This window comes from Watersipora subatra, chromosome 5, assembly GCF_963576615.1.
Source record: "Watersipora subatra chromosome 5, tzWatSuba1.1, whole genome shotgun sequence".
In the NCBI taxonomy this organism is placed as follows: Eukaryota; Metazoa; Bryozoa; class Gymnolaemata; order Cheilostomatida; family Watersiporidae; genus Watersipora; species Watersipora subatra.
Genome location: NC_088712.1, coordinates 57,572,858 through 57,704,265, shown reverse-complemented (window position 1 = coordinate 57,704,265; position 131,408 = coordinate 57,572,858). Strand labels below are relative to the sequence as shown.

General features: G+C 34.8%; 6 protein-coding genes and 1 pseudogene across 7 annotated transcripts; 4 read left to right on the top strand and 3 right to left on the bottom strand.

The window, feature by feature from the left end:
* The window catches only part of LOC137396153 (isatin hydrolase-like), a 6,309-nt pseudogene extending 958 nt beyond the window's left edge, over nt 1–5,351 (top strand).
* Nucleotides 5,352–15,505: 10,154 nt separating this feature from the next.
* LOC137396827 (uncharacterized) lies at nt 15,506–18,379 on the bottom strand. The gene is made up of 3 exons (XM_068083137.1): nt 18,300–18,379; nt 17,563–18,126; nt 15,506–15,940 (listed from the first exon to the last, which is right to left on the bottom strand). The coding sequence occupies exons 2-3, from the start codon at nt 18,088–18,090 to the stop codon at nt 15,833–15,835; spliced, it is 636 nt and encodes a 211-aa protein (XP_067939238.1). The 5' UTR covers nt 18,091–18,126; nt 18,300–18,379; the 3' UTR covers nt 15,506–15,832.
* Nucleotides 18,380–18,683: 304 nt separating this feature from the next.
* LOC137396135 (ciliated left-right organizer metallopeptidase-like) lies at nt 18,684–45,221 on the top strand. The gene is made up of 13 exons (XM_068082291.1): nt 18,684–18,733; nt 20,914–21,086; nt 22,288–22,463; nt 23,906–24,048; nt 25,694–25,834; nt 30,429–30,560; nt 33,042–33,225; nt 33,778–33,905; nt 36,604–36,681; nt 38,149–38,336; nt 39,703–39,790; nt 42,338–42,526; nt 44,691–45,221. The coding sequence occupies exons 2-13, from the start codon at nt 21,016–21,018 to the stop codon at nt 44,970–44,972; spliced, it is 1,800 nt and encodes a 599-aa protein (XP_067938392.1). The 5' UTR covers nt 18,684–18,733; nt 20,914–21,015; the 3' UTR covers nt 44,973–45,221.
* LOC137396136 (frizzled-7-B-like) lies at nt 45,187–55,721 on the bottom strand. The gene is made up of 4 exons (XM_068082292.1): nt 55,204–55,721; nt 51,426–51,557; nt 47,366–47,543; nt 45,187–45,442 (listed from the first exon to the last, which is right to left on the bottom strand). The coding sequence occupies exons 1-4, from the start codon at nt 55,658–55,660 to the stop codon at nt 45,385–45,387; spliced, it is 825 nt and encodes a 274-aa protein (XP_067938393.1). The 5' UTR covers nt 55,661–55,721; the 3' UTR covers nt 45,187–45,384.
* A 6,479-nt stretch (nt 55,722–62,200) lies between these two features.
* On the top strand, nt 62,201–71,500 carry LOC137397507 (frizzled-1-like). Its single transcript, XM_068083798.1, has 4 exons — nt 62,201–62,657; nt 63,260–63,397; nt 68,715–68,889; nt 71,044–71,500. Exons 1-4 carry the CDS (start codon nt 62,201–62,203, stop codon nt 71,099–71,101), a joined length of 828 nt encoding a protein of 275 aa, XP_067939899.1. The 3' UTR covers nt 71,102–71,500.
* A 3,117-nt stretch (nt 71,501–74,617) lies between these two features.
* LOC137396535 (frizzled-1-like) lies at nt 74,618–83,807 on the top strand. Of its 2 annotated transcripts, none has more exons than XM_068082844.1 (4): nt 74,618–75,120; nt 75,727–75,858; nt 81,019–81,193; nt 83,351–83,807. In XM_068082844.1, exons 1-4 carry the CDS (start codon nt 74,664–74,666, stop codon nt 83,406–83,408), a joined length of 822 nt encoding a protein of 273 aa, XP_067938945.1. In that variant the 5' UTR covers nt 74,618–74,663; the 3' UTR covers nt 83,409–83,807. The 2 variants fall into 2 exon arrangements, with proteins under 2 accessions (XP_067938945.1, XP_067938944.1); XM_068082843.1 differs by having other exon boundaries at nt 74,620–75,120; nt 75,721–75,858.
* Nucleotides 83,808–108,552: 24,745 nt separating this feature from the next.
* LOC137397616 (uncharacterized) lies at nt 108,553–115,063 on the bottom strand. The gene is made up of 4 exons (XM_068083908.1): nt 115,000–115,063; nt 112,513–112,647; nt 111,645–111,822; nt 108,553–108,725 (listed from the first exon to the last, which is right to left on the bottom strand). The coding sequence occupies exons 1-4, from the start codon at nt 115,049–115,051 to the stop codon at nt 108,704–108,706; spliced, it is 387 nt and encodes a 128-aa protein (XP_067940009.1). The 5' UTR covers nt 115,052–115,063; the 3' UTR covers nt 108,553–108,703.
* Nucleotides 115,064–131,408: the final 16,345 nt, after the last annotated feature.

The following is a 131,408-nucleotide window of genomic DNA, read 5'->3' as shown; positions in this document are numbered from 1 at the left end:
AAGGTGCATACTAGCCTGTCTCATTTTTAAAGGTAAGAGGTTTGTTGTAAATCCAAAAAAGGTGGTAAAATCACAATTGTTTATGTAGAGAAGAGTCTAAGCGAATTGATTAGTTCGTATAAGGAGTTGTTCTCTCTTCATTATTTCGTTTCCTGCGCAGACAAAGCGTTTGAGCTGAAAGTCGTGGCCAATGAAAGCCTGCCTGGTGGAGGCTGGTATGCAAGCAATGATATATCTTTGAGTGAACACACAAGTACACATCTGCATGCCCCTGTACACTTTGCTATGCGGGATGGAATCTATTACGCTTCAACTATACCTGTTGAGCGGTGAGTACTTTGCTTTGGCTGTTGCCTTCCTTCATTGACCGGCTTACATAAAGTTACTGCTTACTAAAGTTACTGCTTACATAAAGTTACTAGCTTACAGGGCGACCACGTAACTGATGTATAGTATTTTTTAGAATAAATATTTTCAAGTGTGTGTATTGTATAAGAGGGACGAGCAGAACATCAGGAATTCATTTCTAAAAGTAACCAGTAGATGATTTGCTGTCCAACTTCTCTTGGTCTGACACACTTTACCTTTTGACACTCATTCAAAAAACAATCTAAAGTTGCTCTCTTTTTTGTGGCTGCCTCACACAAACAGTGGCTTGAGCTTAGTATTTATCCAGTACCGAGGGAGGATTATGGGAGTGACGGCAAACTGGGTTAATTTTTATCACCGCCATCGCTGTAGCTTGACACGGTAAAGAAAAGTGACAAGTGGTAGCAGGTGTAGCAACAATAATGACAAGTGGTAGCAGGTTTAGCAACTATAGTGACAAGTGGTAGCGGGTGTTGCAACTATGGCTCTTACAACTATTGACAATCATGAAAAGAAACTAGACACTATATCACAACTGCAAACATTCTTATGCAGCATGTTGATATTCTGTAGCACTATGCCACTGTGTGACTTCCTGCAGCATTATTTTACGCTAAAGTGCTTATGAATAAGAACAAAACAGCAAATTTATGTAAAATAGACTATCCTAAGAAGGATCAAAGTGCGAAAGGGCCGGTGACTTACATGAGGTAGGAAGGGTCCCAGGAATATGTAGTTTCAAAAATCTCACTTTGTCATTGTGTCTGTCTGTGTGTCTGCGTAAATGCTATGCGTTTTCACAGGTTTTGGCCGGCTTTCAAAATCTCATTCATGCTTCATGTCTTTCACCAGGTCGCAAAAAAAATGGTTTTGAAACTCCATCCGGTTCCCAGAACCAGCCTCTTAAACATCTAAACAACAAGTAAAGATAAACAGCCCTCTTTAACGATAAGAGATAAAGAGGTCTGTCTCATTCGAAATAAAATAAATCCTGGCCATAACCAAGCTTAGTGCTAGTTATATAATAATGAGCAATACATCTATCAATTGGTTAGTCAACTTTGAACTTCAAATTCATCCTCAATTCAGACTTCTGTTTGTGGAGACGCTGCAACCAACTTTTAACTGATTTCCAAAGCTTATCCCTGGCTTAACTTTGCCCCATTAATCATTTCACTTGTCATTTATGACTAGAAGATTTGTAATGATAGGCGAATATTGCCAAGTGTTTAACAGTTCCTCCGCGCTGACAAATGAAATTGCATTTAAAGGAATGGGAAATAGATGACAAGCCCTGTAGGCTTGAATCACTTGTCTTTGCATGTTTGCACCAGGCTTATTGATGTACGTGTACAAGTATATGCATATTGTTTAGTTTTTCACTCCTTTGTTGTCTGTTGTTTTTTGACATAAGTATTCATTTCATATACACGTTTACGCATATGTACATATATGCACATATATGCACATATACACATATGGTATGTACACATGCACATATATACACATATACATATAGACCTGTGTGCATATTTACCCACATGCATATAATATGCTCATCTATACACATGTACATATATACACATATCTACACATATACACAGATATACATATCTACACATATACACAGATATACATATCTATGCATATACACATATCTACATATTTCCACATATCTACACATATGCACATATACACATATATACACATGTACACATATACACTTGTACATTTATACACATATACACTTATACACTTATATACTTACTAGCGGAATGTTTAGCGTTGCGCAGGTTTTAAAAATCAGCTTATAAACAATGTGAGGTATTTTAGTAGTTGCCTGCCACTTGCGATCAGCCTGGCACAGTGCCAATAAATAATTTAAGTAATCTTACTAATAAGAGCTAACTACTTGCTCTCACGATTGAGCAAGCATAAACTTACGTTACCCGCCCTCTATGACGTTGAGTCGTAACGGAGAGCGGTAGCGTTTTGCTCCCATATAACGACATATATACTGCCTAATGAATCCATTATGCTCGTGCGGCTTAATAGGTAAGAGAAATCTGTACCACACAATTTAGAAATCATTATCGAGATGGATTTTTAGACCAGCCAATGACAATGAAAAAATATGCTAATATCAAATAAGAGGATATTGTATTTTGGCTTTACGTTTACCTGCTATAATTGAATGTGTGCTGTTCAGGCTTGTTGGACCAGTCAGCCTTATCAACCTGGCAAATAAGGCAGCAGTCAATAGAGACTATTTGGTGACGAGTAGTGACATCTTTGAATGGGAGAAAACATATGGACAAATACCTAAGGGAGCCATAGTAAGTTTGTTAAAGAAACGCAATAGTGAAGAGTTGTCTCCTCTTTTTGTGCAGTTAAACAACTTCCTAAGAATCTTGCGTATACATTCCTTGTGTTAGGATATTTATAAATTGCTTAATGATTTGCAGGTCTTATTTGATTTCAACTGGGCACAATACTGGGACAGCTATGAAGATGTGTTTGGATCAGACAGTACCAATACTACCACATTTCATTTCCCTGGTGTAGGAATGGATGCTGCCTAAATATTAGCTGAGAGAGACGTGTACGGTACGTTCCCATTTTCCAATAACAGTAAAGTAGCAGGGCAAAGATAAATATAGTGAATTCCTAGTAAAATTTTGGCTGTATACGCTTGCTAACTCTCTTGAGAGATTCTAAGACAACAGAGAGGCTATTGGTTACTAAATTAGTAGAACACCAATCAGCTAAATTAAGAACTTTTCACATCTCTCTGACTTTGGGTTTCTATTTTGCATTTCGTTGTAGTGCTTATAATTACTGTTCTACCTGCAGACGCTTAATTCATGTAGATTCAAGCTCAAAGTTTGTAACATCTTAGGAGGATGACAGTCGTGTGTGTCATGAGAGATCGCCACGTGTAATAACTATGCGCACAATTAATCTAGAATATGAAAAAGTGGTCGAGTGGTGCAGATGGTAGCGCATTTAGCAGAGAATCCACAAATGTGAGTTTGATTCCTGACTTGTTAGACTTGCGTTTCGGCAGCTGCCATAAGCCTAGTCCAGCTGCTGTTGCTAAAGCAGTTGTGTAAAAATTTAAACATATAATGCATCCGTGCAATCACATAAACGTATACGACAGTGTAGTGATAGTTTGAAATTGATTCTGTAGCGGTTAGTCTTCTGGACTGTCAAACAGCAGATTAGTAGTTCGATCTTCAATATGGGGCATCTAGATGGGCACCCGATCTCACATTGCTCCTGGGCCGCAAGATCCATTAGTCATGCCTACCCATAATCCTGCTACTCAGGTTTTTCATGAGAGTTTTCTGAAGCTTCCCGTTGCCGGAAAAATACATACGATATACACTCAATAAAATTGTTTTTGCATATACATACATGAATGTGAAAAGAATTCCACAATTTTCTTGATTAGTATTTCAGTTGTACTTGCTCTGTTTAGGGGTGGGAATAGACACGCCCTCTCTAGATTTTGGTCCGTCGCTAGACTATCCTGTTCATTCATTTTTGTTGGACAAGAATATTTACTTTCTGGAGAACGTTGCAGACATGTCTTCTCTTCCAGCTGGTGGTAAAGGTTGGTATTTATTTGATTCACCAAATTTGGTATGTGTACCGTATTTCTATGATTTCTTGCAATGCGTGCTAATTTTAAAAACGGTAATAGCTATGAGACAGCAATATTTACAATACTTGTTCAAACATTTGTTTTTGAACTGTACATTTTTTTAGATGTCTGGTGACAAATAATCTGAAAAGAAAAAACTATGTATTCATACAAGAAGAATAAAGTTACAGCGAAAAACCTATTACTTACCAACATCATCATCCATTTGATGTGACTGCTTTCTTTGTTTCATGGTACATGTAACGTACACCCAGTGTGACAGGCTATTCAAGGCTGAAGGGCCTGCCCAGCAACCTCCATATTCCAAAATGACATTGATGTCACTTACTTATATTTTTTCAATGAATCCGTGCTTGTTGCGAAAGCCAAAACAACTTTTTCTCAAAATGAAGGTTAAAAGTTTGAGCAGCATTTTTTAAAACCTTTGCTTAATTTCGGTTTAAAAAAATCTGGTGATTGATTCGCTTGACTAACTTGTAATATATTTACTATTCATAAGCTAGTCGTTCATAGCAGCGCTGACCATTAAAGGCTGTCATCAGCTGATTACTTCTTAATCTAAACAAAAGTTATTTTCTCTTATGGAGCTCAGTTTGTACATAATTATTATATTAAACATTCATAGCCACAAAATTACAAATTGTTTAACTAAACAAATTTAACCAAAATAATTTGTCATTTTGAAAATTTTTTTCACATTTTCCGTGTTATAGGGGTGACTCTGGTGGTTGGTGCAATGAAAATAGATGGTGGCACTGGTGGACCTGTTCGTCTCATCGCTATGTTTGATGATGCCGCGTCTTCAGCCAACACCCTTTCTGTCAGCCTTTTGATAATTCTTGCTTGTCTGTTCTCTTTAACTTTTGCTTGGTAACTCAATTGTATAAAACAGACCAACATTTTATTTTGCTAGTTACAGTAAATAGTGACTTACCCTAACTAACCTTCTGATAGAGGCTGAACTATTGAAATAAATTGCTTTTGATAGACTCTTCAGTTTAGTAACTCACGTTTTGGTTAAATTCCCACTCTTTACTTTTATACTCAATTGAAGTTTTGATAAACTATGCATAATAGAGTTAGTGCTTTACCTGTCCATCTGTTTGCTATTAAACTTGTTTTACTCTCATTGACTGTCAGTTTCAAGCCTGCAGTCTTTCATCTCATCAAAAAGCTAGCTTTGGCTGGAAATTGTAGCAAACACAATTATCAATGATGCAAATGAGCTTTTATGCAACATTAGTAAAGTATTGGTATAAAAAAATGGTTTCAAATTTGAGAATGAATTAAAAATTAAAAGTGCCAACAAATTACAAAGGACACTGGCTATAATATCATCGCAGGTTAATTGCAAGCAATAGATATCAACTGGTAGAGACATTTCTCGGCTTCTCAATAGATATTTATTAAAAGATCTTTGACAAGGTAGAAGTGAATTAGCAAATTTATTGCATCCAAAAGGTTAATTATTGCTTCAACGGAAAAAGAGAGCAAAATATGTATAGGCAACATTCGCTTCGTCGGTCAAAATTTATCGCTCAAAAATTTAGCCAGCCATTTGAAAAATACACTGCCAGCCTTTATACGAGCGCCACTTTCAATTGACCATCATTATTAAGGGTTGAAAAATAGAGCGCCATGGCATTCCATCAAAGTTTTTACGGTGAATTGGAGTTGTGCAACCTGAGCCACTTCATGAGGAGTCGTCTTCCTTTTGCCATCTTGTTATTTGATTGTTATTAGTTGCATAACATACTTATTGGTTTCCTAGAGCACAGCACAAAAATCTATTTTCACATCTTTTAGTGAGTCTTGGACTTGGTTGTCTGCTTTTCGCAGTTTTTTCTTCTGCTAGAAACATAACATGCATTTTCCAGTTCAGGTTTTCGACTATATCTAAGTGGTAAAATCGCTGGCTTTGAAATTTTATAGTTTTGGGAAACCTGACAAGCACCTGCTAATGCTTTCATCATATTGGTCTTATGGTCATAGATTTGCCCTTACTTTAACCTTTATAATCTGAATGCTGATTGGGTGCCTTGCTAACATTCTCTTAGACAGTGCAATCATGCTACTAGCCTGCAGTCAAATTCTCCTATCATTGTTTTTAAGGTCTAATTTTTTGGTCTCGTGAGCAGGAATCTTCCGGCCAGGCTATTAAAAAACGATTTATAAACAGTGTCAGTCAATGCAGTTACCATTGGCTAATTTGAGTTAGCTAGTATCCATATTGCTAAACTTACTAATAAGAACCGTGAGAGAAAGCCTTAGCGATGTTGCATGTAACACAGAGCCGCTAGGCATATTTTTACTTTAGATTATGACTCATATCACCCAATGAGTTCATTGCATTCTGTGTAGCTTAATGGGTTAGTTAAATGCCTTGTGAGCGGAAGGTTTTGTGATCAAATCTTCTGCAATACGGATGTTTTATTGCTAGATTTTAACCACTATAGCTTGACAAACACCCAAGGATGATGACGACAGGCAATGAGAAAACTTGATATTTGTACCTATAAATTATTACAGTTAATATTTTCAGCTTATACTAAACTGAATAATCTTTCATGATTATATACTAACTCACCAGACTCTGTGTAGAACCACAAAAAAACATGCTGAAGTTTGTGCTGCGCAATGAGAGGAAATCAGAAATATCCATGTTATCTAGGGGTTAAAATCTTATTCCTACAATTTTGTGTTATCCTTGTTATCATTGCAACGGTATGTTATCATTGCAATGGCACTCTATGCACATACATATGTTAATTGTACAGAAAAATGTTTTCAGTGAACATCAGTTCTGTACATTAACATAACATTTCCATGTTAACATGTTATTCTCACTTCAACATTTTATAGTGACAGCAATATGTTTTTGATTTTAAAATACATATAATAATCTGATATCAGCATGTTATTCTGATTATATGATGTTATCCCTATATTAGCTAGCATGTTATCTTGACTTGAGCTGTTATCTTGACTTGAGCTGTTAGCTTGACTTGAGCTGTTAGATTGATTATATCATGTTATCCATATATTAGCCAGCATGTTACTTTGACTTAAGCGTGTTATCTTGATACTAGTATGCCATCTGGATATCAAAATTTTACTGGCATGTTAGTCTTACAAAGCCATGCTATCTTTATGTAAGGATGCATGTATTATGCGGATATATAAGAATAATGTGATATGCCTACCTACTGCAGCATATCTACCTTACAACAGTGTTATATCCTTAATTTGGGATGTTACACTTATTTGAACATGTTACATTTAAATTAACATGTTATTCTTACATTTACATGTGAATATATATAAGAAACTAATCTTCTAGTTCTGTCTGTTGTTTCAAAGCTATTCCTGGAGGTTTATATCAGCTCTTAGTGAGCCTACAAAGGAATATGACTATAGTTGCCAACGATACCAGTTGGATAATACAGTCAACCCTAATTAAAGCTGCCTGTTGGCTTGAATATTGGGTGAGACGGACAGTGCAGCTACATTCAAACAATAGATAATCGCTTTATTATGATTTTTTGAAAAAAATTAAACTCATTAAATGTAAGAAACAGTGGTTTGTTTATTGAAGCCGTTCATATAATTCACTAGTAAGAGTGAAATAAGATTTTCAGCTATATCGTTTTTGCGCTATTCAGCTTTCATGATGGTGAAATATAGTTTTATATGATTTATAAACACACTAGAGAACCAGAACATACATTTGGAGAAGTAACTTATTCAATATTCAGTCAAACGAAGCGGTTTTAACATATTGCTTAAACACAAATTTTCGCAAGTAATTTGCGTTACAGGAAATACCTAGCCTTTTTGACCGTTACACAGTACAGTCATATGTTGACTTACAAGCTTAATGTGTTCTGGTACTGAGCTTGTATGTCAATTTACTTGCATATTGGTGCAATTTATTTAGTTATGCATAGAACAACTAAATATATATTGATGGGTTTCCATACTCTAAAAAGACGCATACAAAAACACTTAAAACAAGACATTGTAACAGAAAAACATGTTGGTAATTGTCCTAACTTGCCACATGTTTTCAAAAAGCAACGAATAAAAAAAGAGTGATTAATTAAAATGTTAAATTAAATACATACACTAGCAGGTAATGCTTGCATTTGCCAGGGAGGGAGAGACAAGTTATTCTTCATAACAACATTTGACTTCGATAAATTTGGATTCCGATGCACAGACTTGAAAGCAAACTTTCATTTTAAAATTTACGTAATTAATATTTCTTTGGCAGTCATAGTTTTCATTTTCTTGTGGCTTAGCTAAGTTTTTCTTTGTTTCGCTTTCACGATGAGCCAGTTGTTTTGAGAGAAACCTACCTAAGGGCGTTTGCGTTTGTCACCCTTTCAATAGGTTACAAAAAGGATGACACAGGTGACAAAAAGGGCGCGACACACGAACACAGGTGTCATCACAAAGGGCTAATGCATGACCAATAGCCAACTTGTCCGAATGTGTATTTTTATTGTCTTGACAAATAGCACCGGCCTTTTTACACAGTATCATTTCATTTAAGCTGTCGCCGGTCAATTGTTTGTCTTTTATCCAAAGCGTGAGCAGTTTTTCCATCTCGTCGCAAAGATCGCCACACCGTTAGAAACTATGGTTAGTCCTTTTGCAGACTTAATGCCTCTAATATAATTCTTCTGTATAATCCTACACACCAGATCTCCTATCCATTCTCAACAAAAGCAAGTTTTGAGTATTTACTTTTTATGTCAGTAATATCTTTGATGATAGAGTTTTGAGCTTCTCTGATGAGGCGTCTTTTGGCAGAGCTAAAAGGTTGAGGTGTGATGACCTCGATTCTGCCAGCCTTAAACAAACAATTCCTGAGTATCCTGGAAATCTTGGTATAAATACAAGTGGCGTGGTAGGCAGACTTGAAGTTAGAATGATCAATTTAGTAAGTTTTTTCATCTAGCTCAGTGATGGTGTCAGAGCAGCTGACCTCATTGACACATTGGGTGTGTGACTTTATATCCCATTCGGTGACATCTTTGCACAGGAAAGCAGGTCCAGACCACCACTCAGAATTAGTACCTGGCTCAGCAGATTGCTTCCCTCTAGTGAGCCAGTCCACAGTATTCTCTGAACCCTTGACCCAGTATCAGTCGTTGAGAGAGCCCTAGGTTTATACCTCGGCTTTCTTAACTCTCTCAAAGTTTTTGAATCGAAATGAGGTTTTATTGATGGAGCACAGAATAGTCTCCGAGTTCACTAGCTGATGCACTTCCTGGAAACTAAAGGAATACTCAGATTCAATGATCTTTCTTCCGCATTTTGATAATACGGCTTCACAGAGTTCCAGTTGAGGGGTGGTTAGCTTTTTGAAGAGAGCGATTCTACACTGAGTCATTATGAATCTGCACCAATACTGACCATCATTGAGCCTCCACCTGATGTAAGCCACAAAACCATAAGCTCGCATCAGATCGGGGTATCCTTTAGCATTAAGCGGAACCAGGATTCTACCAAACTCCCACTGAGTGACTTCACATAGCTCAGAGAAGTAGCGTGGCCAGCGTTGTGTCAGATCACTCAGTAGAGAAGTGTCCCAACCTAAATTCAGAATCCAGGTTTCCTGGAGAACAATCTTTGCTTTGAAAGGTAAGTTAAGCTCATTAGTGCAATGACAGACAATAGCACAGCTTGTAGCAAATCTGGAGCAATAACTCTTCTGAAAGATTTTAAGAAAACAGCAGAGACTAATGGTTACTAAATTATTGGAACCTCAATTTGCTAAATCAAGATTTGCAAAATTTTACATATCTTTGACTTTCTGTTTCTATTTTGTGTTTTAAAGTAGTGTATATAATTACTGTTTCACCTGCAGAGACTTATTTCATGTACAGTCAACCTTGAAGATTGTAACATCCTAGTACGATGGCAGTCGTGTTTACCATGAAAGATCAACATGTGTAATAACTATGTGCACAATTATTCCTCAATATGAACAAGTTGTCGAGTGATGCAGATGGTAGTACATTCGGCTGAGAATCCACAAATGGGGCTTTAAATACTATAAGGCGGCATCCTTTTTTTCCTGCTCTTTGTGTGGCTTTAGACAGACAAACAGACACACAGCTTATTATAGTAATGACTAACTGAATGCCTGACATTGCTCAGGTAGTATAAAAGTATTTGCACAAAAGCTTTATTTTTCGCTAACATGTACAACGTTTACCACTCTAACAGTTAGAGGGGTAAACATTGGTAGAGCGGTAAAATTCATATCATGAAAAAAGGATTTTGGGAAAATTGGTTTTATAAAAAAATATAATTTTTATCGAAAGAAAAAATAAGACAACTATAAAGGTGTTTAAAAAATTGAAATAACTAACAAGTAATAGCTGGTTGTTTTGCTACAACAGTTACATGAAAAGTTAGTTAATACCTGTACAATTAAGATGAACTGAGAAAACAAAATAAAAATCATGAATATGTCAAATTAATAATAGCAATGCAATGACTACATAAAAGTGTGTGCGTAAAAAAGGTTACCATTGCAACAAAAATTTGTTGTATTCAAGTTTTGATGGATGATACTGATACCTCTTAATACTGGTACAAACGCAAAAACAAAATATCGGACTGACTTTGTCTGATACTTTGTTTGACTAAATGGAGAGAGAAAATTCAGAGGCAGTTCTTACTCGAGATAATGCAATTGCCTAAGTGAAATGTATTTAGCCTTTACAGATTTAGTGATCGAAACTTAGGATATGCTAAAAATGGTAGTGTAACGACACATTTGAAATTGAAACAGCACTTTTGAAAATTTTAAAGTAATAAAATAGTAATAAAAGTAATGAAAAAGTAATAAACATTTTTTAAAAGACTTCTAACAAAATAATGTGAAAATATTATTAAATAATAATAAAAAATAAATAAAGAGTTCAGAATATTAAGAGCGGCTTAGCCTAATGGTTACATTCACTTCCTAGTAAACTTGCAGTTTGAATGTCGTGAGATCTAATCCAGTACGAATGTGATTTGCCATTGCTAAAACTTTATCCCTATAACTGGACAGACAAATGAAATACAGATGACAGACAGACAAACGTTGAGATTTATATGTATATAGATTTAAAGAGCTGCCGCAACTGATGGCATTCGTACATATCAACGGTTTATTTTGCAAGTGCTGTCATTGCAGCTTTCTAAACCCTGTCTACCCTAAATCTAACTATACAGGAATATAGTTGATTGTCACATTAACAGTACCAGTGTAGTTATATGTTTATTAATTTGTAATCTTTACTATAATAAGAACTCTGTCTGTCTGTCCATCTGTCCAAGGCCACAATCAGATGTTACAAAAAAAACTGGATCCCATTAGAGTAAAACGCAGACATTGGGTTAGCAACCAGATACGCAACCATCTGCCCCACTCTATCACTTTGCAGCATGCAGAAATTGTGCAGTTATTTATTACACCCGACAATTTTTCATGGCACATCAGTCCGCTAAAATGAAAGCAGTTTCCATCTGTCAGAAACTATGGCTAAAACTTGAAATACAAAAATTGCCTTCAATGTGAGTTGAACCAATGGCATTCAACCTAACAGTTCGGCGCGCGAACACCTGCACCAATTGCTATTTTAGATCTTTGAATAATTGTGCATGTAATTATTTTCTGCTCTTCATTGGCATTCCTGACAATCTGTTGTGGGACACGTTACTGTCAGGGTACCAGTCTTTATTATAATAAGATCTGTGGACACCCCTCCTTCTGTCCAAAACCTTGCATACAAATTATGAAAAAAGATTGATTTTAGTGGTATTCAAACTCACAACTATCGGCTCGGTAGACTAAGTCTAGAAACAACCCTGATTGACCAGCCATTTGATTTCTGAGAAAATTGTATGTATAATTATTACGCCTAACAAGCACTCATGGTGTAATTTAAAGCATATCAACTGGTCACAAAAACCATACTTAACGTTAGGTTTTGCTAGAATGGCTTGTAAGAACTGTAACTCATTTCATCACAATAGAGCATCCCTTACAGTTTTTCAATGTTAACTAAAAAAGCTCTGCCGCTCAACCCTTATCCGCACCATTGAACTTAGACTTTTTTCCGGCAGCAAACATAAGCCTTGTCCAACTGCATTGCTTAAACAGCTGTGTAAATTTGTAAAAACATAATGCAACTGAGCGATCGCTCAAACATATGCAACAAAGTAGTGATAAGTTTAAAATTGATTCCGCACTTGTTTAAACAGCAGATGATTGTTTGATTTTGAATATGGGACATCTGAAAGGGCACCCGATCTTACATTGCTCCTGTGCCGCAAGATCCCCTAGTATTGCCTACCAATAATCCTGCTACTCAGGTTTCTCATTAGAGTCCTCTCAAGCTGCTATTTGTTGGAAAGAAACATATAGTACACACGCGATGAAACTTTTTTTTATAGAAATACATATTTTGAAAATGTGTGAATTTCACAATTCTTTTGATTAATAATTCAGTAGCTACTTGCTTTGTTTAAGGGGGGAAACAGACACTCGATCCCTCGGTGGATTTTGGTCCATCGCTAGACCATCCTGTTCATTCATTTTTGTTGGATAAGAATATTTACTTTCTGGAGAATGTTGCAGACATGTCTTCTCTTCCAGCTGGTGGTAAAAGTCGGTATCTAATTTATTCACTAAATTTGGTATATGTACCATATTTCTATAACTTTTTGCAATGCTTGCTAACGTTAAAAACGGTAGTACCTATGGAGCAGCAATCCCTATTGATACTTGTTCAAACATTTGCTCTCCAAGTGTAAACTTCTTTGTGCCTTGTGACTAATAATCTGAAAAGAGAAAAATGTTTATTTTTGTTTATTATTTATTTGTTTTATTTTACATTAAATCATGGCATAACAAAATTATAAAAAAGTAAAGTGCAATGAGGGCTCATATGCGCAGTAACATGGCTATTCGAGGCGCAGAGCCAGTGTTAACAGATGAGATTGATTGGCAAGGAAGAAAACAAAGTTGTCTAAGCAATATAAATCAAAACAGATCTATTTCAGAGAGTCCGGCAAGTACTGCTTTAAAGCACCCTTCAAACCACCATAACTATCAATTTTCCTTAGCCAAATTGGCAAGGAATTCCTTGCTGATGACACACGATAGGCAATCCGCCTATAGCCACCAGTAGAGGAGGAGGGTGGATGAGGTTATGAAAATAAGGAATGACGAGTGTTATAATGTGGTGACAAGTTAGTTTGAGATTTAAATTGTGTGAAGGCTAAAAAACATACTCTTAGTTGGTATAGTTGTTGCATCGGCAAAACACAAGTCTTTTAATCAGAGGAGTTGAGGGAAAATAAAAGTCTTTAAATTTTTATGATATATTATTCTAAGCAACCCCTTCTGGATGACCAAATTATTTTACAAGAAGAATAAAGTTACATGAAAAAATCTATTACTTACCAATATTACCACTACTTTGATGTGACTGTTTTCTTTGTTTCATGGTACATGTAACGTACACCTAGTGTAACAGGCTGTTCAAAGCTGAAGGGCCTGCTCAGCAACCTCCTTATTCCTTTATATCATTCATACCACTTACTTAAAGTTTTTTAATGACTCTGTCGTTGCTTCGAAAACTAAAAAAACTCTTTCTCAAAATACATGTTAAAAATTTGAGCAGCATTGTTTTATAACCTTTGCTTAATTTTGATTTTAAAAAATATGGGAGTTGATTCCTTTTTGCTACCATATAGTATATTTATTATTTATAAGTTAGTCGTTCGTAGCAGCGCTGACCACCAAAGGCTATCATCAGCTGACTACTTCCTAATCTAAACAGAAGTTATCTTCTCTTATGGCTCAGCCTGTGTATAATTATTATATCAAACATTCATAGTTAAAAAATTACAAGCAGGTTAACTAAACAAATTCAACTAGAATTTGTCATTTTGAAAGTACTTCTTCACATTTTCCTTGTTATATGAGTGACTCTGGTGGTTGGTGCAATGAAGATAGATGGTTGCACTGGTGGACCCGCTCGTCTCATCGCTATGTTGGATCATGCCGCGTTTTCAGCCAACATCCTTTCAGTCAGCCTGTTGATAATTCTTGCTTGTTTGTTCTCTCTAAGTTTTGCTTGATAACTCAGTTGTATAAAACAGACCAACAGTTGATTTTTCTAGTTACAGTAAGTAGCGACTTACCCTAACTAACCTTCTGATTGAGACTGAACTATTGAAATAAATTGCTTTTGATAGACTCTTCAGTTTAGTAACTCACGTTTTGGCTAAATTTATACTCTTTACTTTTATACTTAATTAAAGTTTTGATAAACTATGAGTAATAAAGTTTGTAAATTGCCTGTCCATCTGTTTGCTAATAAACTCGTTTTACTCTCAGTTACTGTCTGCTTCAAGGCTGCAGACTTTCATCTCATCAAGCTTGTTGGAGTACTGTCTGACACGATAAAAGACTGTATCCTTGAAACTGACAGTAGCTGAAAGCCAAGTACAAAGTATTCCTAAAACTATTTATATATTCAGATCATGATTTTAAGCTTAGTTCCAAAAGGTCAAAGGAAATTTAGGAGATGATTTCCAATAAAATCACTGTCTAAAGTCTTGTATTTTCTGCAGATAACTAGTTTATTGCAATTGAAATGAATAGAATACAGCTACTTTTGGAATAAAAATCAATAAAATGAAGCTGCTATTTCATTAGAAAAGTGTGAACCGCCATCATGAAGAGATAACTCAATCATTACTGCAATAAAATTTGGTTTACAAGCTTAGCCTTAGCAGAAATCTGTACAAAAACAATTGCTGCAATATTGTTACTATTTGTTTAGAGATGACTCCATTAAAGATATTTGAATTGACAGTTTCAGATTCTGATGGTTTTTACTGTTATTTTTACTTCTGAAAAAGCGAAACATCTAATAAATTATCAGAAATAGTATTAAGTTGTGAACATACATTGAAGGTTTCCGAATATGCCTTCTATTCTATTTTTAGTAAGCGTACCTCTTCATTTTAATGCTTTTAACGATTATCGAAGAATCTAATGAAGCTTTCTAGCAACATCCACCACAGGGAACAGTAAACGTATTTTGAAGACTCTAGACAAGTGCTTGCTATTCTATTAGGGTTTTGCGGATTTATTTTGTCATCAACAGATCTTAGACTGAGACAGCTAGTGCCTTTTATTGGGTAAGATCTGCTAAATTTCTTTTTAGTTTATAGAACTTAGCCTAAGGTCATGTGGTACAAGATTAAGAGATTAATTAGGGATTTTGTGGGTACTTAGGCACATGCAAGCATGCATAATTGGTGCAGATCATTTAGTGAACTGAAGAGTTGATTTGAAAAGGCAGTTCAACGTTCATCCCCTTGTACTTGACAATTAGGCTTCAGATTGTATAAATAAATGATATATTTGAAAAAAAGGAAACACAGGGTTAACCACTGACTTAGCTCCAAATACTGCAACATAATAAAAGCGTTGTTACGCTGATTAATCACATCCATGATAAACAAAATGACTTCTACAAACAAAAATTGGAATGATACAAATAATAGATGGTAAGGACCAGCAATGTCTCGACATTCGTGACGGAATTTGTTGAGTACAGAGACAAACAAATAACATATAGCACGTACAGTAACAAGAACACAAATTACAAACAATTTTTTGCCAATATCTCTGGTGACGGTTATAAAACTGCAATTCTGTATTGCAAGTTTGCATTAAGCAGTTTCACTTTGGCCGGCAATTTGCTATTACTACCAAAAGGGTTTCCTCTGTATCGTCCCCTCCCATTCATTTTGAGATGCCTGGTTCAGTAAGCCCTCAAGTCTATCCACTCGCTTGGCTAACTTTGTTACCTCTTGCTACAAAAGTATTACGAGCCATTAGAAGCTTCTCAAAGCATAGGTGCTCAGGCTGACCTTCAGAGATGTTAATGTGGTCTCGAGGACAAGTACATCGCAGTTGGTGTCTGAGACAAATATATGGGTTGATCAGTTATGTAGTATATTAATTATTTAATTATGAGAGTTTAGTTTATTAAATCCTGAGTAAACTATGTCCAGAATTTTTGTATATATGCTTCCAAGTATATGACAAACATCGTTTTTTACTTTGTGACACCAACATGCTACATCTATCATTGAATGTCTCAGTTGATTAATTTTCTGTTACTATGACCTTCTATTGACTATCCTGACCCACCCACATTATTACTAGATTACTAACTATTAAAACACGTTTGTTCAATTCACTCAATATTTCCTGATTTGTGTCTTACCATTTTTGATTTTTTCAGCATCAACAAAACTAAAACAACATTTTGTTGATCAGCAATGCTAATACAAAATTAGACATACAGACATATATATATATACTAAATACATGGAATGTAAATACCAGATGAGTATTTTTAACACCTTGATGTACACCAGTTTATAAACATAGCAATTTTAGATTAGCCTAAGATTTGAGTGATCATGTTTTTATCTTACATATATGTTTAATTTGATTGTATGTACTCGCACTGGTTGCAAATACATCAACTCAGGTGTCAAAGCCTTTATTTTGATTTTCATAATTTGACAAGCAAACAAACATATGAATAGCCCAAAGAATAAAAAACAGCCCCTGTATGAAATACCGTATGGGATATTGCAATATTTTGGCACCACCTTTATGTGATACAGTAGTTTCTGCATTAGGATTTAACCTTTATCTTCAGAACTTTAGTTTTAGGATAACAATATTCAATTAAATAAGTCTTTTTAAAAGTCTGCCTCCATAGCAATGTATCCGAAATGTATATATTGTATAATCCACTGTTTTTAGTGGTTTCAAGTAACAAAACTTGTCATAAAATAATCATCTAATTGAGTTTTTTTGTTGAGCATTAGAAACTTTTTTAAAATAGTACAATATTTCACTGGAATAATTCCATGAAATGCGTATCGTGTCTCTGGGTGCCAAATCCAAAGTTTGGCTTATTATCAAAACCGGCAAATGGTTTTGTGAACAGTGAACTTAAGATGAATGCGCAGTAATTTTTAAAAGAGCCAAATAGGCTTAAACACACAAGTGCTGAAACTAGCAGCAGAGCTATGGCAGCAACCTGGTAGATGTTTCCTCTGATCTAGCAGTTTAATTTTTTACAGAAAGAGTATTTTACTGGCTGTTCTGCAGTGTAAGTGGTCAATATTTTTATTTGGAGATGAGACATACACAAAACAGTCCTATGCCATTTTTATTCGCACTATTTTATGTTTAAGGTTCAATTTTGAAAACGTTGAAGGAAACATGAGAAAAAACATTGCTACCAGTTATTGGTTTAAATTGAATTGTAACAAGATTGAAAACAAAAAGATATTAGACATTTTTCCGTTTTTTACAGTACATTGCTTTTATGTGAATGTTTAAAACAAAACCATTGAGTTTTGGTTTGAAAGTGATAAAAATAACTTCTGATCATCTGCGGACAAGTACAAACCTCCATTGCAATCTCTCTTGGGGTTGGCCTTTTGGCAATAGCTTCTTCCAATTTTCTGAGCCTCGAGTTCAATCGTCTACAGACATTACGAGCTATAGCAGCTCTCTCCGCCACTCTTTCGGCTGGCATGCGACTGATAAATGTACCATCCTCACTTACATGTCTTTGACTAATGATTTCACATATTTCTACTAGTAAAGGGCAGTGTGCACTGCAACCCTTAACGGTTGTTACATTCAGCGGCACATGACTACCTCTTTGATTTTTAAATCTCAACACACATTTATTGAGATCTGTTGCATAACCATGAGATATGAGTTTTGCATTAATCTGTTGAACGAGCGAGACATTGGGTAAGTGACTTGAACCAGTATTTCCATTTATGAGAGGCACGGTAAAGTAAATAGTCATGCAAACAGTTTTAGAAGATGAGTTTGCGCCAGTTTCAGAAGCTTCTTGTGATTCAGAACACGCTGGAAGACGGCTATGTCTAATGTCTACTACGTTCAGATAGAGCTTGTGCGTCATATTTAGCTCTATCGGCCATTAAGGAGTACAGAATATCTGCAATCATTGAGCAAAACTATTTGAACAAACGTTTTCAAAAACTACCTCATTTATAGTACGATCACATTAACATTTCTAAATAGCAAATGCTTGTAATGTAATATGTTGGCTAATTCATTTAATAGTGTCTGTTGAATTTAACTTAATAATATAAATTATACGTTAACCACCTTAAAAATTCAATTTTGGCAAACATTTATAGTTTTTCTTGCACCTAAAAACTCAATTTTCAACAAGCATTCTCTCCAGCATATGTAGGACGTATAAAAGGCTTATTAATTATTTATTGATTTAGCTTGACGACGGACTTAGCTAGAAAGGTGCCAAAGGATTTTGATTATGCACTCATGGAAATATGTAAAGGTGTCGCTGAGTGCGATTTCTCTCAATCAGCTTCGTCAATGCTTCTATTTTATTTTATCTGCGCTTAGATAAATCTAAGGCTAAAGTTTTTCTCTTGAACTAACTAGATATGGTTTTGGTTTTGAGTATTTTGCGGGTGTACTGGGTTGCCCGACGCTAGCAGAAACTGCGTGGCACTATTCTTCCCGTCCCAAAATTAGGACTTTGCTACAAATAAGTTAGATTCAAAGGAAAACCATAGGTGACACAACATGACTTGAACCTTATTGAAATTAACTTACTTGCCATTTTAAAAGGCAATCCTGCTTGTTTCAATCTTTTTTGTGTCGATAATCCGTAGTAATAAAAGCTTAGTTGTACCACACAAGTTATATTTATACCGCATAAAATAACGCTTGTTTTGTCGTGCTAACTACTTTGTTATAAGATTTTGTTTGCCCTTTATTCACGATCTCTTATATTGTATGTCGACATATCATCTGTTGATACAAACAAGTTTAAATTAAACGGTGGCACTATCTTCAAATTATACTGATAATTTCGACAACTTTTGATAAATTTTTTTGTAAACCTAAAGCTCTCTTATGTACTCATTTATCTACAGTTCCTACTACCATCTTGATAACATCAGCAGCTTTGTTATATTGTTGCTACAAAAACTAATGCTCTCAACGTAATATAAAGCATTTTAGCGTACTGTGTAATATTTTGTGATCTTTATTCCTTTTATACTACCCTGAGTAGAACATAGAAGAGTTTAGACAATCATGTAAACATCTGTTTATATAAAGCCCCACTTCCGGTGACGGCAAACGTTCAGAAAATTTGCATACACTTGCAATGAGCTGAATCTTTTTTACACCTTTTGAGGCTTAGAACCGATGCTAAACATAAATATTGACCGGAGGACTTTTATATTAGTCTAAACTAACAAAGAAGTTTAAATTCTGATAATAATTAAAAAAATTGATTATTATTCAAAGAACGGATTTTACCAAATATTTGATATAGAATTTTAGAGTTTTTTTTAAATTTAGGAAAGGAAAACTTCTAATAAATGGAAATCACCAACAAAATAAAGAATGGAGAAGTAGAATTGTTGTGGTTAGTTAAACCTAGCTACTTTGTGAACTGGGTTTTTGGTAGGTAAATTTTAGTGTCTCAGTAACATGTTATCAATTGGAGGCATGGCATTTCTGCCGCCACGGCTAACCAGCTATGATATCATTGTCCAAACTCTTATAATCGTAAACTCAGATACTACCTATATATATGCATAAATGACTGGCAGATAGCTACAGATCATTGGAACTGAAGCTATCTTATAACCGTTCATTGTTGCATTGCTTCATTTAATGATACACAAATACTAGTCTACAGTAACAATAGCATTTTGATAATTTTTCCCATTGGCTAACATTTGAAAGTGGCAAGCTTTATCCATTATGAAACTCATACACAGCATAACAGCTACAAAAATCATACACAACATAATAAACCTTTGTAGAACTTACACACTTTCACCACAAAGTTTTGTTGGCCTGCTGTTTGGCTATTTCGCGTAGCTGTTTAATCACTTGAAAAATAGCTATCAAACAGCTTGAGATAATGAATTAAAAATCATTTTATTCGGCATCAAGTTTTTAAAGCCAGCTGATGTTTAAGTATAGACAGATAAGCAAACAATAACATAGACTAAATTGCAAGTAAGCTTTTATGCTTGCAAAAATATGGTTGGCTTATTAGATAAAAATTTAAAAACATTAAAAATATTTCTTCTATAATATTACAAACTGTGTTTTTAACCAATTCATTAATGAATAACAGTAGTTTTGGCATAGTGCTCTAGAGCCCCTGCCTCTCTTTCTCTTCCTCCCTTCTTTCCCATTTTTTCCGTGTCCCCTCTCTCTTTTCTCTCTCTCTTTATCTCTCTCTTCCTCCCTCTCTCGCCTTCCCTTTCGCCTCCCTTCTCTGTCTCAGCTGAGTCAACAACACGGATTAGTCTGAATACAGGACCCAGGTACAGGACTAGATACAACAAAGTACAACAAACATGAAAGTTAATAACGACTACATTTTAAACTATTTCAACATTTGAATATTTAAACTCTCAAATCTCTTTTGTTTTGGTTCTACTATAAACTTTCTTTTAATATGTCTACGATGCACCTATCAAGATTTGACTTCTACAAGTATTGCACCAGTTTTGTACCTCGTAGCAGGCGTAAGTAAAGGTTTTTGCACCAAACGCTTACAGTTTTGAGCAAATGAAGAAAATATTTTAACCGAATAATAATCGATTATAGATAGTTGCTAGTCGGCATCTCATTGCTTGATGATGTCAAAGAAGAATGTTCTGTGCAACAATTTATTTCTGAATTTCATTTTAGCTTGAATGAAGCAAACCTTTTATTTTTACAGTGGAGCCTCTTTTGAATCCGTTTGCTAAATCAATCAGCTTTGATGGTGTAACCAGATAGCAACCTTGGGACTTCACTTTCTTCATGATTAAGGCCAAAAGCCATGTGGTGGCTGTGCTTTTGCATTTTCTTGGTTGTTGCTGCTGACAAGAGACCAGAGCATGTGAGAGTTAAGTAAGTCACCAATGTTATAACATCTAATTGGCTCTTTTATGTTAGATGTTGCAAACAACCAGAAGTTATCGTAAAACCTGGCATGCATATTTAAACCCGCACTTTATTATAAGTAGTCAGCTATGCCAATAAAATATTGTTCCTTTGGATCGTAATTATTTTATAATATTTGTACTAGGTTGCTGATAAAACCTAGAAAGTGAGCCATCAGGTTTGATATTGGTAGCTTTTGGGACATTTGTAAACTGAGACAGTTCTTCATAGTTTTCTTTAGGTTTTTACCTATTGTTTGTTGAACTTTTTGTCTGCAATGCATCCTGGATACCAGAGAAGTTTCACTAAAATGGTTTAAATGCTCTCAATATTATTCTTTCAATTGACACTTAGAACTAATATCTTATGTTTTACAGCATTTGATAATTCGTTTGACTAGTAAATCAATGACTATGCACTGCCTTCAGATTATAGAGCTAATCGCTTAATTATTTTTTTTTGTTATGCCTTAGCTTTTTCAAAAAAATTACTCAAATAATTAAAAGAATCACATATAAAAAACCAAAAATATGACATTTTATTTTGGACTTTAGGAGATAAAACAGCATGTCAGTAAATGGACGATGACAGCTTTGTTTGTTCTTGAGACTTCGCAAGAAAAAGGTTTACAAAATTTTTGCAAAAAGCCAGTTGCTTTGAGTTTCTACAGAGTTCAAAAAACTTTTGTATCGCAAAGCAGGCAAGATGCTTGAAAAGAACAGATTTTTTTATAATGCGGAAAGAACCAAATTAATAGACAACTCCAAATTTTGTTGCATAATATACGTTATTCCATTAACTGACAAAGATAATCATTTGAAATTCTAGCGCTACATTCTGATCTTGTATAGCAAATTTTGTAGCTGTGGTTGCTTGGCTTTTTTACACAAGCCTGTGCTCTTGAAGCTTATTCTTTCCATGCATTTTACATCAGAATTGGTTGATTACGATATCATATTTGTATTTCTTATGATTGTTAAAGTCGACAAGTATTCACCGGTAATTTAATTGAACTAAATTGAGCTTTTAAATTATTTTTAAATTGCTGAAGGCATTTGTTAGTTATTACCCAGAAATCTTGGCATTTCTGTGAAAGGGAGTAAACTTTGGGATGACTATCTCTTCACTCATGAAACTGAATCATGCAGACAAATCTATTGCAATTTAGTTACACGGTGTCAAACGCATCTCCTGACTTCTCTGAGCCACTGAGAGATTGGATGCAGCCAATCAGAATTCGGATACATGACGTCAACTACACCAACCTCCTAAGTCAGGAGATGAAGGACTCACTCCAGCAGATGTTTGTTGAAACAGCTGAGAGGGTATCAAAGATATTGAAAGGTTGGTAGGATACTATTTGTGATTTGTGATTTATTTTTATCAACAAAAATTAGTCAAGCAAAAGAAAAAAGCTGGAAAAGTGATGAAGCCCATAATTCGCAATAGCATAGCTAGTCGTGGCGTTGGGCTTGTCATCATTGGTTTTATTCACCTGTTAAAAGATACAACCTAAGTATGAATATATAGTGAACTGATAAGAAGTATGGATGATGATTTGAAAAGAGGTTTGGTGTGGGTGAGGCGGTTTTTTTTTGTGAATGGTCCTTATTATGCGCTTTTGAAGTGTTATTAAATTTGCAAGATGGGTGGGAGGCGCATTGCCCCATGCCTCAATGCAATATGAAAGTTGGAAATTAACCATGGAATTGCATAATAAAAGCAGAGGTTTGCGGGTTTGAGGTTACTAAAACAAAAACTTTTCTCCGTTTGTCTTCTTGGAGCCTTAGGCCCTGGTTTCTGCTAGTTTCTGGTCAAGTGCAATCCTGTAGGAGAGCTGGTAGAAGTTGAGTGCTATCATTAAAATAGGAATACATCTGCCGTATGCTGCAAATGAGAACGGTTGGTGAGATTGAACTTTCCTAGACTGTCGATAAATATAAACTTGTTGTAATGCAGCATCTTTTGGTCAAAGATAGATAATATTTGCAATTTAAGATGACTTTTAAACACTGAATATTTTAAAGTATATTTATGACGAGGTACTGTACTGGTATTCTAATAATCCAAATCTATATATATTCATTTCATTGGTTGCCAACACAACAGTTACAATATAAAAAAGTGCTTGTAACAGTTTAGTATTCATGTAGATATTACACATGTTAGTATTCATGTGGATATCACACATCTTAGTATTCATGTAGATATCACACAGATTAGTATTTATGTAGATATCACACACATTAGTATTCATGTAGATATCACACAGATTAGTACTCATGTAGATATCACACAGATTAGTATTCATGTAGATATCACACACATTAGTATTCATGTAGATATCACACAGATTAGTACTCATGTAGATATCACACATGTTAGTATTCATATAGATATCACACAGATTAGTATTCATATAGATATCACAAAGATTAGTATTCATATAGATATCACACAGATTAGTATTCATGGTTTGAGTTGTAGTTGTTGGAATTAAGTTACCATAATGTAATTTTGCTTGAGTGGGATCAGAGTTGTACTAGTAAAAACTGACCTCTTAGTTTGGTAATTGCTCTTTAGTTTTTATATGCGAGGATGTACGTTAATTTCTAACATTTTACTGCTCGGTGCTGTAATTCTATTTATTTTGAATTTTTAATAATTATTCAAACAGTTATTTTTATAGTTTGTTAGTTACTTTTGAGGAATAAATTACAGCAGAAGAATTTTTATAGTTCTATACCAACCACAAACTTGAGGTATATCAGACTTGTTGCTTGCAGTGTTTCCTGTCACCGGGCCGCTCTACCTGTCTCGAGATGTAACACGTCTTTGCGGAAATTTTGTGGCAGGAAGTAAGGAGAAGTGCATGGTTAGGCGGAACAACGACCCGACTGAGACCTGCCGAGTTGACGGGAATTTTCAAGTAAAGTTTACAAATTCAAATGACAGTTGGTGATTTTCTGAGTGATGCATACTGGGCAGCCTTGCAGGATGCACTCAATATAGTTAATCAATAAGGCTTGTTGGACTATGAGCCTGTCTTATGAGATGGGTGTCATGGAGATAGTTTGTGGAATACGTGTCTTATAGCGCGAATAGTTGTGAATGTAGAGTTGCAATATTGCGTTTTAAGGGTCTCAGTTTACAAGTTTTGAGTTTTAATATTCAAGGTTGACACGTGTTTTTGTATTTAAAAATGTGGTTTAAGGTTGCAATGGTGGCATGTGTTTTAGGTTATAAAGGTGGGATGTGTTGTAGGTTGTAAAGGTGGGATGTGTTTTAGATTGTAAAGGTGGGATGTGTTTTAGATTGTAAAGGTGGGGTGTGTTTTAGGTTGCAAATATCGCATTTTTTTAGGTTGTAAAGATGGCATGTGTTTAAAGTGGTAAAGATGGCATTAGCCTGTCTTGACAAACTGTTGTTTTTTGCGGAGTTGTCCCCTGTCGAGCAAGCAACAACAGCTTGTCACAAGACGTACTGCACCTGATGCATCAGCTGCACTCATAGGGAGTTGTTCTCTTCCGTCTACGCGGCTTGGCTGCAATGTTATGTCTGTCGCTCCATTGGTAATCATAACGGATTTTACGCAAAAATTTATGTAGAAAAAATTAGATTACAACGTTTAACAAAAGACCAGTCTCTGTGATAAACTTTAGTAGAACTTAAGAATAAAATAAAATGAAAATAAAATCAATAAGAACATATAAAACTGACTGATACAAGAATAGAAATAAAATTGACTGAGCGCACAAATGGCGACATGTTTAGTCGCTGTTGTTGCCTAAGTTCTCAAATTATACTAAAGTTTACTGCAGAGACGGGTCGCTAGTTAAACGTTCTTATCTTAATTTTTCTACATAAATTTTTGCGCGAAATCCGTTATGATTACCAATGGAGCGACCGACATAACATCGCAACCAAGCCGCATAGACGGAAGAGAACAACTCCCTATAAGTGCAGCTGATGCATCAGGTGCAGTACGTCTTGTGACAAGCTGTTGTTGCTCACCCGCTCGACAGGGGACAACTCCGCAAAAACAACAGTTTGTCAAGGCAGGCTAAGATGGCATGTGTTTTAGGTTGAAAAGGTCGCATGTGTTTTTAGCGTATGTTACAACTGTGATTGTAACTTCAACTTACAAATTTGTTCTATAAATCCAGATTTGTTTTACAGTTATGGATTTGTCTCACCCTTATCATTTTACATCTGAAATGAATATTGTGTGTTTATTTTATCGTGTATGGCCAAACATGATCTAGGTTGTGATTATACCAGAGATTATATTGAATTGCAACACCAGCCCGCAATCCTTAACTACATAGCCTAGTTCTGTCTGGGGGACCCTTTTCAACATAACTTTAATAACACCTTAAACATATATCTTTGATTAATACATTTCTTCAGACAAAACAAGCCAAGATTGAAATTATACATTTACCGACTCTTGCTGATTTGTATACTTACATATTTACATTTACCTAGTCTTGTAATTGATGTTAGAAAAATTATTGTAACCTCTCCAAGGCCAAGAAGAACTTGCATTTATTCATGGATTGCGTTTTTCACAGATACCAGATGAACATTTTGAAGATTTTAAACTCCACACAAGTAATGATGAAGCTGATAGTGTTGTGGATATAGCTGGTGGACCCGGACTGGCTAACACCGATACGGTGCTCTACATGAGCCTTGGTTCTTTAGAATATTGTGTGAGTTTGCTCCAACTAGTTTTTATTGTTGCCTGTTTCTCTCTAACAACATAAAAATAATTTAAAATGTTTAAATAAAGAAATTTAAATAAGTTTTTAAATCGTTTGATTTAAATAAGTTTTTTTTTATATGACGCTGAATTACATGCACAATGCTGAGGCTCAAGCTTCTATATTTTACAGTTCTTGTTATATCATTATGATAATTATTGTTATTCGATAAGAGCGATAGCTATTATTGTTGTTGGTTGTTTGCATTATTTTCTAATGGTGATAGTTGTTATTATATAATGGTGATAGTTATTATTACAGTAGACGCTCTTGTAACGTAAGCCTCGTATAAAGTAATTACACTGAATGTGAAGAATTTATGAACAGTTTTTGCTTCGTATTTCATAAGAAATTCCATATAATATAACATAAAGCGTCAAGTCGGTGTAAGCTCTCCAATTTGATTTGACTGAGGAGAGGCCCATAGTTATCTGTAAAGTATCATTTTTTTCTCGTACCAAATTTGGGGTAAAAATGGCGTATAGGCGTATCTCTATTATATATACTAGCACCCTCGCATACAGCATCATTATAATGAATCTTTTATCCGAACTTCTAACCCTGACATCGTAAAAATGGATGAACACACAGACATCGCTCTCACAATAGTAAATAGATATTTTTATTTTATTTTTGATGTATACATTTCTTTTCCAGCATAGACCTTGCTATCAAGAAAAAAGTGAAAAAAATTGATTCAATTAAACATTGAAGATGTGTGCTCTCCTTTATGTACATGTAAAATTATTGTAATGATAGGCCTTATACCAAGTGATAGTGATAAAAAAGGGAAAAGTTGTTAATACAAACCAATAACACCACGGTTACTGTAGTCATTAAATTAAAAAAGTAAACTTTGGTCTTGTCATTTTTGAAGAACCAAAGATATGGGTTTGGAATGATCTTGGTAAGGATCAGGCAATTTTAATGTATTTTACTGTTAGTATAACGTGAAATCCGTATGACGTAAATGTTCTTGAAACAGATTATTTTTGTTGTAGGAGCGTCTACTCTCTGTGTAAGAATGGTAGTTATCATATAACTAGATGAATGCCTGGCGTTGCCTGGGTAATAAAAAAGTCTTTGGACAGAAAATTTATTTTTATTTAACATATGCAACATTCACCATTCTAACTTTTAAACTTTATATCACGAGAAGAGGGGTTTTTGTGCAATTCAAATAAAGTTAGAGAAAACATAAAAAACAACTGTAAAGGTTTTCAAACTTTTTCAACTAACTGTAACTTTCAAATTCATGGAAGAAGTTTTTTTTTGAAATAAATTCGGAGAAAAAATGAAACTGTAGAAGTAATTATATTTAATTGTGAAATCATTAGCAAGTAATGGCTAAATATAGGCCTAGTCTGTTTGGCTAAAATTACAATAAAAAATTATGTGGTATACAATTATATGATTTTAGTTTATTTCACTAATAGCGTCATAAGGTGAAAATATCATATAGATGTATAGAGGGATATAGAAACCCACAGTAATTATCTAATGCAATCACCACCTGGTAAAGATCATCAAAATCATCATCATTAAAAATAGTAACAAAACAATATGTTAATCTTAGTAACTGTCGTTACCTACGATAGCTTTAGTGCGTTTTGCAGTTATGTTCTGCAGGAAAATGTAACGTTACAATGTACTATGTGCAGTACATACCGTGGAGAGCTCTTACCTTTGAGACAGACGTGCAGCGTATATCTCTTAATAATGTATATAATCAGTACACAAATTGCCAAATTTTAGTTTCATGAGAACTTTTTGTTGATATCGTATGGCGGAGAACAAATTCACCCTAGTATGGCGAGAACGAAATCGCATCGCGTTTTATAGAGTTGGGTGTAAAATATTTTATAACGGTCATTATAACCCGTAGGCGCAATGTCAATTAATACATCATTTAGTGTGTGAAATCATGAAAATGGTATATGGTATGATCATAAGAGCCTTCGTAGTCTTGTGGTTAGATGATTGGCTTACAAACATTTGGTTGCAATCCTCGCGAGTTCAAATTCTGCATGATGTGAGCTTTTCATTTTAAGATATTAATAGTTGTAGATGGACACACAGAGTCACACAAACTTTGAGATTTATATATATACTAACTGTGCTACCCGGCGTTGCCTGGGTAATAAAAAAGTCTTTGGTCATAAAATTGATTTGTATTTAATATATAACAGCATTTGCCATTCTAACTTTCAAACTGCATATCATGAGAAAATTGTTGATGGATAGCTTCTGATAGAACAGTAACCTCTTTTACACGCGCGCGCACACACACGCACACACTTCTATGCAAGAATTGTCATTATTAATTCAACATGTTCAGCATTTTTATTTTGTTTTCTCAGTTCATATTAATTGTATCATTACCGAATCATCTTCTATTGCAGTCGTGGCAAAATCGACTTAATTTAGCTATTACTTGCTAATTATTTCACATTTACATCTAAACGTTTTTATAGTCAGTTTATTGTTTTTAATTTATTTAACCGGCACAAAACATTTTCCTCGGGATATCAAGTTTGAAAGTTAGAATAGCAAATGTTGTTATATGTTAAATACAAATCAATTTGTTGACAAAGGCTTTTTTATTATCCGAGCAACGCCGGGTTGTACAGCTAGTCTGTATATACAAATGTAACTATAAGAGAGTGAGTAATAACTGATACTTTTAATCTTACACGATAGTACAGTAAATCTTACAGATAATCTAACATATCATCTTATAGTAATTTTACAAGTATTTGCTGTAAAATGTGAGATTAATCATGAATTGCTAATTGGTTAGGTTTAAATGAAAAGATGTGTAAGTTAATACACAAAGCGAGCACTGATAGGAACCTTCATGAAACATGTGTGTAACAAATCAATATATTCATCTGTTGGGGAAAGGAAACTGCGCTTGTTTATATACTATATCGTTATTAAAATAAACGTTATGATAACGCTATACTCGCCATGGCGAGCAACAGATATCTCTTAATAACGTATATAATCTGTTTAACAAGTTGCCAAATTTTAAGTTAGTAGATAAATTATTGTCGATATCGTAGGGCGGAACAAATTAGCCTTAACTAAATAAAGACGGAAGAACCATCGTGCTGCATATACATAAGTCCTAAAATATTTCTTAGCCGGTGCTTCGTAACGCGTGGGCGCTTTGCTCAAATAATTAGCGTGTGGTGACGATATATCAAATATTATAACGCCTTAGATCGAAATTTCCTAACCGGGGATTCGTAACGTGTCGGCGCAATGCTAAAATAATAGCTATAGCTGGACAATCAAACCGACGAATACACATACCATTATTGAAAAAAAAATATATAGACTAGCTGTGCTTCTCGACATTGCCCGGGTATTAAAAATCAGCTCATAAACAATGAGAAGTGATGAGAGTTGCCTGCCACATGCTATTAGCCTTTACATTGCCAATGGAAAATTTGAGTAAGCCCACTAGTGAGAGCTATTCATCTTTGTGACGTTACGCAATCACCCTGCGTAGTATGCAAAGCTATTGGGTATTTGTTCCCATATAGTGACATATATCGGCCAGTGAACATATCAATCTCTGTGGCCTAATTGGTACGGCGTCAGACTGGCGAATGGGAGGGCCCACGATCAAATCTTCTGTACGGATTCTTTATTCTAAGATTCTAATATTAGCTATTGTTGCACATACTGAAAGGAGCATACACACGACAAACTATTAGAAAAATGTTTACATATACAGTCAAACATGGATAACTCGCCCACGGATAGCTCGAACACATGGTTAATTCGAACGGTTTCTTTGGTTCGTTCCCACGTAATGATAAATTGCTATAGATAACTCGAACTCAACACTGTTAACTCGAACTGTTTTTTGCCCAACGGCTACCGAAACGGTTGTTATCGCTTTAGAAAATCACTTTATTCCAAGCCATAGAGGTAAACCTCAACTTTTCGTAATTCATAAGCGTCGTTATTACGATCGCCCTTCCGAAGCGAGGTAAAGTGGGGTAATCTTTGCATAAACTTCAAGAAAAATCGGCAAAATTGATCGTGGGTAAAACGCTCAAAAGAAAAATATGTCTTTTCTTTTGAGCATTTCAACAACGATCAGGTTTTGCCAATGTCAATTTAAAAAACGTCCTTGCAATAACATCACCTCAAACAACAAACCAATCTCAAGTGGTAGAAAAATCTCTATACTTTTTGATAAAAACGTTTTAAACTTTACATTAGAAGCATTTAATTTGAAACAAGCCAGTTGTGCTTTTATTTATATTATAGTTTGTATATGTACATGTATCTACTAATAAATAAGTAAATACATGGACTTGTGACAGTGCTCTGATAACTTGAACGCTCTGATAATTCGAACACTTTTGCTCGGTCCCGGAAGTTCGAGTTATCCATGTTTGACTGTATATAGATATATGGCAAAACTATTGTTATATGTGATAATGGTAGTTATTATCTTATAATGACAATAGCTATTATTATATGCAGTGATGGTTGTTATTATTATTTTGAAGATTTCTTTTAGAATCTCATCAACACAGGAATTATAGCATTTACTAAGATTTGCAAGAGAGATCAGTTTGGCCGACCAATAGCAGCCTTCATCAATATTTGTCCGACTGAAGTGTTAGTCGTTTCACGACTGAAACTTTCCGAGGTAGGTCTTGGATGCGAGTCTTCTACAGTGGCCTGCAAAATAAACTTGGCCTCTTTGTTGGAAAACTATTATTCTTAATTACAACCGTGCTTCTTCCTGTGAATTTAGTTAGAAATTATAACTTTAAATTACATACGAAGTTAACTCTCATTTTCTCCTGATTTCAACTATGTAATTATGTTTTTGAATGATTATGTAGGCTAAATGCTGAACGTTTAATTTTTAATGGTTAAATATAACAATCCGTACGGATGTGATTATACCAGATACATCTTTATGTGCTTATTTCATATCATATACATGGATAGATTGTTATCTTTAATTGTTAAAAATTAAACATTCAGACTTTAGCCTACATAGTCATTCAAAGGTATAATTTCACAACTTTTTGGTTTGCGTATTTGATATTAGGGCAAAATGAGCATTTATTTAATTTGTAATTTATGGCAACTGACTAACTTCATGATGAGTAAAAATTTTGTAAATAAAATTTTAGTTTTCTAGCAAAGGGTCCAGTTTATTGAGCACACCCCTGTATGTCACACCCCTGTATGTCACACCCCTGTATGTCACACCCCTGTATGTCACACCCCTGTATGTCACAGATGACTGATTTAAGTATGTGATGTTTTATATCATACGTCATATACATGTGTATGACTGATAAATTCTACTAAAATTTTGTTCTGCCTGTTTGTTAGTATCTTTCTCCTATTCTGTGATCTGTTCAGGTTGTCCCTAATGTTCAACCAAAGTTAACATGAAGGATTTGTCACTTTGGGGGTCTTTTGAGTAATTTGTTAATCTTTTGATGGTCACATCATATATCTTGTTCATGACTCATCATGGAGTATTTTAGTATCTATTAAATATAACAACTAATAGTTCTATTTGCTAGAACAATTTTTTCCCTCTCTTTAATCGACCCAATTTTACATCCAGTCCCAGACAGTTCGTCTAATGACGGTTCGTCTAAATTTATTGGTCTAAAGCTAATTAGTTTAAAATCAACTCTTTTAATGGTTCGATTGGTCCAACAACACGATTAATCGAAAACCAATTGCAATAACCAATGCTAAGCTCACAAAAGTTGAACGCGAAGAGAGAATTTTGACTGTTTTTAGCGAGGAAAATAATGATGTTTTAGAGTTTCTACAAGCACTGGCCCATAATCTATATTTTTAGCTCACAGTATAATTGTAACATTGTTTATTATGTTAAATTTCCATCTCCTTTATTTTTAAAGTTGTTTAGTACACAAAATTTACCTGAATTTACTTTTAATTCAGTAAGATTTCCACTACTCTAACTTTAGTAGACTAAATGCAAGTCTGATTTAAGTTTTTGTTTTTCTATACCTGTCTTAAACCATAACTGTCACGTACAACTTTTATCGTATTTTCTAGGTAAATCAGCCATGCTGATTCCGATTTTGTACTCAAAATAAAGATTGGTCCACTAACTTTTAAAGTCATTTAGGCTTTTTTAAAGCGTTTTAATATCCGTCTTGAAAACAACACAATCAGCATTACAAGCTCCGCCCATAAATATGTGACGAAACCTAGCTTTTTCAGAAACGGAAGTTAGGAATGTTTAGTCTGATTTAGAATAATAGAGATGGGTGTCTTAAAACCCATTATTATCTAAATCCAGCCTGTAAAATAATCTGTCTTTTATGAAAGGTATATAAACTATTTAAAATTGCTCGTAGCTTGTAACATGATGTTTAAATAGGCTGAACGCCGAGAAAAATGAGGTCAAAAAGCGCGGTTTTATCACAAGCTAGCGTTGTTATCGCGCTTTTTAGAATATACTATGTTAAATAGCTTATCTACCTTTCAGAAAAAACTGAGATTATTTTTAAGGCTGAATTTAGATATTAATGGATTTTAAAACACCCATCTCTATTATTCTAAATCGGTCTAAACATTCCTACGTAACCTCTGTTCCTAAAAAGCTAGGTTACGTCACGTATTTATGGGCAGAGCTTGTTGTGCCGATTGTGTTGTTTTCGAGACCGATATTAAAACGTTGTAAAAAGCCTTCATTACACTGAAAGTTAGTGGACTAATCTTTATTTTGAGTACAAAATCGGAATCAGCGTGTCTGATTTACCTAGTAAATACAATAACAGTTGTACTTGACAGTTATGGTTTAACGTCAACTTTAGACTAATTGTCATTAGACTAATGATTGATGATTGATTAACTAGCTGCACTGCTGCTAATTAATCAATCATTATTTATATGACTTTCTTGACTTGGCTCCAAATGTTTGTATGGCTCCTTTATGTTTGTATTTTCAGTGGCTTTTTGTGATTCACTTGTAAATTATACGCAATAAAACATCACACTAATCAAATTAGGTAATGGACTTTTGACCAGATGTTTTTGGATGAATCGGTATTTGACAGATCTTCACTAGACCAATCGTAACAAATCTCTTATATCGGTGACAGATCACCTCTACTGTGTCTTTTAGACTGTGTTCCATGAGATGCTTCACGCCCTTGGATTCACTGGCTCTAGCCTCCCATTTTTTGCTAAGGACTGCAGGCTGGCTAACGGGGCACTAAACTGCGAGTTTGTAGAGACATCTGCCCTCGATTCATGGGTACAATTTCCGAGCACTGTCCTAGCTGATTACTCGGATTTACATGCATCAGGTATGTCTCTGATCACTCTTGGCTTCTTAGTTCGTTTGCAAGCCACTCTTCTGCTTATGTTTAGGCCCACACTTGATGTTAATAGAAGGGTTGTTTCCTTCTGTATCATCTCCTTCGTTAAGGAAGTTTTGTGCGAAATTGTTTCAATTAACTGTCTCTGGTTAGCTGACAAAGATATATATTCTTTCGACTTCACATTTTAGACTGTGTATTTCTGCATGCGCTTGCCATTTAGCCATTTTCTCTCAAGAATATGCAGCAGCTAACATGTGTTCTTCGTATCTAAGATGAATTGACAGCATATGTATCACGTATTAACTTACTAGGAGAAGCACTGATTTTAGAATTTGTTTAAAAACTTTAAATTATTTTAAAGTGGTTTTAAAATGTTCTGACCTCTGCTACTTGTGATCCCCTTAAGATCTTTCCGTCTTCTTTGCTGTCACCTTCTCTGCACACTTCGGTCTCTAATTTCCCGTTGTAAGCTTTGACGTTCCATATCCTTTTAGTAGTTACTTCTGATTTTAAGCCGGTGCCATTTCTGTTTGCCAGAACCTCGGTTCGAGTTGGTAACTGAAAATGCCCGCTCAGCGTGGGCAGAACATGTCAACTGTCATCACTACTCTTACGACAATAGAGGTCCTGCCTGGTATACCTACAAGACAGATAGACTTTCTGGGGTTTGTATAGTTATCTAGTCTTTAAAATAACAAGAACTGCTATCTGTTTAGTTATCTGTCTATGATATCGGTTTAGCAGTTAGGAGAACTGTATTTATTGCTGCTTTTTCCATCCGGCCTCTAAGTCATCAAAAACTAGAAGCGTTACCATTGCCTTTCTGAAAGCTCAACTGTCAACGAGCGGTTGAAGATACATTCTCTTGGAGCAGGCTGCAGCTGATGCCATACACACTATTGGTGTGTATGGCATGACTGTTGGTGTCATTTTTTGGGAAATCTGGGCATATCTTTTTTTCTGAGCTTTTCAGCTGCAACCAAGTTTTGTCGAATTTAATCTTGAAGCATGCTGGCTATCAGATCACCTGAAACATCAAACAAAATTTTAAATTATAGAGAAGTATCCGTATGTTCTGATAAAATCTTTTAATTTGACGTGAGTGACCCTTCAATGTTCGGTTATATGCTTTCTAAGCAAACTGACATCAATGTCAGCCGGGTGATATGCACTCCTTGTAAGAAACAGAATTATTGGAAGAAAAAGCTCGTTTGGTGTCATCTCATTGACTTATGCTCAGCCTACTAACAAGGTGGTGCCATGAATGGCTGGTGAATTAGATGGGGGCACCCATTCTAACAAGTTACTATTGCAAGCAAGGTGTGAAAACTCCAACGGGAATACTTAAATGCTCGAAATGATTGCTCAAAGCTGTGACTCAGAGCAATCATTTTTTGGCAATACACAGACCTATGAATTATGTCAACAGCAACAATTTGCTAATGAGTGAACGCAAGACAAAAGCACTTCCATCATTCTTAGAAATTTACGCTTTGTTTGTCGTCACAGTACGTTGTTATGGTTACCCGACATGGCAGATAATTATAACGCAAAATTGAAGGAGATTCTATTAATACTGAAAAGCTTTGCGCTGCATTTACATGTCCCCGCATTCACATGCGAGAGAGGCTCTTTGAATTACACCAATGGGTTTGTGCTTACATCTTGTGGCGTGCGCTAGCAATGGGTTTGTGCTTACATGTTGTGGCGTGCGCTAGCAAGAAGTTCTCCTTCACACTAATAAAGAATTTGAACAACTATTTATAAAAATTGGTGAAAACTTTAAAACTTGCATTTGTTTAAAACCTATTAATGAACAAGTTGCATACAACCAATTATTTTGAAAATATCATTGCCAGCTGCATTAAAAATTTTCCTAATATCCGTTCTCTCAGCAGAGAAAGGCATTTTAAACATTATTTGTCAAACTATTTATTCAATTTTAGTGGTTAACTGCTGCCTTTTTTTATTATTTTTTTATTATTGTTATATGACATAATTTGAAAATTATTTCTATTTGTAATGAAATTATTGCCAAAAAAGTCATATAGATATGTATATATTATTGCATGCTCTGTTTTCTCGATAACGTTTGTGAATAGACAATTTTTTAAATAGTTTAGTTAGCAAAATGAGTGATTTTAATATATAACTAGCAGTAAGCTCTGCGATGCCTGTAGGCTCTTTCATTGTCAACCAGATAGGCAGCAGGTAGGTGTTTAAGATTGTTCTTATGATAAAGTTTTGAAACCAGATCTTTTTTGAGCATATGCGAGGCAAGGTTGGATGAATTGGGCAACAATCTGGCAGCGTGTAGCGTTTTCACCAACCAACAAACACGCACACGATGACGAAAGTCATCGTGTGTATTTGTTGGTGGGTGTTGTGATGCTAACTATGCGACTAAAGCATAGTTAGCATCACAGCTGTTTTTGGCTGTTTTGCAGAGATTTTGTATGTTTCTGTCTACTTTTAGCAAGTATTTGACTCTACAGTTAAAGCCATTTGATATAAACAAAGTTTGAAGTCATTTTAAGTATCACAGTTTTGTAAGCAACAGTAAAACTCTGCTAAAAGTTAAAAAATCAAAAATAGGTACATAATAAAAAATATATAAGGTTAGTTAGTTTAAACTTTAGTAAGTTCTAGTTGGAGTAAGTTGTACCCCGTGCTTTTATCACAACATTTACCCCTGAATCCACTCTGTTTATTTTTGTTTGTCGCTAAAGTAAGTTAAAAATCTTTCATTGACTTGCCCCTTTTTGTTTAATTTGTTTTTCTAGTTGTTTAATTTTATTTAACGGGTCGTTTAATACAATGCAGCACTTTTTAAGAATTTATCGTAGGTCTTTGAACTCAAATTGCTTCGTACCTACATGAAAATCTTTCTATCAAAATGCATCAGTTTTTATATGTGAAGTGGAATTCGGAACCAAATTAGTCTGGAAAGGTCTAGCTGTATCATGTCTTTCATCGCGGTTCATATCGCCAGTTAAGTTCGTTGAGTGTGATTTTTACAAAGCCAATTTTCTCTTAAGCTTTACTATATTATTTACTATAATAAGAGTTGTATTCATCCGTCTGTCCGAAGTCAAGCTAAGAGAGTTATCAGATTGCTAAAGATTGCACAATCACTGTAATCAATCCTGGATACTCGTCTTCCAGCCAGGCCTACTATCAACTGCATCACCTGATCACCTTGCCGTATTGGGGAATAATTGTGGGGATACTTATGCACACACCTATTACCCATGATAGTCTCTCACCGCGCACGAGACTTCCAGCAAACTAGTTAGTATTAAAGATGCACTCATGTTCTCTGTTTGATATACATATTTACAACTTTGCAAAATTTCTTCACAGGCTTCAAATGATGCAGTTGGTGATCACTGGGTGGTTGAATCTGTAATGGGCTCCATCATGGCTCCAACAGTTGGAGAGGTGAGTTTCTGTCACTCATTCTCTAAGAAGATATGACACTGCAGTTTTGCAATTTTTAGCGAGAGACCTCCATTTCGTCTTCTGGTTAGAAAGTTACAATAAAAATTGAAGTTACCTTCCCAGACCAACCACTTGCTCAATATTATATTCAGTTCCCTAAGAATCTGGCCGCACAGAGCAATGTTTTGTGCTAGAGCTGATCAGACAGGAATTGTTAAACCAGAGGTGGTTAAAGATGGACTTGCACAAAATTTTGGTAGATTATATCAGAAAGTATCGGTATTTTTCTATCATTTGTGATTATTTTTTATGTTTGAGGTGATTCGATTGCCAGAATGTTTATAGACTAAAATCGACAAAACTTGATTGCAGTTGAAGCGCACGGATCAGTTGAAGTGAAAGTGCGAATATGATATTTATAGTTTTAAAAAGACCAACGGAATAGAGACGTGTATAGCTGCAACTTGGATGTATAGCTGATACCAACTATAGCAACAATTGCAACTAGTGATGCCATTTTGCATGTGATTTTCTTCTGAGCATTTTAACTGTGATTAAGTTTTGGTGATTTTAATCTTGAAACATCCTGGCAGTAAGATCACCTCAAACATCAAAAACAGTCACAAATGATAGAATAGTAAGAATACTTTGTAATAAAGTCTACTAACATTTTGTGCAAGTTTATCTTTGACTGTTCAGTTCTGGTTGATAATAAGGTTTGATTGGTTGATCATAAGGTTTGATTGGTTGATCATAAGGTTTGATTGGTTGATCATAAGGTTTGATTGGTTGATCATAAGGTTTGATTGGTTGATCATAAGATAATAATTAGTTCCTGTTGATGTTACCATCAGCAAGAAATAAGGTGTAGTGTAGAGCTTATCTATTGACAAATAAACTTAAAACTCCCAAGTTGTTTCTCAAATTCTATTGGAGTTTATCATTCCTAGGTATTTCACAAATTTATGCAAAAACACATGGGGTCTACTAAAATTAACCTATGAAGGGAATCGCCGTGGTGCAATGGTTAGCTTGCTGACTTTTGATCAGTAGGTCAGTGGTTGGAATCACAGGAGGGCCATTGGTGGTGTTAGAAGGGCATCCAACCACCATTGCTTCTGTGTCAAATCTCATGAGCAAATGGTCACAATGCATCCTATATTAGGAGAAAGATTCTTTGCATTTGGTACATCCTGAAGGGCAAAGCTGAAAGAAGAAAAATCAACCAATGAAATTTGAGTTATTTCGTTCAAAGGAAACAGCCACTTTTTATATATAGCTTTAAATCTGTCTGGTTTTATCCGCTACAAAATAATCTGGGTTTTCCCTACTTTCTGAAAATTCAGCTGGCTAAGATATTGGAGTTATCTTCTCAATCATTGCTGGTAACTAAGTAATTACCAATTGATTTGATTCTTAAACCTTTCGTAATGATTGTAATATTGTGATTCTGAGTTCTGGTTACAGCCATACATGCAAGTGTTGGACAACATGACTATAGCTGCGTTCAAAGACATGGGTTGGTACGTGGTCAGTGACAACTACACACAGCCGTATATCTGGGGTAGAAACTCTGGCTGCACTTTCTCTCACAGAGAATACTGCACTGACGTGGCTTCAGGGACTACAGAGAGCAGATTTTTGTGTAGCAGCAGGTTTGTTACCCCTTGCTATGTAATTTAAGGGTGGTTTGCCACCACCCCGCCTCATACATATAAATACTAAACATAGTTGCTAGTTTATCCGTATATTTTGGAATACTCATGTGCGCTCTGCATGCCTTGGTTTATAAAAATTGTTTTGTTGAAGGAACTATAGGCTAATATTTGCATCACAAATTTTCATGAGGCTTTTCTCATCTTAGCAGCTAGGTGTGAATACTTGCCGTGTTCACTCACAGCATTTGTTAGCACGTCTGAATGTTCGCAGCAGTGATTTATATTGATGTGTCGCGCTTATAAGAATATGTTTTAGGAACCAAAGAGTGTTTTTCTTTTTTCGATAAAATATTTATCAGCTTCAGGCATTAGAAAGCGTTCGGTGCGGCAGCATGTTCTCTCTGCTTTGTTGTCTACTAAACAAATTAAAATTGATAATAAGCTGAAAAGTTTACCTGATTAAATTTAACCAGTATTTGGAGTGAATTTAAATTAGAGAATTCAATTTTAAATCAGATGAAAGCAGCTCATCAATAATTGATCTGCGAATGCTGCCTGCTATCAACAACAGTAATAGTTCTAGAGTGGGAAGCATGAGGATTGATTTTGATTTTTCTGGTGACTAACATCTGAGTTGATGATGTTATCCACATGTCTACACTGTCTGAAGTTTATATTTTACAATATATACATCTCTTTTATCTTTTATAGTTTAATCTATGTTTTGACAGCAGTTTATCATTAAATGATCAGCTAGTGCTGCCTGCATAAGGATCGAGTTTGATGCCTTCCGATGAGTAACATCTGAGACGATGATGTTATGCAGGTGTTATACGCATGATTGCATTGTCTGAGATTCATATTTCAGATTATATATAACTTATTGATGATTTATTCTTGAGGAAATACTTTTTACTTATTAAAATTCATTAATGACCTGTCTAAACAGTGGTATGCACGCTGTCAATTTGGATGAAGTTGCACATATGTTTGCTCGTGTTGTTCTGAAAAAAAGCCAACTTTTAGCAGCCTTCAGTGGGTTGGAGTTAGATTAGGTACATAGCAAGGATTTATTTCACAATGTTTCACAAATGTCTGTTAAATATTAATTTCAAGTCGGTTGAATTGGATGCGTGTAGATGTAATGTATATACGCGTGACGAAGGTAGCAATAGTCATCATTATGAGAAATATCTGTGGTTTCAAAAAGTAACAGATTCTATTGTAGCTGTGACGATTGTTGGAGAGGAACTTTCTGCAAATTTTCTTGGCATTCAGCTTGCTGCCTCTGCATATTTTTCCTCTTTACTGCTCTTACCAAACTATTGATTAGGATTAGTATATCCCTGCTACACCTTTACAGGGGAGAAACAGGATGTCACTATCTTCATCTTCACAAGGGTATCTGTAAGGGTCTAGGTTCAGGCCACTGCCTAGCTATTACTGCTGACGTAAGTTTATAAATATTTATCGGGCAGCTCTACAAATAAAGATTGACAAGGTCAGCTAGGCAGCCTATCAAGTTCCGTAAACACGCTGTGTTGGGTTTCGTTTTTCCGTCGATCATGATGGGCATCTGTTTCATGAAAAAATTAACAACAGGTGTGATGATTTTACTTGGAATGTAACATCCTGTTTTAATGTCTCTTAAAACTAAGTGTAACTTTCACAGATCTTGTGCGGAGAGCCAGCTGTGGATGTGCAGCTGTGAAGAGATATCAGATTTTTATTAAATTTTGTAGATTTTTTCCTTTTTAATTATATATCCAGCAATTGGGTATTTTAGACACTGGTTCTCAGGAAGCGGACAGAGTTTGAAACCAAATATTTTTAGTGAGCTGGCAGAAGGCACAGAGCATACGCCTCTGAAGTTTGGATAAAATCAGGCAAAAAATGTGGAAACACATAAATGTAGACTTAATTGAACAAATTGAACCTTGATGGCCGGTATTCTGGCTTGTCAGGGTAGCGCGTGTCAGAAACCCTGACAACCGATATAGCGGCCTCCGCATGGCTCTGTTTACAAATGCTGTTTCTAAGTAACAGCTCGAACTAATCAAATTAATTATTGCATAGGCCGGTAGATCAAAAATCGTACCTCTGTTGTTACCATTTTTAAATATTTTCACCAATTTCCTTCGCTATTATAAAAATTTTACTGCGTAAATGTGTTAGTCCGCATTTACACAGACTGACAGACAGACAGAATGACAAATGGGATTTATTAATATATATAGATTATATTATATTATTAATATAGATTGAGTTTAAGAAGGAAGCTCACTGATTGTAAAACAAGTTGTCTCTACTTACTGTAGGTCTGTATCTGGAGAGGTCTGGTTTATGAGTCTTTGTTTACGCAGTATATGTTTATTATATTATAAATATTATAAAATTTACTCCTAGAAATTCATTATCTTATCTTTAGGTTTCAAATTTACCACATGCAAACTTTGTAACTAAAACTTTTTCATTGTGCGGTACCCTTATTCACTTTTCGCCATAATAATTTCTTTCATGTATTTCAAATATGGATTGGTCTCCTTCAAGGTGCATTAGAATTCTGGGTTTGCTTTTAGATGCTGAGTGGTTATGAACCAACGCTCGCTGCCTTGCATAGACATTGTTACACATGCTTTTAGCATTAGTACATTTAATTTATTGCTTGCTCATTAGCCAATAGCAAAGTGGATGATATTCAGTGGGACGCTTCAGCCGCGATGATTAAATTCGACCATATGTAGCTCCGTGTATAATTGATATTTTATTTCTGTCAGCCAATTGTTCATGCTTGAGAATATTGGGATTTCATCGGGTGGAAGGTTATGTTTATGGTCCAAACCCATTTCATTCATCTTAAAATGATGTTAGCGATTCCATCATTCATATTGTAAGTAGTAAATATTTGAAAGGAAAATGCGTGTGCTAGAACTTCCTAAAGAGAACAGATCATACGAACTGATTCTACTGAAGTCTTATCAACAGCTTGGTGATGCGAAATCGGGTTTGCCATCCTGTGTGTATAGACTATTTATTTCATGCGTTTGTATACAAAGACAGCTATTCATTCTAGTGATGCAGGGAGTGCTGCTGTTTACAATGCGTTTATAATGGCTCGCGTCACCAAAATCGTGAGCGCATCAATGTTTAATGTTTTACACACCAGTGTGAATGAACCTCGATAAATATGCCCAAGTTCAATGAAGTGCTTGGAAATATCGATAAAAACCTGCTGGATTGGACAAAACCTTCTGGATTGGAAACTTTCTTGTTAAGGTTCTCAGTCTCTGTTTTGGTGTAGAATTGAAGCCTTCGCCGTTAAAGCCACTGAAAACTTCACATTGTTTCAGTAAAATGGCTTTCACTTCAGATGAGTAGAGTTGGTTGTAAGGCTTTCTGTAGGCTACAGTAATAGTTGGTGTTAATATTATATTTGGACCATGAACTTGGCTGCGAAGTTAGATGTTGTGGCACTTTGTAAGTGAACCTGAATCACTCCATGAAAGGGTTAATCCGCGAGTTCGCGTCATCATCAAATTGGAAATCAAAGAGTCATGCGAGTTTTCTTGCTAATTTTTATCGAATGTTCATATGCTTGCGAAAGATAGCATTGGCACTTGCGAATGATGTTGGAGAAGATGCATCACAAGTTTTTCCATTTTAAACATTTTCCACAGTTCAGCTGTTTTTCGATTTGATGCGACTTGTGTGAGCTGCTATGTCTCTGGCGTAGAATTAGTTATCTTTTTTAACGAAGTATCCGGGTAAATCTACAACATGTGGATGTCCCTTTAAGCACTTACTGAGCAGTAACTCCATGTGCGCACAACTCCAAATTTGCATCATTTGCCTCATGGAATCATAGGCAATGACATTTATCAATTTGTGTAAAAGTGTTGTTATTGAGCATCACACAGTGGGGCATCTATCATACCCGATACATTGCTTCGGGTTTGCCTGATGTATCCGAGCTTAGGGTGAGCTATCTTCTTATACAGGAGGAGTGTTTCACAGAGAAGCCCTCACCTGATGGCTCTTATGAACAATTCTGCCAAGACTGTCGCTGTATTGAGACAACCGATGAGCAGAAGGCTTTGTGCTTGGAGCGACGATGTACTCCTGGCGGCCTCTTGGAGCTCAAGTTTGCTGGAGACTGGTGGGTCTGCCCGTATGGAAAGAGCATCTTGGTGAGCTCCATCATATTTTGTGTGTACCTCTATGGAAGTTTGTACCTCTATGGATGTTTGAATATGGCATTGCAAAGAAATTTGTCATTTTCTTTACAAATAACCGCGAAAGTGTAGCATTTATCTTCAAAAAAGGTTTTAAAGCCTTGGTTTTTATCGGTGAACTCATAGATATTATTAATCCTTTCATGGGAATTTTTTTGTAGTTTTGCACCCCGAGCGCGAATTAATTTAAAACTAGTCCATATGTTTTACTTTCACCATTTTGGTCATAACTCAATAATGGTTTGTACGATCTTTATGAACCCAGGATGCAAAGTGATCAGTACAAGACTTTCCACAAAATGGAAATAATAATGCCTACATTATATCAATATACATAAATTTTGTTGTGGTTGATGGGGTTTTAGTGATGAGTATGCCTGAAAGTGTTGATCAACAGAGTCATCAGAACTCTCTGATTTGAAGTCACTAAGGTTGAAATCTGTTTCACTTCCTTCAGATTTGTCCATAAAGTGATTTAACATTGGATGTGAAGACATTAACATGTTTAAAAGGTTGATTAGAATGCTTTTCAGGAATGGCATACAATCCATTTTCAAACTCCCAAAGATTTTTTTTTACAAAACTTTTAAGTAATGCAATCGAACTAAGGAAGGATTCTATCAGTCTAATATTTTTTACTTAAAGTGGACCCTTGTTTAACTCAGTCTGATATTTTGGCGTGTATGAAAAACCTTTTTAAAAAATGCAGATGCTGGTGACAATAATGTTGCTCTGTCCGTGAGAGATCGCATTATATAGGTGACATAAATGTAGCTTCGTATCTTAAATGATTAAGGAACGAGTTAGTGAGCTTCGTCAGTGGTCATCTTCATCGATCGGTGAGCATCATCAATGTCCATCAATCATTTCAGCTCTTTTAATATTGATGGAAGAGCTAGTCTCTGTAATGGCTAAAGCCTGGTTCACACTATATCGCCGTAGGTCCGCATTTTTCTTTCGTCGTTCATCATCGATTATGTGAACCGTAAACCGATGACATCGTCAAAGCGATGTGGACACCTCGGGGAGGTTTGCAGCTGTCAAACTTTCCCGATATTTCGCTGAGCATTGACAACCGCCTTTCAAATGAAACCCATTTCGTCGATGGTAATTCGCAGTCGCCGATAGCGTGATTTATTTATTTCCGTTTATGACTGTTGCTGCGGGACTAGTATTTGATTTGAGTCACGCGAAAACAAAGAGGTTTCTTCGCGAAAACTTAACCCTTTGACAGGGGAAATGACCAGAATGTCGTTTACCGGTTGCGTGGAGAAACGACATTTATGTCTATTTCGGTAGACGTTTATAAAGCTGTCGTCTAGTAACGTTAAACAAAGGATATGAACACTAGTAAGTTTTAAATATCACCAACAAGATATCAGTCGATGGTTTACAATATGAAACGATTATCTGAGAGGCGTTGCTTTGTGCTAAAAGCTAAACAAATCGCGATTCCTTGGAAAAGATTAAAAGTTGGAAAAACCAGTCAACATCGGCTCGACTTTCAAAACGGTAAAATAAAAGATTATTTTATCCTGCGATCGTTAGTGATTTTTTGTCTGATCAGAATAAAATTAATTCAAATGATAAAAGTGATGTAAACTTTTTTGGACTTTTAATATACTTGGAATATGCAGAGAAAACGATCGTTATGGTGGCTCGCACGGCTACGTTATAGCGTTTGACTCTACCGAAAAAGATGCTTCCAAGCATTTCATACAGAGACAATTGCACATGGTTGTAATTTTTTTGAGTAGTAGATATGTGAATGAATGTATATGTACAAAAAATTTTGTTCATTGAACTAAATTTAAGATTTGAGCTATGCATGTTCATAAAATATCGATTTTATTGAATTTTCGAAAATAAATTACACGAGTCTCGGTTGTTTTTGGGGGGGCTTATACCTGGTCAAAGGGTTAAAGAGAAAAATGAGAACACTACGTCACTGATGCAAACACGGATGGGTTTGTCATAGTGTGAACAACGTTATCAGCGACGATCACCAAAGTATTGTGGCATCAACGCTGAGATACGGCGAGGTAGCGTGAACCAGACTTGACAATTCTATGATGCAACACCTGCATGGGCAGATGGTACACAGCCTTTATTACAACAGGTGGAAGTGGTTAACATGACCTTGCATTGCCCCTTTTCTGATGTGTTATGCACTGAGAGGGACCGAAGGCTAGAAGAAATGATAGCAGCGCCTCCAGATCCAACCTCTAGCTCAATGCAATCTAGTTCTTCTACCGATGTTTATAGTTCTACAACTTCTGTAACTTCTATAACAACAGTTCGGGAATTTTCCAATCCTGTTTCATCCTCATTCAAATTGAATCCTCTGAGCCCACTTTTACTGTTTCTCTTCCTATACACTCTGTGTAGCCTGGTTCTATAGTATAACTACTATATATCATTCTCATTACCCATGCAATGGTTTATCTCATTGGATTGGTGCTCTCCACTTTATTGAATGTTTACTTTTTATGTGTTTATATATTATAGAATGTCTGTGCTCAAAATGGATCTTTTATATTTCATGCTATCTTGTATTGGGACACTATCCAGTGCAATAGATTTTAACTTTTATAAAGCATTTTATTGCAAACGAATCTTTTTTAAGCAAATATATTTTTCCATACTTTAACAGTTACAGTTAAACTCATATTAGTCACAAACCATAGAAGATTATCTTGTTTCTTGTGTGCAGACAGCCATGCTACATCTAAAGGTTTATTAAACATTCAAGGCTTTGGTATATTAGACATCATAGAGTTGGATATGTTGCGCCTTCTACTGATCTGGATATTTTATATCCAAACTATGCGTACCAGCTCTCCAAACTTGTTGACTTTGGGGTAACTGAACCTGCAGCAATGAGAAAAGAAGGGTCAAAGAGACAGCGGTTACTTTATCTATTAACATAAAGTTGAATCTATTTAACCGAACCTGTAGCAATGAGAAAGGAAGGGTCAAAGAGACAACGGTTACTTTATCTATTAACATAAAGTTGAACCTATTACCCAGTACATCATTACAATAAAACCAAGAATCCGGTGCAAACTTGATTTTGCGGTGTTCGACATTTCTTTAATACCTGCATTCATTCTCGTTCAATCTGTTGCCATTTTATTCAATTTCCTCTATAGCAAGTCTCATTGTTCTGTCACAAAAACTGACTAGAGTTCAACTGTACAAAGTCGAACATCAACTTTGAACGTTTTTTTTAACTTATTTACAAACACTAATAGAAACTTATAGCATTCAAGTAGCACCTTTTATGTTGCCAAACCTGTTGTTACCACAAAGCCAAATTGTAAAGAAAAAAGGATGACGGAAAAAAGAAGTAAGAAGAGTGAAGAAGGAAATGTATGTGCAAGAAAACTTCAGCAACATCTTGTAATATGATTATATCGGCGAATATGGTTGCTGACAATGTAAAATAGAACCCCGAAGTTTTTTCATACAAGAGTTTTTGTTTATTCCATTTGATTCATTTTTGACTAAAATGAGTTAAATAGAATCACATTAAGCGCATATGTGGTTGCTGCAATCGTAATTTTAAAATACCAAACTGTACAAGAACGATTTCTGGCATTGCGAGACAATGGAATAATTTTTTTACTAAAACAGCTGTAAACACAAATTGTAAAACTGAAATAATTGTTTAATCAAAAGATTAACAGAATTTATTTAGTTTTTTTGAAAAATATTTTGACATGAAGAGAAAGGTTTATATTGGTTTAGACAATTGATAGGTTTAGTATAATATGCTAGCAGCTGTCATTGCTCAAGTTGCGGGCAGTAAAGAACTTGCTATACAGAGCCATGTTCCCCCATTTAGTTAATTAAAGCTATATGCCACTACCTGGGCAGCCATTTTGAAAATGAGTGTTTTTTTACACTTTATAGAGTAACCATTTTTGGTCCTGTAGCAGTTGAAAGAAATTTATCACCATGACAACCATACCATTTCTGGTAGTTGTTAGACTTGCAAATACATCTAAAACTAAAAAAATTTATTAATAAACATTTTTAACCTACAGATGTCTCAAGTTGAGTATTGTTGTCATTAAAAGCAAGCGCTGGATATTTCAATGTTTGCATTAGTTTCGGCATCAGAAAAAGTTCTATCCAGCTTCGTGACCCTCAAAAATGACAAATTCATCTTTTATTGAGAGATCGATCATAAGTACAGAGGACTCAGAGTCCAGATTTCAGAACCTGAACTAGAATAACGGAAAGCAAACTATGACCAAAGTTACTTGACTCATGTGCTGGCTCTCTGGGCATTACAAACACTAAAATGCTAAAGGAAGAGACTCTTAGGAAAATGCCATGAAAACTAGGGATGTGTATTTTCATTTACACCACTACAATATAGCTTCTAATCTAACTTATTCAATTCGAATGAAGATAAATCTTAAATTAAACCTCATTTTTTAATGACATTCTTTAAAAAGTGGATCAAAAGTAGTCTTTACTCTTAATTTTTCAGTTTTAATGAATAGATTGTTGGAAGAAACGTTTAATATAGAAATATGGTACTAAAAGCCTAGCGCGAGGAACTAAAACTATTTCCAAAAGATTTTTCAGAGAGCGGTCAACCCCTTCATATTCCCAGCATTATATGATAAGCTAAATACTTGATCAGTGAATAGAAATTCAAATATTTGAATAATCATGTTATTATAGAAACACTGTCCAGTAGGAAGTATTAAAACCTACGGGATGTTGAAAAAAACAAAATTTGAAACATTGAAACACAGTGTAATAGGTATGGTTTCTTACGGACTGCCGTGGAATGAGGCCATGTTTACCAGCATTCTTTTCTGCATCCTAATTCTGTCCTTCAACTCCTTCTTTAGTATTTTTGGAGTAGATCGCATGTGGAGGTTCGTGCGCCAATGCATTATGAGTCCGGTTACGCCTTCACACGTGATTTCAGGTGTATTGAAGACAATGCACGCTGGAAGAAAAAGCATGTTCAGCAATATTTAGACTTATCTTAACCCTTTGAACCCTGATGGCCGGTATTCTGGCATGTCAAGGTATTGCGTGTCAGAAACCCTGACGACTGGTACAGCGGTATCCACATGGTTCTTTTTACAAATGTTGTTTCTAAGTAATAGCGCAAACCAATCAAATTAATCGTTGGATAGGGCGGTAAATCAGATATCTTACCTCTGTTGCTACCGTCTTTAAATGTTTTCTTCAACTTTCTTTGCTATTATCACAATTTTACTTAAACGATATTGCGAAAAACTTGATACGACTGAATTTTTGGCATGTAATAGATAGCTGGGATACAGACGATGAATTATGTGATACTAACTATAATTCTGATGAGTAAGAAGAGTCAGAAAGCGATGATGACTTGCACTCAATAAATATGATGAATACTGCAAACATTTTTAGAATCTGTTAAAAATCATACAAATTTCTATGGTTTTATCGAAAAACCGAAACGCTTCGTATTTGCAGAGATTTTCTGTGTGTTGTTTGACTTGTTTTCTAGTGTTTCACCAAATATCATTAGAGTATAAGAATATTTAGATATATTTAATAAAAGTTTTAAAACATCTTACTGTTTGACAAATTGCCAAAGGATACCGACACACTCAAAGAGTTCAAGCTGGCAGAGTCGACATACGAGCCAGGGAGGCATTAAGGCTAGACATTGATGACACGTTAACACCTACAGTAGATGACTTTCTGTTTTTTACAGTGTGTAAAAGTGTTTTTGGGTTGCATAAGACTTATGGAAAAAAACTTTATGAATTTTCAAAAAGGAAGTCTTTGAATAACTTTTCTTGGAATCAAATTGTAGCTTTTTAGAATGGCGAAATATATATTTAAAATCCTTGTTTTATGATTTAGTTTGTAACTTCCTCTCCCTCACTACAAATGTATTTATCCTTGAGAAACTCAAAAAACTGCATTCATTCCTTGTGAATAAAGTGCACCAGGATTATTAATAGGAGTTGCTTCCACGTCAACATAGTCTTTGGTTTAAAATAGAAAACAGTTGTCAAAACAACTATGTCCAATCGCTGATGTATTCATGGCTTGTATCTATTTGCCTTAATTATTTTTATAAGAAATCAAATGTTGTAATGTTTGCAAATGAAATAAAAATCTCACTTTATTTTTTTACAAACCTCTCATTAAGCAAAGATTATACAAATTCAAATAAGTTTGCACGTTTTGTTTTTGAGTTTGTTTAAATTGCAATCTTATTACTCCACAGCTAATAGTAAAGAAGCCAGTGATTTGATCATGGGTATAGATTAAAAACTTCCTAACTTTTTTGCTGGTCAATATCTATTTACCAGCAAAACTTCTAATTGAATGCCACCTCTATTTGATAGCCAATATTGAAAAAAGTTTGAAAAATAGAGCGCAAAAGGCGTTCAACTACAGGTTTTACAGTACTAGTACCAATCTTTAGTTTTTGTAAACTTGTTGAAGTACTGCAAACTATTGGCATCCGAGAATCGCTGCTTGGTAAAGATTTGAAACTGTTTTCAGGCTGCTATATAGCCTACAGTTGGTTAATCCATTGAGTTTTTCTTAGCTATTGTCTGCATAGACAGCAGGTTAAAAGTACCTTATTGCATTATAGCGCCTCAGTGCATTCATGCAGCTCAGTATAGGTTTAAAAGATAGTTTTACGAGACAATTTTTTTCATCATTATTGTGAATGTTTTCCTTTTATAATTATTCAATTCACTAAACTTTTATTAAACCAATATTTAATTTATAAAAATAATTTTAGCGTTCTGTGACTACCGTAATTTTGTGCAATGAGAAATTGTTAATTTGCTAGCTTAAAAAATTAAATTTTTTAAAAATGTTTCCTTCCGAACTGTAAAAAAAGTTTTGAAAATCACAAAATTTTATCACATTCAGGTGAAGAGACAAACTAAAATAAATTACTCTGTTAGTAAGTGTGTAAAATTAATGTCTCTGACTGACGAACAGGAAAGAAAAATTTTTGCAATTGTAAGATAATCATGCAGATCTCAGTTTTTAACAGGACTTCCTTCAGAAAAGCTGAGTTGCAGTGAATAGAGGTCATTGCTAGACTTGACTCACTATTTAAGTATTGCATCTATTATCACCAATGGTATACCATGAAGATCTCCCAAAAAATTGAGTTTGATTTTTCAAAAATTAGAGTAAGTTTACGTAGAAATAGTTTGTCAAAACCGTAAAAAGTGGTTCTAACCATGGTGACAGTTAAAACAATGTCTTTGAGCCTTAATATTCCCTAGTGGTTTTATCAAACTTTATATACTGGTAAGCGTTGCTACTGAGCACTAGTATGCTGGCAGTTTTGTGCAAGCGTCGTTAAAGATTGCATGCGTAATGAGTACGTACATAATTATTCCATGGTATGATAATATAGTTGAGTGGTACTGGTGTTAGCGCGCTTGCCTGGGAATACAAATATTTGGGTTTGATTCTTATATTCGTTTCTGATTAGTGATTAGTTAATTGGTAATGCTATCCTATCTGTACTTTTTAAAGAAAGAAAACAATTTTCTGCATGCGTTGCATCCTCTTTACATCCTGAGCGTAATTTCGCTTTCCAGAAATTATTTTTTTAATCATAATATTTTCTTAGCAATGGCAAGTCGTGCCAGATGCCTTACAGCTACATAATTTTACTTATTTTAGATCTATGGATTTTGAGTGATTTTAATTGAACAATATTAATACTGAGAGTGATTGATTTTATCAGTAATAACAATGCCGTAAGCTGTAATAATATAGATGAGTCGTTCGATGGTTCGAAAATGGCTGAAAAAGTGTCTGAGCTCATTTTGCAACACATTTATGATATTTTGTTATTGCATCAGCTAATGCAAAATGTTTTGCAGTTTAATTTGGTATCAAAACATTTTCTATAGACTGTACGGTTCAAAAGTTATGACGATTTATAGGCGCCCATAATAAACCATAACTGTCACGGACAATTTTTATGTATTTGCTAGGTAAATCAGACATGCCGATTCCGATTTTGTACTCAAAATAAAGATTGGTCCACTAACTTTCAGAGTCATGAAGGTTTTTTACAGCGTTTCAATATCAGTCTCGAAAACAACACGATCGGCACAACAAGCTCCGCCCATAAATACGTGACGTAACCTAGCATTTTAGAAACGGAATTTAGGAATGTTTTGTCCAATCTAGAATTATAGAGATGGGTGTCTCAAAACCCATTATTATCTAAATTCAGTGTTAAAAATAATCTCAGTCTTTTCTGAAAGGTAAATAAGCTATTTAACATTGCATATTTAAAAATGAGCTCAAAAAAGCGGGATAACAACGCTAGCTTGGGATAAAACCGCGATTCTTTGAGCTCATTTTTTTCAGCGTTCAGCCCATTTAAACATCATGTAACAATCTACGAGCAATTTTAAATAGTTTATATACCTTTCATAAAATACTGAGATTATTTTACAGGCTGGATTTAGTTAATAATGGGTTTTAAGACACCCATCTCTATTACTCTAAATCTGACTAAACATTTGTAACTTCCGTTCCTGAAAAATCTAGGTTTCGTCACATATTTATGGGCGGAGCTTGTTATGCCGATTGTGTTGTTTTAGAGACGGATATTAAAACGCTTTAAAAAAACCTTAATGACTTTGAAGGTTAGTGGACCAATCATTATTTTGAGTACAAAATCGGAATCAGCGTGTTTGATTTACTTGGAAAATACGATAAAAGTTGAACGTGACAGTTATGATTTAAATATAAAGTTTTATCTATTATGTAATAATGTCCCGGTAAAGATATTAATTTGGTAGCAAAAGAGTTAAAGCATAGCAGACTTGGTTACCTTCCCTACAGATGACTCTAAAGTGATCAGTATTTGCTTTTGCAGCTGCTTTTATCATTTTCCTTCGTTCCTCATTGTGCCTATATCGGGAGCAGACGGATCTGTAGCGAACTTTAAAAGCCAAGGTTTTATCTAAAATATAACAAACAGGAAATATTAAATGCAAACTAAAAACCTGCTTGAAGTGACAAATGTATTTTTTTTTCTAGAAAATTGCTCATTTTTAACCTTGTCAATATCACAACAAAATGTATATTAATCGTCAAATTTGTGCTCAAACAGCCTAGATACAGCTTAGGATAAGGAGTTGTAATCACCTACCCTAATTACCAGCAATTAGACTAGGGGTTCTCAACTAGGGAGGAATTCTCCCCTAGGGTGAAATTTTGAATATGCAATGGGGAACAGAGAGGTGTATGATTTGTTAAACTTTTAATTTATGTCCTGCACTGCAGTGTGAGTTTGGGTTTCACCATTTAACATTTTTGGTTTTATCTATAACACTAGTTGCTAATAATGAGCTACTAGTCAGAACCCAAATATATATGAGCACATTCATCCAGATTTTGTTTGGATAGTAAGTTAACCTAGTCATAAACCAATTCACTGCCATGCCGAAGGTTATGTATTGTTGTGTGTTGTATGCGTGCTGTATAAATATTAATAATATGTCGTTATATGTTTAGATATGTACAATAAAATGGAATTATAATTTGCTTTGGTTGTTTTCAGCCATGTGAGTTAAAGGTGCGTGGGGAATCAAATTTATGAAAAGGCATAAAGGGGGAACTGAATAAAAAAAGTTGGGAACCCCTAGATTACACTAAGCTGAGTATATTTCAATTACCGTACTTTTCGGACTATTAGCCGCTACTTTTTTCTGATGATTTGAGCCATGCGGCTTATATAAGGGTGCGGCTATTCTGTGGCATTTTCTTTCACCGCTAGGGCGCATTAACCAGAATCTCCAGTTAGTGCGCCTCTAGCGGTGAAAGAAAAGACGAAACAATGCCTAGTGGTACTGTTCTGTTAGGCAGTAGGTTAAAAAGCGTCGGTTAATACGAAACAGTGGCGTTAGGCACTGTTCCGTTTTAAACAGCAAAGTTGCTGCCAGGTTAAAAAGCACCAATCTGAGTTCTGCGGCCTACACAAAGGCGCAGCTTATGTATTGTTTTATTATCGTTTTTTGGGGAAATAAAGCAGATGTGGCTTATATAGGGGTGCAATTTATAGTCCGAAAAGTATGGCAATAGCCTCATTGGCCATTGCTAAGGGCTACACTGACCATAATTAACACCAAGGTAGGCACAACCTGACATCAATGCGTTTGACAGATACTTCCTGCAATTGGCTGTTAGGTTGGAGCACTCTTGCGACGCTCTCGTCTCATTGGCTATATAGAATAGTGGCGATGACTCTGGTCATTTGAAAAAATTATAATGAAATTCTAAAATTTGTTGCAGATCAGCTGACAACGGGCAACATATATCTCTCTTACTCTGACATGAATAAAATAGTAATTTTGCATGAAGTGATGAGAAGGAAATACAGTCTTGAATGCCCAATCTGTGTAATCATTAAAAAAAATTGGTGAGATAATATTTTTTAACCACCATCTTCCTGTATTTACATGTATTCTGAAGCATTCTCATGTCAAACTTTCTTGTTTCTATTATTTACATACATTTGTATGACTTCAGCCAATCAGAATAAAAGTTGAAATAGTTCTGTTTAGCCGAATACCAACTAAAAGCTCGCACCACAAACTTTTCTTTGGGTGGCAGCTTCAAGTGAGAAGATATTTGTTTTAAGAGAGCAAAAATTCTGTTCTCTAGTTTGTAAGACAACTTTTCTGATTGCTATATACAGTTGAAAATCTCTTTTCAATGAGCAGTTTTATTCAGTTACACTTACAACATTTTCTAAGTTTTTGAGGATACCATTCACTTAACTTCAGTAAAGAGTTATTATGAAAAGCTATTGTGTTTGTAGTATATTTATAAATATGATGTCGGAATAGATGATTAAGTAACTTAACATAAGCCTGCTGCTACAACTTCCATGTAAGGCTTTATATTTCTTTTGGAAAGCAAAAAATTTACTGTTAAACTTTGACAAAAACTTACCACTTTTATTCAGATCAAGGGCCAAGGAAAGAAACCCGCATGTTACCATAAAAACGTTAAATTTTCAATGAATTTTCACTCATCTAATTTTAAATTAAAAATTTCTTTGAAATAATCGAAGCTTGGAATAATTTTCACTGTTAAATTAGGCATGAAATACTAAAGATCGTAATCAGTTTTGGAGTCTAGTATAGGAATTTGCATAGTTTTATAGCTGAGTAGAAAACCGAAAGCTCACATATGGGGTACTCACATAATTAAAAAAAATATATTACCCGAGTACTTGAGCAATACTCAGATAAACATTTTGCTGTTAGATTCGGCACAAAGGGTTAGCAATGGTATAAATTAGTTGCGCAGTGTGTAACAAGCTTTGAAAATAGCATTGCTACTTGATGTTTGTTTGAAGTACAGATTTCAGTCTAAAGTGTATTGATTTTCGATTTACAAAACCATGATGTGAATAGTTTTATTACAATTTATATGATCGACTTCCATCTTTCATGTAAGATGCCCCATGGAAGAGTTTACAGGTTTATGGATCACCTCAGATCTATAGCAGCGCTTTGAATTTTCCCGAGTGGTTCAACAAAAGTTGGTAACAACTGTCTTATACTGTATGTTCTGATCCTGCTCCCTTCGCACCCGTAAGTACTGCCTAAATAGTGTTGTCATCTGTTAGAGTTCTTACAAATGGTTGTGTGATTATCTAAAGTTCTTCGCCAGTAGAAATTTGCTCATCACCATGGTGTGTTGTGGACTTGCTGCTATTCTTTTTGTGCTTTAAACTAGTTAGTCATATAAAAAGAAGAAAGATGGTGGAGCAAACAAAAGTGATTTAAACTTGGTAAAGTATTTCAACCACAACAAGATTAGAGCACAGATGCCATCAAGTTGAAACCATTCACAGTAAGATACAGTAAAATACTGGAACTAAACCCATCACCATATACTTTATAAAATGAGCTTGTTTATTGTATAAATTGACCCCTAGAACGCTCTATAACTGTTTGTAGAGTTCCTAGTTTATTGCGAGACAAAGTTGAACAAATTAAACAACCACAAGACAAAGAGTCAACGAGAGTAGCAAATGTTTTTGCTCATATGTTAGTCAATATAAAGTTATTGCGCAACCAGTGGTCACAACACCTTTAGTTTTAAGAGCGCTTGGTAAAGCTTGGTCTTTTCTGTAAGGGAAAGACAAGAGTAGCAAATGTTTTTACTCATATGTTAGTCAATATGAAGTTATTGCGCAACCAGTGGCCACAAGACCTTTAGTTTTAAGAGCACTTGGTAAAGCTTGGTCTTTTCTGCAAGGGAAAGACAAGATAAAGCATTCAAGACACAGGTACTATGCTGTGGTGCATAGTTTAAAGCATTTGATCAGTGATAACATTTTCACCTTTGTGGAGTACAGTGATGACACATCGACATTCATGTTACCTTGGTGTATACCATTTTGTGATGTATTATTCCACTTATTTTTGCTGGTAACCCACACTTTTCTAGTACATTAATTCTTGCAAATAGTTGTATGGTTGCTTTTACTCAAGCAACCTTCTATCCATAATCTAGGAGCATAATAGACATCGTGGACAACTGCTAGGCAAGTTGAAAATATTAGCTCACTTGAATCTAACAAGTAAACATACCTGCAGGAATGGTTGACGTAGTAGTTTCTAGTGAGAATGCAGTAGTTGGGAGAGACTGTCCCGGTATGCATACACCTTCATCCTTCTCAGGGAAACTATCACAAGTAAAATTCTCTGGCCAATCAAATCCATACTGCTCGATTGTCCCTCGACAACCGGACTGCACTGTCTCGCAAAGATTCCGACACGGAGGAATCGCTCTGTTGAGCACAGTGCAAGGAGGAAAAAAGAGAGCACAAAGAAACGATAACAAACTCGATGAGCAGTCGGTTTTCAGTAACAGAGAGAACTGACGAAAATCTTCCTTCGCGGCAGCTTGTGTTTCATGGCCGAGGTTGTTTGAGTAAGATGTCTGGTTGTAGCCTAAATTCCAGCATGATTCAATCTCGATCTCTTCGCAGCGCTGGCCTAGAGGTGTTCCGCAACAGAAGAACAACATAAATAGAAGTCTCCCCATACTGACTTCTAGCAGCAGTGTGATTGGCAGCAACGCTTGAACTACATTTCAAACAGATGCGTTAGACAGCTGACCCTAAACTTGCTGACTCATGATAACAACAACATACAGGCGACTCCAATTACACTAGCATTGAGAAATACATTTTTATCAACAAGGCGCTGCTGGGATGAGAAAAACACCAAGCCATGTCAAATATTTTGTAGATTACATTAGACTGCTTGTCTGTAGTAATAGCTGCCAAATAAAGAGCTCATATACTGAATTAATCCTATTCTCTCATGACCACTTCTTTACCTGGAATGACCATTACCATTTCTGATCTACCTGATTGGCTGTTCTTACCAACTAAGTTGGTTTAACCAAGCTTGCAACCAATGTTTCTTCTAATTTTTTGTGTCCGAGCAAATACACAAACACCCCATGAACAACTATGAGCAACAGCCCCATGCAAATTGCACTCACGCGGTATCATATTTGTCATACACATCAAGTTGCATGCTTTAAACAAAACAATAACATTACAACCATAGTTTCTATCAAATTACTTCTTTGTTCAGTGCATTTTTCCACTTTTGGTGAAAAACTCAAAAGCCATGTAACTAAAGGTGAAGCATATTAACATAGTTGTTTTAACAATGGTTTGTATGAACTATGGCAAAGCAGGAACTGCAATGTGACAGTGTCCTACTGTGATCTTTGAGAGAGTGCTGCTGTTCACTAGGTTTGATGGATCAACTGTAGTCTGGAAGTCCCCTTACGTAACGCTGCCCATTGAAGAAATACATAGGCTACACAATTTTAATTACTATTTGTTCTATAACATTAACTGATATTACAGAAGTTACTGATCAATACACACAAATGTCTTGGTAAACTACACCAGATAAGCACAGATGTGAATGAGTATTGCAATTTCACCTTATTCTTTATTATTCAGATGAACCTGTTTGCTTCTTCCACAGTGTAAGGGTCCTTATTCTGAGTAGCTCTTGCTTTGGAAGGATTTAAACCTGTAAATATTTCAGAAAAAAAGTTATCCCACGAGCAAACGAGCGGAGCGATGTGTGCGAGTTTTTATGATAAACGCATGTGCACACAACTTGCGAAAATTATTCATCAACAATGAGACGAACCCTTGGCTAGAAATTTCATCAAAAAATTTAGGCATTGGAATGTAAAGTCGTTAAAGTATAATAACGATACAAAACACATTTAAACTTATTTAAATATGTTACCAAGTCTTTGTAAACCGTCGGTATTATCTTTAAACTTACCCATCTGATCGGATTATACACAAATAGACAGATTTATTTGAACGAAAATTGTCACAAAAAGCTTGAAAAGCTCGGTTTAATAAAAGTTAAGACCGAAAATTGAAACGCCAATAAAGCCGTGCGACCGATTGTAGAACTATTTAGTAGTGCGTTTTTCACGAGAAAACCGTGTTCATTTCACCAGTCTATGGTGCTGTTTACTTGTAATTGAATTTATTCGAAGGTTTTTGTAATAAACGTAGACCGTTTGAGGCGTAGACCGATTTACAGGTACGAAATTGTGGTACACCGTTTATCAGCCTATGTTTTTTGTCCAATCACCGAAGGTTTCATTATTTAAAACGTTAGCCGAAATTCTTTACAACTTACGTACCAGCTAGGGCCGAACTACAACGCCCGTTTATGACGATAACATTTTTTTTTTATTTTGCTGCAGTTTTATACGCGTGAATGCTCCTACTGGCTTTCTGTTAAAGATCGCTTATCAAAACCATTCTACATTCAACGCAACCAACTTTCAAACTGTGTATAGTACATAGTTTACATACATTACAGTAAATTAGGCCTACAGCTTTATAACACTTTTATAACAGCTTTTATTTTGCTGCAGTTTGCAGAAATCTTCGAGACGCGTGAACGCTCATAGGTTTTCTATTATTGCTGTATTACTATATTAACAATATTGGTTATTTTAATAATATCAGTGCATTTTACTTATAATATTGGCCAACATTGCATTTCTCCTATTGCAAGGGAGAGATATAAACGTGTAATATTTTCCTTTCATTGTTTTTGTTTGTCATGACCAAACACTTTTTAAATAAATTTTCTAAAAACCTATATAAATACCACAACTTCTCGATATTGCTACCTATGACGTTTTGAAATGTAAACAAAATTGTGTATTGGTTTTCTATTATTACTATATTAATAAAATTGATTATTCTAAGAATATCAGTGCATTTTACTTCTAATATTGGCCAATATTGCATTTCTCCTATTGCAGGGGGAAAATATAAACATCTTTTCCATTCATTATTGCTTATTGTTGTATATAATAACACCCACACCCAGTACATTACAGCTACCATTGCAGTTATCCTATTGCACTGCAGAGCCATTTGATTGCTAATATTGCATTTCTCAACCATCAGTACCCTTTATTTTTTTGCCAATATCTCTGGCCATCTCTTTGGTCGTGGGCTGTATGACAGTGGAATTTCTAGTAATATTAACGTGTTGCACAACGACGTGTGTTGTAATTCATAAAACTTTAATGAACTATATCTGTAAAATATTGCACTACACTGTTTTATTAACATCTACACAAATTATGTTTAATAATAATTATTTTTAACAAATTAAAATTGCGCTCCAAACTGATTGAGAACTTAAATTTTACTTTGTTTTCTCCATGTCTTTTTCTACTCTCCAGTGGCTGTAAACTTTGCCCAGGTTGGTGGCCCCATTTTTGCTCCCCACGTTTACCCTCCCAAAACTCGCTTTCTGCTTTAGTTCCGCAACGCATTTTACAGAGTAGACCTTTCTCACTCGAAAAAGAAAATTTTCATCAAGTTTCACTGGTTTGTCTTCAGCTTGCAAATACTCTGACAGCTATTCCATCTTAAAGAACTACATTTCTTCTTTACTTGGTAACTGGATGTGCTCATTCGTTTTGCCATTATTATGATGAGTAAAGAATACCTTGCCTAAGTCCGCAGCCTCAACAGCGAACACGCCTCTCTGCTTACAACACCAGGGGGTCAGAAACACACAAGTGCAACAGCCAGTAAAGAACGTAGTGATGTGAATGAGTGAGTGGACTGTATCAAATAACAACCTGGGACAGCTAATCACATGTTGCATAATACCGAATTAACTATGTGTTTATTTTCAATACTGGATGCATTTTTACTTTATGTGCAGCTCAGCTATTTTGTGCGCAGACATGCAGAGGGGTGTGCGAATTTGCTCACAGACCATGCTTAGAGGGAACATTGACTGCAACAATATATTGCTAACAAATTTTACAAAAAGCTTTATTTAAAAACATTTAGTTGTCTTTTATTTAAATCAAGAAAGTCTGGAAAATATTGGTAAAGAATTTTTATTGAGAATCACATGATAGTCAGCAGTGAATGTTTTTACTGGATGTAAACACTCAGGGAATTCACTAAAGCTCATCTCTATTAGCAAATACCTTTTTTGTGATTATGTGTGCGTGTGTGCACAGGAGTGTATGTCTGCATGTATGCGTGTGTGCGCGTTTGTATTTGTGTGCATGTGTGTGTCTGTAGTACACCTCAACACTACGCGTTTTCAACATTTTTGGCTGATTTCACCTCCACAGGCATAATATGCCTGCAGCATAGTTGCATTATACTGAACATGAAGCATATTTTGCTTCATGCTTTTCGCCAGGTAGCCAAAAACGTTTTAAAACTCCATCTGCGTTATGAGAACCAGCCCCTAAACACCTATCTGATCACACACTCAAGAATGTACATTCGCGTGCATAGATTGTTGTGAAAGCTGTGTAGAAATTATTAAATGATTAAGACTGTAAAAAGTCCTGGGCAACATCAGGTTTGATGCTAATCTGGAATAATCATCAAACCAAAGAGAAGATTGCATAAACTTGCAGATGCACAAATCATGGGACTGTTTTTTGTAGACTGGCATTATCTGAATGGGGTTCTCAAACAAAAACATGTTATTATGTGGATACGCCCTAAACCTCATGTAAAGGAAATGTGACAGTTTTACTAAACCACATGCCAACTGGTGCCTTGTTCTTTGTGTGATTAATTCTTTGACTGCCCCATTACTCGGTGTGTAAAAAACTATGATGATGCAATTTTTAAACTTGAACATTTTTAAACATTTTGAAAACAACAATTTGTTTCAGCTTTTGCACTACTATTATTTTTTCTATCCCAAGTTAACAACATATTATTAGAACCTTTTCAACAACATGATATGAATAATAGTACCTGTCTTGTGTGACCTTATAGCGAACCAAATGATGCTGAATACAAAAGAGCTTGTTTTTAAAAATATGAATACAACTGTCTGGCCTCTAGTTCATATTTCATAAATGCTAGCTGTTTCATTTTGCTGCTACAAGTGTTAAGATGATGTGAAAGTAGTGTGGAGGAGCTAGAATAAGTTAGTATAAAGTTATACAATGCAATAGGAATATAAAACAAACCGGAAGTGGAGCTCAGAAGAAATGTAAGATTGACTATCAAAGAAATATGTACCATTCAAAATATGATTATCGATTACAGAAACTTTCTAAAATTAACTGCAATGAGTGCTCCCACAAAGAACAGTTTTTAATTTAAGGTGAAAGACATTGTAACAATATCACACATAAAACACTATGCAAAGACATAGTCTTGTTAATAAAAACGAATGGTTGCGGATCATTGGCTTTTGCAAGACACCATTTTTCTATTAGTGAGGAAGGCAATTAATTACCAAGCAATATAGCCTTTCCTTTTAATATTTTATAGATTTATAGAGCGTTGTAGTGTGATGGACTCTCTTGGGTTAAGGGAGTTGTCACAAAGTGTTGCAAGTGTTAGTAAATATTTAAACAGTGTTTGCAAAGCACCAATTAAATGGGTCCTATTTTGCTGTTAGCCATTTCGTTTACCACTACAGATTAATTAAATACATGTAGGCCTACTTGTCCTAACTGTATAAAACTGCTTCATTAGCAATCTAAATATGTTTCTACAGGGAATAATTATATCAAGTTTGCAGATATTTTGTAAATATATTTTGCTCACTCACCGCTTGTTAAGTTTCATCGATTCTGAGCCTTTGTAATTTGCAGAAATGTGAAATTTGGCACTCGGGTCATGTCAGCAATTATGCAGAAATATGAAACTGGCACCCATAGGATTAAAAGTATTCAGCTGACATAAACAACAAATGCCGTAGCTCTCATACTTTGAACAAAAATATTTCATACTGCTAATATTTAGGTATATTAGTGTCTAAAAGGTGCTAAGATTTTTGTTCAACTCTCACTAACTTGTTGTTAACGAGGCAATAGTCACTTTATGCGGGAGAGTTGGTTCAGATTTGACGCTGAATGCAAAAAAAATGTGTCAGTTGACATTTGGCCTCAATCTTGTGATTTTGTTTGCTTTGGTTCAGACTGTGCCCTAAGAAGGCGTTGCTTTGGCAGACACGCCAGCGCGACCCTTAACGGATCACTCACATCAAATTTTAGTGGATGCTATCAGAAAGTATCTGTATTTTTCTATCACTTGCAATTGTTTCTGATGTTCACAATTAAAGTCCACCAAACTCATTGCAGCTAAACTGCTCAGAAGGAAATCACCTGCCCAGACTTCTCCACAAATGGCATCAACAGAACAGTTGTGCATATTGTCATAAGCAATAAACATATGGTCTCATTGGCATCAGGTACTCATTTGTTTACATGACATTTCAAAGAAAACAGTGGGACAAGTTCCAGCTGATCTATTTCTAAACCATTTGCAACATCTATGGCAAAGTACCTGAGGCTATATTTAACGATTTATTCCAACAATCATGAGCGAATCCAAACTGAAATGGTTGTCCATAGAGATGCGTAATCTTGCAACTCGAACGCTATAGCCGGTGCCATAACTAAGTCAGGCAAGAAGTGTGACTATTGACGTTATTTGGAAAAGTAATTTTTTTCTTAGGTTCTAACACCAAAAACTTTACATATAAAGCAACAAGAAAACAAAACTTGTGCGCACACACAGGTGCAATACCGTGGGTCGTTAGGCCACTTCCCTTGCACAAAGATGCTGCATCACACGGGTGTTCGCTCCCAAACAGTGACACCGAATCATGACAAAATGAAAGTGATCCGGCTGTTTCCATGATAGCATTGCAATGCCATGCGCTACCCTACCGCTATATGGAAACTTCATGAATCAGTAAACAGATGTGCGTTGGGCAACATGAACCCTTCTTTTCTGATACTCTGCCTTCTTGCTAGGAACACTCGATCATCAATCTCTAAAAATATCGGTGTATGGTTAGAAAGGGTTGACCTTGAGTGGTGTTGTAACTAAATGCTTGCAACAGATATTTGGTTTGAAACTTTGCCAATCTCTTTCTCGATTCATGTGTAATTGAGGTGGGCTGATATGTGTTAGGGTTGGATGAATAAGGGCGCCTAGGGTCAGCGAATAGCAGTGTGGCTGTTATTTAAGCGTCGCTGCCAATCACACTGCTACTAGTAGTCAGTATGGCGAGACTTCTATTCATGTTATCATTTTTTTGCGGAACTGCCCTAGGCCAGCCCTGTGAAAAGATCGAGGTTGATTCATGTTTGAGTTTAGGCAACAACCAGACTTCTTACCCAAACAATCTGGGCCACGAAACACAAGATGAGGCAAAAAGAGAATTTCTTCCGTTCACTCCGCTGCTAAAGATCGACTGTTCGCCAAGTTCGTTGTCATTTTTTTGCACACTTTTTTTTTCTCCTTGCACTATATTTGAACATCCAATCCCTCCCTGTCGGAACTCTTGTGAGGCAGTTCAGTCCGGTTGTGGTAGTCTATTGGAAAGATTTGGATTTGAGTGGCCAGAAAACTTTTCTTGCGAAAGATTTCCCGAAGAGACTGAAGGCGTTTGCATACCGGCACAAACTCCGTCGACTGTTACGATCACACAAGAAATGACTACTTCTCCAGGGACTACAGGTATGTTGAGAGACTGCTAGCTGTTGAGCGCATGCCAGAAATTTCTCTAGCTGCTCAGTCAAAGACAATTTTCATTACTCGTTATTTGTTGCAGAAAGCTGTTTTGGCAGTTATACTAAAGGCTGGCTGCACAGACAGACATTTGGCAGGGTGATTGGGAACTTTATGTTCCCAGAAGTGTTATAGATTTACCACAAAAAAAAACATTTCTTCGCGATATTCTTACATTGGACAACTGGGAAAGTTGAAACGTTTGTGGTATGAAAAATGCTAAAAAATAACAAGTTAGTCTTTAACCATATTCAAACAGACCTGCCAACCCAAGAGTGGGGCAGTGCGTGAGATTTGGTTTTGGGGCAATTGATGTATTAATGATAGTATATATAAAATTGTGGAAATTGGGGCAAAAATCTCACGCATTTTTCACGCATTTTCATTTTTTCTTTGGGTGATTGCGTGAGTCTCATGCCCAGTGCGTGAGAGTTGGCAGGTATGTATGCAAAACAATCATTTTTCAATCTATTTTATATCGAAAAAGCTGCTAAACGTAAACTTTTTTAATGTTATGACTCTTTTATTGTGCTATTCTTCAATGATTTTAGTTTCAGATAAACTCTTGGCTTTTCGAGCTCGCTACAAAGCTAACTGCACTCAATACGATAAAAGTAAAAAAAGACGAAACCTGATTTATCAATCAGCTGTCGCCAACAGAGAACAGTTTGATGATATCTGTGCAGGAGGTAAGTGCTCAATCAGATCGCAGTCTGAATACCAATTCTTGCTGTAAATCTCGATAGTTAATAGCAGAGTCTCACTTAGTTCTACAATCACTCTTACACTTCCAAATTTTCTGAAATACATTAGTCACTTTGTGGCATTATCTACCACGGATTTGCTCCATTGTGTGTTTTCAATGGCCCTCATTTGTATGAGTATAGTAATACGCAATCGGCGTCATCTCTAAAGGCTGGTTCAGACTATATTGCCATATGTCGGCGATGATCCCACAATACTTTGGTGATCGCTTGTAATATCATTGTTCACACTATCACAAACCCATCTGCCTTTACATTGACAAATAATCCGCGGCATAGCGTTACCATTATACAATATGTTTGCAAAAATGACGAAATACTAGCCCAGCAGAAGCTGTCATGGATGAAAATATAGATCAAGCTGTCCTCGATGGCTAACCACCATCACAGAAGGCTGTCGTGGATGGTCAGCGAACTATTGGAAATGTTTGACAACTGCAATTTTCCTGACGTCTTCGCGTTGCTTCGACAATGCCATCGCATGACGGTGCACATGGTCAACCAATAATCGTAGAGAGGACAACTCCTACATACAGCGATATAGCCAGAATCAGCCTTTAGACATTAACGAGATAGCAGTCAATTGACAAAAAAGTTCCCTAGCAATGAGCTAGTTGATGTCATCAACAAAACATCATTTTTACAATGAATAGCTTGATACTGCTTCTCAGCTATTAAATAGAATTTAACCATCTCTACTCCTTTATTTACAGTATCTCCAATTAATGCTTTTTATCCATTTGTAATCTTGATGCTGATTGGCTCAAGAATATTCATCATTGACTTAGCCTCTTTGATTCTCACCCTTGTCATGTTCCTCCATTCAAATCTTATTAATCTCCTATGGATTTCAGTATTGTATACACAATGTACTATACAAGTACTTTATGTCAGGTATATAGAAACATGTATATGTACTTACATGTAGGAATATAGTATTTGTCAAAGGTTAAACAAAAGTTAAAGCGCTTTCAAGTATTAAATTTAGGGTACATACTTAAAAAACCCAGTTCCTGTTTGGCTGAAATTTCCATTTTGTGGGTGGGCCTAGAAGAAAGTACTAGTGGGTAAATTGCATTGATAAAAATAAGTAAAATACTATAGCAAATTTAATTACTAAAGTATTAAATAGTACTTCATCGTGTCCTTTTTAGTTTTACAGTTATGGGAAAAATGTGATTGGCACCAGTATGAGGAAAAACAAGATTTGGATTAAAATTAAAAGAACTTATAGAAAATAAAACGCAAACATCTTCAGATCATGTTTTTTAACAAGTTCACAAAGCCATACAGAAGTGACTGTCTAAAGAAAAAACAGAAAAATTCCAAAGACAGAAGTCTGAAACAACTTAAAGCGGCGCAAAAACATAAATCAGTGATGGTAATTCAGAGCTCACACATTATAAGTTAGTTTACGTACTCTATGTTAACTCTGCTGAAGCTCTGTCTGTTTTTTGTTTTGTTCAAGGCTTCGCCTCAGAATGGCCGCCTAAGCACAACTATTTTAGTTGCCTTTAGTTCTACGTGTTTTTCTTAGAAGTCTCTCTCATTTTTTGTTCAAGTTTCAGATATTACAAGAGATACACTATGTCAAAACGTTCATCTTTAAATAAGGCAGCGCGACAAGCATTCGTTTGTTATTTATAAACTTGGAGTTACCCTCTCTTTTTGTTGATAAAAAGATTACCCATAATTAGATCCAATAAAAACATCTTTAGCATTAATCATGTGTGATTTTTAGAGGTTTGGCTGTAGACCACTCTTAGATATGATGTAAAATATGAATAATTATTTGTCATTGCATACAAAGTAATTTGCAACGTGCTATATCTAAAATTTTTCAAAGCATTGCAATTTTGCACATAAAAATAAAAATGCTGGTAGAAATTAAAAGCCAAGTTTTGAAGCAATAAAAATACATAGACTAAGTTAACTAGATTAGTCTAAGATTAGTCTTTATCTAGTGTAGGTTACAAGAAGTTGGATACTTCTATTAATCACTTTGCTACTGAATCTGAACATTGCCGAGCCATCACTCCCGTTCATACATCTTTAAAGAAAAACGTTATTACATAGTATTATTTAGGTCTATACTTTATAGTTATATTTTGTAAATGTATTTTACACTTATATTTCATGTGTATCTTTTATAATACATTTTACATGTTATTTATTAGTTATAGCATTACTTTAGAAATACAAATAATTATATTTGTATTTCATGTTTACTTTTTATATCATAATTTATATGTTATTTATTATTTATAGCATTACTTTACAAACTTACTTTTTATATATAAATTTGGTTTTACATTTATTATTTTATATAATTTTACATACTTCATTGATTTAACTTATTGATTTGATAGATTTATTGATTTAATGCTCTAGGTTTCTTCAAGTACTAATTATAGCTTTTGATTCTGAAACAAATTGAGTAAAATGCATTGTATTACTATAGGAATACTTGTTACAACTTGTGCTAGTTTGGAAATGCATGGTACAAGGCAATGAGTAACAGAGTTTAACTTTGTGTGTTGTGGTTTCACTTTGTGTGTTGTAGTTTCACTTTGTGCGTTGTAGTTTCACTTTGTGTGTTGTGGTTTCGCTGTATGTGTTTGTAGGTAGAGCGACTAAGATGTAAACTACACCACCCTGTGTAGTGCAAGATATCTACATGTGTGTATTTGATATGTTTAATGTTGTCTCATATTAAAAGCAAAGGTTGGTGTTAGTCATAGGTCTCCCTGCAGCCTGTTTAGTAAACAGATGTGAACCATAAAAGCAATGTTTGAAGCATAAACCTAACAGCTCTTGCTGTCTTGTTTTGACAGTTATGTTTAACGATTTTGGTTTAACTATTTATGGCTGTCAATTTTTTTTGGCAAAGCAAGATATGGCCCCAGGCTTTACTATCTTCATAACAAGCCATTGCGATGAAGAAAACAGACCCAAACAGTTTCACCCGCCAGCTGTTTAGTGATTGATGATTCACAAAAAATTGTTTGCTTTGGTGCCCAATCTACATGTAGATACATGTAACAAAAATGAGACATTGATATTGCTTACACACAAATAATGCTTGTACACAACTATGACTCTGATCTATGAAGGTCAAACAAGGCAGTATTAAGACTTTGCTATCTATAAGTTGAAACTCATTTTTTATGAAAATATAGTGTGCTACTATAGCATCCAATTTAAATCCATATGTCATATGCTACCATATGTCACCTGCTATTATATTTCACCTGCCACCATATGTCACCTGCTATTATATTTCACCTGCCACGATATGTCACCTGCCACAATATGTCATCTGCCAGCATATGTCACTTGTCACGATATGTCACCTGCCACCATATGTCACCTGTCACGATACATCACCTGCTGCCATATGCCATCACACATCACCTGCTATCGAATGTTACCTACCAACTGTCAAAGTGAGGTCTACTATGTGATTCAGAATTGCAGTCTACCACATTCTTGTTTGGGTAATTCTAGTTTGATAAATCACTGTTATCAAGTAATTCATTGTAATTAAATTTATTTTATTGATTTATTAATCATGAATCAATTAATAAATCATAATTTATAATATGATATGATGGAATAGGATTTAGATTTGCAATTAATCAAAATGCTCTTTTTTGCAACACAAATAAATCAATTGTCACATATCTTGGAACTAGATTATAATCAATGCGTATACCATAAATAATATGACAAAAGATAAACTGATAATAATATGCAATGGTAAATTATGAGTATATGTATGGCCTGCGAAACTGGAGCAGAGTATTGAACACATGTTCTAGCACTTGGCTCTTTGTCAGAACTGGTTGCTGAATATGCAACCAAAAGTAGTAATCCCAAAAGTAGAATTTATTGCTCTTAACAATAAACTTTGTGAATCTACATTCTCAAGTCGACTCATCATCTAAATATGGTTTTTCATTTACCTTACGAGAATACTCAACCGGAAAAATCTGGTTCAAACCGGCTCAAACTCACATATTGTTTAGTTATAAACTGAACAAGGCATTCAGCCAACATAAGGATGACAGGTGAACAAATGGCTGGTTTGGGTTTTCTGTGCGTAACATAAATGGGCCTTTGTGATGAAATATCCATAAAGTATATCATCAAGTATTCATTTAGTCCAAAGTGTATTCACAATTCTGGAGTTATCTTTCCCATGCTGCTTTTGGTAATATTTGATCTATCAAGAGCCCTCAAATGAATCCAATAGAACATTGTTAGCATAGACTGAACACATTTGCTATACGGCCAGCGTTCTGTTATGTTTGCATAGAGCATTAAAATTGGGTTCCTGTACTATTTTGCATCAAATGAGGTGCTATTGTATTTTTTATGCATAAACTAAAGATAAACCTCTGACTAAATGTCTAAGAACTATTTATCATGTAGTGGGTTATGTGTATTCATTTAGTTGCTGGTCTACTAGTGAACTTGGAGTTATCCTCTCTAGTCTGTTATGGGTTAACTATGACAGACATGGTAATTGCTCTATTAAGACTGATGAATCAATCCAATAGAAGAATTTAACATAAACTGAACACATTTGTTATAATCTAAGTTTTGAATTATTTTTGCTTAAAACATGAAATATCCATAAATATTTGAGACCCCTGCATTGCCTCAACTAGTTTTATAGCAGCTTGTGCCATGGCAGTGCTCTATCAACTGTGAGTTTAGAAAGTGAGAGTTTTGTCAATTTTTCAATGTGTTCTAGGATAAAACACTTATCAACATGGTATTCTGACTGTACAGTGTATTCTGCAGAACGTGGATATTTTGAGTGTCACCTAGTGTAATCTCTCCCTTCTCTCTCCATCTCTTCCCTACCTTTCTCTTTCCCACTCCCACTCTCCTCCCTCCCTATTCCTCTCTCCCTCCTCTCCTTTCCACTTTTTCCCTCTCTCTCTTCTACTCTCTCTCCCTCTCTCTCCCTCTCTCTCTCCCTCTCTCTTTCTCCCACTCTCCTCCCTTTCTTATTAAAGGGACAATACATTATAAAGACTGGACAACACATTATAGAAAATGTACAACACTTAAATCGTGAAAGGCGGACGATTAATGCAGGTGGTGGTGTGCTGAGCAATGGAGCTGAATGCTGTTAGTTCAAACCCCATATAATGCAATATCTTTTCTTAACTTCTAACAGTAGCTTCAGACAGCTTCAGACTTGATTTTCTCAAACAACTTGTGTTTGTAGTGTGCAGTGTCTACTGGCAACCTCAAGTTACCTGTGAAGGCAAGAGAATGGAGGTGTTTTGGCTCACAAATCTCACCGCACAGGCTTCTTCGAGAAAGCAAAAAAAGGAGCTGAACAAGAGAATTAAGATAAAGCGAAGGATGGCGCTAAGTATCATTTCAGGATCAAAAGAACTGTAAGTCTCTTGCTCACCACAAAGTACTCGCTCTTCTGTTTAGACAGTGTGCTTTTTGATTATGGCAAATGCTTTAAAACCAAGCTGTTTAGTCGCTAGCAGTTCTGTGATGCACTTTTTACAACGGCTCCAATTGGGCTCGGTAAATAGAACTTTTCACCATCATCAAAAAGAATGCTTTCTCTTGCAACCATTGTGTGAAGGCTGCAACTTCTGCTAAAAAGTGTCCTTGTTGCATAAATTTACAAATGAATAAAAATGTAATAGTATAATAACGTAAACATATATAGATAAACGTATATAAATATGTAAATATATACATATTTAAATGTATAAATATATTAATATATATTAGAGTAAAGCTTATCTGCAAAGTCGATTTTTTTCTGTATAAATATGTTTCAAGACTGCAAAACAGATTTGTAGTGAAGACATATTTGATTTTCCAGATAAGTTTTAGTCTAAACAATTACTCTACTTGTTACTATCAATCTAGAGTTATGTCGTAGCTTTGAGTTTACTTTATCTTATTTATGTTTAGTGGTAGAATTACTTTTTAATTCAAACGTAAAATAGCCAACTCTTTATAGTGATAGAAATATATATAAATGCAAGTGAACCTGCTCAATAGTGAGTGACTGGCATGAGTAATTGTTTTGCTACAACAGGTCAAGGTCGGGTGCTTGTTGATTCTCAGCTGGGTTATTGATATTCTAGTATTTTAATTTTATGTCACGCATTATTATATAATATATATTATTATATATATATTATTATATCCAGTTTTAAAAAAAATGGCCTTTCTCCAAAAAGGGTCAGAAGCTGCTAGGCATAATATTTCAGGGAGTTAAAAAGGTTGTTGTCACAAATAAACCGTGAGTTCTGCCGGGGTGTTACCTTATTTGGCAGTATTAGTTACAGGAGCAGTATTCGATCACAGTATTAGTTGCTGGAGCAATACTTGTGTGTTGGCAGTAAATAGTAGTGTTGCTAGTAATAGTAGCTATAGTAATAGCAGCGGTGTATTGGTAGTGATAATGCTAATAGTCTTACTGTACACAATGGTACTAACAGTAATAACTGCACTAACACTTTTGTGTTACGAACAGCATATCATATACAGTAGACGCTCCTACAACGTAAATAACTCGTTCTGGGAAGGTCTGTGTTATTAGAATGTAATGTTATACAAACAGTAAAGTACATAAAAATTTTCTAATATGTTCTAAGATCTTCTCAAACTCAAATCTTTGGCTCTTCATAAAAGAAAAAGACGAGACTTAACATATTAAATTAATGACTGTACAGTAACTGGAGTATTATTATTGTTTATTATTATTATTGGTTTGCATTAACAAATCCACTCTCTTTTATGTCTGCTTGGTCCATGACTGCGGTAATTTTACAATAAGTTAAGGAGAGCGCAAAATTTTGATATAAATTTACATGTATCCTTTTACTTTTATAGAAAGCGAGGTCTATTCTGCAAAGGCAAAATAATAAAAACATTTTGTATGTCTAAAATAAAGTAAAACAAAAATATATATTTATTATACGTAAAAGAGTAATGTCTGTCTGACCATGCATCTATCATTTGCTGAGGTTTTGATTTAAAGATAAAATATAGCTGTCGACGTGACTACAACTTGTCACATTCTGCTTGGCATACTAACTCTGTAACGTGTTTACTAATCGATCGCTTTTAAGGATTTCTGAATATTTGCGCAGCTACTTATTCTACGTGCTTGATTGACACAACTGACTATCTCTCACGGCGAACTAAATTGTCAAGGTACTCAAATATATAAATAAAGATGACTGTATATGTCATTTTCTCCCTCAAGTGCTGCAGAAGAAAAAGGGATATTTTAAGGCTACTTTCGAGATTTTTGTCATTCGAATCAAGTTCTAGAATTCGCACCGACTTGAAACTTTACGTTAAATGGGATATTTTACATAGTACAAAGCAAAAATTTCAATTAGATTCTTTACGTTATCTGGATTTTAAGTTATAGGAGGTATACGTTATAGGAGCATCTACTTTATATCATATCACAGGAGTTGCCTTGTCATGATCAACGCAGAGTCTATGTTAAAACACTAATGGATTTTTTAAATTCATTTAATCTTTACTTTTCTTTTCGTCTGTTGCAGTTTCAGTTTTCCCAAAGTCAGCAAGAATGGACAAATGGTACGCATAGTACAGGTATAAAAGACAAGAAATATACAATTTATAACTTTGAAATGGCTGAATTAGATTATGCAGTTCTTGGCACACAAACCTGTGCCATAAATCATATGCAATATTTCACTTATTGTAGATTATTCTCAAATCTTTCAATTCTAAGGAATGACGTATAACATATTGTTGTTACAGTGTTAACTGTTAAGTTAAGCTTTGACCATGCCCGGCTGCCTATACACAAGGAACCAAATTCCTTTCTCTGTACTTCCATCTGGCATAAGCTTATAAGTATTGTTTATTAATATAATTTTGTATTTGTTTTAAATAAGATGCATTATACTACATTGAAGTATATGAGTACATTGTCTGCGCATTTAGCTCTGGCATATACATGAATCTATTAATAAATATTTTGCAACAGTCTAAGCATCATATTAATGGTATTGTCTATATAGTTTACTTTTATACGTTTAAAAAACAACAAAAATATAATATGACCAAAATTATTTGTTTCAGCACAAATAAATAATACACACATTTTAAAATTTTGCACAAAATAGCAAAAGTAGATATAGGTGCTTAGAAATTGATTTGAAAATGTTTTTTTAGACAATCAACACCGGCATTTAAAGAAAATCGTGCGAGAAAGATATCAAGAAAGGCAGGCTAGATACTATCAATGTAAAATAATGAGCTCTAAATTAATAACTTCCACTCGCACTGTTGGGCTAGACAAAGGAAGTTTTAAGGCTATGCATCAGTTGACAGACGTGATTACTCAATGCTAGAGATCTGATCTAACGTCGCTAGTAACATGAATTTGAGCCTCTGAACCTTTTCATTTAATCAATATCTGAACAAGGCTGGTTATATTCATAGCCTCAGCACTATACTAATAAATGTGCACCCAGGAATTAGAGCAAAGGTTTTCCAACACTAGCTTTCTGATTAATAGCATGAGTCCCTTGTGTTGATTAGTTATAATATTATAGAAACCTCTTTGTCGCGTTAAAATCAGTAGTATATAGTAAACAACCTGGTGCTCAGGCTAAACACACCAATTAACTAGGTAGTTTTGATTCAGTCAAACCTTTGTATGTAGAAAAGTTTTTATACCATAATGCATTTTACCATTTAAATACCCTGACTCATTGCAAGTCCCGCCAAACTTGCACGCAATGATTTTATAAACTATAAATAAAGGTTAAAATTTGTAACAAATACGTGTTAAAACCGGATTATTGCATAATAAATAGATAAAATACATATTTGAAAAAAGCAGAGAAATAACGAATAAAACTATGAACAGCTTTTATACCTTAAATAATAGGCGTTGGTCAACAGAGAAGAGAGAAAGGAAGTCATTGAGTGTCAGCCAATGCCAGAGCAGTTCATATGCGACTCTTATAAACTGAGCTGCCATCTACTTCTGCCCGGTCTTTCGTGTTTAAAAGCATCTTTCTTTATTCGGAGCGTTATATTTATTAAAATACTTTTCATAACTTAGAAATTTTGCATCCATGATCTTTCGCAATTAAAGGTTCAACTGTAATTTTACTCGCACATAATGTAAGCGTGTGTACCGCCTGTTGGCTAACAGTTCTCCTGCGATCTGTCCTTTCAATGATGCTTGTCTTATGATTTAGCTCTGTTTTACACCTTCTTCTGTCATCTGATTCTTGTTCTGTCATGTGACAAAAAATCATTTGTTGATTATTACTAATGTCAATAGAATCTTATACATACACCTAGGTTCTACCGAGATCATCTTTAAAGGATGAAATGTTCCAATGACTCCCATACCAAAAGTATAAAAATTTTAGAAGCAAAGCTATATCAAAACTTTGGTCTTCATGCATAGTCAGTCAGCAAAAACTTTAGCTAAGAACGTTTCGCTTCAGCTACTTTTAGAATGCCAAATTTAGCACCAAAAACTTTTTTCAAAATGATGCAGTGTAAAGTCTACAAATCCAAACAAACATATGAAGCCTAGTATACTAAAATTCATGTTACGGTTTGCTACATCTTTGCATATCAGTCTGGGTCTGCCCTGGTTTCTCTTTCCTTCATAGAGCTGTGAAGACAGTACTTGTCATATAGCCTGTAGTTATCCACATAGACTAATGACTGTGTGGTAGCAAATGACGTTGCTGCGCACATGATGCTTAGCCTTCTATCACCCAATACATGACTAATTGTTCGAGAGTTCATGCGCTTCTTTATTTTGAGGGCTGTTGTTACTACAGAATAACAATCCTATATAGTAACCATGTTGGCCTGAACATCCTTATTGTGCTGAGAATTCAAGCTAAACTTTTTGAACCTCAACGGCTGAGTGTATGGAGACTAATATAAATGCTAGAGATAAATACAATGAACCAACCTCTGATTTGACAGACAGTGCTTGCCTACTCATTGGTAGCACAACTCCTAGGGGTTACACATACTTCAAACGCAAATGCTTCTGTCTTTTTGTGATTTCGATAAAACTCATTCTTTTACAACACGGTGTCTTTGAGTAAAGAGTTTATCAAATTCTTTATAAATTGCTTCAGAAAGTTTTTTATTATTGTTAAATTTTTTCAACCTATGAAGTCGATCGAGTTTGCTAAGCTCTGCATCAAACAAGCTTGTGAAGTTTTTGTCTCTGAAGAAAGCAAAGGGAAGATAACTGTGACTCAGCCTTTAGCAACATAAAACCATCAAGAAAGCTGATATTACCCCGTTTCCATGCTTCAAATGGGTTCGGAGTTGCCCACTGCTGGTGAACTCGCATCTTACTTGCATCCTACTTATCAAACAGTGGGACAAGTTTCAGCTGATCTATTTTTAAACCATTTGCAACATCTATAGCAACGTACCTGAAGCTATATTTAAAGATTTATTCCAACAATCATGAGCGAATACAAACTAAAATGGTTGTCCATAGAGATGCATAATCTTGCAACTTGAACGCTATAGCCGGTGCCATAACTAGGACAGGCAAAAAGTGTGACTATTGACGTTATTTGGAAAAGTTATTTTCTTCTGAGGTTTTAACACCAAAAATTTTACATACAGAGTAACAAGAAAGCAAATCTCATGCCCCCCTCGCACAGGTGCAACGCCATTGGTCGTTAGGCCACTTCCCTGGCACAAAGATGCTGCATCACGCGGATGTTCGCTCCCAAACAGTGACACCGAATCATGACAAAATAAAAGTGATCCGGCTGTTTCCATGATAGCATTGCAATGCCATGCGCTACCCTACCGCTATATGAAAACTTCATGAATCGATAAACAGATGTGCGTTGGGCAACATGATCCCTTCTTTTCTGATACTCTGCCTTCTTGCTAGGAACACTCGATCATCACTCTCTAAAAATATCTGTGTATGGTTAGAAAGGGTTGACCTTGAGTGGTGTTGTAACTAAATACTTGCAACAGATATTTGGTTTGAAACTTTGCCAATCTCTTTCCCAATACATGTGTAATTGAAGTGGGCTGATATGTGTTAGGGTTGGATGAATAAGGGCGCCTAGGGTCAGCGTATAGCAGTGTGGCTGTTATTCAAGCGTCGCTGCCAATCAAACTGCTGCTAGTAGTCAGTATGGCGAGACTTCTATTCATGCTATTATTTTTTTGCGGAACTGCCCTAGGCCAGCGCTGTGAAAAGATCGAGGTTGATTCGTGTTTGAATTTAGGCTACAACCAGACTTCTTACCCAAACAATCTGGGCCATGAAACACAAGATGAGGCAAAAAGAGAATTTCTTCCGTTCACTCCGCTGCTAAAGATCGACTGTTCGCCAAGTTCGTTGTCATTTTTTTGCACACTTTTTTTTTCTCCTTGCACTATACTTGACCATCCAATCCCTCCCTGTCGGAACTCTTGTGAGGCAGTTCAGTCCGGTTGTGGTAGTCTATTGGAAAGATTTGGATTTGAGTGGCCAGAAAACTTTTCTTGCGAAAGATTTCCCGAAGAGACTGAAGGCGTTTGCATACCGGCACAAACTCCGTCGACTGTTACGATCACACAGGAAATGACTACTTCTCCAGGGACTACAGGTATGTTGAGAGACTGCTAGCTGTTGAGCGCATGCCAGAAATTTCTATAGCTGCTCAGTCAAAGACAATTTTCATTACTCGTTATTTGTTGCAGAAAGCTGTTTTGGCAGTTATACTAAAGGCTGGCTGCACAGACAGACATTTGGCAGGGTGATTGGGAACTTTATGTTCCCAGAAGTGTTATAGATTTACCACAAAAAAACATTTCTTTGTGATATTCTTACATTGGACAACTGGGAAAGTTGAAACGTTTGTGGTATGAAAAATGCTAAAAAATAACAAGTTAGTCTTTAACCATATGCAAACAGACCTGCCAACCCAAGAGTGGGGCAGTGCGTGAGATTTGGTTTTGGGGCAATTGATGTATTAATGATGGTATATATAAAATTGTGGAAATTGGGGCAAAAATCTCACGCATTTCTCATGCATTTTCATTTTTTCTTTGGGTGATTGCGTGAGTCTCATGCCCAATGCGTGAGAGTTGGCAGGTATGTATGCAAAACAATCATTTTTCAATCTATTTTATATCGAAAAAGCTGCTAAATGGAAACTTTTTTAATGTTATGACTCTTTTATTGTGCTATTCTTCAATGATTTCAGTTTCAGATAAACTCTTGGCTTTTCGAGCTCGCTACAAAACTAACTGCGCTCAATACGATAAAAGTAAAAAAAGACGAAACCTGATTTATCAATCAGCTGTCGCCAACAGAGAACAGTTTGATGATATCTGCGCGGGAGGTAAGTGCTCAATCAGATCGCAGTCTGAATACCAATTCTTGCTGTAAATCTCAATAGTTAATTGCAGAGTCTCACTTAGTTCTACAATTACTCTTACACTTCCAAATTTTCTGAAATACACTAGTCACTTTGTGGCCTTATCTACCACGGATTTGCTCCATTGTAGGTTTTCAACGCCCTTCATAGGTATGAGTATAGTAATACACAATCGGCCTCATCTCTAAAGGCTGGTTCAGACTATATCGCCATATGTCGGCAATGATCCCACAATACTTCGGTGATCGCCTGTAATATCATTGTTCACACTATCACAAACCCGTCTGCCTTTACATTGACAAATAATCCGCAGGATAGCGTTACCATTATATAATATGCTTGCGAAAATGATGAAATACTAGCCCAGCAGAAACTGTCATGGATGAAAATATAGATCAAGCTGTCCGCGACGGCTAACCACCATCACAGAAGTCTGTCGTGGATGGTCAGCGAACTATTGGAAATGTTTGACAACTGCAATTTTCCTGACGTATTCGCGTTGCTTCGACAATGCCATCGCATGACGGCGCACATGGTCAACCAGTAATCGCCGGTAAGACAATTCCTACATACAGCGATATAGATAGAATCAGCCTTTAGACATTAACGAAATAGCAGTCAATCGACAAAAAAGCTCCCTAGCAATGAGCTAGTTGATGTCATCAACAAAATCTTATTAATCTTTTATGGATTTCAGTATACACAATGTACTATACAAGTACTGTATGTCAAGTATATAGGAACATGTATATGTACTTACATGTAGGAATATACGTAGTATTTGTCAAAGGTTAAACAAAAGTTTAAGCGTTTTCAAGTACTAAATTTAGGGTACATACTTAAAAAAACTCAGTTCCTGTTTGGCTGAAATTTCTATTTTGTGGGTGGGCCTAGAAGGAAGTACAAGTGGGTAAATTGCATTGATAAAAATAGGTAAAATACTAGAGCAAATTTAATTACTAAAGTATTAAATAGTACTTCATCGTGTCCTTTTTGGTTTTACAGTTATGGGAAAAATGTGATTGGCACCAGTATGAGGAAAAAACAGGATTTGGCTTAAAATTAAAAGAACTTATAGGAAATAAAACGCAAACATCTTCAGATCATGTTTTTTAACAAGTTCACAAAGCCATACAGAAGTGACTGTCTAAAGAAAAAACAGAAAAATTCCAAAGACAGAAGTCTGAAACAACTTAAAGCGGCGCAAAAACATAAATCAGTGATGGTAATTCAGAGCTCACACATTATAAGTTAGTTTACGTACCCTATGTTAACTCTGCTGAAGCTCTGTCTGTTTTTTGTTTTGTTCAAGGCTTCGCCTCAGAATGGCCGCCTAAGCACAACTATTTTAGTTGCCTTTGGTTCTACGTGTTTTTCTTAGAAGTATCTCTCATTTTTTGTTCAAGTCTCAGATATTACAAGAGATACACTATCTAGAAAACTATCTCTTCGCTTTATTCGAAGATGAACCAAATGTTCATCTTCGAATAAAGCGGCGCAACAAGCATTTGTTATTTATAAATTTGGAGTTACCCTCTCTTTTTGTTGATGAGAAGATTACCCATAATTAGATCCAATAAAAACATCTTTAGCATTCATCAAGTGTGATTTTTACTTAGAGGTTTGACTGTAGACAACCCTTAGATATGATGTGAATTATAAATAATTATTTGTCATTGCATACAAAGTAATTTGCAATGTGTTATAGCTAAATTTTTTTAAAACATTGCAGTTTTGCAAATAAAAATAAAAATGCTGGTAGAAATCAAAAGCAAAGTTTTAAAGCAATCAAAATACATAGACTAGTTTAACTAGATAAGTCTAAGATTAGTCTTTATCTAGTGTGGGTTACAAGAAGTTGGATATTTCTATCAATCACTTTGCTACTGAATCTGAACGTTGCCGAGCCATCACTTCCGTTCATACATCTTTAAAAAAAACGTTATTACATAACATTATTTAAGTCTATACTTTATAGTTATATTTTGTAAATGTATTTTACATTTATATTTCATGTTTACCTTTTATAATACATTTTACATGTTATTTATTAGTTATAGCATTACTTTAGAAATACAAATAATTATATTTGTATTTCATGTTTACCTTTTATATTATATTTTATATGTTATTTATTATTTATAGCATTATTTTACAAACTTACTTTTTATATATAACTTTGGTTTTGCATTTAGTATTTTATATAATTTTACATACTTCATTGATTTAACTTTTTAATTTAATAGATTCATTGATTTAATGCTCTAGGTTTCTTCAAGTACTAATTATAGCTTTTGATTGAGTAAATTGAGTAAAATGCAATGTATTACTATAGGAATACTTGCTCCAACTTGTGATAATTTGGAAATGCATGGTACAAAGCAATGAGTAGCAGAGTTTAACTTTGCGTGTTGTGGTTTCACTTTGTGTGTTGTAGTTTCACTTTGTGTGTTATGGTTTCACTTTGTGTGTTGTAGTTTTACTTTGTGTGTTGTAGTTTCACCTTGTGTGTTGTGGTTTCACTGTATGTGTTTGTATGTGGAGCGACTAAGATGTAAACTACACCACCCTGTGTAGTGCAAGATATCTACATGTGTGTAATTGACACGTTTAATGTTGTCTCATATTACAAGCAAAGGTTGGTGTTAGTAATAGGTCTCCCTTCAGCCTGCTTAGTAAACAGATGTGAACCATAAAAGCAATGTTTGAAGCATAAACCTGACAGCTCTTGACATCTTGTTTTGACAGTTATGTTTATCGATTTTGGTTTAACTATTTATGGCTGTCAATTTTTCTGGCAAAACAGGATATGACCCCAGGCTTTACTATCTTCATAACAAGCCATTTCGATGAAGAAAACAGACCCAAACAGTTTCACCCGCCAGTTGTTTAGTGATTGATGATTCACAAAAAATTGTTTGCTTTAGTGCCCAATCTAGATACATGTAACAAAAATGAGACATTGATATTGCTTACACACAAATAATGCTTGTACACAACTATGACTCTGATCTATGAAGGTCAAACAAGACAACATTAAGACTTTGCTATCCATAAGTTGAAACTCATTTTGAATGAAAATATAGTGTGTTACTATAGCATCCAATTTAAATCCATATGTCATATGCCATATGTCATATGTCACCTGCTATTATATTTCACCTGCCACCATATGTCACCTGCCACAATATGTCATCTGCCAGCATATGTCACTTGTCACGATATGTCACCTGCCACCATATGTCACCTGCTACTATATGCTACCTGCCACCATATGTCACCTGTCACGATACCTCACTTGCTGCCATATGCCATCACACGTCACCTGCTATCGAATGTTACCTACCAACTGTCAAAGTGAGGTCTACTATGTGATTCAGAATTGCAGTCTACACCATTCTTGTTTGGGTAATTCTAGTTTGATAAATCACTGTTATCAAGTAATTCATTGTAATTAAATTTATTTTATTGATTTATTAATCATGAATCAATTAATAAATTATAATTTATAATATAATATGATGGAATATGATTTAGATTTGCAATTAATCAAAATGCTCTTTTGTGCAACACAAATAAATCATTTGTCACATATCTTGGAACTAGATTATAATCAATGCGTATACCATAAATAATATGGCAAAATATAAACTGATAATAACATGCAATGGTAGATTATGAGTTTATGTATGGCCTGCGAAACTGGAGCAGAGTATTGAACACACGTTCTAGCACTTGGCTCTTTGTCAGAACTGGTTGCTGAATATGGAGCCAAAAGTAGTAATCCCAAAAGTAGAATTTATTGCTCTTAACAATAAACTTTGTGAATCTACATTCTCAGGTCGACTCATCATCTAAATATGGTTTTTCATTTAGCTTACAAGAATACTCAACCGGAAAAATCTGGTTCAAACCGGCTCAAACTAACATATTGTTTAGTTATAAACTGAACAAGGCATTCAGCCAACATAATGATGAGAGGTGAACAAATGGCTGGTTTGGGTTTTCTGTGCGTACCATAAATGGGCCTTCGTAATGAAATATCCATAAAGTATATCATTAAGTATTCATTTAGTCCAAAGTGTATTCACAATTCTGGAGTTATCTTCCCTATGCTGCTTTTGGTAATATTTGATCTGTCAAGAGCCCTCAAATGAATCCAATAGAACATTGTTAGCATAGACTGAACACATTTGCTATACGGCCAGCGTTCTGTTATGTTTGTATAAAACATTAAAATTGGATTCCTGTACTATTTTGCATCAAATGAGGTGCTTTTGTATTTCTTATGCATAAACTAAAGATAAACCTCTGACTAAATGTCTAAGAACTATCTATCATGTAGTGGGTTATGTGTATTCTTTTAGTTGCTGGTCCACTAGTGAACTTGGAGTTATCCTCTCCAGTCTGTTATGGGTTAACTATGACAGACATGGTAATTGCTCTATTGAAGACTGATGAATCAATCCAATAGAAGAATTTAACATAAACTGAACACATTTGTTATAATCTAAGTTTTGAATTATTTTTGCTTAAAACATGAAATATCCATAAATATTTGAGACCCCTGCCTTGCCTCAACTAGTTTTATAGCAGCTTGTGCCATGGCAGTGCTCTATCAAATGTGAGTTTAGAAAGTGAGAGTTTTGCCAATTTTTCAATGTGTTCCAGGATAAAACACTTATCAACATGGTATTCTGACTGTACAGTGTATTCTGCAGAACGTGGATATTTTGAGTGTCACCTAGAGTAATCTCTCCCTTCTCTCTCCATCTCTTCCCTACCTTTCTCTCTCCCACTTCCACTCTCCTCCCTCCCTATTCCTCTCTCCCTCCTCTCCTTTCCACTTTTTCCCTCTCTCTCTTCTTCTCTCTCTCTCCCACTCTTTCTCTCCCACTCTCCTCCCTTTCTTATTAAAGGGACAATACATTATAAAGACTGGACAACACATTATAGAAAATGTACAACACTTAAATCCTGAAAGGCGAATGATTAATGCAGGTGGCGGTGTGCTGAGCAATGGAGCTGAATGCTGTTAGTTCAAACCACATATAATGCAATATTTTTTCTTAACTTCTAACAGTAGCTTCAGACTTGATTTTCTCAAACAACTTGTGTTTGTAGTGTGCAGTGTCTACTGGCAACCTCAAGTTACCTGTGAAGGCAAGAAAATGGAGGTGTTTTGGCTCACAAATCTCACCACACAGGCTTCTTCGAGAAAGCAAAGAAAGGAGCTGAACAAGAGAATTAGGATAAAGCAAAGGATGGCGCTAAGTATCACTTCAAGATCGAAGAAACTGTAAGTCTCTTGCTCACCACAAAGTACTCGCTCTTCTGTTTAGACTGAGAGCTTTTTGATTATGGCAAATGCTTTAAAACCAAGCTGTTTAGTCGCTAGCAGTTCTGTGATGTACTTTTTACAACGGCTCCAATTGGGCTCGGTAAATAGAACTTTTCACCATCATCAAAAAGAATGCTTTCTCTTGCAACCATTGTGTGAAGGCTGCAACTTCTGCTAAAAAGTATACTTGTTTCATAAATTTACAAACGAATAGATATGTAATAGTATACTAACGTAAACATATATAGATAAACGTATATAAATATGTAAATATATACATATTTAAATGTATAAATATATTAATATATATTAGAGTAAAGCTTATCTGCAAAGTCGATTTTTTTCTGTATAAATATGTTTCAAGACTGCAAAACAGATTTGTAGTGAAGACAATTTTGATTTTCCAGATAAGTTTTAGCTTAAATAGTTCCTCCACTTATCACTATTAATCTAAAGTTCTGTTGTAGCTTTGAGTTTACTTTATCTTATTTATGTTTAGTCGTAGAATTACTTTTTAATTCCAATGTAGAATAGCCAACTCTTTATAGTGATAGAAATATATATAAATGCAAGTGAACCTGATCAATAGTGAGTGACTGGCATGAGTAATTGTTTTGCTACAACAGGTCAAGGTCGGGTGCTTGTTGATTCTCAGCTGGGTTATTGATATTCTAGTATTTTAATTTTATGTCACGCATTATTATATAATATATATTATTATATATATATTATTATATCCAATTTTTAAAAAAATGGCCTTTCTCCTTCAAAAAGTGTCAGAAGCTGCCAGGCATAATATTTCAGGGAGTTAAAAAAGTTGTTGTTGCAAATAAACCGTGAGTTCTGTCAGTCTGTTACCCTATTTGGCAGTATTAGTTACAGGAGCAGTATTCGATCACAGTATTAGTTGCTGGAGCAATACTTGTGTGTTGGCAATAAACAGTGGTGTTGCTAGTAATAGTAGCGATAGTAATAGCATCGGTGTATTGTTAGTGATAATGCTAATAGTCTTACTGTACACAATGGTACTAACAGTAATAACTGCACTAACACTTTTGTGTTACGAACAGCATATCATATACAGTAGACGCTCCTACAACGTAAATAACTCGTTCTGGGAAGGTCTGTGTTATTAGAATGTAATGTTATACAAACAGTAAAGTACATAAAAATTTTCTAATATGTTCTAAGATCTTCTCAAACTCAAATCTTTGGCTCTTCATAAAAGAAAAAGACGAGACTTAACATATTAAATTAATGACTGTACAGTAACTGGAGTATTATTATTGTTTATTATTATTATTGGTTTGCATTAACAAATCCACTCTCTTTTATGTCTGCTTGGTCCATGACTGCGGTAATTTTACAATAAGTTAAGGAGAGCGCAAAATTTTGATATAAATTTACATGTATCCTTTTACTTTTATAGAAAGCGAGGTCTATTCTGCAAAGGCAAAATAATAAAAACATTTTGTATGTCTAAAATAAAGTAAAACAAAAATATATATTTATTATACGTAAAAGAGTAATGTCTGTCTGACCATGCATCTATCATTTGCTGAGGTTTTGATTTAAAGATAAAATATAGCTGTCGACGTGACTACAACTTGTCACATTCTGCTTGGCATACTAACTCTGTAACGTGTTTACTAATCGATCGCTTTTAAGGATTTCTGAATATTTGCGCAGCTACTTATTCTACGTGCTTGATTGACACAACTGACTATCTCTCACGGCGAACTAAATTGTCAAGGTACTCAAATATATAAATAAAGATGACTGTATATGTCATTTTCTCCCTCAAGTGCTGCAGAAGAAAAAGGGATATTTTAAGGCTACTTTCGAGACTTTTGTCATTCGAATCAAGTTCTAAAATTTGCACCGACTTGAAACTTTACGTTATATGGGATATTTTACGTAGTACGAAGCAAAAATTTCAATTAAATTCTTTGCGTTATCTGGATGTTAAGTTATAGGAGGTATACGTTATAGGAGCATCTACTTTATATCATATCACAGGAGTTGCCTTGTCATGATCAACGCAGAATCTATGTTAAAACAATAATGGATTTTTTAAATTCATTTAATCTTTACTTTTCTTTTTGTCTGTTGCAGTTTCAGTTTTCCCAAAGTCAGCAAGAATGGACAAATGGTACGCATAGTACAGGTATAAAAGACAAGAAGTATACAATTTATAACTTTGAAATGGCGGAATTAGATTATGCAGTTCTTGGCACACAAGCCTGTGCCATAAATCATATGCAATATTTCACTTATTGTAGATTATTTTCAAATCTTTCAATTCTAAGGAATGATGTATAACATGTTGTTGTTACAGTGTTAACTGTTAAATTAAGCTTTGACCATGCCTGGCTGCTTGTACACAAGGGACCAAATTCCCTTCTCTGTACTTCCAGTTGGCATAAGCTTATAAGTATTGTTTATTAATATGATTTTATATTTGTTTTAAATAAGATGCATTATACTACATTGTATTATATGAGTACATTGTCTGCGCATTTAGCTCTGGCATATACATGAATCTATTAATAAATATTTTGCAACAGTCTAAGCATCATATTAATGGTATTGTCTATATAGTTTACTTTTATACGTTTAAAAGACAACAAAAATATAATATGACCAAAATTATTTGTTTCAGCACAAATACATAATACACACATTTTAAAATTCTGCACCAAATAGCCAAAGTAGATAGAGGTGCTTAGAAATTAATTTGAAAATGTTTTTTTAGACAATCAACACCGGCATTTAAAGAAAATCGTGCGAGAAAGATATCAAGAAAGGCAGGCTAGATACTATCAATGTAAAATAATGAGCTCTGAATTAATAACTTCCACTCACACTGTTGGGCTAGACAAAGGAAGTTTTAAGGCTATGCATCAGTTGACAGACGTGATTACTCAGTGCTAGAGATCTGATCTAACGTCGCTAGTAACATGAATTTGAGCCTCTGAACCTTTTCATTTAATCAATATCTGAACAAGGCTGGTTATATTCATAGCCTCAGCACTATACTAATAAATGTGCACCCAGGAATTAGAGCAAAGGTTTTCCAACACTAGCTTTCTGATTAATAGCATGAGTACCTTGTGTTGATCAGTTATAATATTATAGAAACCTCTTTGTTGCGTTAAAATCAGTAGTATATAGTAAACAACCTGGTGCTCAGGCTAAACACACCAATCAACTAGGTAGTTTTGATTCAGTCAAACCTTTGTATGTAAAAAAGTTTTTATACTATAATGCATTTTACCATTTAAATACCCTGATTCATTGCAAGTCCCGCCAAACTTGCACGCAATGCATGATTTTATAAACTATAAATAAAGGTTAAAGTTTGTAACAAATACGTGTTAAAACCGGATTATTGCATAATAAATAGATAAAATACACATTGGAAAAAAACAGAGAAATAGTGAATAAAACTATGAACAGTATTTTATACCTTAAATATTAGGCGTTGGTCAACAGAGAAGAAAGAAAGGAAGTCGTTGAGTGTCAGCCAATGCCAGAGCAGTTCATACGCGCCTCTTATAAACTGAGCTGCCATCTACTTCTGCCCGGTCTTTCGTGTTTAAAAGCATCTTTCTTTATTCGGAACGATATATTTATGAAAATACGTTTCATAACTTAGAAATTTTGCATCCATGATCTCTTGCAATTAAAATTTCAACTGTAATTTTACTTGCACATAATGTAAGCCTGTGTACCACCTGTTGACTAACAGTTCTCCCGCGATCTGTCTCTTCAATGATGCTTGTCTTATGATTTAGCTCTGTTTTACGCCTTCTCTTGTCATCTGATTCTTGTTTTGACATGTAATACATCTTGTACATCTATGTATATATTTGCATATCAGTCTGGGTCTGCCCTGGTTTATTCTTCCTTCATAGAGCTGTGAAGACAGTAGTTGTCATATAGCCTGTGGTTATCTACATAGACTAATGACTGTGTGGTAGCAAATGACATTGCTGCACACGTAATGCTTAGTCTTCTATCACCCAATACATGACTAATTGTTCGAGAGTTCATGCGCTTCTTTATTTTGAGGGCTGTTGTTACTACAGAATAACAATCCTATGTAGTAACCATGTTTGCCTGAACATCCTTATTGTACTGAGAATTCAAGCTAAACTTCTTGAACCTCAACGGCTGAGTGTATGGAGACTAATACAAATGCTAGAGATAAATACAATGAAACAACCTTTGATTTGACAGACAGTGCTTGCCTACACATTGGTAGCACAACTCCTAGGGGTTACACATACTTCAAATGCAAATGCTTCCGTATTTTTGTGATTCTGATAAAAGTTTACAACACGATGTCTTTGAGTAAAGAGTTTTTCACATTCTTTATAAAATGCTTCAAGAAGTTATTTATGATTGTTAAATTTTTTGAACATATGAGGTCGATCGAGTTTGCTAAGCTCTGCATCAAACAAGCTTGGGAAGTTCCTGCCTCTGAAGGAGGCAAAAAGAAGGTAAATGTGAGCCAGCCTTTAGCAACATAAAACCATCAAGACAGCTGATATCACCCCATTTCCGTGATTCAAATGGGTTCGGAGTTGCCCACTGCTGGTAAACTCGCATCTTACTGTTTTAACAAATCGGAGTTGCACTATATAAATCTTTTCTCAAAACAAAACTGGTTAAAGTAGACTTGCTTTCGGATCACAGTCGCTTTTCAATTTAAGCATAGTTAATTAGCTGCACTAACTAAGCCATGATGCCTGATCGTAATTGAGTGCAATGCTTAATTTTTTACCTTTTCTGGGGAGAGCTTAGTCGAGTATTATCGCTTTGGATTTATCAGCAGTGAGCATTGCTATAATGTCGACCAGTACTCTTACAGCAAGTACATTTTGCACAAATTTAGCGAAGCGAAATGGCATCAAATGCGTTCGGATTTTACGGTTCCTATGATTCACAGTAGAATCAACTCCAAATCCACTCGAAGCATGGAAATGCTATCATACACAAGGAAATGCTGCAGCGACTAGGTAAAGCACACCTATATAGATTACAATTAGCCAGTTTAAAGTGCACAACATTGTACCTTGAAGCGTACAACTTTGTACCTTAAGATGCACATCTTTGTACCTCAAGGTGTACAACATTGTAACTTAATGTGTACGACTTTGTATCGTGAGGTGAACAACATTGTAGCTTAACTTGCACAATTTTGTACCATGAGAGTACAACACAAAAGGCAATTGGGATTACTTGAAGATTTTATCCTCACCATAAAACACTGCTCACTATAATCGTTGCTCTACCAAGTACATGACAGCTTTAATAAAGTAGCCTTTAGACTTGAAACAGCAGCAGTTTAAAGTATGTTGACATTCTATAGACTTGATAACACGGAAGCTGTGCAGTATCCATATGAGCAGCAAATGTTCATATAAAAATTTCTCATTGCATTGTTACTTTTGGTAACACCTGATTGAGGTGCTCATGGGTTTGCTTGTAAAATATGAGTGTTTTTAAATAAATCATAATAATGTTTATAATCACTAACAATAATCAATAGGCATGAGCGATATAATTAGTACCATATTGTAGTTGTCGCTGGTAGCCGTCGATTTTATTCATATGTTAATCTATGAATTTTTGTATTGACATCAGAGAACACTGTTCGCTGTGATTGGTCAATCCTAAACAACTATCTAGTAATCTTTTCTAGTGTCTAGTTGTTTAGTTTTAATCTATTTTATTACACTAATAAATGTTAATTGGGCATTTAATTTACAATAGCATCATAGACACAGCGTAAATGTAATTACCGTTTCAAATTTCTGAAATTTTGACATCATAGTCCTTGACTGGTTATGACTATTATATATAATAATAACCAATTATTACTCATTTAAAGTTCCGTAATCATGTTTTTCTTTTATCTATATTAATAACTCCCACTTTGTCACCAAGTCTGTCTGTTAGTCTGTCTGTTAGTCTGTATAAATACCGTGTGTTTACACATATTTTGGACGATTTCATCAAAACATCAAATGTATATGCTCTGTACCTTTTTATGGCGGCTGATTTAAAAACCGCGAGTTCGCAACTCGATATTATGAAAACCTCGCCCGCAGTTTTCTTTATCTTGGGTCGCGAACCCACGGTTTCTAAGAAAGGGCGACGTCGGGTAGACATCGACTCGATGCCGGGTAGACATCGGGCTGCACGGCTCGCCCTCGTTTTCTCGCCCTCACTTTATTAAATAATATACTATTGGTAACTTAAAACTACTCAATGACCAATGGCATGCGTTGATTAATATTAGTATTTCTTGTCTGAAAAAGCGGTATATATAAATTGTTTTGCTGTCAAATATTTATTACTTCTTAATGGTATTTCTTATAACTATAGGTTTCTATGGGTGAGTTTGGTTCACAAGGAAGTTAGAAATGTTGTCAGACCATAAAACTGACTACTATACCAAACAAAGAATTACATAGATAAAAATCACTAATAAACCCTACCATCACTAATCAATATTAATGATAGTATAATAGCTTATACCTGATGTTTAATCTGCACGTGGAATACAAGCTATTATCAGTCAAGGCATGAGTATTTGGCGTTTACAGCAATATGATAGACAAGTTGAATACATAATCACAGTATATAAAAACCAAGAGTAGAAAAAAAAACACAATGAAAGCCAATTTGCATAAAACCTTGTCTATTTGTAAATAAGAGCAGTACAAGATTAATTCCAGACTTTAAAGAAAAATAACCCATCTTTACACTACTTCTCAAAGACACAAACTGCTGTGAGATGGTGAAAAAAGTGGACCTGCAGATGTTTCAAGGTAGCTACTTGAAACATCTGTCCATATAATGCCTGCACTCAGTGGGCGTGTTGAACTAGCCTGTAAGTAAGTCAGGTCCTCTTTTTTCACCATCTCGCAGCAGTTTGTGTCTTTGAGAAGTAGCGTAAAGGTAGGCTATTTTTCTTTAAAGTCTGGAATTAATCTTGTACTGCTCTTATTTACAAATAGACAAGGTTTTATGCAAATTGGCTTTCATGGTGTTTTGTTTTCTACCCCTGTTTTTTATATACTGTTATTATAGAGCCAACTGATCTATCATATTGCTGTAAACCCCAAGTGCCCTTGAGTGAAGACACACTTCATATAATCCATCAACTGCTAATTTTCTTGAGTAATTTTTGTTCAGTATCCGGCTGTTGTTAACACCTATCCTCTATTATCATGAACATCTCTAGTAATTGATTTAGGCTTGTTTAAAAATTTATTTAAATGGCTATCTGATTTATACATACAGCGAGAACTATCGCATAACATATACACATGTTTTGTGGTCAGTAACTGGTTAGTACTTGGCCTTGAGCCTTTCCTTAGCAAATTGAGTAGATTAGTGAACCTGTTCATTATTTGGTTGAACTTTTTTACGTTCAATTTTTATTGTAGATCTTGAAGAATTGTGGTTGTTGTTAAGCCGATATTTTTCTCAGGGTCTGAGCAATGTTCAGTTAGTGAAAGTACTTGAAAACAGGCACGGGATTAGAAGAAAGTTAAAAGTTAGTACGGCATTGTTATTGTATATGATGGTAATTGATGTTTTTAGAATTATATCCCTGACAGTCTTTTTGAAAGCCAATGTGTTCTGTATACGAGTTCTCGTATTTGGTGGCAATTGTCAAAAATCTACCTAAAAGCTAACCTATGTATCTAGCAAGTGTTTGGAGATAAGGTGGGAAGATAGCGTGATTTAATGTTTTTTTTACAATTTTGTTTTTTATAATTACAAATGCTACCCAGGCTTGCGGTGTTCAAAAAGGCTTGAGGAAAGCCTTTTGCTAACCCAGTTTACGATATCTGTTGACGCCAATCCCCAAACGCTTACTAGATACACAGGATACATTGGTTAACTAGATTTTTGACAATCGCTAATTGGTGTCTGTTTTTGGAACAAAATTTCCAACTTTGACTGTTAAACGCTGTTAAGTGCTGGTGAAGCTATTTTATAATTTCAATTGGCGACGTGTTTTGTTAAGTATGACAGCATAATGCAGAAATGTCACGACCATGCACTGCTTGTTCCTGTTTTCTGTGACAACTTTTTTACAAAATGTGATTGTCCAGTTAAATTGCATTCATTATCACCAAATGACATCATATTTCATGCTCTAGATTTTTTTTCTATTTAAATCATCTGTCTTCAATAATTATAAAATATAAAGGAATGTTGTACAGCTAGTGAGCACAATAATGATGTTATAATAACATGATCATAAATTAATTCACAGTGCCAATGTGTTTTTGATGTTTGTGTGTTACATTTGTTTCGTTTGTTGATTTTATTTAGAGTTGTAACTGTAAATAACATTGTAATCATTTGGTTTAGTGAAAGAACACTAAGGCGACGGTTAACTCATTTCAATATTTGCCGAAGGAATATACCTTATGACGCTCAGCAGCTTGGATATGCCATTGAGGTAGGTTTGTATAAGATGCCATTTTCTCACCTGTCTTTGCTTTTGTTTTATTTGGCACCCTATTTGAGAGGAGCTAGATTTGAGAGAAAGAGCTCAACTCACACCACAGTCCCCAGCTAGGTGTTTAACCCTAAACCTTTCAGTTGCGTATGGTCAAGGTAGTCCCGCCCTAACCCCTGACATATATGACAAATTCTGCAAGCAAATAGTGGCTTTGATTATATTTATATCATGAGGTTAATACAACTGGAGCGGATATAGATTACATGGCTATACAAGTGAGATTGCCGCTATTCTATGGCATAACAGTTTCATGGTAAACCAACACAAAATTAAATAGTAAACTGTACTGTAGGCGGTAAGAATGGTGGCAGTGTCAGCAGATATATAACATGTTATGTGGTTTAATCTATAGGGAGGTAGTTCGGCAAAAATTGCTGAAAGTGGATTCACAAGGTGTTGAGATCCAAAGGGATTGGGGGAATCCTGTGTCGTAGAGTATATGTCAACATAGGCTCAACTATTTAACTCATGTGTCGGCATCAATTAACTGAGTAGAAGTAGCTAGAGTTTCATCAGTAGAAGATCTGGAAAAACCTGCTGGAACAGTAGATAAGGTTACATAAGCAGAAGAGCTGGAAAAACCTGCTGGAATAGTAAATAAAGTTACATCAGCAGAAGATCTGGAAGAACCTCCTGGAATAGTAAATGAAGTTACACTAGCAAAAGATCGGGAAGAACCTCCTGGAATAGTAGATAAGTTACATCAGCAGAAGAGCTGGAAAAACCTGCTGGGATAGTAGATAAAGTTACATCAGTAGAAGATCTGGAAGAACCTCCTAGAACAGTAAATAAAGTTAATCAGCAGAAGATCTGGAAGAACCTCCTGGAATAGTAAATGAAGTTACACTAGCAAAAGATCTGGAAGAACCTCCTGGAATAGTAGATAAGTTACATCAGCAGAAGCTCTGGAAGAACCTCCTGGAATAGTAGATAAAGTTACATCAGCAGAAGATCTGGAAAAACCTCCTGGAATAGTAGATAAAGTTACATCAGCAGAAGATCTAGAAGAACTTGCTGGATTAGTAGATAAAGTTACATCAGCAGAAGATCTAGAAGAACCTCCTGGAATAGTACATCAAGTTGCATAAGCAGAAGATCTGGAAGAGCCTGCTGGAACAGTAGAGAAAGTTACATCAGCAGAAGATTTGGAAAAACCTGCTAGAACAGGGCTTGAAGCTTCAAGAAGGGGTTGTATCTAAATAAGACAATCATGTTGGCCGCATCTAATTGCTCCACAGAGAGTTCAGGTCAGCTGTAAAATTATGCAAAAACTGAGCACAGTACTTGCATACATAACACAAAACAAAATACTTGCATACTACGATATGAACGGATAAAATAATAAAATTAAGCATCGACAAAAAGACATTTATTACTTGAATCATAAAACTAAATACGATTTTCATAATAAAACTCAAAATAATAAAACTCTCTTTGACAACTCCTCATTTTATTAGCAGAGAAAATTGTCACCCTAGCTTATATTGAATGTTACAATAAATAGATTATACTTACAACATAGGTGTGAAGGTATAGTCTGACAGGATTTGATTGAGTAATTACGTAGTTTTCAAGTGAAAACTCTTCAGGAGAAAGAGCTTCTCCTTGAAAATTGGCTATGAAGTAATTCACATCACATAAATGCTCGTCTAAGATCGGAGCAGTTCTATTTAGGAAGAAGATGTGGGTGATGGTATTTGTAAGGTGAGGTAAAGAGGACTGCTTGTCCACATCTATCAGATAGGTTCTACCACCCTGAGAGAAAGGAACCTGTAAAATTATATAATAAATTATATAATTAACAAATTATATAATTATATAAAATTATATAATAAGTTATATAATAATAGAAATAGTTGAATAAATATATGTATGTGTTAAAAAATTACTGCGCTTATGCTCAATAAAAAGTAATGCTCGACTTGACAACTTAAACTCAATAGCTCCAATACCACCCATAGTCACCTGGGAGTTATCCCTCTTATCAATCTTTAGCGTCAGTTTTAAAAAATCGTATTTTTTAGTAATATTACTGATATAGCCATAGAGAAGCAGACATTCCTCTACATAGTGGTGCGCCATAGTGCTGAAAGTTATTCGAATTTTGGCCATAAAATTATTTGCACACCGATAACTCCTAATAGGAAAATAATTTCCTTTCAGAATATGTGCCTTTTGTAAAGCCGTACATAACTATAATTTTTAATAAAGACTGCTTTGCAATACGTGTTAAGACGACTCCACATTTAACTAGCACAAACATTAGTATGCCTTTTTTAGGTAATTTATAAGGTGAATAGACATATTTTATTACAATTGATAATCTTTTTGGTAAGAGAAACAAGTAAAGAACCTTCGACTATTCCCTCACTTATGTTAGCAGTAACACAGTAGCAGCAGATGCCAGATTGCCATTATTAGAAGTATAACTAAGTTTTGAAAAGTGTAAAGAAAGTTTCAGAAACTTGGTAAGAATACCACTTATGTTACTTACGTACAAAAATTTTAAAATAAAATTGAGACGACAAATGTGTTTACGTCTCCTAACTAGTTTAAAACTTAGGTTACTAGAATAATTTACTGTTGTGTGGGAGTTATCGGTGCGCAAATAAATTTACGCCTACAATTTGAATGACTCATCACAACGGCGCGCCTCTATGTAAAGAAACGTCTCGATCTCTATGGGTATAGCTATCTGAGTATATAATTAAAAAGCTAGTTTTCTGGGATTTTACTTGACATAAAAAATGTATCTATTTATTTATAGAAAATCTTGTGATGAGCTACTTTATATATTATGGGAAAATTCAAAAGCAAAATAATTAAAAATTCTACTAGCCAATAGGTTAAAGAATAAGTAAACAAAAGCAAAGAAATATTATAGGACGCGACTCAATTAATCATAAACATTGCATAAAAAACAATTGTTTAATAATAATGCCGATAGTTGCTCCAGAATCTATCAAATTTAAATTTCCTCAGGCCCAAGATGTTAAATGCAACCGTACTTCAGATTAAAAACAGTTGAAACAAATTAAGTCCTACACGCCAACCTACTTGCTTGTAACCAAATCTTCTTTTATGCTTCCACCCCGCATGGAGCCTTTGTGCGGCTTCACTTTAACCCTTTATTTGACGCTTCGCACTTCGCCAAGTGAGCACTCTTTCTCTTATGGGTGAAAAACCGAAAACACTGTTTTCACAGTGAACACTCTTCAGCTGTTTTCACTCTTTAGTGAGCACTCGAGAGCATACCCAGCTGCCTACAGCTTTGGCGGATTCTTACGCTATCGCCAATGCTAACAACACCAAGCTGCTGCCATCCTTTATCCGTCATAAATTCGATTGTTTCTGGCTGCACCTGCAATTAAAAAAATAGTAGTTGATAGGAAAAAGAATAGCATAGATACCATCACCTTTAAAGCACAAACACTGCTCAACAAATTGATATTTGGAATGATATACTTTAACACAGCATCTCACTTTGCTAGATATTGCATATACACTGAGATGCAGAGCAAATCACAAGGTTCAACTTCATATATGAATACACCACTGGTAGGAGCTGAGAGAACCCTTAAGAAAACAACCACATATCTGCATTATTTCATATTGTAACTAAGCATATACAGCTAAAAATTATACAATATAATTCCAAAGTAGCATGAAGCAAACCTTCTGCTCTTCAAAGAACTGTAAATATTGAAGCAGATCCAAATTCCTCAGAATATCCTCCATGCTAGCCTTACTACAATAAAAATGAGTGTCAAGCTGATATAACAGAAATCTATTATATTGACATAACTGTCATTCGCTAATTTTAACCACTCGAGATAGTAACCTTAATTGTTTATCTGACAGTATAATCTCTATAGAATGCAGGTAATCCTTTAGGCTTTGCATGCTGTATAAACGTTGTGTAGCTAAATAAAATTAATTTTCTTAAAACTAACCCATATGTACAGCAAATCATTAATTAAAACATGAGCTAAGAGTAACAAAAACTTACATAGCATTAGATATTAACTTTTCAGCAATAGCAACAGTGTTGTATAGAGGAGGTTGGTCAGCCCCCAGCTGATTTATGAAACCGCCATGAGCACTTGGGCTTTACAGCAATGCGACAGACTGGTTTGTTCACTGGCTATATCCTACCCGGTTGGGATCTCAACTAGTCAGAATCTGGCCTGTGGGGTAGCTACATTATCTAAGGTGGCTTAAATTTCTTTTATACTACCTTTGATTTGATAAATGCAGCCGATCAGTCTATAACAATCCTGCAATCTTCCAGTGCCAGCCCAAGCAAACCTAGTTCATAGCCAGCCAGTTCATTGGTTTGCTTGTGATGTGAAGTTGTTTGTATGATCATTATTGCTATATTTTTAAAGTTGTAGGCCTAGTTGTAAGTGAAATATAACCAAAATCTGACCACAATTCAACACAAGCCAACCAATCAACTTAGTTAGCTGCACAGACTGATTTCTTCTTCTTATCCAATAAAGAAGATAAGAGAAAACTAAAAAAAATCCTAAAGGCATACACAAAAACTTTTCATAACCACAGAAAACTAATACCAGGCCAAGACTATATTACATCAAACTATTCTGTCATATTTTATTATTAATAAATAATAATAAAAATAAACAAAAAGTGAAAATGTAAAACATGACAGGGCTTTCTATTTAGTGTACATTTTCATGGGTATTTACTACCCACCCACATGTACCAAGTAACTGTATTTTTTCTATTAACGCCCACCTAAACACCCCAAATCCTGGGAAGAGCCTTGCCATTGACAACTAATAAATATGTTATTAGTTTTACATGTAACATGAAGTCACAATTTCTGACATCTACCCGATGTCGGGTAAATGTCAGGTAGATGTCGGGTAGATGTCGTGAACCCGCGGTTTTCATAATCTCGGATCGCGAACACCCGTTTTCTAAATGGCTGCAATCAGCCACCATACCTTTCACTAGTTTGCTAAAATTATTTGGTGACTAAACTTCATCTGGCTCTTAAGAATGAACCTCTTAAACAGCCACTTGCAGGCTATCTGATTGAATATGGACGGAAGCCCAAAGATCTCCAGGCTCACTGCAAAAGTTTTCTAAAGGAATCTTTGGTCACTACAAACTCTACCATATAAATTACTTGCTGTCTACGAGGTTTGGCTAAATCATAGACAAAATACGTGACCTATGACTGCCCTAACATTTTACAGCAGGGCATTGGCTAGCTATCATAATAGTTGGCAGTTGTTGTTGCTTAAAGTCCACACCCTAAATGTGAACCCGTATAGACTCCAGACACGCACAGTTTTTAACCTTTGAATAACCTTATTTTTATCAGCTTGGTTTCTGTGTTTGGATTTATATGACTTTACCTTTCAGTATTTTGAATAGTTGTTGGTGCAAGAGTTGGCAGTCCAAAAGGCAGCTAAAAGGAAACATTCGTAGTTGGCTGATGATTTGCTAACTGATTATGCATGAAGACCATAGTTTGGATACAAGTTTATTATTCCTAACATTTTTATACTTTTAGTATGGGAGTCATTGGAACATTTCATCCTTTAAAGATGATCTAGGTAGAACCTAGGTGTATGTATAAGATTCTATTGGCGTTAGTATTAATCAACAAAATGATTTTTTATCACATGGCAGAACAAGAATGAGAAGACAGCAACCAGGAATTATTGAGTTAGCTGAACAAACGTGTTTTAAAAGTTGGTCATCTAATAGCACTGCTGAGGAGCCGATACAGTGGATTTTAAGGTTGTAGAAACAGAAAGTATATGAACTGAAACATACGATGATGGATGTAGTATGTTGGCATCACGAAATAGAACTTGATGTTTGTCATTTATGTGGAAAAATGAATACAAATATTCTGAGCATAGTTTACTTAGAATTTTGAAACCTGTGACACAAATGCAGAAATGAGCAAGTTTGGAATAAGGTAAAATGTCCAAAGATTTTGCGATGTGGTTGATTGAAGTGTGGTGAGCTGGAATACCTGATCAGTAACACACGAGTCTTAGTATGTCTCATTTAGCTAAACAAAGTTTTTCAAGATGCTTTCAGATTGTGTACCCACAGCCTAATAGGAGAACTTATGACAGAATACTTAAAAGTATATCTATCATAAACAGGGGTATGCAATATACATTTGCACAGTTTTAAACCATAACTGTCACCAACAACTGTTATTGTAAGTACTAGGTAAATCAGACACACTGATTCCGACTTTTTACTCAAAACAAAGATTAGTCCACTAACTTGCAGAGTAATGAAGGCTTTTTTACAGTGTTTTAATATCGAGCTCGGAAACAACATGATCGGCACAACAAGCTCGGCCCATAAATGTGTGATGTAACCTAGCTTTTTAGGAACAGAAGTTACGTAGGGATGTTTAGATCAATTTAGAATAATCGATATGGGAGTTTTAAAATTCATTAATATCTAAATTCAGCCTTAAAAATAATCTCAGTTTTTCTGAAAGGTAGATAAGCTATTTAACATTGCATATTTAAAAAAGCGCGATAACAACGCTAGCTTGTGATAAAACCGCTCTTTTTGAGCTCATTTTTCTCGGCGTTCAGCCTATTTAAACATCATGTAACAAGCTACGAGCAATTTTAAATAGTTTATATGCCTTTCATAAAAGACTGAGATTATTTTACAGGCTGGATTTAGATAAAAATGGGTTTTAAGACACCAATCTCTATTATTCTAAATCGGACTAAACATTCCTCACTTCTGCTCCTAAAAAAGCTAGGTTTCGCCACATATTTATGGGCGGAGCTTGTAATGCCGATTGTGTTGTTTTCGAAACGGATATTGAAACGCTTTAAAAAAGCCTAAGTGACTTTGAAGGTTAATGGACCAATCTTTATTTTGAGTACACAATCGGAATCAGCGTGGCTGATTTACCTAGAAATACGATAAAAGTTGTACGTGACAGTTATGGTTTAAGTGTATCTGTAAATCTGAAGTTATTTTCTCAGCATTGCTTTCAGTGACATGTGATGGACAACCTTATCACTCATTTGATGAATTGTGAAAACATTTGTAGCTTAGTAGGTGCTTGTTATAAAGCAAGCATTAGGTTTTTGTAGCCTAAAACTATATGCACAGACATAAGACATGTATGAGATAGACATAAGACATAGAAAATCATGAGAGATGAGAGATCGTCAGATGTATATATATTCTATATTCATATATATATATATGAATATGTAAAATAACTCTAAATAAATTAGACGGTGAAGGATTGGTGCGAATGGTAGCATGCTGGGAGGGAAAGCAGAATGTAGTGACTTCGAATCCATCAAGATGCAATCTTTTCTCAAATCTTCTAGCTGTAGTTTTAAACAGATGAATGGGCAGACAGACAAGGCTATAAATACAGTACAATTTATACCTTTTTAAACCGAGGAGAATCCATATGAACCTTTGAGCCCATAATTTTGGAAAGATCAGTTTTATTAGTCTGAAACATAAAAGTAGAATAAAGTCAGCCTAGACAGCCTTGTAATCTGCACCAGATGGTCCCATTCATTCTCTAGATCTGGAGATCCAGAGATCAAATCCATTGCTGTGCGGATTTTCACTGCTTGATTCTAATTGCTATAACTGGACACAGGGTTTCGCAACAAGACAAACACTGAGATTCATACATATAGGTTGAAGAGTATCAATACTCTTGTACAGCGGTAATAAATTTCCAGGTCTATGATTAATAACAATGGTTGCTTAGCAACAAAACAAACAACAAAAAAGTTGTGTATGGAGAGCTGGAATTGAAAACATTCATAGAACAAACTCTCGGGCTGTTGAAAATTTACTCCCTTATGTGCCTGCGAGCCAACTAGTTCCTTTGTTCAGAAGTAGCTAAACATGCTTTAATCTGATTGGTTCTTGATTCATCACTGGTCACCGTGGCTTTAGTGAATAAACTATACTATTACATATCATATTTTTTTCAGTATCAAAACTCAGGATATCTCATCTGGTTACATTAAATTTTATTATTCTAAACTGTAAAGAGTCAAGGTGAACCTTTGAGCTGACAATTCTGGAAGGGCTAGTTATGTAATCAGTCTGATACACATAAAAATAGAATAAATTCAGCGTAGACAGCGTGATACCATTGTGTCTAGAGTTCGTTATTGTCTCGTGACAATCCAATGTCCATCAGCCAAACAGTATAAATCCCTGCACAGCGACTGTCACACCATTACCTTTTTTAATTTCACCGAGGTTTATTCATGGAAAACTTCAAACTTGTAATACTTCTGTGTCTTGGAGTTGCGGTGCTGGCGGCCGGTAATAGACCAAATAGACAACCCGAACCGATCAGACCCTGCGACGCAAACAATGACACCCTCTGTGAAGCACCTGAACAACCTCGAAAACGAGTGAGAACTTTGCAAGGTAAAATTAAACATTGGTTCGATTCTTGTCAAAAATAGAAGTACGTAAGTTTTGAAAAGCTGTTGCATGATATGGGATTTAACCTCAAAATATGAACTCACACAAAAGCATTTGAACTCGTTGGTCGCAATGCAAATTCTAGAATAAATGTGTGCATAGTTATTCTCTGTGCTTTATGATGTACCTGTTGATCTCTTATTAGTTCTTTCTCAACCTAGAGTCGTAAATAGCAGCACTTGGCACTCTCGGTAAATTCCATAGAGCGTCATAAATATTGAGTAACTACAACCAACCCTTATGAAGATTTCTACTTGTACAGCCCAATAAAATCTGTGCTATATTATTATTATAGTCAGTGTGTATTATTGTGTATAAATCTACTATATAAACGGCAATCGTTGTCTGTCTGCGTGCTTGATTGATTGAGTGTCCGCCTTATAGAGTACCGTACCTTTCGGACTATTAGCCACTACTAGGTATCTAGGGCGCGTTAACGAGATTCTCCGATTAGTACACGCCTCTATACATGCATAACCTATTCATCGTTTTTACACAGAACACGTCATATCTGGTTAGCGCGCCTCTTAACGGCGCCCCAACGACATTGGTGCGTTTGAAACAGCAAAATTGCTTCCGTGTTAAAAAGCATCGTCCATAAGTTCGGGGGCCTATACAGCTATACAAATGTACTAATCATTAAATAAAATAAATTAACGAATAGTAATTTACATGCGATTAATATTTACTGCCAACGTGTACCGAAAAGGTCACGCGAACGTTGGTTTCTTGGGGTCACTAGAAAACGCAGTTCTCACCTACTACATTTCTACATAAAAAGGTAAGTATTTCTTAATCAATGTTGCATTGTCTATGAATTGCCATACTTCCACTACATAACCCTTTCACTTGCGTCCATGTACAAATTTAGCTATCGGCCTACTGCCAGCCATTTTGCCCGATGTTGCTTCATGATATTTTTTCAATTTGAAACTCCATCTAGAACGTTTGTTTTGGTTATATAGTAGATTTTGCCAACATGTTAACAAGCACTGCTATGCAAAAAATTCATTGTATCTATACTTTGTGCATTTTAATTATCTGTGTAATCACAAAAATCTGAATCGGCTATAATGTCATCAACATAAGTAGTTATTTGTTTTTTAACTCGGACGCATTTAATGAACTCACACAAAAATCTTCGTTTTTAAGTTGGAAATTCTCAAACAAAGATTTAAAATTAACTTTTAGGCTAATTTTATAGAGAAATCTTTGGACAACACTGTCACTACTATAAAAGTCTTAAAGATCGTTGTTTATGTTATCAACGAATAATAAAATTCAGTTGCTAGCAATTGCTGGGAAAGTGGCAAAAATATTTTTACGGCGGTCGGCCATGGAAAGCGCATGAATGAGTCTACTTCAGTGAAGGGGTTGAAAACGTTAGATCTGCCACTGTTTGTGATAGTAAACATGTTCATTTCCTTCCACAGCTGAGTTACTTTTACTTTTTTTTTCAGCTACGAGTACTACAGCTACTACAGAACTTGCACGGGCACTCCGAGCGTTGTGATAGGCAACGGTGAGAAGAAAGCAAGCAGTGTATATCACAAAAAAGCACACCATCTCATTCAATTTTAGAAATGCTTGAAGCAGTGCAATGCCTTCCAAAAAGCCTACTGCCCAAACGCAAGAACAAATTGATTCCCGTAGAAAAAGAGACCGAATTTGCAAAGCAGCAGCTAGACGAGCAGAAACTGCAGAGCAAACACAGCTATGCCCACAACGAAGCGGAACTGCTACTGCATCTGCTAGAAGTGCAGAAACTGCAGAGCAAACACAGCTACGCCTACAACGAAACAGAAAAGCAGCTGCTAGAAAAGCAGAAACCGCCGAACAAACACAGGTACATTGAGAGCACGCCAGAATAGATGCTGCAGGCGCTAAAAATGCAGAGACTATTGAACCGACTCCAGCAGCAACTCAAACGGCTCAAAGCAGCCGCTACATCAGCCAGACGTGCAGAAACCTCTGAGGAGATGCAGCGGCGACAAGAACATGATGCACTATCTACAACAGCTGCTCGGCAAGCTGAATTTTCAGAACAGATGAAACAGAGACAGCAGCGAGATGCACTAACTACAGCAGCTGCTACCAGGCGCTCTGTATGAACAGAAAACTTCGCACTTGACCACAGTCCTGCAACACAGTATAGGGTTGATTTTTTTTATGGGACGAATGTCCAAAAATGCTCCAGATGTAATGCTTTACGTTGGAAAGGTGAGAGGCCATATATGTAGTTTATATGGTAGATTTTATTGATAATAAATTTTATCAACAACCGCATTACTGCTGCACAGTTTGTATATACCATGTCAAAACACAGGCTATAGACAATGAAGTGGTGAGTCATGATTAGTGTTTCAAGCATGCAGAAGTCTCAATTCAAAAAATGCTGGCGATAGCTAAGCAGTGCAATAGCAAAATATTTTCTAGAATTTCTGAAAATATGTAAAACTTTTCAATACTGCCAGTTTGAAGAACGTCAGTTTGCCTAGCAATGTCAATTTCATTATCAGTTTTGTGTACAAAATTAGGACAATTCCGATTTGAGTGGTTTGAGACTGATGCATTGTAGACTAGCTGTAAAACACATTGCATATTTCCATTGGTCTCGCCAACATTATTGACATGTACGACTGCATATGTGTATGCAGTCAGATCAGCACAAAAATTTCAGTAGATTGCATTTTTGGAGTTGTTTTACAGAATGAAAGACAACTCTCAATAAAACTATTGCTTTACGTAAATCTGTTCCCGAACACGAGTAATGCAGCTAGTTTCTTATAAAATGAATAGCATTTATTTTAAAGCTTCAACAAGAATGATTTCTGACTACGACATTATTATTATATATTAATTAAACGATTAACGCGACCAATACAACTAAACGATTAACTGAGTTGGGCCAATTAATCTTCAATTAAAATGCAACCAAGGTGATGATCTTGATGTGGTTCCTTTCCTTTGTACTGTTTAGTACCATACGTTAGTAATACTAATGTAGCAGGTTACTACCATTTAATTTACTAACATATAAATATTATGACAAGCAACACTTTCTTACCAATAAATTAAACCACAATTATTTTGCACTCAACTATGAAAACAAAGTGAGTCGCTAACATTAAACTCGTTTATACAATGCACAAGCGCGGTGTCGATCTAGCTGTGAACAACCATGTTGTTAGTTGTTTGAACATGTTTCTAGGCAATAGCAACAAAAGCGATTTCAGTATTATTTAATACGTATTTTACAGACTATTTTTTCTTAATTTTAAAAGCTTTCTTAAGTAAATTAAACAAGTATTGTCATTTTTCCAAAAAAATCACAATCATATCTCAGCTTCAGAATGTTAGTAATATAAGATTGACATTTTATTGGAACATGAAAGCAGAAAAATGTCTTCTACCCTAAGTAGCGCATGTCTGTCGGTTGTTGGAAGCATAAACAAGAGAGCGAAGTGCAGTCTATGCCAGAAAGAATTTGCTTACCATCACAGCACATCATCATTAAGATATATTTTAACTAATTCTCATCCTACTGCGGCGAAAATCATCCACCAGCTGTCGCAGACAATAACTAATACTGCTGACTACCGGCACTACTGTCCCCTGTGAGCGGCTATTCTCTAAAGCTGGCAATATTGTATGTAGGAAGAGGGCATCTCTTTATTCAGATAATGTGAATAAACTGCCTCAACTCTTGGCTGACTTAATTATAGACTTTCATAGACAGTTTTCATACTCATAATAATTATTACATTGTAACTTATGTACATTGTACATAACATGTACTACTGCTAACAATTGTCTCAAATATAATTTATCTATATGTAGCTGTATTATTTGTTTTTGAATATGCAGTTTTTTGCTAGATTAATTATAAGATTAATGGAAGAATAACTGGTTCAGGCCAGTTATTAATCGCGGTCAATTTTTATAATCGTTGTGCAGCTCTAATTATTATATTATTATGTGATTATCAAAATCAATTATTACAAATAATGACAAGCACAAATAAATTCTACAAAATATATAAATATTTGGTCACAAAGCTTTTATATCATATATATATAAGTACCATATTTTCCTGAGGTTGTTGCCATGGGCGCCTTCAAACTTGTAATAGTTCTGTATAGTATATATATACTACATATATATTGTATGTATATTGTATATATACAATATATATTGTATATATACAATATATATTGTATATACATGTATATGCTGTTATATATACTGTTATATATACTTCATATACTGTTTGTGTATTTTACTCTATTACCAACAATTTCATATCAAACAATAGTTTTTTAAAAGAGAATCGAACAGAAGTTGTTAGTAGAAGAAAAAAGTTCTAATGAGTAGGAGTTTAGCTTTTGGTCCAGTTTCTGTTGAGCTTAATCATACTACTGTAACTTATAGAAAGACGAAACCGAAAACTGCTAAACCGACCTTTGTTGAATCTGGAGGCCCAGTACCAACTGTTACCAGTGTCAACTGTTCCGAACTTAACCCAGGCGATATGTGGATCTTCGAAGGTGCGGCATTCAGCCAGCAGATGTTACACAGACGTTGCGGTCCATGTATGTGTTGTCAGTTATTTATGCTTGCACAATGTGACAAATCAACGTTGCTCAATATAGCTCATATTCTTAAAACATTTAGTACAAAAACTTTTATTACCGCTTTTACAGTTTGTGAAGCTTCGGAAAGACCTACGATCACCTGCAGTGATGAAACACTAAAGGTAAAATTTGCCCTTCTTGCTCCATCTACAAGGGCCAATCGGAAAGGTTTTCTAAAACTGATGACAGGGAAAGACAAGTGCATGGGAACACTGCTGACATTGGCAAGCGAGGATGTGGACATTCCGTAAGTTATTTAATCAAATTGTGTAATAGAAATATTTTTTACCAAGTTGCAGGTATGAGTTCTATTTTGGTTTCGTCTATAAAGTTTGTCATTTCCTATCATTGATCTCTAATAGCTCTAACTAAATAAATAGCTTTGATGTAGACCACAAAACCTAAATACTACGTGGATGGTGCTTTTAGATAGCTGTGAGCCAAAATGTCTTTCAAAACTATACTTCATCTTGTGCATCAATTGGCTGAACATACTTGACTTTCAATATTTGCAAGCTGTCTAAAGGGCTGCCGCAATGAACAGAAATTTCTCATTTCAATACATATGTATCTCGAGGCGTGAATTCAATTATACTGTTGTCCAGGAGTTGATATTTTATAAATTCACCACAGCTCTAGCCCAATGGGCAAGTTCAACACACTCTCTCTCTCTTTTTTTCCTTTAATTCTTTCTCCCTCTCTTTCTCCCTTTCTCTTTTCTTCTCTATTTCACTCTTTTTCAGTCTCACTCACTCACTCTCTTACTCTCTCTCTCTCTCTCTTTCTCTCTTTCTCTCTCTCTCTCTCACTCACTCACTCTCTTACTCTCTCTCCTTCTCTCTCTCTCTCTCTCTCTCTCTCTCTCTCTCTCTCTCTCTCTCTCTCTCTCTCTCTCTCTCTCTCTCTCTCTCTCTCTGTCTCTCTGTCTCTCTTTCTCTCTCTCTTTCTCTCTCTCCTCTCTCTCTCTCCTCTCTCTCTCTCCTCTCTCTCTCTTTCTCTCTTTCTCTCTTTCTCTCTTTCTCTCTTTCTCTCTTTCTCTCTTTCTCTCTTTCTCTCTTTCTCTCTTTCTCTCTTTCTCTCTTTCTCTCTTTCTATCTTTCTCACTCTCTCCCTCCTTCTCTCCCTTGCTCTCCCTTGCTCTCTTTCTTGCTCTCTCTATCTCTTCTCCTTCTCTTGCTGCCTCTCTCTCTTCCTCTCTCTCCCCCTCTCTCCTTTCTATCCCTCTTCCTCTTTCTCTATCTCTCTCTCTCCCTCTCTTTCTCTCTCTATCTCCCTCCCTCTCTCTCTCTCTCTCTCTCTCTCTCTCTCTCTCTCTCTCTCTCTCTTTCTCTCTCACTCTCTCCCTCCCTCTCTCCTTCTCTCCTTGCTCTCTTTTTTGCTCTCTCTATCCCTTCTCCTTCTCTTGCTGCCTCTCTTTCTTCCTCTCTCTCTCCCTCTCTCTTTCTCTCTCCCTTTCTCTCTCTTTTTCTCTCTCTTTGGATTCTCTTCTACAGTCTCTATGTCACTCTGTTAACAAATGCTTTGTTTGAATTTCAAGGTTTTTGTACCCAAAACCTTACCGAGGTGGTGCACTGTTGAGGATGGTAAAAGAGGATAGAGAATAGAGAAGTTTTAGCAGAAGTATAACATCAGGAACAGAGAAAATTGACATCCACCAACTACTGCTATTGCTTGACCAAAACAATATTTTCTATGTTTTGACATTGTACTACCTATAATTATCTTTGGTTTTCACAATTGCCATTCTTATCGAAGCTCTTGAGTGATTAACACTTATTTTAGGCAACTAATGTGTCAATTTTAAATTGCCAATGTTAAATATAACACAATTTTACGCATCCAATCAAAAGTTATCTACTTAAAAATCTAGCAACTGCTGAAAAAAAACTTTTAGCAATCAGATATAACTAAAGTTTTTAGATTACGATATAAATCCATGACCACTTTTTAATCCTCAACTTGGAAAAACAATTTTTCAGCAGTGGACTGTTTGAGCTATTGTCTAAATTCTTGGAAGTGTATTACTAGTTGGGCTTCAGTGTTTACGTATTTTTAACTAATAAAGACTTTAGCTTTAAACATTAAACATATAGTTTTTTGTAACTAGAAATATTGCGTCAAAAAGAAACACTAATTTAGAATACTTGTGTGCTATTTTTAATTAATGCAATCAATAGGTACAAAAATTAAGTTCAAAATGTGACACCATTACACGAGTTTAAATAGAGAATATAAGTCAAAAGTTGACCCTTGTTCTTAATAGAATTCTGCCAGCAAGTGGATAACATTTTAGTTAAAATATGGCTAACAAATCCTTATTAGAGAATGCCGTTAATTCAAGTCATCTTAAGTACTCAAGTTTGCACTTAGCCTCGCAGATGTTTAACCACATACTCACTAAGAGTAGCCATTTTATTCATGTAAGATAAAAACTTCCGATGTAGTTGTCACTTTTGCTTACTAGATGCAAATACCTTGATGTGAGTGCATAAAGCGCATGATACTAACAAACTTAACTTTGGAAACTCTGGTCTGCAAAGTCTATCATAACATACTATACAAACATAGATATAAACTAGGTGAATACCCGTTTCTGCATGGGTGATAAAAAAAGTTTAAAAGCGCTTCAAATGTGTGTACTTGATTACACAAGATTTTCATGTTGTGCACACATGACTTGTGTGCACAATTATTCCATAGTATGGCAAGCACAGCGTAGCCCAGTTAGCTCAGCTGTCTGTAGAACTGAGGTTTTTAGTTCAATTCTAGTTCGAAGAGGATTGTTTTTTCCTATATATGTTCACATAATTATGCGAATAAATGCATATCTATACGCATGTATACATATATACAATACACATTTACGTATGTATATATAAATATCTGTATTTTTCAAAGTATGTATGTCCTTCACGCTATAGATTTTAAAATCTTGATGATAAAATTCTGCTGTCTGATGGATTTGAACTCATGACGAACGCACCAACAAAGATCTTATCCGGACACACGCACTACCACTGAGCCAAAATGCCATTGCAATCAGTTAATCATAGAACGCATACCCCATGCGTGTACTAATCATTTTAGCCTTGCCTCGATGAGGTACGATGCTTCTGTTCAGAAATATTTTGGAATCTATGTATATGCAACGCGATGCTTATTTGTCATTTTTCGTTAGGACTAAATTATTCAGCCTCATGACATCAACAATAATTTATCTCGAACTTAAAATTTGGCGATTGGTGTACTGACTATATATGTTGTAAAAAGATATACACTGCTGAACTTGCCATGGCGAGTTATCAGTATTCGTTATACAGTAAATCCGGAATCCGTTAAAACAGAAATGTTTCGCAATGATAAAACTAATGTTAAAAGTTTAAGGTTTACCAAAGTACATGCTAAAACTTATTTCAAGTATGTGTTTAGTAAACTAAATTCACTTAAGTTAGATTCAGCGTTTATGTTACACGCCTGTTTCGAAGGTACAAACTCTCCACATAGTACATTGTAACGTTATATTATCTTGGGCACGCAGATCATAACCACAAAATTCACTAAAGCCATTGTGGGTACCTATAGTTACTAAGGTTAACATAGTATTTTAGCACTATTTTTAATGATGATGATTAGTACCTATAGCCTACTATATTGGCCTACATGCAAAGTTTCTGCATGCCAACTCTGAAACGAACTGAACTCATATAATTGTATACCAAATAATTTTTATTGTAATTGTAGCAAAATAGACTATATTTGGCCATTACTTGCTAATGATTTCACGTTTCCATTTAAACGCCTTTACATTTTTATTTTTGCTTCTAATTTGTTTCAATTATTTCAATTCAACAAAGCACTTCTTTCGAGTTATGAAATTTTAAATTCACAGTGGTTTGAAAACTTTTGCAGTTGTTTTAGTTATTTTTAATTTAGTTGTCCTGCACAAAACCTTTTCCTCACGTTATGAATTTTGAAAGTTACAGTTGTTTGAAAACTTTTACAGTTGTTTTTATTTTCTCTCCTAATGTATTTCAGCTACACAAAACACTTCTCTCATGGTATGTAGTTTGAAAGTTAGAATGGCAAATGTTGTTATATGTTAAATACAAATCAATTTTCTGTTCAGTTTTTTTCATTACCTAGGCAACCCCGGGTAGTACAGCTAGTACGTACAGTATATATGTATATGTATGAATAGGCATGCGTATGTCCATAAAAATGTTCAGATGCATACATATGTATGTATGTATGTATGTATGTATGTATGTATGTATGTATGTATGTATGTATGTATGTATGTATGCATGTATGTATGTATGTATGTATGCATGTATGCATGTATGCATGTATGCATGTATGCATGTATGCATGTATGCATGTATGCATGTATGCATGTATGCATGTATGCATGTATGCATGTATGCATGTATGCATGTATGCATGTATGCATGTATGCATGTATGTATGTGTGTATGTGTGTATGTATGTATGTATGTCTGTATGTCTGTATGTCTGCATGTCTGTATGTCTGTATGTCTGTATGTATGTATATATGTTTGTCTGTATGTCTGTATGTATGTATGCGTGTATGCGCGTATGCGTGTATGCGTGTATGTTTTGTGTATGTGTGTATGTATGTATGTGTGTATGCGTGTATGCGTGTATGCGTGTATGCGTGTATACGTGTATGCGTGTATGCGTGTATGCGTGTATACGTGTATGCGTGTATGCGTGTTTGCGTGTATGCGTGTATGCGTGTATGTATGTACGTATGTACATACATACATAAGTATGTATATAAATATATGTGCATACATATATGTACATACATGTACATACATATATGCACATACATATATTTACATACATATGTAAATGTACATACGTATATGCGTATACATATATGTACATACGTATATGTACACACATAAATGTAAATATGTATACATGTATGTATATATGTATATGTGCATACGTATATGTACATACGCATATGTACATACAGACATACATGTATATACATACATGCACTTACATATATGTACATATGTAACCTATACACATATTTATGTATATACCCACATGTATATGTAGAACTGCTTATATAATGTGGATATTTGATTCATAAATGCTTGTAAAATCTAAGATACTTGACCTATAAATGCTTATAAAATCTAAATATTTGACCTATAAATGCTTAATAGTTTTAAGATAATTGACCTATAAATGCTTATAAAATGTTGATATTGGACCTATAAATGCTACTTATATAATGTGGATAATCAAGCTAACATATTATATCATAGCTAATAAGATACTATTGCATAACATAAATACATGTATTTAAGCTATTACAAGGCTTAAACCTTTTTTGTTGAGCTAATGGCAGTTTTAGAGAAAATTTTTGTAATTAAATGTCATTTAATTAAGTCAAATAATGTAAATTCTGTGTAAATTCATAAATGAGATACATTCAGTTAATCATAGAATACTTTGGCCAATAAAACACAATAAAAGAAAGTTTAATTGGATTGCTATTAGTGTTTATTGTTTACCACCAGCGTTGAGCTGTATCTTAGATTTGACAAAACAGTTTGTATTGTAGTTGAAAGATACATGTTATATAAAATGATCATCACTAAAAAGCATAGCAAAGAAAAAATAGGAAACTGTCAGTAGTTCAAATTAAATCGTCGTCAACTTTCCGAGTGATGAAACGATGGTGAATGAACAGGCAAGCAGAGGGCTTTTCTATGCCGCTACAATTCTCACCATCGATTGGCCCTACTCTCTCGGAAATGCAAAGCTGCAAAAACCAACAAACCGTGGTTAGATATGCGCAGATCATTTTCATCTTAAATGAAGTCTTAACATTCGCATATAGATAAAAGTCATTTGATATGTTTTACAAACGAATGCTATAAAAATTAAACAAAAAAGTTATAATAAAAGGAAAACGAGATAAAATAACTACATCTTTGAAATATAATGAACTGTTTAAAAGAAACGATGAAATATATATAGTGAAAGTATAAAGACAAACTAGTCATTGTAATGAAAGTAGTATTACGAAATAGAGTGGTAATTGAAGTAGGTAACTTATGGCTGTTCCCTAAAGAATTGTAGTACTTATAGGATTGGATGGTGTTAGAATACACACCAGTTTGTAGTGAGTCCTGCACCTAATGCCAAAAGTAAAATGTGTTGTTAAAGAATGAAGAGTAAGCATATGATTATTTATCATTATATCATATTAAGCATTTTGATAGTGCAAGATAATCAATTATTACATTATCTCTTGAAGTGAAATATCTTTTGCTTTTCTTATTTTAACAATGTTTTGCTTATGCTTGTTTGTTTGATGTAATCGCAAAATAATAATATTCTCATATGCAATTTTAATCAAACATGGCAAAAGACTGAGCAATCTTAAGATATGTTTTGATTTATGTTTTGATTGCTACTTTTAAAACTTCAAAGGTGAAAGGTGAAACGCAAGAGTACTCAGACTGGAACAACAAATACTGTATCCAAACTTTATCAAAATGATACAGCGTGAAAGCCAGAAAGGAAAAATGGAAATAACACAAACAATCCCATCAATTCGAATACTAGGTAGTTGTACTGCATGTTTACGGTTTGTGTCAACTTGACTGTGTCGTTTTTAAAGGTTGACTTGCAACAAAATTCCCATTACAGTTATTTGATATGAACAGATTCGCCATGTCTTACTCTGCTGTTTTGTAGGTGCAAAATATGTGGAAATGTGATTACAAGCTCTTAAAAGCTCAAAAACCAACAGTTAATCGTCGTCATCACAAAACTGCTGTAGATTAGAATGTATTTCTGAAAACGGCTCAAATGGGACATAGTTGTACAAGATGGCTTCCGTTTACACTTTCACGCAACCTCATTCGTTGAAATATTTTCACAAATGTACTTCACGCATTCAATAAAAGCATGTCTATTGTTCATAAGCGTCTATTTTATGGTCTTTGTAATGCTGTCACCTTTAGCACTATTACCCTATAACCTACCATAAAAATTCGTTTAATTTTTCAACCCTAGCTCGAAGGAGTACATATCATTGTCTGATGAACATGAGGAGCCTGTTGGTCACCTGTGATAATCAAAAAATGCTGCAGAAATTATTTGTGAAGTATGGGGTACATGATCAGATTACGACTAAATGATTAGACCAAGCCGAAACAAAACTGTAAAGTAGTGAGCATATATAATTGATACGGGGTCTTTGGTAAAACCCGAAGTGCTTGTCATAAACTAGTGCTACAAGAAGTTTTATATAGAGCCTTTTATTGGCCTTTCAATTTACGTGAGAACATCACGTGTCAAAACAATAACCAACTGTAGTGACTATGTCAGAAAAATAAACTGATTCCGATCTACAGCGGTTTCGTGATGGCTGCGATCATCAGTTCGTTTTTGAGCTCTTAAAATCTTGTAATCACATTTCCACATATTTTAAACCTACAACAGAGTAAGACATGGTAAATCTTTTAATACCAAATAACTGTAATGTGAATTTTGTTGCAAGTCAACCTCTAAAACTCAAGTACCTAAATAATCAAGTTTTATTCTAGAGCACCGGTCCTTAGAGTTCAATCGAACCATGAGAGTTAGGTGAGTTAGTCTCAGATGTTTGGTTGAAGTCAAGACACATAAGTGATCTCTCAAAAGCTTCTGCAGAAATCACACTGATTTGGAAGGCCATGTTTTTATGGAAAGATAGGTAATTTGTTGTAAGTTCATGAATTGCATTGCTTTTGTTCTTTGAACACAGTAATGTTAATGCACAGTTGATTTTGTGCACCAGTAAACCAGAAATCTATTTCTTGAAAACGAAAAAAATTCTATTTAATTTTATCTATAAATCTCAGTGTTTGTCTTTCGTTTGTGTGCCCAGTGATGGCAATGAAGTTATAAGAACAAAAAATCCGCTCTGCGCTGAGCTTGAACTCGGAACCTTTAGTTCTACAGACAGGTGTGCTATCCGTTTCACTAAGCATCCAAATAATTGTGACTAAGGATTAATTTGATTGATTACTTGTGAACAATTAATGAATGATTGTGCATATCATACTTATTACACCTGCTAATTTTTCATGGCTTCACGCTTAATGCTTCAGCTAGCGTTAAACATGAAGTTATGCTAAAAAAAGGGTGTCTATACTTAAAAAATGTTAACACTTACATCACTAACAAATATATTATAATCAGTATAGAGCCGTAGGAGACACTGCAATTGGTACAGTATAAATTACCCAGAAACAAACACCGTGCACAAAAAAAACGATACACATAAAAAAACAAGTAAAACAGAAGTTAACAGAACACCTTATTTTGAAAGTTGGAAAAGTAAATGTTTTGTATGTTGACTAAAAAGTTTTTTCTGCTCAAAAATTCTTTATTACTTATGCAAGGTTGAGTATTCACTTAGTTTCTCAAAACAGAAAGCTTTGGTAAAAGTGCATATGAAACTGTTGGGTTCAGCGAAAAGGTTAACAAAAAACTAGGTTTTTAAGATGGTTGAGAACCACCCAACTAGATTATATTAATTAGATTTTAAAACAACAGCAAAGGTTTCAGGTGTTTAAAATAGCTATAAAATAATAGCATATAGTTGTAGGATGCTATAGTTGTAGGATGGTATATGCTATACGCTATATGGTGAACCTCCTAGAAGTCATTAATGGTATACACTTACGGTATATTCGGATCCGGGGTGATAGATAACAGCCAGTTCTTCGCACAGTGTGTTCTACTCTCAAATCTCCTCTTGAATACTTGTGATTTTACTTTACGGTATGGTGTACTAACTTGCCATTTCACGATCATTTCATTAACCTGGCAAGTGATAGCAGGTTCTCCGATTACCAAACAAACTGTAGAAAAGCATACACGAATGTACTAAGGAACTAAATTTTATCTTGTTTTGGTTTAGAAAGGAATAAAGACATTCAGCTGGTAACATCTTGTAATTTTAATAATTTACCAACTTTGACTCGGTTAGATCTGATAAAATGAGCAAATAAATATTTTTAACTAATAAATAAAAATAATATTTAATCGATGCAACCATCAGACACCGATACTTCCTTCCAGACAGCCAGCTGTTTTGTAGCCTTTGTGAGTTGTCAGTGGTAAGGCGAGACAAACCCTATCTATGGTGCTAACAACATTAGCCATAATTACAACTAACTTGATCCATGAAATTAGAATTTAAAGGGTTTGTCTGACAGCATTTCTAGAGCATAAGCTATGAAACAAAGTGCTCAACACAATTAAATGAAAATGGCAGAATTCGTTAGACTGCTCAGTAAATTCAAGCGCTAGCAGCAGCGTGCTATTTGGATATAATAAGTTAACTTCGAAAAGCCTTCATTCTTGTGATTGGGAGGAGACAACCAACTAGTACTTATGTCAGGATTTTTATAAAATCTTTGCTATCCAGCCTTTGCTGCTAGCCTAACAATTCAGTTGTAGCTAGCAGGGCTATAGCATGAGTAATTGCTTAAACAAAAACAATCTGGGCTCTTCCAAAACACATACAGAAAGGTAGTGGCAGTGCTTACTTTTCCCACACATTCTTTGAACCATCTGTTTATTGGCAGCAGCTGCTGCGTAGATCAATTTTCCTCGTTCATTACTGCTGACATATCCTGAGCAGTCAACGGTGTAGCTAGCCATGATATCTGCCTTGTCTTTCCCTAACAATGAAAAGGTGGCTGTTAGCAATTAAAACTCATTGCAAGTGTTATAAGAACTTGCACTGAAAGTATCTAATTGCTATATATAATAATATTATTATTATTATTCATGACTATTAAACTATCATTACTATTCATAATGATAATAATATTATTATTATTTAACCCTTTTTTTCAAACGAACACTGATTAAAAGCATAAATCAATTTAGTTTTAAAACTAAAAATGTTTACACTTGTAGATAATGTTAGATAGGCCAAGGTTCATTCTAGAGTATATTTGCCTGCAACTCTTATACTCTTATACTAGATTTTCCAAATTTATTCCTATAAAAACTCATTAACTGTCATTGGTTGATGGTACAAAATAAGCAATAACTAAAACCCATACACTCTCATAAACACGGAGTTCTCATCTATATGTATTTTAATTATAAGCGCTGATCAATTAAAGTATAATTTTCATGAACAAGTTCATAAAAATAATCTTTAGTATGTTTCAGACATTTGTGCTATAAACAGGTAGTTGATTAGCGTAGCATACATATAGTAAGTCTTAACAAAAAATTAGTACCATGTTTTTATTTTTAGAGGCGGGTAAATACTGAATGTGGATAAAGTTTTTATAACGCAAGGCTCATGCGTTATATATCACAAAAATAATGTAGTTCTATACAACTGTGAGAGTATATTGCTAGAATTCAAGCCCTATAATTTGATTCCATAAAACACATATGAAAATTTAACAGATGGAAGGTCTTGTTCAATGTTAAACAACATAAATCAACCTTAATTATAAGTAGCCGCCTGTTTTATGTTTGTAATAAAAAGTAATTCTATGACTAAACATAAATAAGATAAAGTAAACTCAAAGCTACAAAAGAACTCTACAATAATAGTGATAATTTGAGAAATTGCTTAGACTAAAAATGATCTGAAAAATCATAGTTTTCTTCACTACAAGTCTATTCCACGGTATCACAACAGATTTGCGAATAAGAAAAATTAGACTTTGCAGATAAGTTTTACTCTAATATATGTTATAAGGGTATTTATCTTTGCTAGAAACGCTAGTTATGGAAAGAATAATAAAGAAAGAGAAATCAATACACTATATGCAGAGTGAATTATATTATAATGTATAATATTAAGAGCGTTTAGTCGATTGTTTATCACCATAGATATGTTTCAAACAGATATAAAGTTAATATATATTATTGCTGTAACACTTCAACTAAAAACAACTAGAGCTATTACTCAAAGTAGTAACACGTGTTACTCACACAATCATAAGATTCCCGTATACATTTGCACAGCGTATACCATAAGATTCCCATATACATATGCACAGTGTATACCATAAGATTCCTGTATACATAAGCACAGTGTATACTATAAAATTCCCATATACATATGCACAGTGTATACCATACGATTCCTGTATACATTTGACAGTGTATACCATACGATTCCTGTATACATATGCACAGTGTATACCATAAGTTTCCTGTATACATAAGCACAGTGTATACTATAAAATTCCCATATACATATGCACAGTGTATACCATAAGATTCCTGTATACATAAGCACAGTGTATACTATAAAATTCCCATATACATATGCACAGTGTATACCATAAGTTTCCCATATATCTATGCACAGTGTATACCATAAGATTCCTGTATACATATGCACAGTGTATACCATACGATTCCCATATAAATAGGCACAGTGTATACCATAAAATTCCCAAGTACATATGCACAGTGTATACCGTATGATTCCCATATACATAAGCACAGTGTATACCATAAGATTCCCATATACATATGCACAGTTTATACCATAAGATTCCTGTATACATATGCACACTGTATACCATAAAGTTCCCATATACATATGCACAGTGAATACCATAAGATTCCTGTATACATATGCACAGTTTATACCATAAGATTCCCATATACATTTGCACAGTGCATACCATAAGATTCCCATACACATATGCACAGTGTATACTATACGATTCTTGTATACATATGCACACTGTATACCATAAGATTCCCATATACATATGCACAGTGTATACCATAAGATTCCCATATACATATGCACAGTGCATACCATAAGATTCCCATATACATATGCACAGTGTATACCATAAGATTCTCATATACATATGCACAGTTTATACCATAAGATTCCTGTATACATATGCACACTGTATACCATAAGATTCTCATATACATATGCACAGTTTATACCATAAGATTCCTGTATACCTATGCAGTGTATATACCATTAGTAATAAAAGATTTTAAGAATAATTAACAGCGACAAACAAACTTACCAATTTTAGCTGTGGTTGTCTCAGGAACTGGTTCAGCTGCCTCACCTGACATGATGTTGTTCTCTTCACACGATTGAGCCAGTGCCCCAATTAAAAACACAGCAGCAGAATAATTCTGAAAGCGTCCATCTTAGCTCATTATCTAAAGTTCGGCTCTTGAATGTCCCGTAGCCGACAACAATTAGCTTATAAATAACATCTGAAAGATGTCAGACGAGTCCACCAGACACAATGAGACTGTCTCATGCATGATAGTTAATCTTATGTGCAGGCAAAGACAGGCAGTGATAAAATAATTGTTTCATCGTATTACATATAAGCACATGAGTTTAAAGTTCGTCATTTATATGTTACTGGTACTTGAAATGACAAATAGAATATATTGTGCTAATTGATACATGCCAGACATTTTGTTTTAACAGTACATATGCCTTAATAAGTGTAATATTGTGTGGTGTAAGCATGTCAGCATTCATGTCTGACACAGCCAGACATGAACCGGGTCAAGTTGTGACATGACACGTCTGCTCTCGAAGTTTAGAGCAGACGTGTCAAGTCGTGACGTGACACGCTTGCTCTTGAAGTTCAGAGTTTTAGTATTTCTCAAATTTTCTTATGATGTTTTGAACTTCTCTGGATTGGCTTTTCATTGCAGCAAAAACAACTTACCGGTAATCAAATTTTTTTAACGTATGACTCATTTTTAGTAAGATTTTGGTAACAAACAAATCTAATAGTTGGCGGACTTATTTGTACCTACTTGACTGAGTTAAGTTCTTCAACAAGTTTTTTAAGATCAAGACATATGGCTATGGAAACAAAACAAAGGTGACTAACAATAAACAATTGTTTCCTTGCCAGTACACTATATAGCTGATAGAAAACTATTTCTATCTACGTAATAAAAAAGTTTTGTTAGAAGCTTATGACAACTATCCGCAACCGCCGCATAAGAACTGTAGCTTTTATGTTTTTGACACATGTGGTCATCAAGAGTAAGTATGGCTACTGGAAAGCTCTCTACTTACTTTTTTATGTTTTGGCCATGAAGCCTTCAGGTAAGGCTAGTAAGTATGCCTAAATGATTGCTATAGAAAATTCTTTAAGAGAGGAAATTCTTAAATAAGTTGAAAAGATAACTGATTTGTTCTTGCTTTTTTATTTGTCAGCAAGTTTTTTTCTGTCGGGGTGGAAGCAGTAGCCAGTGTTGGCACCACATTGGCCAAAGTGTAGACCACATTGGCAGAAAGATCTATTCGGTGTTTGACAAAACACTGTACAATACATCATCTATATACAACAATATATCAATAAATCTCTCTCCTCGTCTGTTAGTCGGTGCAATTTTAATAGCTAATCATTACTATAATAAAAGCTGTCTATCCACCTGTCTGATGTCACACTTGAGAGTTGAGGGAAAAACACTATTTTCAATAGCATTCAAACTCACATCTTTCAGTTCAGTTCAGCAGACCAACATTTCACTACGTCTACAAATCTACAACCTTCATGCACTTAGGAACACTTGTACAGTTACTTATTACACCTACGATATTTCACTGTGTACCGAACCACCAGGTTACTACATGTAGTATTGGTTAATAGTCGTACAAAAACAAAACTGTTTTCTCAAAATGACCAATCATTCTATCAAATAATTGGTCGTCAGAATATTTTTTACCAAAAAGGTTAAAAATGACAAAGGTTCGAACATTTGACCAAATTTGCTCTAATTAGGTTCGATCTGCATAATAATCTCCACTTATAATCTATCTGGCTGATGTATTATGAGCAGAGCTTTATAACTATTTTAGAAATATGACAAGGTATTTTTTGATCTTCGCAAAATTTATGATAATATAAAGCTCATAAGGAAGACCTCGCAAACATTTATATAACTCCTTTATCAAAAGGAGTTATCCTTCCTTTACCAAAGAAAGCACATATCATCAAGAACCTTTAAGACATACGTAATCATATTCCAGCTGTTAGACCAAGTTACTAAACAAGTATGGCCTGGTAAAGCCCACCAGAAAGAGCTCTGGCTGTCAGATTCCCAACGGTGTTTATTTATTACTCACAACTACTACAATCAGCCTCAAGAAATCTAAATGAAATGGAAACCGTTGTCTGGTCAAGGTGCACAGAAATAGCTACACAAGCAATGCGTGAACTGAGTACACTATACACAGACAATGATATTATGATAATTTGCAGTTCAGTTGTTCTCATTGCTAGCACAATGATAACACAGCTGAATGCTACTTGAAATGTGCTCTAAGAAGTCTCAATATGGTGCAATGCGTAGGATTTTGTGTGAAGAGATAACTCTGAAAATTTCTGCAATATAAATGATTTAATGATAATTTTTATTAGCTGTAATAAATAAAATCAAGCACCTGAATCTGACTCAGTGTATTTATTCAATTTTAAACTTTGGTTGATAAATCGTTCCTTAGTCTTCGGCTATAGATAAACTAAGTATAATTTTACAAACTAACTTGCTTTATTTTCAAATTAAATAAATATAACTAGCTTGCAAAATTACTTTTAAAAACAAACAAAAACAATGGTTTACATAACAGATACTCTACAGGATGAAATTATTTGCAGAGTTAAATTTCACGAAAATTGTTTTTTCAAGCATATTCGCGGACTAAATGATTCGCGGATGAACACATTCGTGAATGAATTAATCCGTGAAAGCAGCTAGGAATAGAGTAAAACACTCACGTGCGTATACCACGTGAGTTAGTTTTCTATTCTGCTAAGAATTCTATGTCGATCATTCTAAGCTTTGAATTCTTGGCTTTATCCAGAGGTTTTCATAAATGTTCATCAATTTGGAGGCCTTTGGTGAACCAACAACTTGTGGTGAGTTTTTTCAACGTAAAGAACTACAGGAGATTTTTTTCAATGATGATGCCATGCCGAATTCCGAAAAACTTGTGACAACCTTGAAACATTTTGTAAAGAAGTGTGATGCATTGGCAATAGGCTTAACTCAAACCTCCGGCAAAAACTTTAAAAGAGTTCGGAACTTAGCTGCATTTACTAACTCTGCCTAGTGGCTAGTTTTTAGTTTGAGGTGGTAGTTATTCTCCTTTGTGCTAAAAATAAAACTAATTATTTGCGGAATTTAATAATTCATAGATTTGACTGTACGCGAACTTGTGAATTATTAGATCCATTGAATATTTTTATTCTGTAGGGTATAATTTCCTAAAAGTGAGACAACTTTAAAATTAACTAATGTTCCCTTCAAAGTCTTCATGCAAAATTGAAATTAGGTGAAACAAATCTCATTTAATCTTTTACAAAAATGAACAAGGGGTACAGAAGCAACCAAATTAAAACATTGTTAAAGCTTCAAACAAGATCGACGGCATTCGCCAAACAAATCCTGGTAGATCTAAAACCTAATATAAGTACCGAGGTTTGTCCTTAATTGTACATGTAATAATACTATCAAATAGGCAGGTATTTGCAGCTGATACTTTATGATTGCCAATTGGAATAGCGTAAAAATTTGTAGGGTTGAATGACCCTGTAATAAAATTAGGATGCAGTTTATAATGAACCCTGTAACTAAATTAGGATGCAGTTTATAATGAACCCTGTAATAAAATTAGGATGCAGTTTATAATGAACCCTGAAACTAAATTAGGATGCAGTTTATAATGAACCCTGTAACTAAATTAGGATGCAGTTTATAATGAACCCTGTAACTAAATTAGGATGCAGTTTATAATGAACCCTGTAACTAAATTAGGATGCAGTTTATAATGAACTCTGTAACTAAATTAGGATGCAGTTTATAATGAACCCTGTAACTAAATTAGGATGCAGTTTATAATGAACCCTGTAACTAAATTAGGATGCAGTTTATAATGAACCCTGTAACTAAATTAGGATGCAGTTTATAATGAACCCTGTAACTAAATTAGGAGGCAGTTTATAATGAACCCTGTAACTAAAGACAAAAGTAAATTGTTTTGTTTAAAAAAGAAAAGTAAAAACTTCGAAAAAAGTTTAATTTTTAAAATGAAATAAATTAACAAAAAACATTTTAAATTAAAAAAACTAACCGAAAAAAGATGAAATACAACATTAGGGTAAATAAAATAGTTATGAAATCTTATTGCATAAACATGTTATTGCATTAACTTTGAGTTGTAGAATATCCTAATGAAAAGTTATTTTATTATATTTAAAATGAAGTTTGCTGTAGCTTCGCGTTTTACCAGAACTTAATATTTTTACTACTACAAAGACACAGTTAGATTAATAACAGCTACAAGACTATGCTGATGAGTTGAGCACTTGAGTCAAATAACACCCCTTTTCTGATATTACAAGTTAATAAAACAAACTTGTTAGAATTATTAAATTTAACTATAATAAAAGCCCTGTCTGTTTGTCCATACATCTGTTTGTCTGTCTGTCTGTCTGTCTCTCCATTTCTCCGTCTATTTGTCTGTCTGTCCATCCACACTTAAAGGTTTGAAAATAATGATAGCATTCAACAGGATTTCAACTTCCAACTTTCAATATGGCGGACTTATGCTCTACCACCATATTTCTGAATAATTGCAGGGTCAGTTATTACAAATGACTATCTATTGCAAGGTACCCTGCTGACAGTGTACTATTTTGAATGAAAAACCAATTTTTTTTAGGTAATTGCTAGACCAACCAGTTTTTTTGCTACAGCGGCGATAAGAATACACTGCTGAAACTTAGAAGATAGTGTCCACAGTTTTTGTACATATTCCCTTGCATACATGGGGATATGTACAAATTACACTGGTAGGTGGAATTTGCACATATCCCCATGTATACAAGGTAGTTTTCGAATTGATGCTACTAAGTGGGAGATTCCAATAACTCGGGTATGTATAAGTTGAGAGACTACATCCTGTTGGCAGCTACTGAGAAGTGGATGACCTTTAGAGTAACTGAGTGCTCTGTAAATATCTTAACATTGCATCCAGTGTGTAAAGCCCAGACAGCTCATCAGACCAGCTGCTTTCACCAGTACAAAACTCAAAGGTAAAGTCAAATTCAGTTGATGACAATTACTATTTAAATCACTTGTCAAAATCAGGCCTTCGGGCTAAATTTCGTGCCATGTATAACACTGGCTTCTTTCATTTAATGTTCATGTTATGAGAATTTTTATAAAGTAAAGTTGTCTTTTGTGCTAAAAATTAAGGAATACTTAATGAACTATGAGAAAATATTGCTTTATTTACCTGATCACATTGGAATATATTTAGAATGTTTTTACTAAGTTCAATTTAGTTACTTGGCTATATGCCGTCATTTGACAATTTTTCAATAAAGGATTTTTCATCTTGACCTTTGGCTTGTAGAGAAATGATTTATTCATTTGAATTTGACATCTCTGGTGTGGAAAAACAATGCGGTTACTACAGTTTTGTTTCACAACTTCTGCTATATTTTATCATAGAGCTATTAAAATCGGTCCATGAATGCTGTCAGGTCAATAATCTTGACAGATGTGATATAAAATATAAACATAGTAATCTATTGTATTTTATATTTTACTGCATCATTAGCTTCCTAGCTACATAGTTGTGAATTAACATTGCTGCAATGACCAGCTAACTAAAACATTCAACATATCAATTATTGCATTAATATCGCCCTTATTATTTGCTTTTCTAAAAATAGTGGGTATTGATGGTTTTCGACCTAGTTGCACTATTATTATTATTGGCACAATGGCAGCTGAGACAGGTGAGAGATCGACAGACGTAAAAATTATCTGCGCCATTATTACAAACAATGGTAAGGCGGTCCTTTGGTTCACGTGTTGGGGTCAAGTTACAAGCTGAATTTTGTGAGTTCGAATCCCACCAAAAGCATATTTTTTCCCAGCATACAACCATGACTTTGGACAAATGAGTGTTCATTGATCTTATCATAGTAAAAAGATTACTAACATATTTTTATTGTTATAGTTATTGTTTTATTAGTGTTTATATTTTCTTTTTTGGTTTTCATCCAAATCAGTACCAAAGATGCAAGTTTTTTGCAGATTGAATTGAATTGGATGAATGATTGAATTAATAGGATTCAATGTTAATATTATTTGAATTGAATTAGATTGCATATTTATATACTTTATTGTTCAGTAAAGATTTTGCTGTAGATATAAAAGCAAAAAAATTGAATTTAATGAACATTGATGGTGTTCACTTCCATTAATTAAACATAAAATTACTGTAATCATAAAATGTAAACCGAGTGTGAGTGATAAAAAAAGAGAAAAGTTGTTGATACAACCCAATAATACCACAATTACTGTACAGTGATTTTTTTTAAATTGCAGAAGATTTGAGTTTGAAAAATTCATTTTGCATATCTTTAAATTTATTTTATGCTGTGTAATATTATCTGTGGCATGAACGTTCTCAGAACCAGTTAATTATGTTGTAGGAGAGTCTACTATAATTATATTCATTCTGTGCAGCAGTGGGTGAACACACACTGACAACGGGAGACGTTTTCTTATGTTTTGTTTTACAAATTTATGTTTTTTATCTTCAAGTGATTTTTCTGCACTTGTTTTCCTTTACAGGTAATTTGTGTAGTGTTTGACCTTTGACCTTTAGCTACAATTATAAGGGTATCTCTTTCCCTTTTAAGGAACCTTGTTCATCTTGTAAGTTATTTTGCTTCTTGACTTTGTGCGCCCAACAAATTTCTTGATTTTCTCCAACTTTGAACATAATACTTTTAGCTCTCAGTCAAAAATTAGTCTATGAAAAAAGCATAATAATTTAAAGATTATAAATATTTTAAATTAACCTGAATCAAATTATTCTTTTTAAAATAATGAATATTTTAACTAATATTCTTGCTGAATATCATGTTTTGTTATATGTTTTGTTTGTGAAAGTTTAAGCTGCTTTGTAAGAATGATATTGTTATTATAATTATAGTCACAAGTATGCAGCTTTTTGAATATGGCAGCATTGGAATTGTCTACACAATGTGTTATGAGTAAAGTTTTACGCTCGTGAACGGTATTACATTCAGTGCATCCTTGGGTGTCTGCAAGTAGTACATTAGTGAGAATTTAGGCAACTGAGTTCAGACAGCTCATCACACAAGATGGTTTGGCCAGTACAAAGTTGAGTCAATTTCAATCGGGCCCGTATTCTCTGGAGCGGCTGGGCGGCTGGGCGGCTGAGCCGTCCTAATCTTTTAGTAATTTTTAATTGCCAAGTACTAAGAATTGCAGTCTAAGCTCATTCACTTGGAATTTCCAACTACTAATTCCGAGGACAAGTTGCGCTCTAGTGCAACTAGCGATGAGGCTCACTAATCTAGTATTGGTTTTGCCTGCCACTAATGTAGTGAGTGAGAGATCTTTTTCTGCATTGAAGCAAATCAAAACAGCGATGAGGAGCACTATCGGGCAGGCTCGTCTAAATAATCTTCTAATATTACATATATATGAATATGTTGAAATACATGTAGATGCAGGATCAGTTGTAAAATCAGTTGTATTTTTTACAGAAATCTGTATTGTCATGAGTTTTATATTGTTTGTTGAATAAAAAAAGAGTTTTGCCTACTATGAACAACAAGGAATATATTTATGTAGATTTCGGTGCTTACAATTGGTTGCATATATGCATACTTTGAGGGTTGTTGATGCCTAAAAGGGCCAGAGCTTTGAGGCGCTTCCTCCTATCCCATTGAAGAGGGGGCTAACACCGCCCCCTAAACCCCCTAGTGATCATAACTAGTCGTCTTACATTTGCAGCCCCAACTTGCAACCAGGGAATACAGGCCTGATTTCAATTGATCAGCGCTTTTATCTAAATTACCAAGTCACCTCATAGTTTTTGTCCCGAATAATATGCTTGGATATATATATAGTATATTTTATATATCAGACACTTTACCCTGGTTGACATGGTGGTCGACAGAATAGAAACTCATAACCAAATAATATAAATGATAGCATTTAAAAGCGAAGATAATGCAATGCAATAGTGTGAAAGCGTGGTGAAGCGTGATAAGGTGTCATATAATTGACAGTGTTTCTGTCAAGCAATAGCGTGTGGTTGATGAAGGATTATTCTTTCCGAATATAACTGCCGTGGGTCTCATTCTTTCTATTTGCTGTTGAGGGTTGAAGGTACAACCTTTAAAAGGGCTCCACCCTGGTAAGGTTTGGGAGACAGAAATCTTCAAATTAAAACACTATTTATTAACATCATGAAAATCATAATTGACTATTTATCTTCCCTTTTAGTGATTGAAGAGAGAATAACTCAAACTGGAATTCGAGCATAGTTATAAGATGATTATAAAATACTAGATATCAAGGTTTGCCAGTAAAGTACAGAGAATAACTATATGTACAACTATTCCTAGGTTCTATAAGGTGGTTGATAAGTGCAGGTATTTGAGTGTTCGGATCATCAAGGTTTGCCAATAAAGTACAGAGAATAACTATATGTACAACTATTCCTAAGTTCTATAATGTGGTTGATAAGTGCAGGTGTTTGAGTGTTCGGATCATCAAGGTTTGCCAATTAAGTACAGAGAATAACTATATGTACAACTATTCCTAAGTTCTATAAGGTGGTTGATAAGTGCAGGTGTTTGAGTGTTCGGATCATCAAGGTTTGCCAATTAAGTACAGAGAATAACTATATGTACAACTATTCCTAAGTTCTATAAGGTGGTTGATAAGTGCAGGTGTTTGAGTGTTCGGATCATCAAGGTTTGCCAATAAAGTACAGAGAATAACTATATGTACAACTATTCCTAAGTTCTATAATGTGGTTGATAAGTGCAGGTGTTTGAGTGTTCGGATCATCAAGGTTTGCCAATTAAGTACAGAGAATAACTACATGTACAACTATTCCTAAGTTCTATAATGTGGTTGATAAGTGCAGGTATTTGAGTGTTCGGATCATCAAGGTGTGCCAATAAAGTACAGAGAATAACTATATGTACAACTATTCCTAAGTTCTATAAGGTGGTTGATAAGTGCAGGTGTTTGAGTGTTCGGATCATCGAGGTGTGCCAATAAAGTACAGAGAATAACTATATGTACAACTATTCCTAAGTTCTATAAGGTGGTTGATAAGTGCAGGTGTTTGAGTGTTCGGATCATCAAGGTGTGCCAATAAAGTACAGAGAATAACTATATGTACAACTATTCCTAAGTTCTATAAGGTGGTTGATAAGTGCAGGTGTTTGAGTGTTCGGATCATCAAGGTTTGCCAATAAAGTACAGAGAATAACTATATGTACAACTATTCCTAAGTTCTATAAGGTGGTTGATAAGTGCAGGTGTTTGAGTGTTCGGTTAACAAACTGAACATCATAAGTTTCAAACTGGATAAGAGAAGCTTTTTAACCTCTGACCCCGGACTCAGACAGACACTTAAGAGCGTGTATAGACACAGCTCTAAACTACCACAGTAGAAAACAGTACTCTGGCAGTCCAGTTTGCGGTGATAGATTGTCATTTGTAATAGTTATTCACAACTATTCAAAGATTCAGAAAAGCCCTAAACTAGGGCAGTCATTAGAGTGTCTGTGCAGTTTGCTAAAATTTTGGAGATCAAATCCTACAAAGTACATTTTGTTTTAAACTCCAACTGTGATTTTAGACAAACGGACAGACACAGTTTTTATGACAGTAATTTCATCAACTACTGATAAACAGCAAGAGTTGTCACAGCTGATTTGAATAAGGAGAAATGTCAGCTTTAAGGCCACCACTTAGATGCCATCATTTAGATGCCCGCTAGATGGTTATAGAGGTCTTATTAAAAATTAAAAATGTTCATTTCAGTAATATAATTCAAAACGGAGTTTGGTTCCAGACTATAGCGATTCTTGCATGTACTATAGCGCTACTATAGACAGTTTACTATATGATTTGTGTCGGATTTTCATAATTCACCTTTACATTTATAAAGCTACTCACTGTGTAACAAGCGGCAAAATGCAGCAGATTTTATAAGTAGATTACGAGCAAAGCCAATAATTCATTTCAGTTGATTAAGCAATCAGCTATACAATTTGGTCCAATAACTTACGGCATGTTTGGATCTGGGCTCAAAGATGTCAACATCATTTGCAAGCACTTGTTTTTTCCTGTCATCAGTTGTACGAAACCTTTCCGGCTAGATCTTGAAGATGGAGCAAGAAAAACGAATTTTGCTTGAAACATTCCATCTTTGCAACTCAGCTCAGGTCGTACCAGAAAGGTGCAGTCTGCAAAAATATATAACATATATATATACATATTTATGTATGTATATATACATTATGTATATACATGTACATATACATATTTATACATATATGTACATGTATAGGCACATTTATTTATGTATATATATATTATTTATATTTATTTAAGTATATAACATAAATATATTTATTACCATTGGAAAGGAGAATTTAAAGAACAATAAAAAAAGAGACCTTAATGTACAATTTGCAGAGTGAATTACAGTATAATGTATGAAATAAAAAAGGCCTTAGCTTTTAGTTAATTACTAAAAAATAGTTTCAAGCAAAGATAGGTCTGTTCTTGTCAGTTGATAACATCAAAAAGCTTTTTAAAGTTATCAACTGATGAGAGAAGATCTATATCTGCTTGAAACAGATCTATAGTGGTTAACTAATAGCTAATTACTCTTAATATTCTATATTTTACTAACATTAATATATATACTTAAATGTTTTACGCACTGATAACTTGGCAGAGCACTAGAAAAGTGTTTTAACAAATGTTTATAGTTAACTAACTTACATTGGCCGCATCGCCGGTGCAACAAGGCCTGGCTCATGGCGGCTGATCGTTGAAGAACACTCATTGTTCCTTCATCATTCTTTGAACAATTCAAGTTGTATTGAGCCTGAACGGTCATCATTTTCCTGCTCCTCACCATTCTACTTATCCTCTCTGTAAGGTAAAGTACAACGGTTAGGCTTACACAAAGATGTGGAAAGATTCTCTACAACTATAAGCTTTAGGCTGTAGAGACTCTTTTCTTTTTTTAGGCACTTTCCCTCAAAGAAAAGAAGGATTCATGCAGTGAAACTAATTTTATTGTTTTAGGTCACAAAAGTGCTAAGCAAACAAATTTGAACACAACGACATTTATTGTTTGTACCTATGGAAGTTATCCAATATATTCAGACTGTTCTTTGAAATACTCAGGTTGTATTTTTTCTTTTTTACTTTAAAATCATGCTTTTATTTGTTTTAAAATCAATAATTTAAAGTATGACTCTGTATAAAAGTATATGCACAGTAACTAAACACAAATACTATAGTAATAATACAATGTAGATAATACTTTTATATCCTAATAGAAATCTTCAAAATGGTTGGTTGAAATGAGACAATATATGTGACAAGCAGCAAAATTTATCGAAGGTATTTTTATTGATGGGTCTATGCTTAGAAAAGCTAGTAGCCTGCAGTTTCATGTACTGTGAGAGAGGTTGTCGGGTGTAATAAGTACATGTATATGCAAAATTGTTCAGCTTTAATTTGCCCGACTAGTGCAGATTTACTGTGTTGGGCAAATAAACCAGATGTTGGAAGTTTGAATCCCATATTGAGTAATCATGTTTTACAGCCTCACATTATGTCCTCGGACATATGGATGTGAGAGGTTCTTCCGTGATACAAGTTTTTTATTCCAAGATTTTACTAGCTATAACTGGACATACCAAACTACACAAGTACACTTAGACAAACGTTGAGACTTATATATAGACAAAATAATAGATTAACAGAATAATATTACCTTCTCGGGTCAGCTTTGGAGGTCGAGGAGGAGGTGCGCAAGTGCCATTGTTACAATCCATATCTAGTTCATTTGCATTAGCTAATACGCAAGCTCCGAGGCACAGAAGTATCAAAAGTTTGGAGATCTCCATAGCAACAACCTCCATGAACTTCAAAAAGGTAATGGTGTGACAGTCGCTATGCAGGACTTTATACTGTTTTGCTGATGGACATTGGATTGTCACGAGACATAACAAACTCTAGACACAATGGTATCATTCTGTCTACGCTGACTTTATCCTATTTTTATGTGTATCAGACTGATTACAAAGCTAGACCTTCCAGAATTGTGAGCTCAAAGGTTCATCTTGACTCTTTACAGTTTAGAATAATAAAATTTAATGTAACCAGATGAGATATCCTGAGTTTTAATACTGAAAAAAATATGATATATAATAGTATAATTTATTCACTAAAGCCATGGTGACTAGTGATGAATCAAGAACCAATCAGATTAAAGCATGTTTTGCTACTTCTGAACAAAGGAACTATTTGGCTCGCAAGGACATAAGGGAGTCAATTTGCATCAGTCCGAGAGTTTGTTTTATGAATGACTTTAATTCCAGCTCTCTCTTCTCAACTTATTAGTTGTTTGTTTTGTTGCTAAGCAACCATTGTTATCAATCATGGACCTGGAAATTTATTACCGCTGTACAAGAATATTGATAGTCTTCAACATATATGCATATATCTCAGTGTTTGTCATTTTGTTAAACACTGTGTCCAGTGATAGTTATTAGAATCAAGCATTTTGTGGCAAATTTCGTAACAACATTCATGAAAGTTTTTGCCATTTAGCAATTTATTGTTGTATTTATTTACTATTAGCACTCTAAAAGATTTTTGCAACTAAAGTTTTATTGAATATCTATATTTTACACACAAAAAACTGTAAAGTACTTAGTAGATATAAACAAATTGAAAAAAAGAGGCGCAATTAGTGTAATCAACAAGGATATAATTGCGTGTGTATCAACAAACCTAAATACAAAGGAGTCTAGCTTTTATGCTAGAAAAAGGTTTAAACAGACTCATTACATTACCGAACTCTCAACGTAACTGAAATACATGTATTACAGTTGAAAATGTCAGAGACAAGCAGCTTTGGCTGATGCCTACTAGATACAAGAATATTCATCAACTGCCGAAACTGTCAGAGCTTCAATGAAATGCTCTCTCAAAAAAGATGTACCAACAACAAATCCTGTATTGTTTTGCCCTAAAATCTGGCCAACTGTATTCTAGAGCATACAATTTATGTTCTGTAAATTTACATTTAATGTAATAGATTGTCAAAAGACATTAGGATTGCGGCACCTACATAAGACATTGCTTGATTTTTAAGGAGTTTGGTGCAATTTAACTTTCTGCTGCTACAGCAAAAATAAAAGCTGATTATTCTTTTGAAGTGTTGCAAAAATGTCCGTGACTTCACTTTTTTTTCAATTTTCAAGTTTTTTTGCCAGTTTATGAACTGATATTTGGCATTTTCCAATGCATCTTTGGTAGCTTATCTCTTAAATGTCAAGATTTAGATAGCTGCTCACGAAGTGTGCTGATTCATCTGTGTCAGGTCATGATTTTATTCTAAGAGAAATTAAAGATGATTTGGTGTTTGATACCTCGCGGGTTTCAGTTCATTATTCAAGGCTTAGTTGAAAGTGATTCCAAACAAATGTAGTTTGGTCGCTGTACTGAAACCTCTCAGCACTACACAAGCAACTAAATATTTGAACTTTTTACATCTCACTTTCTATTGAAGGCTCTGATATTAAAGATCTATTTTGTCTTTCAGCTGTTGAAATTTTTATCTGTAAAACATGTACACATCTCTAGACAAGTAGGCTTGGGTCTAGTAAACTAAACTTAATGTGCACCAGCAGGTTACGGTTCAAATTCCAAAAAGGCCACTGGTGGGGACAGAAATATAATCCAATCTTAATCACCTTCGTCTTGTTTCCATAGCCATATATCTTGATTTTAAAGAGTCTTACCATAGAACTGATCTCAGTCAGGTAGGTACAAATAAGTACGCCAACCATCAGGTTAGTTTGTTACCAAAATCTTGCAAAAAATAATTTATACCTTAAAAAACTTTAACCAAACTGTTTTTTCTGCAATAAAAATCCAAATAGCGAACTTTAAGGCATCACAAAAAAACTTGAAAAATAATGAAGCTCTGAACTCCTAGAGCAGGCGTGTCATGTCACAACTTAAAACAGTCCATGTCTGACACAGGCAGACATGAATGCTGACTTGGTTACACCATGTAACAGTACACTCTTTAAGGCATGTGTACTGTTAAAACAAGATGTCTGGCATGTATCAATTGGCACAATATATTCTATTTGTCATTTTAAGTACCAGCAACATAAAAATGACAAACTTTGAACTCCCGTGCTTAGATATAATACAATGAAACAATTAATTTATCACTGTCAGTCTTTGCCTGCACATAAGATTAACAATCATGCATGAAACGGTCTCATTGTGTCTGGTGGACTCGTCTGACATCCTTCAGATGTTATTTAAGCAAATATGTTGTTGGCTTAGGAACATTCAAGAGCCGAACTTTACAGAGCGAGCTAAGATGGACGCCTTCAGAATTATTCTGCTGCTGTGTTTTTTAATTGGGGCACTGGCTCAATCGTGTGAGGAGAACAACAGCACATCATGTGAAACAACTGAACCAGTTCCTGAAACAACAACAGCTACTATTAGTAAGTTTGATGCCGCTTTCAAGTATTCTTAAAATATTCTATTGTCTATGATATACACTGTGCATATGTATATGGCAGTCTTATGATTGAGTGAGTAACAATGTGTCACTATCTTGAATAATAGTTTTAGCTGTTTGTACTAGACCTGTCACAATATTTTTACCGTATTCAAAATTTTTATGGATAGCTTCTGATGGAACAGTAAAATTTTTTATACACACACACTTCGATGCAATAATTGTTATTATTAGTTCAAAATATTCCGGAGTTTTTTTTCAGCTTGTATTATATGTATCATTAGCAAAACCTATTTTATTGTAATCGTAGCAAAACCGATTTGATATTGCTATCATTGCTAATTATTTTACAGTTATATCTAAACCCTTTTACAGATTTTTGTTTTTTTAATTTATTTGACCGGCACAAAACACTTTTCTCATGGTATGAAATTTGAAAGTTACAGTTGTTTGGCAAAGTTTAAAAACCTTTACAGTTGTTTTATTTTCTCTTATATTATTTCAACTACACAAAACACTTTTCTTATAATATGTAGTTTGAAAGTTAGAATGGAAATGTTGTTATATGTTAAATGCAGATAAATCTTCTGTGCAAGGATTTTTTTATCATACAGGCAATGCCAGGTAGTACAGCTAGTATATATATCAGCTGTACTACCTTTAATAAATATATATATGTGAATATATATATTTATTTATTATATATACCTATATGTGTATATATCTATGTATAATAAATTTATATTCATATATATATATTTATTACAGGTAGTATATATATAATAAACAAATATATATATTCACATATATATTTATTTATTATATATTTATTTATTATATATAACACTACAAAACAGTTTTGTAGTGCTCTGCCAAACATGCAAGTATATATATTTATGTTAATACAATAATACAAAATATGATATAAACAGCCCCTAGCTGTTAGATAATTACTACAGATCTGTTTCAAGCAGATATAGGTCTGCTCTCATCAGGTGAAAACATCAAAAAGCTTTTTGAAGTTATCACCTGATGAGAGAAGACCTTTATCTGTTTGAAACCAACTTTTAGTGATTAACTAACAGCTAAGGGCTCTCTATATTATAAATTATACTATAATTCATTCTGCGCATTGCATTTTTTAGTTATCTTTTTTTATTATTCTATACAAAACTAGCGTTTTTAACAAATATAAAAACATTTATAACATATATTAGAGTAAAGACCATCTTTAAAGTCCAATTTTTATTATTCGCAAATCTATTGTGATACCATTAAGTTTAAGTTAAAAATTTATAAGTTTTAGCCTAAAAAATTTTCCACCTATTATTGTTAGTGTAGAGTTATTTTGTAGCTTTGAGTTTACTTTATCTTATTTAGGTTTATTCATAGAGTTACTTTTTATTACAATCATAGAATATCACTTATGCTTATACTCACATGTAACTTATAATTAAAGTTGAGTTATGTTGTTTGACATTGAACAAAATCTTCTGTCTGGTAAAATTTTATAATTTCTCTTAGAACCAAATTATGAAGTCTGAATTCTAGTAACAAACTTTTGCAATTGTATAAGGCTACATTATTTTGGTGGCATGTGATGCATGAGACTTGAGTTATAAAAACCTTATCCACATTTAGTGTTTACCTGCCTCTACAAATAAAAACATGGCACTAATTCTTTTGTTAATCTTTAATATATGTATGCTACGCTAATCAACTGCCTGTTTTAAAGCACAAATGTCTGAAACATACTAAAGATTATTTTAATGAACCTGTTCATGCAAATTATACTTTAATTGA

Coding starts and splice junctions, on each gene's coding strand:
- LOC137396827 (XM_068083137.1), bottom strand. CDS start 18,090: ATGACGCACAAGCTCTATCTGAACGTAGTAGACATTAGACATAGCCGT. Junction 15,941..17,562: donor CAAGAGAGATTGCAATGGAG/GTTTGTACTTGT, acceptor ATACTTTTGTAG/CAAGAGGTAACAAAGTTAGC.
- LOC137397616 (XM_068083908.1), bottom strand. CDS start 115,051: ATGTCAGGTGAGGCAGCTGAACCAGTTCCTGAGACAACCACAGCTAAA. Junction 111,823..112,512: donor TCAAAGAATGTGTGGGAAAA/GTAAGCACTGCC, acceptor GCTTTTCTACAG/TTTGTTTGGTAATCGGAGAA. Junction 108,726..111,644: donor ACCCCGGATCCGAATATACC/GTAAGTGTATAC, acceptor TGGTTTTTGCAG/CTTTGCATTTCCGAGAGAGT.
- LOC137397507 (XM_068083798.1), top strand. CDS start 62,201: ATGGCGAGACTTCTATTCATGTTATCATTTTTTTGCGGAACTGCCCTA. Junction 62,658..63,259: donor TACTTCTCCAGGGACTACAG/GTATGTTGAGAG, acceptor CAATGATTTTAG/TTTCAGATAAACTCTTGGCT. Junction 68,890..71,043: donor ATTTCAGGATCAAAAGAACT/GTAAGTCTCTTG, acceptor CGTCTGTTGCAG/TTTCAGTTTTCCCAAAGTCA.
- LOC137396535 (XM_068082843.1), top strand. CDS start 74,664: ATGGCGAGACTTCTATTCATGCTATTATTTTTTTGCGGAACTGCCCTA. Junction 75,121..75,720: donor TACTTCTCCAGGGACTACAG/GTATGTTGAGAG, acceptor CAATGATTTCAG/TTTCAGATAAACTCTTGGCT. Junction 81,194..83,350: donor ACTTCAAGATCGAAGAAACT/GTAAGTCTCTTG, acceptor TGTCTGTTGCAG/TTTCAGTTTTCCCAAAGTCA.
- LOC137396135 (XM_068082291.1), top strand. CDS start 21,016: ATGTGGTGGCTGTGCTTTTGCATTTTCTTGGTTGTTGCTGCTGACAAG. Junction 33,226..33,777: donor CTCGGATTTACATGCATCAG/GTATGTCTCTGA, acceptor TCTGTTTGCCAG/AACCTCGGTTCGAGTTGGTA. Junction 42,527..44,690: donor CGTATGGAAAGAGCATCTTG/GTGAGCTCCATC, acceptor TTATTACAACAG/GTGGAAGTGGTTAACATGAC.
- LOC137396136 (XM_068082292.1), bottom strand. CDS start 55,660: ATGGGGAGACTTCTATTTATGTTGTTCTTCTGTTGCGGAACACCTCTA. Junction 47,544..51,425: donor TAGAGTCATCTGTAGGGAAG/GTAACCAAGTCT, acceptor TTTTTCTTCCAG/CGTGCATTGTCTTCAATACA. Junction 45,443..47,365: donor GCCTCATTCCACGGCAGTCC/GTAAGAAACCAT, acceptor TCATTGCTGCAG/GTTCAGTTACCCCAAAGTCA.